Here is a 144179-nt window from a genome sequence, read left to right on the forward strand (position 1 = left end):
ATGTCCTCTTAGTTCACTACCTGTCTTCTCAGTCCACTCTGTGTCCTCTGATTCCACTACCTGTCTTCTCAGTCCACTGTATGTCCTCTTAGTCTACTACCTGTCTTCTCAGTCCACTCTGTGTCCTCTCAATCCATTCCATGTCCTGTTAATCCACTACCTGTCTTCTCAGTCCACTCTGTGTCCTCTCAGTCCACTCCGTGTCTGCTCTGTCCACTCTATGTCCGCTTAGTCTACTACCTGTCTTCTCAGTCCACTCTGTGTGCTCTCAGTCCACTGGCTGTCTTCTCAGTCCACTCTGTGTCCTCCGCGTCAACTCCCAGTCTTCTCAGTCCACTCTGTGTCCTCTGAGTCCACTCCCTGTCTTCTCAGTCCACTCTGTGTGCTCTCATTGCACTCCCTGTCTTCTCAATACACTCTGTGTGCTCTCAGTCAACTCTTTGTCATCTCAGTACACTCTGTGTCCTCTCAGTCCACTCTCTGTGCTCTCAGTCCACTCTCACTCCTCTCAATTCAATCTGTTTCCTCTCATACCACTCTCTGCCCTACCACACTCTATGAACTCTCAATCCACTCTCTGTCCCCGAAGTCCACTCGTTCTCTCAGTTCACTCTCCGTTTTTCAGTCTATTCTCTGTCCTGGCAGTTGCCCTTTAAATATTCCAATTTTACTATAATTTGCCATTCTCTCTTACATGTTCCAAGAAATTACTTTAATGGGGGAATCGAACCCTGGTATTAATGTGTTACGTGAACACTTCCTTTGCCGCACGGTTTTTCTGAGTTGGATGCATCGTATGAATGCGACTCTGGTGTTGTATCTATAAACTACGTCCACTAATTCATAGTTACAAGTAATTGGCTTTTCAAATACTGCAGCCTTTCTCTCATCGCTAAATAGTGTAGTGTTGGCTGCCATGCATACATGCATAATTTTGAATCACGCAGTAGCCTTGCGCTCGTCCGCCATGACACTTGGCAACATTTAATTGGATTATACCAACCAAAGACGTTTTATAGTTTAACCTAGACTCACTACGAGCGCTGATCCTCGACCAAAAATTGAACACTTTCGCGCATCTCCATCTTGGGGCAGAGAGCTATTTGACTACATAATGTTTACATCACAATTCCGCTTAATTTGAAATAACATAGAAGGTTATTCAGTATTATTGAATGTGTTAGGAGTAAGTGCGTATTAATGTAATTAATAGTGTGTGTATATAGTGTTTATATAGTTTAAATGAATCGTTCTCCTGTGATATACGTGAAATCACAGTGTAGGTCTACTATTGTGCTACATATAAGGCCTATACGTCATATAGTGTTTATATAGTATTTTAATCATGTTATAAGTGAAACCATCGTGTGCTCTTGTGCTCCATACAACTGCATACTAAATCAATTTTATTTATGAATCAATAGGTGAGTGCAAAATAAATCTGATTAAGTATTTTCATACTATCTAGATATGGCCTAGTTACAATATTTTGACATTCTTGCACATATTCGATTTAATAATAACAGTTGATCCATTTCCTTGTTTATTGAAATATTTATTATTAGGCCTAAGCAAAATGCACACAGTGTGCAAGATTAATTTAATGTCCTAACTCGATTAATTAAATATTTCAGGAACTCCATCGGTACAGATTTTTTAAATTGTGTAAATTTGAATAGACCTAATCACGAAGACAAGAATTTTTAATTGACAGTTTTAGCATAACAGCTTAATATTTGTTGTTCACAAAGATGACGATTACTGAATGACAGTTCCAGTTTCTTCAATTATTTGCTGTTGTAGACTACTACAGGAATGCAGGTGTTTATGTTTCACTGTTTGTATTTATTTTTGTCCTTGTTACTCTTTTAGCTTATATTTGGTTGTTTTTTTTATGGTATAGTAATAAATCTTAGTGTCTTTTGCGGTTGCGTTCTATCAGCATTACTTTTCGTCCGCTATTTTCACGACCGCAAGATGCACACAATGTGCAAGGTTAAGTTAATGTTCTCACTCGGTTATTGAAATATATTTCAGGAAGCCCATCCTACGGATATGATGAATTATGTAAATAGAAATACGCCCATTTCATAAAGACGACGAAGATTATTGTCTGACAGTTGCAGGATTAATATCTTTGATTATTTGATGTTATACCACAAGAATGCAGGTAATTACGTTTTACTATTTATATTTGTCTTTATCCTTGTTACTCTTAGGCTCATGTTTGGTTGTTTTTATGTTGTATAGTAATAAATCTTAGTTTGTTTTACGATTGCGTTCTATCAGCATTGCCTTCCGTCCGCTATCGTCACGGCCCCAAGATGGCGGCGAACGATCGCTTCAATTTGGGTCCAGTCGTATCTTCTGCGCAGCCGGCAGTGTGGGGACTTGATACCAACGAAGTTAGAAAGAGAAAGATATAGAGTGGTCATTGCGCCGCCATGTTTGAAGAAAATTGAACGACCGTCGGTAATGAACTTATGCGCCCAAAACAAAGTGGGCGTGGTGATAACTGACATTAGAATCGTCAGCTGTCTTAAGTTCGTTTGCATAAATCAGTTTAACTGAAGTGGAAAAACCTAGTATTTCGTCAAATACGTGCTAGGAACTTAATCTAAACTTATGTACGCTAAATTTAAAACACTTGAGCTATTCCTAGAAGGCTTAAAAGAATAACCTAAGCAAAATTGTCATGTAGCATGACAAGAAGTCCTAGCAAATATACTGAAGAAAATGTTAATATTCCTAGGTTCTCTTAAATGCGACCTGCAAGATTGCCTATAAAATGAACGAGTATGATTCGGATGCATTTATTAAATTGTTTTCCCAGTCTCTACACGTTGCAAAACTATTTACTATACCATAAGATATATAATGAAAGTAGGCCCTATCTGTAGTAAACAACCTTTACCTCCAAGCTTGTAACGTGGGTGAAACATGACAAAACACTCTTTTAGTTTTTTTGTTACAGTAAAGTATAATTATCAGGGAACGGATTTATATGGACTAAAAATATATGAAATATGTAAATATATATGTAGTTATTTTTACCAAAATATGGAATTAAATATGGATTTTTACCAAAATATGGAATTAAATATGGACTTAAAATTATAAAAAAATGACTATGTACGTTAAATATTGGTACATTTTAATCAAACTAAACAAAAAATATAATGGACGTACCTTATCTTCCAATGTAGTTTCAACAAAACACAATTTTTATTGTCTGTTACCATAACAATAGGTTACAAACATTTCTTTCAAGTGCTGAAAAGTGAATCTTCTTCTATTGTCTCTGAGGATAGATTTATACTGACTAAAAGAGCGTTCGACGTCACAAGAAGTAACTGGTACATAATTCAATTTCACAATGTCTGCTGGGGATAAGTCCAAGTTAATCTTCACTGTTGATTCACCACTCATCACAGCAACAACCTTTTGTAGTTCTTCATATCCAGGGTTTTTTGAAAGTACAGTGTCCACCTTAGCTCTTACTGCATCTGCAACTTTACCTCTACCACGATTCAGTTGTTCCACAGTACTATTTATAATTTCAAAACTTTCAGATAGTGAAAGGTGCCTATTTTGGAGACTTTTGAGCGTTTTTATGATGCATGAAAATGTATGCTGAATGTGAGCTAAGTCATTCTTCACACTTATGTCACAGGTAACTGTTTTCGCAGTATCAATTGAGACTGCATCTTCAGAGTCCAATGCAAGGAGAACATTGTTAATAGAGTCTATATGTTCGGCATAATATTCAACTGCTTCTAGCCATGTACCCCATCTAGTTAAAATTGGCTTTGGTGGCAATGGAATTTCAGGGTACATTTCTTTCAACACGTTAACTCTACTGGGAGCTTTGAGAAATACTTTTTTCACTGATGAAATCAACAAATCTACTTTAGGGAAATTGTCTCTGACCACTTCTGCCACACGATGAAATGCATGCGCCACACAAGTAAAATGAGTCAATTTAGGATATACAACAGATAATGCTTGTCCAGCTTTGACCATATAAGGGGCAGCATCGCTAATAAAGAATAACACATTATCGTACATAATACCCTTTGGCCACAGGATACCCATAGCTTCGTTGAACAGTTTAACTATAGTTTTGTTATTGCACTTTTCTAGAACATCACAATGTAAAAGAATTCGTTCAGAATATTGTTCACTTAACAAACCGATAACTACATTACCAACAAGTCTACCTTCTTTGTCGGGAGTCTCATCAATGGAAACCCAAATTGAACTATCTTTAATTTCATCTCTTATCTTCTGTATTGTCTCATCGTAGATGGATGGAGCATACGTCTTCCTAAGTGTTGACTCATCCGGGATTGTATGTTGAGTATATTTTTCAAGGAATTCCCTGAAGACCTTATTCTTTAGTTTGTAGAGAGGAATATCAGCAGAGATGAGAGAACGGCACAGGTCGATGTTAAACTCAGATCTTACATTCGATGTTGTTGGTTGTGTTAAAAACAATTGTCTCTGCTTGGAATTTAGTTGTTTGTTGGCCTGATGTTTACTAGTTGTAATGTGTTGTTGCACCAGGAACTTTTGTGTAGATGATACTGCACACTGACACAAATTACAAAATAATATTTTATTGTCAGTTGATAAACCATCTTCTTTAAATTCTGAAATGTAACTTGTTAGTTTTGATTTTAAATTGACTGAATGACGTACTTTTGGCATATTTACCGTCTTTATAGTATGATTTACAAAACTGAACCTATGTGTACTCTGACTGGCATTTAACTGTTGAGCTGCACAACTGAAGTCTGTTAAAAATTTTAAATTAAATTAATACAGTTTTGTAACTTACTTTCCCATTGTTGATAGGACTGCTAATTTTCAAATAACTCTGATGTTAAAGGGATTACTGAACATGTGTTTAAATCTCTATTGTTGAAATGTATTTTTAAAAGTTAATGGAATTTTGTTTTGTTTTATTGTTAAACCTAATATAATATGGACTGTTTTATATGAAATATGGAAAATATATGGAAATTAACGAAAATATGTACTAAACTCTAAAATATAGAAAAATATGGAAAATAAAAGTAGGATTTTTCAACCCTACACATTGTGAAACATAAAGATAATGAAAAATATAAATTATATTAGCTTTATAAGTAAATATGTATTTACATATAAATCCTTTCCCTGGTCATAACTATCTATAATTTGTAGATGCATATAATCACTTTGTTGGTTTGGTCAATGTTACTTATGTCCCGCCCACTATAGAAACATAGGCCAATTTTACACATAATTATTTAATATAACTTGTTGCTTCTTTGACAGGTTAGGTTTGGTTAGTTTAGGTTTTTGTTATAGCCTACCTTGCATATACGATTATAGCGCAACATTGGCAGTGATAAAAGTGAAATATTCGTTCAGTGGGCGTTGGATACTCTACATTCACCCACTTGGTATTTACAGGATTTAAAGTCCACAGAGTTTACGCTAATTGATACATAATGTACTTAATAGATAATGTTGCGTTTTGTTACGTATTATGTTGAAGGGATGTGTTTTCATTTTTTCATAGATTGTTTTACTTGGCTTAACTGTATTTACATCCTCATATTTGTATTATAATAGAAATGTCAATAGTTTCTTCTGTTTACATTTTATTTTAGGCCTATTTGCATAATTCACATTCTTAGCTTGTTTTCTGTAGTTATATTTATTTAAAATTATATTTTAAAAAGTTTATAACAAATAATTTAGGATAACAGTATTTTTATGGTGATTGGCCAGGTTCAAATTAAAACTGGCTTTCTGGACATCTGAAATATTTATAGAAAAGCACGACATAATCACATGAAATTAAAATGCATATGATATCCTACACCTTTCATGTCAGAGGTGAAACAACATTAAGCGGCAAAACATTGTCAATTTACTAGCCAGATAATGGTTAATTGATTGGAATAGGGTATTGCGAAAGTACGTCATTATTTTATTTATTTTTGGTACAAGTAACATTTCTTTAAGTATTTATTTATTTTCCCTTGTACCATCAATAAAAAAACAAGTATGTTTTTTTTTTTAATTATAAGTGTAGTTGCTACGACACATAGGCACACAGCACTTTCTAGGCATCTGAAATATTTGTAGAAAAACACGATAGATAATCGCATAAGATAAATACCGGTATTAAAATATATCCTAAACCTTTCACAGATGAAACACCATTAAGTCGCAAAACATTGTCAATTTGCTAGCCACAAATTTGTTAACTGAATAGAACTTAAGAATATTGCGTAGGAACTTACGTCTTTATTGCATAATTGATTTTATTATTTTCGGTGCAAAGAATATCTTATTTATTTATTTATTTATTTACCTTCGTACTATCAATAAAAACATGTTTTTTTTTGTAATTATTTTAAGTGGCAGCCTTTGTATGTAAGTGGCCTACTTACGCCGTATTCTGAAGTATAGCTAATTGATTGCAATAAAACACTATTTTCGAACCCGTAATAATTTACATCACTATCTGAATCTTGATCTTACCTTTGTGCATGAAGTAATATAGAAAAAATACGCGTTACGTATAACGAAAGCAATGAGCAAACACAATATCACTCTAAAATCTCCCGCCTCCACTCTGCGTTGCCAAACCTACCCATGCCCCGGCTTGTAACTAAAGAAGGCTTTTTTTTTTTTTTACCTTGGGGATTTAGTGAAGAGAATTTTTAATGGCAGGCAGAGTAACTATCTCATGCCCCCATGTTTTAGATTGCTACCAGTGCACTTCATTAGAACCAGGTACCCAGCTTCGAAGCCGTTAGCCCTGTGAACTTACAATATATTTATGTTCCCCTATTATCATAATTCTGGGTTGTTATCTAAGAAATTAGCAAGTTCTTTGTGATAGTAGAAGATAAAGAAGGCTCTGGAAGTGTCCATTCTCTATAATCCCTACTCGCTGTTGCACGGCACGGCGGACTTGATGCATCTAGCATATGAGGCGCTCAGCGTAGAAATGGCCTAATGCCGAAAATTATATTTCCACTTTACCTCTTTGTAACAGTGCAGAGAATGGGTATAATCCAACGAGTTACAAAGAGAAGACTATAGAGTGGCCATGTTGTCCTGTACAGCGCTCTTTGCGGTGCCACCGCGAAACACGGCAGATCTGAGCTAAGCGCCTACCTTTGTAAAAATTCGTCTGCTTACAATGTTGCATAACGTAGGTAAGAAGTACAAAAAAAACTAAGAAAAAACATGCCTGTTGTGTGTGCTGCATATAACTGCAATGTCAAAAGGAAAAAGACAACTGATATATCATATTTCATGTAAATTTTATGAAGTTAAGTTCATAGTTTTGTTAATTAGTAGCATTTTTTTTTTCATGCATAAATGTGTAACAACGCCCGGCATACACAAAATAAATGGTTCACTGGTAATGTACTTAAACTAAATACGGATAAAACCAATACAATTCCGTTTCAGACCCAGTGAAAAACAAATAGCAATACAACTGACCAACTGACAGCAGTGACCAGAGACCTTTTGAACAAGACAAGGGATGCAGCACGACTGAAGAATTATAAATTTGTATGGACAAGAGACGGTAAGATATTTGCAAGAAAAGATGAAGCCAGCCCCGTGAGTAAAATCACTAATGTTGACGATGTAAATAATTTGTAAATACTATTGTGTCGGTAACCACGTTTAATTATACAATATAATTGACTTAAAAATGGCTAGTAATACTATATTAAATGAAATCCATCAGTGCAAATTTAATAACAATAATAACACAATGGTTTTTAACGATTTACATCACTGCAATGAGTATATTACCAATATTCTATCAGATCTTAAAATATTTCACTTAAACATTCGTAGCATCAACAAAAATTTTTCCGAACTCTGTGTTTTACTTAATAATTTTTCCTTTTACTTTGATATTATAGTTCTAACTGAAACCTGGCTTGATCATGACTCTGGCTATGATATTAATGGTTATAAAAAATTTGTTAGAAGTAATAAGTATAATAAATGTGATGGTATAGTTGTATATTTCAAGGAAAACATCGTAGTGTCTTTAAGTGATATTGACATTTCCCATTGCAACGCTATACATTTTCAATTAACACTTATTAATGATACTCTTGTTAACCTAACTGCAATTTACAGATCTCCAAAACTATGCAAAAATGAATTTCTGAAAAATTTTGAAAGCTTCTTGTCAATATACAAAGATTTAATCAACCATGTTATTCTTGGTGACATAAACATTCAAATTTTAGAAAATAGATTAGATAATTTTGGCAACACGTATTTAAATATCATGCATGAATATGGATACGTGAAATACTTAAATTCCATTACTCGTCCATCATCCAATTCATGTCTTGACCATATTTTCCTAAAAACGGGAAATAACTTAAATTTTATACCTGGAGTATATGCAAGCGCAATAACAGATCATTATATGACTTTTGCATTGTTGTCAATCAGTAATAAAAGTATTAGCAGAGAAGCCACTGAACCTTCGGACAATTATAAGCTAATTATAAACCATAAAAGCCTCATATCAAATATTAATAATATTAATTGGGAATCTATATTCTACAATGAAGACGCAGATACATGTTTCGATAATTTTTATAAAATACTCTGTAACCTAATTTGTAAATATTCTAATCATGTCCCTCTCAAATTCTCAAGTAAGTACAAAAAAATTAAACCTTGGATTACCACAGGTATTGTTAAATCAATACGATCTAGGGATAAGTTAGCTAAGCAAGTTAAACGAGACCAACAAAACAATGTTTTATTAAATTACTACAGAAAATATAGAGATATTCTCACTAATGTAATAAGAAATCAGAGAATCAAATATTATTCTGGAAAATTTAACAAAAATAAAAATAATCCAAAGCAATTTTGGAAGACCATAAACGAAGCTACTGACACCCAATGTAATAAAAATAGTATATTAAAGACAATTATAAGTCGAAATGGAATAACAATTGAAAATAAGGAAACTATCGCAAATGAATTTAACAATCATTTTACTAATGTAAGTCATGACATCGTATCTAATATAAAAAAGAAAGTATTTGGTACTCATCACTATAAGCTTTATAATAAAAGTATAGCATCTATGTTTATGTTTCCTGTAAACGAATGTGAAATCATTAATATTGTAAATAGTTTAAAAAATAATGTGGCTCCTTGTATTGATGGTATTACAACAAATACCCTGAAACTTATTATCGAAGCTATTTCTAAACCAATTGCCTTTATATTTAATTTGTGCATATCTCAAGGTGTATTTCCCTCAGCCCTAAAACATGCTGTGGTGATACCAATTCACAAGTCTGGTGACAAAAGTAATCTTAATAATTACAGACCCATTTCACTATTACCCAGTCTCTCTAAGGTATTTGAAAAATGTATAAAAACACGGTTAATAACATTTTTAGAAAAAAATAAACTACTAAATGATAATCAATTTGGTTTCAGAAAAAATTTGTGCACTGAAGATGCTATTATGGCAGTTACCTCAAAAATAATTCAAGAATTAGATGTAGGAAATAAATGTCTAGGAATTTTTCTAGACTTACAAAAAGCTTTCGATACGGTCAATCACAGTATACTTTTGAATAAAATGGATAGATTAGGAATTAATGGAATTGCTTTAAAATTATTTAAATCTTACTTAAGTAACAGAACTCAAGCAACTAAAATAAATGATCACCTTAGTAAATCACGTAACATTGATATAGGTGTACCTCAGGGGACGATTTTAGGTCCTGTTTTGTTTTTAATATATATCAACGATTTACTTAAAATTGACATTGAGAAATATTCTGGTACTCTGTATTCTTATGCTGATGATACTGTGGTTATATTTAGCGGTTCGAGTTGGAATGAAACTTATCAAAATTCTAACAGTGGTATTAATATTATTAAAGAATGGCTGGATGCTCACTTACTTTCTTTGAACGTTTCTAAAACAAAATTAATACCATTTTCATTAACATCACATGGCCTTGAGCAACTAGAAATAAATAATAATATAAGTATAACTATACATGATTGTAACCTACCTACTTGCTCATGTAACGCTTTGAGTATATCCTCACAAGTTAAATATTTAGGCATTATTATTGACCAACATTTAAAATGGGACAAGCATATCTCCTTTCTGTGTAACAGATTGCGTAAAACAATCCACAAATTTTCCATTCTACGCTCTTATTTACCTGTTTATGTTCTGCGTACTGTGTACTTAGCTCTGTTTCAATCAATAATTCAGTATGGTATTTTAGGTTGGGGAGGAATGGCAAAATCGACTCTCCGTCCTTTAAATCTGCTCCAAAAAAGAATTATCAAAATTTGTCTATATAAACCTTTTGATTACCCAACAAAATTAATTTTTCAGGAATTTGGCGTATCAAATCTAGAACAAATTTATAAACAAAAATTGCTGATTTACTTCCATAAAAACCACAATAAATTTAAATATGATCCTCATGAATACCAGACGAGACAAAACTACAGTTTCTTTCTAAATACTCCCAAATGCCACACAACTGCTGGATTAAAACACAGCAGAAATTTTGGACCCAAAATATATAATACATTAATTAGAGCTTACCCTGAGCTAAGTACACTTAACACACATAGATTTAAGAAACAAATCAGATTAATTATTTAATTGTTTAAGCCAATTGAGTTAAAATTGTTACTCCAATATTCATGTACTTCTGTATTTTCTATTTGTATATAGACCCTGTTATTACATGCTGTATGTATTTTACCATTTATTAATGTGATTGTGCTCAATGAACTCTCGTAATTTTGTGATATATTTTGTATAACTGATCTGAACTGCGCCCGAGCACGAGCTTCTGCTCTTTCGGGCTGCAATGCCTAATGTAGCTCAAGTGTATAGTATTAATAAATATTATTATTATTATTATTATTATTATTATTATTATTATTATATTAAAACTGTATTTCGACACCGGCATCCTTTATTTCTGCTCCTTCTCTCCTTACTGCTTATACAAGAAGACGATGAGCTGTAGCTTATAGGAAGTAGGCCTATTTCGAAGACAAACGATTAATCAAATAAATGGTTCACTAGTAATAAAGTTAAACTAAAAATGTATAAAACCGCTACAATTCCTTTCCAAACTTAGTAATAGCAATCAAATATTAAAATTGTATTTCGACACTCGCATCCAAAATAACGCAAAACTCTGGGGTAGGTCATATTGTGCAATAATGGGGTGAGTATGAATATATTTCGTAACTACATACCCCATTATTGTACGTGGGTGCTCAATTATACACTAATAATTATCTGTGGTGCCACAGCCCTTGAAAGGCTCAGACAGACCAGCCGGCTGTTGGCCTCACGTTCACATTTCGATAATAATTATCAGGGAAAGGATTTATATGTAAATACATATTTACTTATAAAGCTAATATAATTTATATTTTGCATTATCTTTATGTTTCACAATGTGTAGGGTTGAAAAATCCTACTTTTATTTTCCATATTTTTCCATATTTTAGAGTTTAGTACATATTTTCGTTAATTTCCATATATTTTCCATATTTCATATAAAACAGTCCATATTATATTAGGTTTAACAATAAAACAAAACAAAATTCCATTAACTTTTAAAAATACATTTCAACAATAGAGATTTAAACACATGTTCAGTAATCCCTTTAACATCAGAGTTATTTGAAAATTAGCAGTCCTATCAACAATGGGAAAGTAAGTTACAAAACTGTATTAATTTAATTTAAAATTTTTAACAGACTTCAGTTGTGCAGCTCAACAGTTAAATGCCAGTCAGAGTACACATAGGTTCAGTTTTGTAAATCATACTATAAAGACGGTAAATAAGCCAAAAGTACGTCATTCAGTCAATTTAAAATCAAAACTAACAAGTTACATTTCAGAACTTAAAGAAGATGGTTTATCAACTGACAATAAAATATTATTTTGTAATTTGTGTCAGTGTGCAGTATCATCTACACAAAAGTTCCTGGTGCAACAACACATTACAACTAGTAAACATCAGGCCAACAAACAACTAAATTCCAAGCAGAGACAATTGTTTTTAACACAACCAACAACATCGAATGTAAGATCTGAGTTTAACATCGACCTGTGCCGTTCTCTCATCTCTGCTGATATTCCTCTCTACAAACTAAAGAATAAGGTCTTCAGGGAATTCCTTGAAAAATATACTCAACATACAATCCCGGATGAGTCAACACTTAGGAAGACGTATGCTCCATCCATCTACGATGAGACAATACAGAAGATAAGAGATGAAATTAAAGATAGTTCAATTTGGGTTTCCATTGATGAGACTCCCGACAAAGAAGGTAGACTTGTTGGTAATGTAGTTATCGGTTTGTTAAGTGAACAATATTCTGAACGAATTCTTTTACATTGTGATGTTCTAGAAAAGTGCAATAACAAAACTATAGTTAAACTGTTCAACGAAGCTATGGGTATCCTGTGGCCAAAGGGTATTATGTACGATAATGTGTTATTCTTTATTAGCGATGCTGCCCCTTATATGGTCAAAGCTGGACAAGCATTATCTGTTGTATATCCTAAATTGACTCATTTTACTTGTGTGGCGCATGCATTTCATCGTGTGGCAGAAGTGGTCAGAGACAATTTCCCTAAAGTAGATTTGTTGATTTCATCAGTGAAAAAAGTATTTCTCAAAGCTCCCAGTAGAGTTAACGTGTTGAAAGAAATGTACCCTGAAATTCCATTGCCACCAAAGCCAATTTTAACTAGATGGGGTACATGGCTAGAAGCAGTTGAATATTATGCCGAACATATAGACTCTATTAACAATGTTCTCCTTGCATTGGACTCTGAAGATGCAGTCTCAATTGATACTGCGAAAACAGTTACCTGTGACATAAGTGTGAAGAATGACTTAGCTCACATTCAGCATACATTTTCATGCATCATAAAAACGCTCAAAAGTCTCCAAAATAGGCACCTTTCACTATCTGAAAGTTTTGAAATTATAAATAGTACTGTGGAACAACTGAATCGTGGTAGAGGTAAAGTTGCAGATGCAGTAAGAGCTAAGGTGGACACTGTACTTTCAAAAAACCCTGGATATGAAGAACTACAAAAGGTTGTTGCTGTGATGAGTGGTGAATCAACAGTGAAGATTAACTTGGACTTATCCCCAGCAGACATTGTGAAATTGAATTATGTACCAGTTACTTCTTGTGACGTCGAACGCTCTTTTAGTCAGTATAAATCTATCCTCAGAGACAATAGAAGAAGATTCACTTTTCAGCACTTGAAAGAAATGTTTGTAACCTATTGTTATGGTAACAGACAATAAAAATTGTGTTTTGTTGAAACTACATTGGAAGATAAGGTACGTCCATTATATTTTTTGTTTAGTTTGATTAAAATGTACCAATATTTAACGTACATAGTCATTTTTTTATAATTTCAAGTCCATATTTAATTCCATATTTTGGTAAAAATCCATATTTAATTCCATATTTTGGTAAAAATAACTACATATATATTTACATATTTCATATATTTTTAGTCCATATAAATCCGTTCCCTGATAATAATAATAATAATAATAATAATAATAATAATAATAATAATAATAATAATAATAATAATAATAGGATTCGCAATTCCTTCGAAGAGTCAACAATTTTAGAATCCACATTAAGCGTAGATGAAAAAGAGCCGCTACTTGAAATTTCCACTGGTTTTCAGTTACAGAAAATTTATAAATCTTTGTCATTAATTGGTTTTTAGTCAGGGGCGGTTATTCAGGTGAAGTAGATGAAGTGCTACTTCACCTATTTACGTGTAAAGCCACGGCGTTCTCTATAACAGGCGGGAATACTGGTGGAGGGGTGCGTGACGTCATAGGTCCGTCCGGTCTCGAGACAGCGTGATACAAGTCAGTGTTAAATGTGGTTTTTCCATTGTCAAAATGTCGCCAAGGTGCTGTGTCCCGGGTTGCAAAAGTAATTATACATTGAAAGGTGTTGTTAGTAAATATGTGACGTGTTTTACTATTCCCAAAGACAAAAAATTACGTAACAAGTGGATGAGAAATATTCCAAGAAAAGACTGGACTCCTTCGGATACAAGTGTCGTGTGTATTAAGCATTTTGAATCTGACTGCATTGAACGCGAAGTTTCATATCTGGATTCAAAAGGTGTGGAAAGGGTGTTTGCGTATGATAGGCCAAGACTGAAAATTGGCTCCTGTCGTACAATTTTTTAAGGCTTACCAGCATATCTTTCGAAAAAGCCGCCGGTAAAAAGAAAGAATCCTGAAGAAAGGGCTGCCGACGTTAAAAAGAGAAAATTAATTGCTGAACATGAGTCAAGTAAAAACGCTGCTGAAAAGGACAAAATATCGAACTTCGAAGAGTTAATAGCGAGAATTGAGAAGAAATTGCCTACAACAGAATTAGAAAATAAGGTAATTAACTTTAAGATCTTCAATGATAAACTTGTTCTATATACCGTTAATTCTGAATCTATGTCAGTAGAATTCTATATGAATGTAGAACGAAATCTAAAAGTCTCTGCTTATTTTAATCATAATTCACTTTGTTACCAAGAACTAAGTGATGTTCTTGGACCGAATTTGTTATTGGAAAAGTGGAGTTGTTTACAGCAGTTAGTTCACAAATTCATTGACACAAATGCTTCGCCGTGTGTTGACAGACTTCTACAGAATGTAAAATCAAATATGACAAATCTAAAAGAAGCCTTAGTAAAGGTTAATGACGACAGTTTGACTGAACAGGTGGACTTTTTCTTGGTACAGTTTTCCTTGGCTTTAGTATCAAAAAAGGTCTATTCGCCGCGCATTATTATGATAGCTTTCATTACTTACATGCAATCAAAAAAATGTTACGAAACACTACGAGCAAATAAAATCTTATCATTGCCCTACCCTAAATATTTGCAGCAGCTTATAACATCATTAGGCGTTTCTCCAAACCAGAAATGTGAGAACAATAATTTTCTAAAAGCAGTCGGCGATAAGTTATCAGGACTGGAGAAGTGGGTTATTTTGCAACTCGATGAAATATATGCCCATGAAGGAATAGATTACAGGTATGGCAAAATCACTGGTTTCGCAGAAAATCGTGATCATCTCATTGAGGCTAAAACTGTTCTAACATACTTAATATCTTCTGAATTCTCTAGCTTCGAACATGTTGTTTCCCTTCATCCTGTAAAAACAATATCGGGTTCTGAAATGGCCGATATAACAAGAAAGGTTGTACATATTATTGAAAAAAGTGGTTTCAAGATATTATGTGTCATTTCGGATAACAATAAAGTAAATCAGAACATGTTTTCAATATTAAGTAAGGGATCTGAAAATGATTCTACACTGTTCATGCCCGAAATTGACCATGCCGTTTATTTTATGTACGACTCTGTCCATTTGTTGAAAAACATAAGGAACAATTGGATAAACACAAAAGACCAGAATAAGACATTCTCTTTTCCTGATTTTGAAGTTACTAGTGAAACCTGCAGTACAAATTCAATCAAAAAAGCGGAATTCAATCATTTGAGGACTGCGTATAAGAGTGAGAAAGAAAGCATGGTGAAAAAAGGATACAAATTAAACTATAAGACGTTGTATCCTACCAACATCGAAAGACAACAAGTATCCCTCGCTTTAAATATCTTCCATGAAAGCACGAGGGCGTCCATGATTGTTCACGGGTATAACGAGACAGCGGATTTTCTTGATATTATATACAAATGGTGGTCCATTGTAAATACGAAGAATCCTGTTTGTGGTGCACGCAGAAATAACGAATTTGGATATCCATTTTATTTCACAGAAGATACAAAATTACAGTTTCTTGAAAATTTTATTATCTGGGTAAAAAGATGGATGGAAGTTGGTGCACATCTTAAAGGAGAATCATAAACAAATGACACGGGCAAAGCTTTAATTCACAGTACAAAATGTCTTATAAATATTATAAGATTCTCTCTCTCTACTTTAAATGTGAAATATGTGTTGTGTGGAAAATTTCAAACAGATAAGTTAGAGAAAAAATTTAGTATGTACAGACAATTTAGCGGTGGCAACTACAACATTGGTGTGATTCAAATAATTGATGCAGAGAAAAAAATTAGAGCAAAAATTGTGTTGGGAATAAAATCAGCAAGATATGACATGTTAACTCTGGACCTTGATTTAGTTAATGACAATACTGAAGAAATCAAAGATAATATCACGGATGTAATCGAAGACTTCAGAGATCTAGACTGTGATACAGTACAAGAGATTGATAAATCAGCCCTTTTATATATTTGTGGTTATGCTGCGTTTAAAATTTGCACAAGAATACATTGTGAGCATTGCACGGAAGTAATTAAAAGGGAAACTGTTTGCGATAAATACTTTGAAACTGTCAACAGAGGAGGATTGTCGGTCCCAACTCAATACGTTATTAGTGTGGGAGAAATTGCATTTAGGCTACTGAGTGTACTTGTATCTGAACGGTATGAATGGGCATTCTTCCAAGAATGCTATAAACAATATGAACTCTTGTGTAGACTGACAGTAAAAAAAGTGTGTGAAAACGAAGAACTAAATTCAATCTTCATGAAAAAATGTGTCTGTGGAAATGATATGTGTAAAATTACTAACAGAATTGTGAGTGTACTGTGTAACATTTTGCTATCAAACTATAAGAAGAAGCGGAACGATTCATTATCAGTGCAGAAGGCGGACGCAACAAGAAAGTTGAAGACGCTGAAATAAAATTGACAAGGTTAGTGAGTAGACTTTGTAATTTCCATTACTGTAATGCAATATCTACGCTTATTTATTTTAGGATAATGTAGGTTCACACCTGCCTATACTCTAATTAACGATACATGTGTACTTTCACTTGTTTATTTTGTGTCTTATTAACAATATATCGGAAAGGAATGCTGCTAGTAGTAACAATTTAACGCAAAATCACTCTGGACGGCGTATGGTGAGTTGACTGAGCAAGGACTAGTGACGTCACGCTCTCTGTGAAAAGAGGGGGGAGTATTCCCGCCTGTTATAGAGAACGCCGTGGTAAAACACAATTTTATCTCGTATTAATTAATCTTAGTTATTACCGATACCATTATTTCTAACATAAAAAAGTGTTTTCTTTTCAGTCGTTATGAACAGTGTTTAGTTGTATAACCTGTAACCATCCCCTGGATAAAACAATGCCAACTGTTACGAGCTCCGAGCGGTGTCTATTGGAACTTGCAATACTGTAGAGATGAAATTATTTGAGTTCCCATTCTCATACAGCACTTGGTTTCCATGGTAATGTCACAGTCTAATAGATACAGTCACGCAACTCATACGTATGAAATATGCCAACATTTGACAGCTGGCGCGACAGTAGCCCTCTAGCGGCAGGCAAGTTAAAAGTGTGCACACGACTTATGATAACACATCAGAAAACAGGTTTTGCGTAGTTTATTTTATATTTTTATGCTATACAATAAGTGTATATGGTTCTTATTAATTCTACTTTAGAATCCTGGAAGAATTTCACACGCAGCTAATCTACAAGTTTCAGAAGCTGGGAATAAAAGTAATTCTTTCTGCTCCTTACAACTGAATCATGGCTCTGATCACGTATCATGGTTTGAAATAATATAATTGTTCGTGCGTGGTCGGTTAATTCATTCATTCCTAAATATATTTATGAATCATTGGAACTTTGTATTTCCTGTGAGAAGAGTAAAAATTAGTAGCTTCAGAATTGTAGGGCATATCTCGTAGGGTACATCGCGTGGTGAACTCCTCTCCCTATTTCCTGAGAAATTAACGATTTTGCATACCGCAAATTGGGGTAAACTCGGCCGCTGAGGTAAACTTGAAAATAAAGAAAAGGGGAGGATTTAAACATTAATATGAAGTTCATTATTTTTCCATTTCTTAAGAACCTGTATTTCCTTTATTATTTTGAGTCACAAATAGCGCTGATGTTATGGTTTAAATTTTTATGGCAAGTTTACCGCATTTTACATTACATTTCCAGTTTTCACACATAAGGCCTAAGTTTAACTTATCCTACCTATATAATACGTAATTTACATGCACTTACTGTTAATATGACGTAGGTGAGAACAAATAAATGAACACACAATTTTGTTAAAAAAATTGTAACTTCAATTAACTCAGAAAATGTAGGCCTAATTTTATTTTCAGAGCAGAAGTGATGTAAGTCAAAAATGGGTAATTAGAGGTTAAAGTAAACATTCTATAAAATACAGCGCAAAGTGGCAGTTAATATTGAATGTATTTAAACTATTAATAGTCGGTGAATAGAACGAAGGATATATTAATTGCTACTTTGCGCTGTATTTTACAGAATTCTTACTTTAAACCTCATTACCTGCTTTTGACTTACACCACTTCTGCACTGAACGGCTCAAATAATCACTGGGAATGTAAAATAAACACCAATAACAGTCATGCAAATTATTACAGAAAAGATTGCTTTTTATATTAAATTTAAAAAGGCTCTTTTATTTCTTGAGAACTTAATACGTCTATCACATGAATCTACACCAACACATCAGAAATTTATCGACACAGTCTGGATTTATTCAAGAAGTGAATATTTTGCAAAAGGATTACTATACTCCATGAATTCTGGCAAAATTAACACCATGATACCTACTTGAATGCTATAGAACATTCAACTTTTTAAAAATATAAAGAAAAAAAAAACACGAATACAAAAATTATGGAATTACTTGCATTAAAAACTGTAGATATATTATCCAAAATCGGAATGGTTACACATTTACACATATGATCTCTGCAAAAAAATAATATACTGTAACAGGTATTTACTTTGTTTTTATTTAAACTGTTCTTCCTGACATACAAATAGGTAACCGATAACTAATAAATGTTTTATAGAACACAATACGTAGGCTATCTACAACGTGGATTATTGGTTATGACTGAGTTATGATTTTCTCTTGGTCTTTAGGGAATCTGAAGAACGACAAATTCGGAGATTTAAACTTGTTGTTACTGCAATTTTCGTCATTGCACACATTGCCTTTATTCCGACGCATGATTAAAACGTTATTATAACATCTCGCATCCTTTAAAGCACGTGCTGGCTGTATCAACCCTATGACCAGTGCCTTGCCTGCCGCTTGGGCGCTAGTGTCGCGAATGTTGGCAAAAAAAGTGTTGAAATTACGCGACTGTATGTATAAGACTGTGGTAATGTGACGTCATGCACTAAAGAAAGATTGTATGAGTGAAGTGCGTTTCTGAGTTTTTCAGTTAGGAAAAATGTCAGACTTGTTGTAGGTAGAGTAACCAGTTTGCAGATATAACGGTACTAATAACAGAGAAGGGTTGAAGTTGGTCTCCAAGGCTGGGGGCTATTGTTTAGGGCTGTGAAATTTTACAGTATGTACCATAGACAAATAAACTAACTGAATCGAGAATAGTATCCTCATTCCTTGTGTCCAAGCAGCCACTCATCCAGCAGTAAATTAGCTGGCTCTATGTTATTTTGTCAGGAATACACCCCACATACATTCGCAAATTTAAAAGTTGTTTTCCGCGGTGTGTATTATTTCTTCTCATGAGCTCATGAGCTTGCAGTTTTGCTCCAGCTCTTGTATTTGAAGGTTTAACGTGCGCGTAAATTTCCACATGTCGTTTAATATTGAGTACGTATATATTAACTTAATATTTAATATATTTAGAATATTTTATTGGGTTATTTTACGACGCTGCATCAACATCTAGGTTATTTAGCGTCTGAATGAAATGAAGGTGATAATGCCGGTGAAATGAGTCCGGGGTCCAGCACCGAAAGTTACCCAGCATTTGCTCGTATTGGGTTGAGGGAAAACCCCGGAAAAAAACCTCAACCAGGTAACTTGCCCTGGTTTCGCGGCCAGACGCGCTGACCGTTACTCCACAGGTGTGGACTATATTTAGAATATATTACTGATAAGTGTATATAGTGTATTAATCCTACATCATAGTGTACATTATATGTTTAATCACTATGGTGCTATTATACAAATACTTAGGTACCAGTGCATAGAAAATGTTGATAAAAGGGTGGGAAATATGTATCCCGAAAATGACACGGTTTGTAATTTATTAGAAATACCATTTTGTAGACTTAAATATGAGGATAAAAAGATGTTTTAAATTCTGTACGACCTACAGTTCCATTTATTCTTTGTTTTAGTAAGTTCTAAGAAAATAGAGAAGCTGTATAAAATAATTTTTCTCTTTGGAAAGATTGAAAATTTCACTCGGAATGCTACATCACAGGAGAGACTTTCATCATTAGCCCCATAGCTTTGCATACAGATATACAGTCCACCCTCAGTTAAACTCAGACATTAATGAAGACATCATCGACAGGTTTGCTCTTGAAAAGATAGGAGGATTGACTTGGTATGCAAGAAATTGGGTGAGTCTTGAAATAAATTAATTTTCCTGTTTATATGTGTTCTACAACTATTAAAATAATTACGTAGTTTACGAATAGTAGGCTTACTCATTATATTGGTAAAACTGTTCATGCATTTGTGTATGTGGACAGCACTTAACCTATTTTTTTTTACGGCGAGCTGCTACTGTTTTTAGTTGAGTTTAAAGGAGTACCCAGTGTTAGCCAATAAAGCCATCACGGCTTTATTACCCTTTCCATCCACATATTTGTGCGAAAAGTCGTTTTCTTCATATGCCTATTTAAAAAATAAATACAGAAACAGACTTTGTGCTGAAAGTGATTTGAGACTTTATTTAACTTCTGTGGTTCCTGACTTCAGAGCTCTGTGCCATGGAAAGCAGGCACAACCTTCTCACTGAATTCCAAGGAAGAGATGAGAAATTACTATGAAAATTTGTATTTATTATTGCAACTAGGCATACACGTTGTGTAACTTTTAAGTCGTAACTAGAGTAACTATAGGTTTTAACCATTAAGGGTTAAGTTAATTTAAGGTTATTGAACCTTTTGCTTGGAATTAAATTTTATGCATGTCTACTGTATGTATATTTAAAAATCAGTGGAACACCCAACTCAGATCGTTGTGGAAGGGGTTCGTGAGTCGAAAAAGGTTGGGAACAGCTGCCATATGACATTATTAGTGCTGTCATGGTAATTTTTCTCTTGGACATACGCCTCACTCCTCGTTTTCTCCCTTGCAATATATTTTACTCTCCTCTCTCCTTCTCTCCGACTGTCACTTAATGAATTTTTAATATTAAAGAAGATGTAAAGAAATTGTTTTGCTTTAGATTTTAATTGTACAACAAGCTTGATTTAAAGAATACACCATGTAGTCCCATCGTAGATGCACACTTGTCTCGATGAATCTTGGAGTGTGTATTTGCACCACTTCTTGTTTTTCAACCATTATTTTGTATAATTCTGGATTCCAGTGCTGCAGAGGTGGACACTTTTTGTTTAAGAACATCAAACAAAATACATTAGGAACAGCAAGAGATGATCTAAAATCTGTACAGATCTCTGCATACAAAACTTAGGTACCCATATGTTGTACGACTCCGTACAGACAATGTTTTCTTTCCCCCATATGATTAAGTAAAAAAATTACAGGTTCCCATATGATGTATGGCCCCGTATGGCCTCCATGACAGCACTGGGCATTATTACTAGTGGATCTCCACCAAAATTGACACAAATCCTCAAATTGCAGAAAAGAATACTTAACACCATTTAACAAGTTACTCTTCGGACTGAAAGTATAACAATTTTCAGAGAGCTAAAAATGTTACCTATAGTACAGTAGCGTGCAAATTAATCCGAACACGACATATTTTTACATTTTCTGTCATTGTTGGCCTCACAGTTGCTCATACCGCTTTAATTGACATCTGTAGTACGTGTAATTCCATTGTTGAAGGTCTGTCGTTATTATTTTTGTTTATAATATGTGACATTTTCCTGTCGTTTTGTACTTATAAGTATTTCAGTTGTGTTGAAGACTTAATACTGCAATCCTGTGTACATTCTGTCGTCTTCACAAATGGATACAACTCCACGAAAATGGTCTAAAATTATAACATTAGCAGAGCATTCTTCTATGACACAGAGGCAAATTGCTGCAGAATGTCACATCGGTTTGGCTACTGTTAATTCGATCATAAAACGATACAGGGAGATTGGATCCATCACACCCCAGAAAAAGGGAACTGTGGCCGGAAAAGGAAGACTTCACCTGCAGATGATCGTTTAATTGTCAGGAAAAGTAAATTAAATCCTAGACTAACTGCTGTCGACTTAACCTGCGAGTTAATGGCTACCACTGGGGCGAATATTCACGTCACAACAGTGCGGTATAGGCTTTTGGAAGCTGGACGAAAGGCTCATAAGCCTATTAAGAAGCAACTGCTAACCCCTGTTATGTGCAAAAAACGCTTAATATGGGCAAAATTACATCAAAACTGGACAGTGAATGACTGGAAGAATGTACTTTTTTCCGATGAGTCTCATTTCGAGGTCCACGGCCACCGTGTTTCTTACGTACGGAAAGGATCCGAAAAAGTAACAGCAGCTCATCTCCAACAAGCACCCAAATACCCCCCTAAAGTAATGTTTTGGGGTTGTTTTACACATGAAAGGCCTGGAGCATTAATACCTATCAAGGGAATGATGAATTCTGACAAATATATTCACTTATTGGAAACCAGAATCATATCCCAGCTGCAAAAATCATTTCCGGATGGCAGAGGTGTGTTCCAACAAGACCTGGCACCATGCCATACATCTCGAAAAACTACAGAATTCTTCAACAAGAAGAATATTCAGGTACTCCCCTGGCCAGGCAACTCACCCGACATCAACCCCATTGAGAACTTGTGGTCAATTTGCAAAAGAAGAATGCAAAAAATTGATTGTTCTACAAAGGAGAAGATGATTTCTGCCCTCATTGGTGTATGGTCTCGCGATGAAGAAATGAAGAATATTTGTGGTAAATTAGTGGAATCCATGCCAAATCGTCTCAGAGCTGTTATTAGGAACAAGGGAGGTCACATAGATTACTGAGGTATGTCTTAGATCCTTTTTTTTTTATCCCGTTTGAGTGTTTTTGCATAAGTAATTACGTTGTTCGGATTAATTTGCACGCTACTGTGTATACTCGTATTTTAGAAATAGTGTGTTTTATTCATCAACATAGATTCCTTCAAAACAAATAACCTATCATGAGTATAACACCAGAACATTCCAAAACATACATTTGAATTACCACACAGTTACGAGAAGTTTTAACAGCATATCACATGGAGGCAGTAATTTATAAAATAAACTTCCACAAAATACCAAAGAACTTAAACATCGGAAAATTAGCAAAAAGAGGTAAGGAACACTTTATTAACACATGAAATTTTGCACAAATGAATACCGGTATCTAAACATAACATTATAGTAATTAGTTCGTTGTCTTCTTGATACTCCCCTTGATCATTTTATATTCCAGGTAGGGTTAAACAGGGGTACTGAATATATATCACAGTCGTAAAGATTACTGTTTTTATGTTTGAAGATAGATTGTAGTTTTTACTTGTTAAAGTCGTGCAATTACAATTTACTATAAAGCTCACCAAAAACATTGATCTTAGTTATTTTTAACGTGATCAACACATTTATTCCACTTGTCTTTGCCATATTCTGCGAAAGGACGGCGACAGAATCATTCCATTACATTAAGTTGGATTTTTGTTACATAAAATCCAAAAATCCAATTGAAAAAACTGGAGACAACTGATTAAACACTTTAGTTTGGCTCTTAAGTAAATGAAACCAATCAAAGCAATAAATGCTTATTTTTAAAACACTGTTGGGTTTTGAAGATAAATAATTTTTATAATGTTTATGTAAATGCGCTATGTGACAGACCACGAGCAGTCAGACATAAACCTTTAACAACTGATAATGTCTTATAGACTCATTCTATTACCATAGTGTTTTTTGCAATATAAAGTACCGGTATAAAGTATTTAGACGATTTCGTATACTAGAACTACCCATTTATCTTTTCAAGGAAGGAAGTTATCGTTGATTCATTTTCTACTTCAAAAAACATATTTTCCCACATACAATACATAAAACAAACCTCAATTAAGAAGTCTTACATATGTTATATGGCTGCGACTAAAACATATTAAAATTCTGCAAACAATATTCTTCAACATGCTTTTTTCCTTATTAGAATCTCACTACTACTTTTCGAGTTATTATTACGTATTAAAAATGCGAAAATATTCTTTTGATTGAACGTTTACGTGAGTAACGCCTTCTGCCGTCATTCGTTGACAATTAGGAAAGAGGAGCTGAATAGTATATTGTGTCACTCTTTAAGATTGACGCATGTGCAGACCAACGCAGTTTTGTAAGTTGATGAACTAATATAACTAGAAGCTAACTGCTTTGTTTAATACCGTAACAAATACCACCATATGCATAGGTTCCAAAGTGTATTGAGATTAATTCCATGAAGTATTTCCACAAAACTATTATAGACAGAATAAACTTTAAACAAAGATGTTACAAAATCAACTATATATATAGACACACACACAAATTGATGGTGTTGTAATATTGATATATAAACAAGAATGTTTGATTGTTATGTCTTTTGATGATTGTTACAATTATGATATGGAATACAGTTTGTATGAAAAAGTTGTAATATTATTACAGTAATTTCAATATAAACTATTACAAAACGTGGTGGCAGAGGTGGAGTGTTTGTTATCATAGTATTCTTAATATTAATTCTCTTCATTTGAGTTTCGTTTAATTCTACTGAGATTATTGGCCCTTCAGTAATCAGTTAAGGCCATTGAGACTCTTAGCTACGATAGAGATACGGCTAACAAATGGAAAAATTTCGAAGGATCATTCTTAACTTTTATGGCTGCATACTTTCAACGTGATACCAATAATGATGAAAAGAAGATTGCTATGTTACATCATGAAGATGTTTCAGACCTGATGAATGTCTTTGATTCCCTTCCCCTGTCAGGGGAACTGACAAATTTGATACAGTTTTAAATCATTTTGATTAACATTTTGTTCCTGTTACCAATGTAACATATGAGAGGTTCGATTTTTATACAAGAGAACAACTTTTAGTCGAATCCTATGAGTACATGTGTGTATTACGGACTTGGAATAAATCGTGTAATTTTGGAACCTTGTATGAGGAAATGGTACGTGATATTTTTGTTTCATGCATCTTAGATAAATCTCTGCAGAAAGATCTTCTTTGTGTATCTCAGCTTGATGTTAATAAGGATATTCTGAACTGCAGGGCTCGACCCGTGGCTAGTCAACAGCTGCAGAACATTGCTCAAGAGATTAAGCAAGAACCTCTGTCTGAATCGCTGATGGATACTATTTGAAGAAAGGTGAAAAGTGGAAATTCTAAGAATAAACTCTTACAGAAAATTAATTGCAATTATTGTGAATATGAATATCAACATGGTTGTTTTCCTGTTTACTGAAAAATATATAGTAAATGTTCGAGAAGAAATTCTTTTGCAGATGTAAAACAGATGAGAAGAAAAATTTTGTTAAGGTATTCAAATCGGATGGTGGTAAGGTGAAAAGTGATGTAAGTTTTGAAGTTAATACAGTTTCTGATAAAATTTATACTAGGGATTCACAAATTCACACAGTGCTTAAGATTGATATACAGTTAGTGTATATATAAACATTCAGAGGTTGACAATGAAAGTAGGTACTAGTGTGGAATGTTATCTGCCTCATTTTGATCGTAATTTCCAATACTGGTGAATACATTTTAACATGTTGTTGTTTAATCAACTGTTCGAAGACAGGTCTGAACCCCACAAGTAATACCAACATGGCACCATTTATGAAGCAACTGGGACAGGAGATAATGGGGTCAGATTGCCAATTCCTTTCCCCCTCCATTGCATAGAGTATTACATTATTCAGACTTCAGATACATACTAACAATAAATTATTCTTCCTCTGACACATATCGTCAAGTGAGATGTGATGCCTGATAATAGATGTACATATCAGCCACAACATCAATCAAAGGAAAGTACGTGTATTATAATTCAGAATTCAGATTTTCCTTTGTTAACTAAACTGTTTATTATACATACATCATGTTGTCTTCAATATTTATTGTTTTTTAACATAAAGATTTGAAAAGGCCAAAATGTTGGTCTCATATTATATAATACTTCAGTACGTGCATGATTTGAATAAATATTGTTCACAAGCATAAGAATACGATAAGTCAAAGACTGAACAACTCAATAATTATTATTAGTACTCATCTGACGTATCGGAATTACAATATCAGTTACATAGAAATTAGTTTTTCCAACATATTTGCACTTAAAATGGCTTATTACACCTGTGTGAAATTCCGAAACCGGAAATAGTGGCCCACAAACATCACAATTATAGTGCTTCTCGGCTGTTTTTTCTCATTAGGTTACGAAAATTTCATTCCAAAATGTATCTCACAACTGAATTCCTTTTCGTTTCAATATACGAGTGCATATATCTTTTCCAGTTACTAGATTCTGAAACATTCTTTCTCAATATATCACAAATGAATGGCTTTCCGCATTCTTGTACGATTGCATGAAATTTTTAGACCACGTAGTTGCGAAAACGTATTTCAACGTACATCAAAACTTCCTTCTATATCAGGGTTTCTTTCTTGTGTGTATGAGTGTATGATATTTCAGACTATGAGATTACGAAACTCTCCTTCCAAATACATCACAAGTGAATGGCTTCTCGGCCGTGTGTACCACTTAGTTGCGAAAATTTATTTCAACGTACATCAAAACTTCCTTCTATATCAAGGTTTCTTGCTGGTGTGTATGATATTTCAGACTATGAGATTACGAAACTCTCCTTCCAAATACATCACAAGTGAATGGCTTCTCGGCCGTGTGTACGAATACATGCATTTAAGACTAGCAGAGTATGAAATTTTCTTTCCCCATATATAAGAACTGAATGAATGGTTTCTCGTCTGTTTGTACATGTTCATGCGTTCTCGCATGAATAGATTGCGAAAATTTCTTTGTACATTCGTCACAACGGAAGGGCTTCCCGGTCGTGTGTACGAGAGCATGGCTTATTATAACTACTGAGGTTCGAAAATTTCTTTCCACATATATCACAACTTAATGGCTTCTTGCCTGTGTGTACACGTTTATGAGTTCTCAAACGAATTGATTGCGAAAATTTCTTTCCGCATGTCACAACTGAACGGCTTCTCACCTGTGTACACGTAAATGCTTTTTCAGGTTATGAAAAATTCTTTCCATATATCACAACAGAATGGCTTCTCGGCCGTGTGTACGAAAACAAGCCTTTTAAGACTACTAGGGTCCCAAAATTTATTTCCACATACATCATAACTGAATAGCTTCTCGCCTGTGTGTACACGTTCATGCGTTCTCAAAAGATTAAATTCGGAAAATTTATATCCACGTATGTCACAACTGAATGGCTTCTCGCCTGTGTATACACGTAAATGCTTTTTCAGATCACAAGATACCTAAAATTTCTTTCCACATATATTACAACTGCACGGCTTCTCGCCTGTGTGTACACGTAAATGTTTTTTCAGATCACTAGATTCCGTAATTTCTCTCCACATACATCACAACCGAATGAGTTGTTGCTTCCGTGTACTTGTGCATGTCTCTTAAGGTGACGCAACTGCAAACAATCCTTTCCACAAACATTGCAAATGAACTGTCACTAAGAACATGGTTCTTGTGCCCTACCGCGTCGAAAATCCACTTTCCACGAACATTGCACTTCAATTCTTTCCCATATGTCTGCTGCCACTCATCTTGAGCAATACTACCGCCGGAAGCTGGTACTCCAATGCTGTGAAGAAAGAAGGGCACACGGAAATAACAATCAAGGTCCATTTTATAAAGTTTCGGGAAAAACGAATTTTAAAGTTTAAGCACTTAATACCTAGTTATGTATTTAATAAAAATTGACGTAATGGAATGTAAAGAACGACGATTTATTATTAGATATTTCGTTCTAAATTTGGATGGTAACAATAGAAAATGCAATATGAACAATATGTAAACTTCCAAAATAAAAACGATCAAGATCCAAATAGGAAACTTCGAGGTACATGGGATACAACGTCCATTATAGTGAAACATCACTTCTAACTCAAACATTTAATTAGTTTTGACCGTTTTATGTATAATTTCAAAAATTTTAACTTTGTTCAACAACAATGTGACTTTTATTTCTAATTTTAACCACACACCCGTCAACAATGGGTATTCCACTCAACACAGCAACACAGTAGTCGTTATTGTACTCCACCGAACGACGACAATGACAATTCACGTGTATTATTGAGAAGGACAACAATATACTCCTAAAATCAACTAATGTTCAGAAAGCACTATGTACAAAACAAAACTGTCAGTTCTCAGTTCGTTCGCCTTGCCTAGTTCTTCTAGCTCACGCACTCAAGTTCACTGTACGTCGAACCTAAGCCTTCCACATACAGTTCACTGCACTTTGAATCCAAGACTTCCAGATATAGTTCAGTGCACTTCGAACCCAAGCCCTCCAGACGCGGTCTCATGAACGTCGAACTCACGACCTCCGTGTACGTTGCACTCGCCTGAATACTGCCACAGTTACAGACTCTCTCAAGCTCACTGCACGTCGATCTCAGGTTGACCTTGCTCCAAGACTTTAAGACTAACTAGCTAACGCTCTCGCAGCTGACTAATTGCCTTCTCCGAAGACTAACCCGAACTCAGGTCCACCTCGCTCGCTGCCCAAGGCTGGCTCACTCTCTCGCTACTGATTCACACTAGACTGGCGTCCGCAACTGACGGTGTTATTTATTTACCACGATTGTCTAGAATGTCCTGCGTCGCGTAGCTTCTAGACCTCCAAAACAATCGATCTCCAGATGTTTCCTTCTTCCGCTCAGTCACAGTCGCTTTTCTTCCCTCTCTCTCCCCGCCGCGATTAGCGTCTCATAGTTTCCCTTACCCTCGCCCTCTACCGCGCCACATCCCCGACGAAGCTCGAATAACGTCTCCTTCTGCCGGACGCGCGCGCGACTTCCGAGCCAACCAGACATGAGCAAAATGTTCCAGACGGGTGCCACATTGCTCCCTTCTTAGGACTGTTCGTTCCGGACAGTCTCTTGGTAGGTCGCCGGACGGTCCAACGTTTGGGTCCTCCAACTGTTCCCTCCTTATGGTGGTGTTATCCCATCCTGGGCTTGGCTGGGCGGCGATTACTCGTACTTCGTGGGCGCCATCTTGCTCTTCTACTTGATCCTCCAAGAGGAGCCCGCTGGCCATGGGTTGGTCTTTGGCGTCCATCAGGAACACTTCATTCTGACCAAAACGGAGTATACGGCGCCGGACGTCCACTGTCGCATCGAGTAACCGCATGGCGTCGAGTCCCAGGACGACGTCTTCAGTGATGTTGGCGACGAACAATCACATCTCCATTCTCCTCTTCCCCAAGGTCAGATCCAGGAAGATCTCTCTCTCTGAATTGGCAAGCTTTCGCCTGAAGTATTACGTAGCTCGTATCGGCGCAGCGGCGTCCTCCCAGGTAGGCCACGCACGATCTTTGGCCTGGCAATAGTGAGCGACACCCTGGTGTCTACCAGTACTCTGCATGGACGGCCTCTTATCCATCCGTCAGCAATCAGCCCATCGTCGGACCTTCTGTTGACTGTCTTCAAGATCAACCAAGGGAATGGTGATGACGGCGCAGTCGTGCCCCTCCTAGCATCGGCTTCCTCTCTCTCCTGACTGTAGCCAGGTCGGTCGCAGTCCCTCCTCAAGTGTCTCGGTCTACCGTAGGACCAGCTGGTGGGCGCCCGTCGTCTCCGTTGCTCAGGTGACTTCTGTTGGTTCCTCTCGACGTCGGTCACCTCTCTCTCCTGCCTGTGGCCAGGTCGGTCGCAATCCTTTCTTAAGTGTCCTGGGCTGTCCCAGGACCAGGAGGCACTCGTTTCCGTCGCTCGTGTGGCTTCGATTGGCTTCCCTCAACATCGGCCGCCGTGACGCTCCTAATCCGGTACTGTTTCGAGACGTTCGCCGTCAACTTGCCCGCCTCCACCCCGAGGGCCGCCGCCAGAGCGTTGTCGACTGCGCGATGCTCAGTCAAGAGTAGTTGTCTAATCTTGGGGTCTCGAACTTCGCTGTCGAAGTTGTAGGCCGCCTCTCCAGCGACGAAGTTAGGAGGTAGAGCCCTGAGGGCCTTATGGGCCAGTTGTTCTACCGCCATAGGGTATTATTGTAGGGACTCGCCTGACTATTGGACCCTCGTTTTCAGTTGGGTCCTAAATGCTGCCGCAAGTTGATGGTCACCATAACGCCCTCCAGTGCCTTTCATTATCTCTGTGGCTGTCCCATCTTCTGGAACGCTGTGAAGTATCTCCGACGCCTGTCTCTGAAGCGCGGCCAGCAGCTGAGTAGTTTTTTCTGCCGGTGTCCACAGATTATGCTCTGCGATAGACTCAATATCGAAATATTGCCCAGGACGTCGTACCGTCGAACTTCGGCGTTTTGACGTTCGAATGTCCGGCTGGAGGCGTTGATTACACAGGGTCCGTATATGGGGTCCTTAATTCTGTTGCCGCTTTTTCCATGGCTGTCGAACCTCTTCAGCAACTATTTCTTCCTGTTCTCTAGCCTGGCGATCCACTAATTTTCTAGATTTCCTCAGCATGCTGATCTATTAACGCGAGTATTTGGTTGTTTTCTTCAGCATGCTTGTCCAGAAATTCACTCGTCTGCTCTTGTCGACGCTCGAGAGTGCGAATTTTGCCGTCGAAATGACCTACGTACACTCTTAGCTCAGCCACTACTGTCTTTACAGTTGCGAAATTCTCTTTTAGTTTGTCGAAATCGGCTTTAAGTTCATCTTTCACGATGGTAACAATTCCATCCACGTGGACCGAAACGCTACAAATTTGCATAGCGACGTCATTTTTAATGTCTGTTTTCACTTCACCTATGTCTTTTCACTTCACTAATATCGTTCATGTCTGCCATTACTTCAGTTATGTCGTTTTTCAGTTCCGAGATGGCTTGCAGGATCTGTTGTAGGTTCTCCATTATGTCCACAATATCCCACTCCTGACACCAGTGTAACTACTTTTGTTTAACAACAATGTGACTTTTATTTCTAACTTTAACCAGACACCCGTCAACGATGGGTATTCTACTCAACACAGCAACACAGTAGTCGTTATTGCACTCCACCGAACGGCGACAATGACAATTCACGTGTATTATTGAGAAGGACAACAATATACTCCTAAAATCAACTAATGTTCAGAAAGCACTATGCACAAAACAAAACTGTCAGTACTCACTTCACAGTTCGTTCGCTTTGGCTAGTTCTAGCTCACTCACTCAAGTTCACTGTACGTCGAACCCAAGCCTTCCACATACAGTTCACTGCACTTTGAACCCAAGACTTCCAGATATAGTTCACTACACATCCAACTCGAGGCTTCCAGACACGGTTCCCTGCACGTCGAACCCAGCCCTCCAGATACGGTTTCTTGCACGTCGAACCCAAGATCTCTGGGTACGTTGCACTCGCCTGGATATTGCCACAGTTACAGACTCACTCAAGTTCACTGCACGTCGATCTCAGGTTGACCTTGCTCCAAGACTTTAAGACTAACTAGCTAACTCTCTCGTAGCTGACTGACTGCTCCGAAGACTAACTCGAACTCAGGTCCACCTCGGTCGCTGCCCAAGACTGGCTCACTCTCTCGCTACTGATTCACACTAGACTGGCGTCCGGAACTCATGGTGTTATTTATTTACCAGGATTGTCTAGAATGTTCTGCGTCGCGTAGCTTCTAGTTCTCCACAACAATCGGTCTCCAGACGTTTCCTTCTTCTGCTCAATCGCAGTCGCTTTTCTTCCCTCTCCCTCCGCACCACAGCTAGCGTATCGTAGTTTCTCTTCCCCTCGCCCTGTACCGTGCCACAGCGCCCGCCGAAGTTCGAGTCTCGTCTCCCTGCGCCCTCCCTTCTGCCGGACGCGCGCGCGACTCCCTAGCCAATCAGACACGAGGAGAATGTTCCAGAAGGGTGTTACAATAATATAATTCTTCTTTTCCTTTCACTGGTCTTGTATCGCGGGACTGCAGAACTGCGTCTTTATTTCGAAGTCATTGAATGTTGCCGTTTTGAAATAAAATATCATGATATTTTCAACTCTTTCGCATTGCTCTTCTTCTGATTTCTTTTGAGTGGTTTGAAATATAATTAAAATAATAAAATGACTATTATAGACTAATTTGGGTGTTTAATAGCATTTCAAATTAAAATGCGATAAATAAAATTAAAGATAAAATAATTTTTACAAATAAAATAGAAACTCACTATATAGTTTTCGTATCGTCCGCTTGATGTTTAACAGGAATACCTTTTTAATATCTTATTTTACATTGTAGATTGCATTGGACTTCTAGTCGAAAGGGCTTTCTTTTTGCAGTAATTATTCAGAAATTCTCCTCATCCATTAAGTACTTCTTCTATCTTGCAGTCAACTATGAAGACTGCTTGAAGTTTCTTCCTAGAATTATCACTCTCAAGTCACTAGTCATCAGGAAACTCGCTTCTTATCTTCTGGTTTATAAATTCCATATTATTATTGCACTTGAGGTACGAATGCCCTCGTCTTGGAAAATTTTGCCGAGAGACAATAAAATTTCTTGATTATATGTACTAAGAAATGGAAAAATCGGATCACACTAAAATTTTTTATTTTGTCCTCAACAGGATTCACAGAACACGTTGAATTCACGCACAGAGTCAGGCAGAATTTCAAAACAGAAATACCACAACATTAAGCATATTTCATCAGGCGCTTTGTTCGAGACCGTTTCATCATATGTACAAAATACAGATTTCTCAGTAGAAAGTGTATGGACTGAGCAAAAAAAAAAAAAACTATAGTTGCCTGTGGTAAGATGCTTCACTTGTTGAAATTTTAGGAATCGGAAGATTCTTCTGCTAATCCATACAAATTGCTTCCTCAATCATAGACTTTCTGGATTTCAAACGTATCCAAACATTCAGAACACTTTACCTCATACAGAGTATCTCCTTTCTTCTTATGTAGTTCATTTTGAGTCGTTGTGAGAAGTGGTTTTTGTCTATTCAAATTGTGTATGTGAGTTGCATCTTTATCGTTGTTCATTTCTAATTCAAGTTGAGATATATTGGTTCTAAATTTATCGCAAATACATGCGTCATTTCTGTAATACCCAAAACTTATATTGTACTAATTCACAAAATCAATGGATATTTCTTGTATGACCTCAGAGTATTTACAATGATAAGGCCTGTCACATGAGCATTCTGTGTAGCATAGTAAGCCATTAGATTTCATTGCCTCATTAATCTACTCCTTTCTATAGGTAAAACATACTGAGAACATCTCAATCCTGAACACTTAAACAAGCGTCTCTTGTAATGTGACTCATGGTCTGTATTCTTTTCGATGAGTTAGAAGTACATCAAAAAAATTATTTTCGTTGTACTCTCATCTGCATACCTATATTCTCTATTATTTCTGATGCCTCCATTTCACTTATGGCTTATTTTAAGGCAACATCCAGAGCAACTAATACAAGCCTGAAAGAATGGCCATGAAACAGGCTGCAAATAAGACCTTGTTTACTTTAGTGCGAAAAATAATCATTGCATTCTTACTCAGCAGTGGAAAAGTAACGAAATTATTGTTCATGTCACTTTACATAAACTGCCGGAAAGCCAGCAACACAAAGCTGCAGAATTATACAGCAAAACAAGGAGGAAAAGCAGAGTAGAAAAATGGACCTTGATTATTCTTCCACAGAAGTGACTGGAGCTTGATCGTTCTTCTGAAGTACACGAAAACTTTAACGCTCATTTTTGAGGACCATGATCGTTTTAACAGAAAACTAGCTAAACCAGATGATATTACTCCCTTTCCACTATAAGATGGCATTATTAACTGAATTTCGATTTTTGATGGAGCTTGATCGTTTTTCCCGTGTACCCTAATTGCTTGGTTTGTAGTTCGAATAATACACACAAAAGCAAAATAAGTCAACAAAAACAAACCTATAGCCCACATAAATATATTATATAACGTAATTTGAAAGTAATGCCGACAAATATTTGGATGCATAAAAACCTACTCAGGCTTAATCTTATAAAAAAGCTTTTTGAATTAGTTATTTTACGAGACTTTATCAACTGCTATCGTTATCCCGCGTTTGAGTGAGATGAAGAGGTGCTAGCATGGTGAAAATATATTAGAGGTGTGGCACAGGCTATGAGTGTTTCCGTTCAGTCTGTGCATGGCGTCACCTTTACTGCAGGCCACACAACACAATCAACATGGTAAGATTGCTGAAGGTTAGATCAGCGTCCATCGATTTAAATGAAAATCGTACCTAGTTTGCGTGTTCATTAAATGTTTACAGTATATACTATGGTAATAGGCCCTACCTTGAAAGGAAACATAATAAAATTATAATCTATACTTAATAAATTCAAGTTTCAAGAAACAATTTCATCCATGATGAATCTTTCGTACCTACACTACTTTTAGCACTTCAATATAAATAATTGATTAAATGGCGATCTTACTCGTGTCAATTATGTATGCATGTGCGGCTTACAGCTGTTTCGGTGCTACTTGACACCATCCTCAGAGCCTTCTGTGTCTCGGAATCATCTCAACTTCACTGCCTGTTCTGTGGGTGCGTTCGTGTGATGAAGAGTTGAGTCAAATAGTGTGTGTGTTCTGAAATTGATCTGTGTGTTAAGTATTTGATTTGGGTGTGTTTTAGTGTGTCTGTTTATTTCATATTGTTCTAGTGTGTTGAGTTTTTGGTTTTTGGGTTCTATGTGTAGGATTTCCATGTCTGTTATTGTATGTGTGGTTGGCATTAGTTATGTGTTCGGCATATGTAGATCTATTGTGTCCTCTGGTTATTGCTTTAATATGTTCTTTGTATCGAGTTTGGAATGATCTGCCTGTGTGTCCAATGTAGAAACTGTCGCAACTATTGCATGTGAACTTGTATATGCCTGTGTGGTTGTATTTATTTGTTTGTGTTGTTTGTGTGTTGAGATGTCTTTGTAGTGTGTTTTATGTCCTGTATGCTATGTTGTATTTCTGTTTTCTGAATGAGGATGCGATTTTGTGTGTGTTTTTGTTTTCGTATGTTAGTGTGATTTATTTCTTGTGTTCTTGTGTTTGTGTTGTTTTTGTGTTTGTTGAGTTTTTGTTTTGTCTTCCTTATGATGTTTTCTATTATGTTTGGGTTGTAACCATTTTCTTGTGCTATGTATTTGATTGTGTTCACTTCTTCATTGTAGTGTTGTTGGCTCATGGGTATGTTGAGTAATCTGTGTACCATTCCTGAATGCAGCAAGTTTGTGTTGTGTGGGGTGATTAGATGTGTTGTGTATCTGTGTGGTGGTGGTGGTGGATGGTTTTCTGTGTGTTTTGAAGGTGTGTTTGTTGTCAACTTTTGTTATGGCGATGTCTAGGAAATTTATGGAGTTATTGTTTTCAAGTTCCAGTGTGTATTGGAGTTTTGGGTGTATTTTGATTATGTATTGGTGTAGTTTGTATATTTGTCGTTTGTTTCCTTTGTATAGTATGAGTATGTCGTCTATGTATCTGTGCCAGTATATTATGTTGTCTGCATATTTGTTGTGGTCATTGTTGAGTATGTATGTTTGTTCTATGTTGTGTAAAAATATCTCTGCTAGTATACTGTACTAGATATTGGTGATCCCATTGGGAGTCCTTCTGTTTGGGTGTAGTATTTGTTGTTGTGTGTGAAATAGTTTTGCTTTGTTATGATATCTGTGATTTGGATGATTTCTTCGATGTGTTCTTGTGGTGTGTTGTTGTCTATGAGCATTTGCTTTAGTATCTGTAATGTGTCTTGTATCAGTATGTTAGTGTATAAGTTAGTGATATCGAATGATGCTAGTGTTGCACTGTGTGGAATGTGTTGTTTTGTTTTGTTGACTAGGTCTATAGTGTTTTTTATTGTTGTCTGTTTTCTGAATTTTATGTTTTTTTCTGATGATTTTGTCCATGTGTGTGGCTAGTTTGTGTGCTGGTGCCTGTTTGTAGTTGATTAGAGGCTTGATTGGTATTTTTTCTTTATGTACGGTATGTTGGGTAGTGCATTGAGTTTAGGTGCTGCTGGTTTGATGGGTTTGAGTTGTTGTTTCATATTGTGCGGTATTACCGGTACGTGTTTGTTTTTGTTAATTGTGTTTTTTATTGTGTTGTGGTATTGTGTGGTGGGATCTTTTTCAAGTTCTGTGATGTTGTTTTGTTTAAAGTATGTTTCTATTTTGTTGTGTAGGTTTTATATGTATAGTAGTACTGTGCAATTGCTTTTGTCTGCTTTGGTGAAAATGACGCTATGTTGTAATATGTTGTACGTAATACAGCACAATATGAAACAACTATGTTTTTTTCACATTAACGATAATTATATGAAATTATTCGATACTTATAGATTAATGCAATTAAAATAAGTATATATAATATTTAGTACTCACCATTGTGTTTTATTCATCATCAATGTTTTGTGTGCACTGTACAATCACCACTTTTCACAAATTCTATCGAGTGATTAATAAAGTCGCGGATGTATCCTTCATTATGTAAATCTTGATATGATTTCCACCCGTCTGTATTATCTTAGTACCGTACCAGGTAGAATGAAATATTTTATTAATGAAATCAGTGTAGTTTTGTCTCTAGAATTAACCCTTATTAAACACTTTTTTGACGATATTTCTATTCCCCCAAACACCCATATATGTTGAAGTTCGTTTCTTAAGAAACTTGATCTACTTCTACTGTTTGTCCTGGTCCACCGGTAGGAATGAATTATTTGTCGTTATTACGTAACAAACTTCTCTACAAAAACCGAAGTAATCACATACAGTTACTATGTTAGTTTCGCTGCTAGTTATTTCTAAAGTTATTCCATGAATCCAACAATATATTAAATCCATGTTCTGTAAAATTGGAAGTTTACAATCTTCAAACCAAGTATTTTTTTGTGATAGCAGTCTTTTTCTTACACTTACTGCACTGTAGTTCGAAAGGAAAATTTACTTTTGACAATGGTTTGTGAGTTTTTACTGTCATTTGTTTTTCACAATGGACACAATTTTTCGATTCTTCTGATGGAAGTAAGTTATATTGGCTACAAAACTCAATACTGGTACTTTGTTGTACACTTTGAAGCGATATAATATTTATCCATGTCAAGGTATGTGGTGTATTTTCTTCAGGCTGCACTGTTCCACTACTATTCGCTTCCACGCCCGAAATGATGTCTGCACAGAATAACTAAGAATTTATAATTTTTTAACCTATTTAAATCAGAGACCGTTCTGATTTAAATTACAGTGACTGTAATTTAAATATACGTATACCGTCATTTGTTGTTCTCTTTATAGACTATTATCATAGAAATATTCGTTCTACAGATATTTGATTTTGACCACTGATTTGAACTTGTCAACTTAGCTTAATAGCTAAGGTGTTGGACAAATAGTAAGATGTTGAATCCGAGCCTCTGCAATGGTGAATAAATAAATTGAATCGGTCATTGCAGAAAGGGGATAAGTCATAAAATCTTACTTTCGAGATAATCAATAAAAACTGTTTTATTCTTCCAATACTGGAGTAATCATTGTAAATATTTTTTCTTACTTTGTTTATGAATAGTGAAGTATAACACATCATGTTAGACATTTGACATCTCAAACACTTTTGTTTAAAGTTGTTTAATCGAACCATGACTTATCCCCTTTCTGCAAGGAATTGTTAAATATAGAACAAAAAATATATAATTTACAAGTTTAGGCTCATGTAATATTTGAAATCAAACTAAATATTAATAATTACAATGATAACGATGTTTTTGTGTGTAATTACTACATTACTGTCACCATTTACATAATTATTTTTTTTTCATTTTAATCATTATTCCTACTACAGAAATGTACCAATATGTGATTTTATATCACAGTTTTAAATCAAGACTCTGCTTTCAAACTAATACTTAAAAACTGCATATACGAGAGCACAATAAAAATACACTAAAGTACTACACAAAATCATTTGTTTCAATTGTTATAGAGTGTATTGTTAGACGTTGGAAGCCACGTCATTTGTAGATTCCTTGTCACAATGTGGCCAGTTCAGGATCTCTTCGTAAAAGAAAGTGTGATCGAATGGAATGTATTGCCTCACTTTCGATACGTCTCCAAGCTTTTTTTCGTATTAATGGGAATTTTCCCAATGTATGCTTTTGTGTAGACATTACTATGCGTCCAGAACCTGGTTTTTTTCATACAGAATCTTTGTTTCCTCATTTCACTACCAATGAACAAACTGGCAGTCACACATCCTGGATCATCTTTAGAGTAAACAAATTCACTGAATTGTGCTGAAGAAAACATATTATTTTTCCCTTTTTTCCTCAGTGTGTCTAATGAGCAGGTGGTTTTCTTGTAATACTCTGGCCACCAGTATTTAAAATTCAAAATATCATCAGTAGTAACTGATTATACAGAAAATCTGTTGTTTGTGTTTGCCTGGTGGATCAAGGTATTGTATTGGTCAGGCACATATACCCTGTCTGTCTTTCTTAGTTTGCGCTTCACTACACCAAAGTTGCGGTCACAGGGAAGAAATGAATGGCCTCGTTGTGAAAAATAATGAATGATTTTGTTAAATGTACCCATTTGGGTCAGTGCAAGTAACAATCGAATTAAGGTATGATTTTTATTTTGCCCTCCACAGTTATCAGAGAAAAGATACAATTCCTTGACTGAAGAAGGGATGTTATTTTCAATGTAGTTCAGAAGGAACACACTTCATTTGAAGATTTGTGGCCTATACCTTCATGATAGGAATAGAAGTGCGCCGTATGGTCTTTGAAATTGTGAATGTTGAAAACTGATGACCCAAAGTTGCGTCTAAACAAACAAAGAGTAGTTTCTTGTCCACATTGTTCTCCTGTCGTACGGACTGCTACAGAGTTCCCAAAGGAATTGACGTTCCAATGCCTTCAGTTTATTTTTCTTATTTACATCTCTGCGGTAGTTAATTTCATTGCGTTTACGTTTACCACTAATAACACAGTTTACTACTTCTAGCTTATCTGTCATTTTCCTTATCAGCTGATGGGCGCGTAACTTATTAGATCCGCGTCACTCAGTTGCGTCACGTCGTCAGTCAGTGCAGAAAGAAGGTAAGTCGCTGACTTGTCCCCTTTCTGCAATGACTGCGCTGCTTATGGTACTCTGCTTTGCATTGAGAATGAGCAAATTTGTCCCATTTCTGTATGGAAATGTGTGTCTAGGCCTGGAGAAAGCAATGACACTCTTAACTCATTTTCGCGTTTTTCATGACTTATCCCCTTTCTGCAATGACCGATTCAATTGTAAAATACTATATTGTATATATGTATAATTAAAGTCTAATTATAACCAAAAATGTATAAGGCATGTAAAGAGAATTAGAAAAAGAAAAGAGAGAGAATTTTAAATGAATGTGATATTTTGAAATTAGTGATGTCATCAATGACATCATAGTTTTCCATTATATCTTTAAATTTACCTACCTAATATGTTCCTTTGAGTGATGCGTAATGTATTTAAAATTGAGGGGTGTTTTCGCAAAACTCGTTATCTACAAAATCTTCTTTCTTTCAAGACAACTCTTTTCTAAAATACACAACTGTAGATACTGAGCTTTGAAAAATCTCTTTTATTTCAAGATCAATTTACTGATATACTTACCAACTTTAGCTTAATTCTGATAGCACCATTGGATTCTCCTGACCTAAAAACATGAGGATACGCTAAAACCTCAAAATCGAAAAAATGTAGATAACGAGTTTTGTGAAAACGCCCCTCAATTGTGTATACTTATTCCCAGTATTATTTCCAACGCAATCGCTTGCATTAGAAAAGTCAGCAAGGTCTGTATATTAGCGCTCACAGCGGCAAAAACTGGGACTCCGACGCGGATATGTTGATTCATTGTTTGATGAGCAAATAAACAGATCTCTTTAATAATAAATATTAATTTTTATTAATTATTTAATTATATATATATATAATATGTAGGTCTAGCCGAAGACTATATTAAACTCAGTATTAATAATCTGTCGGTATTTTTCATACGTGTTTATTTCAGGGTCGAGTTTACAGAACATGTCATAATTTTTTAACAGTCAATTTTTCAGGCAGGTAAAGTTTTTAGGGCCTATTAAACTGTAGTGGCTTATATGACCCTTGAAACTACTTGTATGATCAACAAATTACCTCCTTCTTGTTATCTTTCAAACTGTGTAGCATATCTTTATGTTTGCCCATTTGGCCATGAAGACAATTAGCTGGTTTTTCCGTAGTAGTAGCAATGAAGGTAAGACGATTTATCCATTGAATGCAAAACTTCAATCCTCTGTAAATCAGAGGGTTAGCTTGTGTTATCCTGTCTCTATTAAGAATATTGTAGTATTGAACGAAAACTAGCAGATGGTGATAAAATCTAATTTTTTTTATTTGTTGGCAGCTCGCTGGTTTCTCTTTTGAACTCTTCATACCAGTACCTATAGTATAGGCCTAAATGTATTATTTCTTTACAGTTACGTTACCACATTAATGTACAAAATGTATTTACGTCTTGGCTTCTAGTCGAGTAGTATGTATCGTAAACAGAAGAAAAATTGTGTGCCGACACTAATTTCGCACCGAAATGAGAGTGGAAATTTACTGTAAAAGTAGTGACTAGTGGAGAGATGTGGGCAGGCGGGATCATTCCATCGATGTGGAAGACTGTAGGGAGTGGTATGTTATTTTCTTACGTTTCCTTACTGATGACAAAGAAAAGTCGAGTTTTCGTAAGGTGGAATCAGTGACAAATTAGATTAGGTTAGTTTAGACTTTTGGTATGCCTTGCATATACTCACAATTACTGTCTAAAAATGTCATTACACGATCCAAACTCCTCTCTCTCACGCTTGTCTTTGGTATAGAGTCCTTGCTATCCTAATTCCTTTGGTAACGTTATTGTAAAAATTTACCTATTTATTAATTTTATGTCAGCATTAAACAATAATTAATGTTGCTTACCTTGATATGAACGCTAGTGTAGATGGATGCGTCTATTGTTTTGGACAGCATTAAATTTGTCCACGATGGTGTCCATGATAGGGTCCTTGGTTTATTCCCTTTCAGTGCAAAGAATTGCAAGGCTACCTAATGGCTCGTTTGTCATTCGGTTATGGAGGTACCGGTATGTTTTTATTCTTTGCATACACGAAAATCAACGTTCACACGAAGCACTAGAAGATGGAATTGTCAATGCAATAACAGCGAAAGATAATTTTATTGAAATTCTTCCAAACACTTCACAAATTCTGCTAATGTTTTTATCGCACTTGAACTCTTATAGATTCATAGCGACTTCTTGTCTTAGGAAGAAGTTTCAGTTCTACTTGAAGGCTTTCTGTATCACAATGATAGGCCTAATGTTCGGAAAATGGCTTTAGAATTTCATATGCTAAGAAAGATGGAGTTTCTGAGTGTAAAGCACTTATTCCACCAAGTATAGAGCTATTTACGGTAAATCTTCTGTTCAGTTCTGAAATTACCCTATCAATTACACTGGTCTGCGTTTCAAAACTTTTTTTCGAAGGTCAAGGATTTTATAACTGATCTTTTATGTTGTTTGCATGCTGAATTCAAAAATATAACTCATTTTGCTCAATCAGGTCAGGTTTCTGTACTAGTCAAGATTTTAGTTAGTATGTATTTACAGAAATAAAACGTACAACAGGTAAGAAAAAATTATGTTTACTATCACAAAACAGACAAATTCACATCAAATATACATGAAATATATTATACAGTACACAAATACAGTTAATTTGGAAGAAAGGACATTTTCAAGAAATTTCATTTCTGTTTCAGACCTTGAAAATCACACTTGAGGCATGGGCCATAGCTTGAAACTCTGTATAGTGGTAACTTAGTAGGAGCGAGAGACAGGAGTAAAATCAACTTCTTTCTTGCAGTCCTATGTAGTCTGGGTTGAGCTTTCTCAGTGATGAGACTGATTTAAGGAAGTTCTTAGAAAATGAACAGAAAGTGCAAGACTCACACTGACCGATTTTACTACATTTCTGGTAAAGTCACTATGCCAATCGAAAGTTTAAAATCACTCCATTTGCAAGGAAAATGTACGAATATCATGCCTACTTTGGTGTCAAAATCGGTGATCAATACAAACATTTCGTATCTCGTGTGTGCTGCACTTTCTTCAACGCATCTGGGAAGCAAGACTAGCCTGAAACCAGGTTCACACAACACTCTATCAGAAGCTCTCGTGGATCCTCAAAAATTTTACTTTCGCCGCTGCACATCAAATGTGGCCTAATGAAAAATTTTGTCAAGTCACTTAACAAAGAAAAAAGAGCTCTTGCTTTCCTAGGTCAGAAATTTCCACGTGTCTGTGAGGCCAAACTAATAGCAGATATTTTTGATGGCCTTGAAATCAGGGAGCTTATGGATGATGCTAAATTCAATGATCATAAAAAGGATGAAGAGAGTAATGCCTGGCTCGCATTGAAGTCTATTATTAAGAACTTTCTGGGCAACCGTAGGAGCGCAGAGTACTAACATGCTGTTGAGGAAGCCCTGCGGAGCTACCAGGCTCTTGGTACATGTACGTCCATGAAGATGTACTTCCTCAGCTCGCATTTAGAATACTTTTCCGAACTGTAGGGAATACAGAGAGGAGCAAGGCGAGCGCTTTCATAGAGACATTCGAGTGAAGGAATAGAGGTACCAGAATCGTTGGGATATGAACATTCTTGCAGACTATTGCTAGCAGGTTACCTCAAGAGGGATGTTCCAGATGCAAAACACACACGAAAGTCCTTGAAAAGGTCCTTCCTTCCATAATAATGGTATTCGTGCTTCATTCTATATACATATTTTACTATTTACGCAAATCTACGTCAGAATTGAAACAATAATTAATATAGTCTAATAACTATAAGATACAATTTATCTCTGAAATATCATCTTTTTAAAAATGCGATAGCAAGAAAATCTGACCTGACTAAGCAAAATGAGTTATATTTCTGAATTCAGCATGCACTAAATATAAAAGCACAGCTATGAAAATGTTGACCTGAAAAATGACGCAGACCAGTGTTATCAATCGCTGATCCATTTAGGCCTAGTAGGGCCTGCCATGACAACTAAAACCTAAAACTGTACTTATTACAATACTTATTAGAATATGTATGTATTGTATCTTCACTATTTATCGTTACTTCACTTTTTCAATGAAACACAAACATGGGTAATATGAGAAAACTGGTGCCACATGTTGTGAAACGTAATCAGAACTGAAACTACATATTTTTAAACATATCGCGAATAACAATGACGACTTTGACTGAAACAAACTACCTCCTACTAACGTACTGTAAAACAATCACTCCTGAGAATTATTTTAAACTATGCCACTTTCGCTACTGATATGAAGCGGCACATTTTCATACTCCATAAATCTGAATCATCACTCGGGTCCTTCACTAATTAATCGTGGCGAAGTCATTGCGCATGAAGCAACTCACACTGCAGCGACTAAATTTAAAACATGTTACGGAGAGAGGTTTCGAGACTGAACCACACAACCATAATAAAATATTCTTCAATCTTGAGAGTTTGTCAGAAATGTGATGTAGGCTATTTAGTAAGGCAAGTTCAAAGCAGGATCATTAAAGTGGGAAGGAAGATGTTTATCTCTTGGATAGACTCCGAATAAAATCATAAAATGAGTAGAGTCCAAACTTTCTAAAAGTAACTTGAAAGGATAACCTAGTCAGATGACAAAATCTTGTTATATTTTGCAAGCGCTCTGATTATTATTTTTTCTAGGTTTTTATTTTTAATTTTTATTGTGTTATTTTAAGATGCTGTATCAACATCTAGGTTACTTAGCATCTGAATGAAATGAAGGTGATAATTCTGGTGAAATGAGTCCAGGGTCCAGCACCGAAAGTTACCCAGCATTTGCTCGTATTGGGTTGAGGGAAAACCCCGGAAAAAACTTCAACCAGGTAACTTGCCCCGACCGGGATTCGAACCCGGGCCATCTGGTTTCGCGGCCAAACGCGCTGACCGTTACTCCACAGATGTGGACTAGGTTTTGAAGGTAAGAAAGAAGCTGAGTCAAATAAAAAAAGTACAGGAGATGTTTTGCTTTATAGGTACCAGTCCGCTGAAAAGCTGTCAATAAAGTCATAAAAAGGGGAAAGAATGAGAAAACCATTCCTGTATATATTTTTATTTCAGATAAAAAAAGTTGGGACCAAGTTTCTAAACTGAAACCTTGAAAGGGATGCTGAATGAAGGCATCTAAATCTTGGACAAAAGGACCTATTTTCCAAATTTGAAGGTTTCATGACAGTATACTGTAGGGTTTTTGTATTACAGTTATCATTCAGATTTCATTGGTGAGTTAATTTTAAGTTCGGGATCTCTGTTTAAATCAAGATAGCTGTGTTCTTTAGAAAATTCAGGTAGTCGATTAAAGGGAACTTCACTTTAATTGTTTGTTTACTTCTCTCTTCAGTTGTATTGATAATTAAAATACAAAATACTTATAACAAAGCAACACTAATAATAATAACAATAATAATAATAATAATAATAATAATAATGTTACATCCATATCATAAATTATAGGCTGAATTCAATCACAAGTAGGTTATACAATTTTATAAGTATTAAGGTGATTTTAGAGCAAAATAGCTGGATTTTAATAAAAACATAACTGGAAAGGTAATTTCGAGGTTGGCAACACTGATTATGGCAGAACGTTATATTAAAACTAGAGGATGGCGGATTAAGAATTGGAACACATCTAATCCGCCATGACGTGAATAAAGATTGATGAAATAAATAAAATATTAAAACTAATATAAAAACGGAACCAATATGCCTTTGAAATTAAAACTAAAGGCTCTTGTGATAAGTTCTATACCAAGCTATTCTGCCATTAATTGCATTCATGGTTTGGTAAATAATGAACAGTACGCTACTGTTAGTATTTTGCACGAGATTAATAAATTTGAAAGGTTAGAAGGTGTTTTTTAGAATGGGCCGGATAATTTTTGGTTGGGAAGGTACCCTTCCTCGCCCACCCCTAGCACCGTCATGCTAGTAATTGAATTTCTCAGCAATATCATTCACTTCAACAATAGTTAGCTCTAACATACATTAACTACGATGCTAGACTGGGATATAAGAGAATAGGAGTGATATTTGTTTTTCGCTCTTATATTGCAATGCTGAAGATAATAAATGTAAAAATTTTATTCAAATCAATTATCTTATTTGCAGAAATGAACTTACAAAGAAATACTGAGGATGTCATCAAACTTCGTGTTCAGGACATTCTGCCTATTTAGTTCTCTTAATTCATAAATTTACAGAGAAGTGAAGAACATATATCGTCGCCTGAATGCAAGAACTAGGTAACTTGATTTTTCATATTTTGTGACATTGCCTATTTACTTATTTATTGCACTAAGGAATATGTCTCGTTTTCTTTTACCTATTTGTTATATTGGAAAATATATGTCGCTGGTATCGTTCGGTCAGTTACCTAGATCCTCGATTACATTTTGTGTGATTTTTGCTATGCTATAAAAGAGGTAACTAAAAAACGCAAATTTCGAGTTACCTAATTCTTGCATTCAGGGGACGATATTATGTAATTACAAAACTCAAAGAACACGAACTTATATACAATTCATGTTAGTATACCCTTATTACTCTTCCATAAATTGGACAAAATTATAAATACCCAGTATCACAATAAATACTGATACAAACACGTGGCGCATATCGTTTTCAGCGTATCAAATCACATAGTTATGGCGGATTCGCCGAATTCCACTGCAGTAGCAACTTGCAATATATCGAAAGCTCTACATTAGAAAATATCAACGTCCAGAATCCTTAGTGACTGTCTTCTATCTCATTGTTGAAATACTGGACACTTCCCGACTGCAGCTGAACAAGCAGAGGATACCGAAGTCAGGATGTCTTCTGCACAGGTATGGCAACAATAATATTGTCATCACAGGACTATCTTCACAGGTGAAAAAATTTCATTACTGAAGAGTTTTAACTGGCAGGATGATAAGCTTTATCAATCGAATTCTCAGGAAGCTGGTGAGAGCTCGAAATATTTAAAAGGCCACCACCCGACTTAAGTGATTGTTTGCATGGGTGTGAGTTACACTGGTACAACTCAGCTGTATAGTTGCGAAAAACGTGTTAACAGCAAGACTCAAAGAATATCAAGAAACTGTGTTAGGGCCTCTCTTGAAAAATATGATCTATATCATACTTAGACATGAACTGGGGTGTTCACATCAATTTTCTCCATCATCTTACATGGCTAAAGTGTATGCAGAGGTAGTTTGGGCTCCATGTTGCTAATTTCATGCCAACTCGTGACGGGTCTTGTGGCATGGCATCCCCGACGTCAATACATTGCTCTTGAAAAATGTGTCCAGTGCTTGAGGACATTGTCTGCAACTGAAGGCACTTCAATGTGAAAGAGTGAAGCAATGCTTGGAGGGGAAATGACATAATTTCCAACTGAAAACATTTGTACTGCAATAGCTTACAGGTCGAACGTTTTCAAGCATGTGCGTAAATTAGGAAGAGAATTTGGATAAGTGATTGATGTATTGTGTGAGAATAATATCCGACTACTACATATTAAAACATAACATTTAAAATCTTCAACGCAATTTTTTTTATCATCCGTAAAACTGTATGTAAAAGAATTTACTGTAACAATTCTATCAGCAAAAGCAATGGAAATGTAACCTACTGAAATTTTTGGTAGGAACAGTGTAGGAGTATTGTTAATGTTTTAAAGCCTGAAATTGTGTATGGCATAAACATTTTCTTTCCTCCGAATCCATGTCAAGAAACAAGAAACTTTGCAATATATTTCGGGCAATTGACTAAACAGCAAACATCATGGCGAGGAGACACTTATACAACTTTACACTCATGAATAATAAAATAAATTATGATTTATTAAACGACGTTCGCAACTGCAGAAGTTATATCAGTGTTGCTGGTGTGCCGGAATTTTGTCTCGCAGGAGTTCTTTTACATGCCAGTAAATCTGACATGAGCCTGTCGCATTTAAACACACTTAAATGCCATCGACCTGGGCCGGGATCGAACCCGCAACCTCGAGCACAGGAGGTCAGCGCTATATCGACTACGCTACTCAGGCCGACTACACTCACGAATAAGGCATACATATAGTGAGGTTGAGTTACACACTGAGAGAATTAATTCGTGAAGGCCAAATAATGCATGTGCAGGTAGGCTTGTACTTAGTTTGATGGATGCTTTGTCAGAAAGCGGCTGTGTATTACTAGGAGCTTTCGTTGTGTGCTAATAGTTGTTGTTCTTCATTTAAAAGAAAATATCCGACAAAAAATTTCTTAACGCACACCTATGTACATGACAGCTAATATTATAAATAAAAATACTTACCTTATGCACAGCAAACATAACTTCAATCGTGGATGCTGCAATTCCCCAATAAGCAGCCGCAATCAGTCGGTATGTACATGAAAACTCCTCACTGTATTTGTGTATTAACACTCATAATTTTCCAGCATAAACTTACACAATAGTGTACTAAAGCTGATCAACGTGTATACATATACGTTTCTGGAGCTTATCGTTACACATGAAACATTTTCTACAGATATCACAATTGAAAGGCTGTGTAAAGGAACTTTTTTTTTTTTTTTTTAGACTTCCCGATCACAGATAACTCTTTCCCCAGACATCGCAATCAAATGGTCTCTGGCCTGTGTGTAGGTGGATGAGTGTAGAGAGATGTCTCACTTATGAAAAAGTTTCCACACACACACAATTTTTTAATGCTTTTAGCCTGTGTGAATGACTACAAGTCTCTTTAGGTCTGCCAATTGCGGGAAACACTTTCCACACACCTCACATTTAAGTGGCCTTTCGCGTTTGTGAATGAGTACATGCTTTTTTATATGTCCCAATTGTGAGAAACACTATCGTCAAACCAGGCATTTGAATAACCTTTCGCCTGTGTGAATATGTACATGCCTTTTAATGTGTCCAAATTGTGAGAAACATTTCCCACACACTTTGCATTTGAATGGTTTTTCGCCTGTGTGAATGCGCATATGTTTATTTAGATCTCCTAATTGTGAAAAACACATTCCACATATCTCGCATTTGAATGGCCTTTCGCCAGTGTGTATGCGTGCGTGTCTGTTCAAATTTGACGACTCTGAGAAAAACTTTCCACATAACTCGCATTTGAATGGTTTTTCGCCTGTGTGAATGCGTACATGTTTCTTAAGATCACCCAATCGTGTGAAACACTTTCCACACATATCGCATTTGAATGACTTTTCGCCTCTGTGTACGAGAGCGTGTGTGTTTAAATATGATGATGCTGAGAAACACTTACCACACTCTTCGCATTTGAACGGTTTTTCGCCTGTGTGAATCCGTACATGTTTGTTTAGATCTCTCAATAGTGAGAAACACTTTCCACATATATCGCATTTGAACGACCTTTCGCTTCTGTGTATGTGAGCGTGTGTGTTTAAATATGACGATACTGAGAAACACTTTCCACACACTTCGCATTTGAATGGTTTTTCGCATGTGTGAATGCGTACATGTTTGTTTAGATCTCCAAAATGTGAAAAACACTTTCCACATTTGTCGCATTTGAATGACCTTTCGCTTCTGTGTATGTGAGCGTGTGTATTTAAATATAACGATGCTGAGAAACACTTTCCACAAATATTGCATCTTAATGACTTTTTTTTTCTGTGTATATGAATATGAAGTTTCAGAGATTGCAGTGTAACAAAACCCTCGTTGCATATATTGCACTTGATAGAATTACGGCTTACATCGCTAATGTTTGAACAGTTTGGTCTGTTCCTACCACACTGTGTCAAATTGTCTTCTTCACAATCAATGCCGGTACGTTCTTGTATCATTCTCTTCTCACCATGATTCACAATGCTAAAAGGAATATCAAAATTAATCGGTCTGTACTATGATCAATGTGGTGAGATCAAAATATATTAATCATCACATTACATATTCATATCAGATAATTATACAGGCGAATATATTTTGTGTTGGTGTCGCGATTTTTAGATTTGTTTTGGTGTTTTTTGGGGCGCTGATATTGGATAGACCACACCCCACTATTTCTTAAATACTGTTGAATTTATACATAAATTTTATACAATACAAATTTTTTAAGTTCTGATTTAATAGATCATCTGCAATGATCTCTACACTCTAATCATAGTTTGAGTAGACTACATAATTTTGAATATCATCTATATAAACAATTGTTTTCGGAGTTTGTTCTTCTGTTTGCTAGTTTGTGTTTTTGTGTGTGTACAAGTTAGTAAGTATTCTGATAGTTTACGTGCTTCCGAGTGTAATTTTACACCCGAAACATTGGATTCTGAAAGGTTAGATCTTAATTAAATCATAGTTACGATCGTATAGGGAGTCTGTATAATTATATTCTCACTCTTAATATTTCATTTTTGGATATCGAGTGTCGCAAAAGCATAGCCAATTCACAATGGTCATATTTGAATCATCCCGACGTAATTTGCTGTTTGTGTTGGGAGTACAAACTAAACCTTACTGGGATACCTATTTCCGAGTTTCTGAAAGAGCACATTTATGTTATTTTATTGTCGAACGTGGAGATCAAGATCAGCCATGGGCTCCTCATACGGTATGCTAAACTTGTACACAGTATTTGCGCCAGTGGACATATGGAAAGAGGAGTACCAAGGGTTATTTCCTTATTGTTAATATCATAGGCATTAATCGAAATAATCGTGATAAGCGGTCACATCCTGATAATAGCTTCAGCTTTGTTATCTGTGCAGCATTCGGATCTGGTACCTATTCCAGTCTTTCCATGAACTACCACAGCTCTCACTAGATGAATCTTTTTATGTTTGTATGTGTGATATAGCACAAGGTAAAATAAGTGGGGATAGCAACAGTGATTTTCAAACATCACATAGTGAATGCTATGACCAAAGCTAGGTGAGTGATCATAACGTAGCCATTTCATAACACTTTAATAATCTATCAAAACAGAACTTCTCAAATTTTGCTAGACAATATAAATTCTACATATTAGAAAGTTTAATTTACATAAGAAGATGAAATAGATAATAAATGAAACAAATTAGAGACGACTGCCACAGTAAAAATAAAAAAATCTATAGGAGAATTTGCAAATGCAAGTAAAATATTAAATAATATTGTTAAAAATAAATTTCACACATTTTGTGGTACATAGTAGACAAAATAAGTACCATACATTATAAAATTTATTTCCTACATCGTCACTAAATTAAGTTCTGAAAGAATGGAAGAAGCAAAACCAGCACAGTACACTCACCTCTCAGTCAACACTTCATCCTTTTCTGAAGATACCTCCACTTTCTGTTCCCGCTGAACTCTGTCCACATCGAAAAAATCTTCCTGGAAAAGTGAGCAAATAATGAAGAGAGGTTTAAGTGACCATATGGATCATTGCTTTCCTATGTCACACACCTAACTTTTCCAATCTAGTGAATCAAATGAAACTTTTCGATATTGTTGCAAAGACTTTTACACAAAATCCAAAATTCGTTCCTCTGAACTGCATTGATTTACGTCCTTCATACATTCTACATTAAATTCAGGCTACTTGCTTGTACTGCAACACATTGGAATCCAATTTCAATCTTGATAATATGTGCATGTCATGTATAAATGACCTGCAACCAGAATTTGCAAGAATGTATGAAGTAAATAAACAGTAAAAATTTTACATATTGATACATTAATGTATTTCCCTGTTCAGACTTTCATTAACTCAAAATGCAGACTCTCAAAAACATTATCTTCTTTTGACATAAAATAGCAGATAATAAAAGTTTTACTACCACACTTATACATTAATTTGTAATACAGATTGCTGTTGTGGACTCAGAAGATTCATAATCCCAAATGAACTAAGGTATGGAACCTGAGGAAGCTTGTAAAACAATAGAAGGTACCGGTTTTGATATTTCTGGACATATTCCAGATTGTACCCAAAGCAGGCTAGAATTTAATATTATTTATATACTATTTAGATTGACGAACTAAAAGCAATGTTACAATCAGCAAAGGTTTATGTGTAATGATCATTTACAAAATAAATTACACTTTCATCATAGCAATACATACATATAAATATCTTCAAGTGGTAACTGTTTCATTCTTATCAATGAAACTTAAATGCATATTTGATTTTGCAGCTTTAATAAGCAAGGGTTCAGACAGCAGGTAGTCATAACATTGAGTACATTTCATTTACTAGAAGATGACGTTACATTGCTTTTCTCCTTGAAACCAAATCTACAACACACCTAATACGATCATCAGTCCAAACATTTCCCATTATTGAAAACACTTGGTCTGAAAATGCTTAGAAATTATTACAATTCAAAGCAAAATATTATGTGGTACACAGGATATTTCTCACAAGAAATTGAAAGTTAATCTAAGTTTCATACCGATGTGGCAAACAGAACCGCAGTTGGACAGTGGGTCCGGATTACATTAATGACTGAGGCACTGCATTTTTTTCTTCTGTAGTATAATAATTCCTTTTTTTTTTTTTTTTTAAGATTAACGCCATAAAACAGAATTTCTAGTTGGCAGTAATCTGTATATAGTCTTCTTTTCTACAAGGCCAACTAATTTATTACACCTGACCAGCTACATGAAATTACACTTTAAATTTTTTATACATGGATTTCCGGCCAGACCGTAGTTGAAAGTGGACGTGTTTTCTTGTGCTGCTCCCAGTATTCCAGCGAAATCTCTTACAATGGGGGGACCAAAAAATAACTGTAAAGTGGAAAATGAAAGAGGAAAAGAAGTGAGTGGGGACAGCAAAGTAATATCTACTCTAAAACAAATGTTTGATGAGTTTAAATCAAGTATACAATTGGAGATAAGTGCATTACAGCAATCAGTTCAGTTCATTTCAAACAAGTTTGGTGCATTCAACGAAGAGCTGTGTAAGACGAAAGAAGATTTGAAAACAACACAGGGGGGAGTGCATGAACTAAAAAAGGAAAATGAACACTTGTGGAAACAAGTAAATGAACTACAGCAGTACACACGTAGGGACAATCTACTGGTGTTCGGGATTCCGGAAACTCCGGAAGAATTTGTTCCTATGATTGTCGAAAATATTTCGGAAGTCATCGGAGGACTGGAGCTTGTCGCTGACTTAAGCATTGTACATAAGCTACCTGCAAAATCCGGCAAGACGAAGCCTATTGTCGTCAGATTTAACAAAAGAATTAGTCGAGACACATGGCTCCAGAAATTCAAGTTGAAAGCGAAGAAACACCCAGAAGGCCCAGGAATTCCACTACAAAGGATCAACCCTTTGCTACCTGCTGGGAGGCTGACTGCCGGTAAACATTTGACAGTTGCTACCTGTGACCTACTAAATAGAACAAGAGAGGCAGCTAATCAGAAAGGGTACCAATTTGTATGGACGAGAGATTGTAAGGTATTTATTCGCAAGGATGAAACGAGCCCTGCTTGTGAGATCAATTCTGTCCGAGACTTAATTACATTGTAATTGTCTTCTGTCTGGTTTTTGTTTCCTATTAATGTTAATATTTCTGAACAATGGATTGTCTAAGAAATGAGCTAAATTATTATTCTGCTAATAATTACACTTGCACAGCAGTTTTGGAAGACTCTGACTCTTGCAACAGTTACACTGGTAACTCTTTACACGATTTTAAATTATTTCACTTAAATATACGCAGCTTAAATAAACATTTCCTGCAATTCTGTGCCACTATGCAAAATTTTAATAATCCTTTCGACTTCATTATATTGATGGAGGCTTGGTTAAATCATGACTCTGGTTATGATTTACCAGGGTATAAAAAGTTTGTCAAAACTAATAAATATAATAAATGTGATAGTTTAGTTGTCTACTGCAAAAATAATATTGATGTCACAATAGTACATGTAGATATCCCACAATTAATTCTATTTATCTCAATTTTACATGTAATAATACTCCATTCTCCATTGTGGCGTTATACGGATCCCCAAACAATTGTATAAATGAATTTTTAGACTATTTTGAACTATTTTTGTCTAATTCTAAAGACACAAGCAATCAAATCATTGTTGGAGACATTAACATACAAATTCTAGAAGACCAATTAGACAGTAATGGCAATAGGTACATGAATATCTTATACGAATATGGATTTGTCAAATTTTTACACACTATTACTCGGCCTGATTCTAAGTCTTGCCTTGATCACATATTTTTTAAAACAAAGAGTAACTGGAAATTTGTACCTGCAGTTTTCTGTAGTGCTATTACCAACTACTATGCAGTTATTGCATTATTCGAAATTGGAATTAAAAACCCGAATACATCTCAGTATCCTCTCCATACAAAAAGAAACATAAATTACAATAAGCTAATTTCGCTTATAGAAAAAGAAAATTGGGATTCCGTCCTTAACTGTGAAAATGCTGAATTATGATTTCAAGTATTCCAAAATTTAATATCTAATTATATAGACATAAGCACATATGTATCTTACCCAAAGTATCTTGTAAATTAAAAAGAATAAAACTCTGGATCGCCACAGGTATCATTAAGTCAATCCGTGTAAGAGACAAATTAGCCAGAAATATTAGAAAAGAACCTGATAATATAAATCTCAAAAATTGTTTAAAAAAATACAGAAATACTTTAACTCTTATTATAAGAAACATGAAAACTCAGTATTATCAATCTCAATTTCAGAAGTATCGAAATAATCATAGGACATTTTGGCAAACTATTAATGAAGCCAGAGATGTAAATGTGAACCAAAACAGTATCAAATCAGAGATTTTAAATGAAGAGGGAGAAATATTTAAAAACAAAAAAGACATAGCTAATGAATTTAATAAATATTTCTCAAAAGTTGGACATAGCATTGCATCGAACATCAACAAATCGGCATTTAACACGGAAAATTATTGCAGTGACCATAATAAGCACGCATCTTCCTCCATGTTTTTAACACCAGTAACCGAAGAAGAAATTTATAATATTGTTAAATCCTTAAAAAAGAATGTCTCACTGGGAATCGACAAAATTACAAATAATGCATTAAAGATTATCATTAAACATATATTAAAACCGCTTGTTTATGTGTTCAATCTATGTCTCACGCAAGGAGTTTTCCCAGAATCTCTGAAAAATGCTGTACTTAAGTCAGGGGAAAGAAAAAGTCTAAATAACTATAGACCTACATCCTTGCTCTCTAGCTTTTCAAAGATATTAGAAATATGTTTATAAAACAGATTAGTAAATTATTTAGATAAAAATGAAATTCTGTCCAAACATCAGTATGGTTTCAGAAATAAATTATCTATGGATGACGCAATTATTGAAATCACTGGTAAAATTATGCAGGAGTTGGATAACGGTTCTAAATGTTAGGGATTTTCTTAGATTTAAGGAAAGCTTTTGACACAGTTAACCAATGTTTACTTCTGGACAAATTATTTGATATAGGAGTCAGAGGTATTGTGCATAAGTTATTTCAATCATACTTAAACAAAAGAACTCAGGTAACCAAAATTGATGATAATATCAGTGAAAATGTAAATATTGATATAGGTGTCCCTCGGGGAACAATTTTAGGTCCTATTCTATTTTTAATATATATTATGGTATATGTAGGCCTACACCTTTACATACAAAAAATTTTGTTTTGCATAATTTTGCTCTGTAAAATTTTTATACAATTGAGAATGGTACCAGAAAGAGGATGAAGTGAACAGATCCCTTGAAGTTATGTCTAAATTGTTTATAAAAATTATTTTGTTCATAATTTTGACATACAACTTGAAACATGATAGCTCATGCAGTTTTTAAGATAGAGCCATAGTTTCTTCACTGTTTTATAGCTAAAACTATTCTTTAGTGCCTGACATATACAGTAGCATGCAAATTAATCCGAACACGACATATTTTTACATTTTCTATCATTGTTGGCCTCACAGCTGCTCATACTGCTTTAATTGACATCTGTAGTACGTGTAATTCCATTGTTGAAGATCTGTCATTATTTTTTTTATAATATGTGACATTTTGCCTGTCGTTTTGTACTTATAAGCATTTCAGTTTGTTGAGGACTTAATACTGCAATCCTGTGTACATTCTGTCGTCTTCATAAATGGATACAACTCCACGAAAACGGTCTAAAATTATAACATTAGCAGAGCATTCTTCTATGACACAGAGGCAAATTGCTGCAGAATGTCACATCGGTTTGGCTACTGTTAATTCGATCATAAAACGATACAGGGAGATTGGATCCATCACACCCCAGAAAAAGGGAACTGTGGCCGGAAAAGGAAGACTTCACCTGCAGATGATCGTTTAATTGTCAGGAAAAGTAAATTAAATCCTAGACTAACTGCTGTCGACTTAACCTGCGAGTTAATGGCTACCACTGGGGCGAATATTCACGTCACAACAGTGCGGCGTAGGCTTTTGGAAGCTGGACGAAGGGCTCGTAAGTCTATTAAGAAGTAACTGCTAACCCCTGTTATGTGCAAAAAACGCTTAATGTGGGCAAAATTACATCAACACTGGACAGTGAATGACTGGAAGAATGTACTTTTTTCCGATGAGTCTCATTTCGAGGTCCACGGCCACCATGTTCCTTACGTACGGAATGGATCCGAAAAAGTAACAGCAGCTCATCTCCAACAAGCACCCAAATACTCCCCTAAAGTAATGTTTTGGGGTTGTTTTACACATGAAAGGCCTGGAGCATTAATACCTATCAAGGGAATGATGAATTCTGACAAATATATTCACTTATTGGAAACCAGAATCATATCCCAGATGCAAAAATCATTTCCGGATGGCAGAGGTGTGTTCCAACAAGACCTGGCACCATGCCATACATCTCGAAAAACTACAGAATTCTTCAACAAGAAGAATATTCAGGTACTCCCCTGGCCAGGCAACTCACCCGACATCAACCCCATTGAGAACTTGTGGTCAATTTGCAAAAGAAGAATGCAAAAAATTGATTGTTCTACAAAGGAGAAGATGATTTCTGCCCTCATTGGTGTATGGTTTCGCGATGAAGAAATGAAGAATATTTGTGGTAAATTAGTGGAATCCATGCCAAATCGTCTCAGAGCTGTTATTAGGAACAAGGGAGGCCACATAGATTACTGAGGTATGTCTTAGATCCTTTTTTTTTATCCCGTTTGAGTGTTTTTGCATAAGTAATTACGTTGTTCAGATTAATTTGGACGCTACTGTACAACATCACTGACACACAAATTTACAGTTTTATGACTAAAAGTAAAATATTATAAATTACTTCATTACGTAAAAACGTGTTTTCAATCTAATGATCATGCCCTGATAGCTATGCATCTATTTGGGACTAGAAAGAAGTTTATTTTACAAGCAATGCTGGACGAGGGGATTGACAGCTACGAGGGTCACTCCAAAAGTAATCCACATTATTTATCTAAAAATTACATTTTTATCCTACAGCTTTGCTATTTTCATAGAATGTAGATACATCCTTCAGGAACAATATGTTACTTTTCCACATAATCCTCGCACCTTTCAACTGCCTTATGCCACCTTGAAATGAGGGCCTGTATACCTGCACGATAAAAGTCTGGACCAACATGTCTTAGCCACTCTATAGTAGCGTGCACGAGTCATCATCTTCAAACCTCGTTCCTTCAATGTTCCAAAGAGATGGTAATCGCATGGTGCCAGATCCGGACTGTAAAGCGGATGTTTCAGTGTTGTCCATCCAAGTATTCTGATCTGGTCTTTGGTCTTGTGACTGACATGTTGCCATGCACTGTCGTGCAATAGCAGATCATTCTGCTTCTCCTGATGTGGTCGAACACGACTCAGTCGAGCTTGAAGTTTCTTGACAGTTGTCACACATGCATCAGAATTAATGGTGGTTTCGTGTGGCATAATGTCCACAAGCAAGAGTCTTTCTGAATCGAAAAACATAGTAGCCAAAACATTTCCTGTCAAAGGCGCAGTTTTGAATTTCTTTTCTTCGGTGAATTTGCATGATGCCACTCCATTCTCTGCCTCTTTATCTCCGACCAAAATCGTGGAGCCATGTTTCATTTCCTGTCACAATTCTTGCAAGAAATTCACCTCCACCATTCTCATACTGGTCCAAAAGTTCGCTGCACACTGTTTTTCTGGTTTCTTTGTGGGCTTCTGTTAATGTCCTCGGAACCCACATGGCACAAAACTTTTTTAACCCCAACTGTTTCAATACTCTGCACACAATTGCCTCTTCTATTCCAACTTGGAGTGACAATTCTTTCACTGTTATGCGTTTGTCAGCAACAGCCATATTGTTAAAGCGCTACACGTAGTCAGGTCTTCGTGCAGTGCAGGGTCTTCCACTGCAAGGAGTATTCCGAATATTGGCGTGCCCTCTTTCACCAGATAATCTGCTTGCCCACCGACTAACCATACTATGATCGACAGCTGTATCTCCATACACCTTTTTTCAACCTCTTGTGAATGTTTCCCACTGTCTCGTTCTCACAGCACAGGAACTCGATAACAGCACGTTGCTTCTGATGAATGTCAAGTACAGCAGCCAACTTGAAGAAGTGCCATCATGGCGCCACTCACGGGAACGTCTTAAATTAAATTTGAATACAAGGGGGAAGGATGTATCTATGACCTCCATAAATTGTAAAGATTTACAATAAAAAATAAATTTAAAAAAAATGTTATGCATTACTTTTGGAGTGATCTTCGTAGAAGTGACCGTGGCTGATGACGCAGGATTTTGGAAAATGGAACTTATCTGAAAAACCATAAGTCATAAATCGAAAATTCGTATATCACATTAAAGAGGAGAAAATTCTCTATTAAAATAATTATATTTTGAAAATTCTAATTTTTCATCATTTTTTGTGTTTTGTGGGTGTACATATATATACCTTAATGATTTATTAAACATTGATTTGAAAGTACATAATGGCTCCTGTTATTCTTACGCTGATGATACGGTGGTGATTTTCAGTGGTTTAACTTGGGAGGACACTTATAAGCATGCCAATGTGGGTATAAATTTGATCAAAAACTGGCTTGATGCAAATTTGCTATCTCTAAATATAACTAAAACTACTTTGGTGCCATTTTCTTTAACAGTCTCTGGATTGAACAAATTGAAATCACTTTCTCATTTAAAATTAATAGTCCACAAATCATTTTGTAAACTCTCTACAACCTGTAAATGCCCTTGCCTGAAAGGATCTGTAGATGTGAAATACCTGGGAATTATTGTTGATCAGCACTTGAAATGGGATAAACAAATCACCTTTTTATGTAACAGGATCCATAAAACAATTTACAAATTTGTAAACCTTCGCCATTACTTGCCTACTCACATATTACGTTTGGTTTATTTGGCTATAGTTGAATCTGTTATCCAATATGGTATAACTGGATGGGGAGGCATTACAAAAACTGCTCTTTTTCCTCTAATTATGTTGCAAAAACGTATAATCAAAATTTGTTTGAAAAGGCGACTGGATTATCCAACAAATTTGATCCATTCCGAATTGAATGTTTTTAGAATTGACCAAATTTATAAATACTCTTTAATGAAATTCTATCATAAAAATAGAATGAAATTTGTAGCTCAGCCACATGATCATAATACAAGACGAAATGAAATTCCTAATTTAGTTGAACTTAAATGTTTCACATCTGCTGCTTTACTACACAGTACAAATTATGGTCCATGTCTATATAATTCGATAATAAAATTTCATCAAGAATTGACTACTTTAAGCAATGAAATTTTCAGACCCAGAATTAAGAAATTTATATGACAGACTTCTCTGTATTATATTATGTACCATGTATTGTAAAACAAGTTTATTTCTATCCTAAGTAAATTTTTTCTATCTTATCTTGGTTACAATATCAACATTACCTGTACTAATTATAATACTATACTTGGGAAGGTCTATGTTTGCAGATTTAAGAGGCATGATGGGGCCGATAAGCTAATTACTATAAATGACAATTTATTACATGTGCCGTCTATGCTTATCCTTATTTAACAAATATATTGGTTATACAATATTTTGTTACATAATATATTTATTTTAATGTTTTCGGCTCTATGGAGCCATCATCAGAAACAAGTAAGCCCATATGTATGGTGTGAGTACACTATATGTTGCCGTACAAGTAAACTCAATTAATGTTAAAAATTAAAAGGCATGTTTCTGTTTAAAATCAATAATTGTAAGGCAGAAATTACAATATAAATACAAGGCGGCTCTATGGGCCGTGATAAAATGTTACAATTGCTGATGATAAAATTAACTAAAATACTTTAAAATTGTTAAGATCAGAATTAATAGTCGTCCAGTTTGATGGTTATGTAGCTTTCCATATTTGGTGGGAGCTGGGGCGACAACTGTGGGGAAGAAAGTATCAAATGTAATATCTATACTCAAAAATTTTCAATGATGCTCGTCTCCAGAACAAAGTATATACATATCTCAATGCTATTAATGCCAAGATCTTAATAATTCACATGAATCTATTACAGAACATCTCGTGTAGAGATTTTATATGTACGTAAGCGCACGGAACAGTTGTTTATTAGTTAAAAGTTTGAACTATTAATTGTTAAGAGGGCAAATTTATACAAAATTAATAAGAAAAACGTAAATGACTGTGTCTTAGATTGAAAACTGTATGAACTGTAACTTACTATGATGAGTGAGGATGTGTTCTTGAGTTCACTGGAGGCAGAAAGCAACTGGTCGATGTGCTCCGTGTACAAAAATTACGTAAACTATGTCACAGCTGATGGTGGAAGGGGGGGAGAATAGTGGTAGGTTGAAAACCCATCACGTGTACTGTGTGCGTTCAGATTGAATAACGGATTATATAAATTTGGAATGTGCTCATTTAAGAGAGGAATACCTAATTTTAATGCCCGGGCTATATGAAAATCTTCTGCTGCAGTGATATGCGCGCAATTATTTAAAGGGAGGATTACACGTAATGTTTCATTGATATTGGTTAATTCGTGGCCATTCTCAATAAGGTGGGTCGCGAATCTAGATTTTCTCCTGTTGTATTTGAAATCTGCGACATGTTCATTAAATCTGGTTTTAAAATTCCTACGAGTTTGTCCTATGTATTTGTGAGGCCAATTTTTGCACTGTAGCATATATATCCCCCTGTTCTGATGCTTGTCGATTACGTTAATTTTATTGGGTAAAATATTATTGAGTTTATTACTTGTTTGGAACGCTAGTTCAATGCCATGTTTTTTGAAAAGGTTATTAAGTTGGTTAGAAACTTTACCAAAGTATGTCATAGGGACTCGTTTTTTAGGTGTAGTGGGTTCAATGGCTGAAAGTGTAGTGTGTTGGTTGTGTAGCAACTTATTTTTCCGTTTTTGAAACAGCTTATTTATTTCTTGTTTATTAAAGCCATTAGATCTTGCTAATTCTGTGATATAAGTGAGCTCTTTGTTGAATCTTTTTTACTTAAAGGCACCATTAATAGTCTATCAATGAGGTATCTGAATTTGCTGAGTTTGTGTGTCTCGGGGTGATTAGATTCTTTATTTATGGTATGATTTGTGGAGGTAGGTTTTCTAAAAATATCAAAACTTATCTTGGAATTCATTAGAAATATGTGCAAATTTAAAAAGTTTATAGATAGATTTATGGCTTGTTCGGAAGTGAAGCTTATGTTTGAGTGTAGGTGATTGAAAGCGTTGGTAATGGTGTCGCTAATATTTGTATCGTTCTCGTATATGAGTAACGTATCGTCTACATATCTAACATAAGCTATAATATTAAACTTACTTGAAAGAGCAGGGACACTATTGTTCTCCAAATTTTGCAAAAAAATTTCAGCTAATAAGCCAGAAAGTGGGTCGCCCATCGCTAGGCCTTTGTTCTGTGTATATATGGCATTGTTAAACTGAAAATAAGTTTGTTTCAAAGAAGTCTTAAGAAGATGTATTACTTGGTCTATTATAACTGATTCCAATTGAACTTCGGTAAGTTTGGATTTAATAATATCTAGGGTCTCGTCAATGGGGATGTTTGTATACAGGTTAGAAACGTCTAAAGAAAGTAATTTAGTTTTATTTGTTGGTTTCAATTTAACAAGTTTTTTGATGAGGTGTTTTGTGTTTGTAATATTATATTTGTTATCTAAAATCAGATTACATTTCAAAAAGCTATGTAAGGATTTGTTGATTTTTCTATTGGGTGCATTTTGACTGTTTTCAATTGGTCTCATAGATAGCTCTGCTTTATGAGTTTTAGGGGGCCTGGGGATTAATTTGAATTAATTTATTGATAGAGTCCTTTGAAATGAGGTTTGGAGAATTCTTTAGAGCTGTTTTTAACTGTTTCTGATAAACATCAGTAGGATCGTATTGATCTCAGATGTGATTATTGGCAAAGAATTCTTTTGTTTTCTCAATGTATTGATCTTTAGACATGAGGACTACATCATCATTCTTATCGGCTTTTGTATGGACTATCCCTTCTTGTTGCAGTTTTTTACGTAAGTCAGACTTGTCTTTCATATTCTGTTTGGCTTTTTAAAATTCTATTGCGGTTTTGGGGTCGTTCATATGCTTGTTAATGATTTCGGCCATACTGAGGTTAAGAAAATCACTATTCACATTCTCACTGTTTGTGATTATGTGCTGAGTTTCGATGGCTAGGGCGCTCAGCACTTGTTCCTGATTTGTATACTTATAGTTATGTTTGTAACCGTTTGAAAGGATTTGATAATCATTCTCAGTAAGTTGTGAATCAGTGAGATTAATTACTCTATTGCTCATGGGAATGTGAGTTGGTCTGAAACTCTCAGAAGATTTTTGGGAATCCGTAGCGAATTGAGTTTTTTATACAGGGTTTGATATTTACTATTCATAATTCTATCAATTCTTTCATAACAGGATTCATGAATTTCATTCCAAATTGGTTGTAATGCTTTACCGGCTTTTAGATGCAAATCATATAGTTTTTGGTTTAAATACTGCTTTTTCTTATATAAGAACTTTATTTCGTTTTCTAACCATCTTGTTTGTAATTGTGACTTTGTTTTCCTTGCAGCGAAGGAATTATTATGGATTTTTATTATAGCATACTTTGGCGTGACGTTGTTTTTTAGGCATTGTTTATTGTACCAGATGTTTGCAATGGTTTTATGTAATTTCACCTTCGTATTCATATAGGCATTGTACAAATTTGCTTGACTAGCTGTTACAAAATTAAGAGGCATGATGGGGCCGATAAGCTAATTACTATAAATGACAATTTATTACATGTGCCGTCTATGCTTATCCTTATTTAACAAATATATTGGTTATACAATATTTTGTTACATAATATATTTATTTTAACGTTTTCGGCTCTATGGAGCCATCATCAGAAACAAGTAAGCCCATATGTATGGTGTGAGTACACTATATGTTGCCGTACAAGTAAACTCAATTAATGTTAAAAATTAAAAGGCATGTTTCTGTTTAAAATCAATAATTGTAAGGCAGAAATTACAATATAAATACAAGGCGGCTCTATGGGCCGTGATAAAATGTTACAATTGCTGATGATAAAATTAACTAAAATACTTTAAAATTGTTAAGATCAGAATTAATAGTCGTCCAGTTTGATGGTTATGTAGCTTTCCATATTTGGTGGGAGCTGGGGCGACAGCTGTGGGGAAGAAAGTATCAAATGTAATATCTATACTCAAATATACATATCTCAATGCTATTAATGCCAAGATCTTAATAATTCACATGAATCTATTACAGAACATCTCGTGTAGAGATTTTATATGTACATAAGCGCAAGGAACAGTTGTTTATTAGTTAAAAGTTTGAACTATTAATTGTTAAGAGGGCAAATTTATACAAAATTAATAAGAGAAACGTAAATGACCTCATTTCAAAGGACTCTATCAATAAATTAATTCAAATTAATCCCCAGGCCCCCTTCTTGAAAGCATTACCTAAAACTCATAAAGCAGAGCTATCTATGAAACCAATTGAAAACAGTCAAAATGCACCCAATAGAAAAATCAACAAATTCTTACATAGCTTTTTGAAATGTAATCTGATTTTAGATAACAAATATAATATTACAAATACAAAACACCTCATCAAAAAACTTGTTAAATTGAAACCAACAAATAAAACTAAATTACTTTCTTTAGACGTTTCTAACCTGTATACAAACATCCCCATTGACGAGACCCTAGATATTATTAAATCCAAACTTGCCGAAGTTCAATTGAAATCAGTTATAATAGACCAAGTAATACATCTTCTTAAGACTTCTTTGAAACAAAATTATTTTCAGTTTAACAATGCCATATATACACAGAACAAAGGCCTAGCGATGGGGGACCCACTTTCTGGCTTATTAGCTGAAATTTTTTTGCAAAATTTGGAGAACAATAATGTCCCTGCTCTTTCAAGTAAGTTTAATATTATAGCTTATGTTAGATATGTAGACGATACCAGTGGCGGCTCGTGCCGGATAAATTAGGTGGTCAATAGAATTCTAGGTAATTTCCTGGAATCGTTATATACCCGTGACGTCGCGAATGCTTTTGTAACCTATACGATGGGCATATTGAATTAATGTAATATATTCACCATTTTCTTAAGTTTTATGAAAAGCACAGCATATAAAATAAACAAATTTTCAACATTTTCGGAAGCTACGTCCCCTTAATACCGAAGAATTCACTGTCCCAACAAAACTTCCACACAATACATACCACAACATAATAAAACAACCACAAGTCCACATGACATAAAAAAGACAAAATCTAACACATTTTATACAACACATCAAATTAAAAGAGCACACAAGAAATAGGACCCATAACAAAATTCAAAATCACAATCATAATCGTAAACTGTTTTCATATTTTAAATCAACTTCGGAACATGCAACTTCCAATATAAGCTTACCTCTCCAGTAAAATCAAGCAGCTACGATTAAATCAAAGCAGTATTCTGTTGAACAGAAAACTTACACTTGAACGGAAAAGAAAGGGGCACTAGTAATTTCATCTCTTACAAGTTCATTGATGCGTTCAGAAATACAATCAATTATTTCATTTTGAATCGTTTTAGATTTCCCAGAAAGAACAGGCCTAATTTTTTCATAGTGATTTCTAATTTTCATAGGGCCAATGAAATGAGAGCCAATAATTCTTTGAAATTCCCCCTGTTCTGTGACGAAATACTCTCATCATGACAGCGAAAAGCCAACTCCTGCTTGCTTAGAAACAATACCGTATCGATTGTGGTGTGCATTACCAGTCTATTTAAACGTACGTTTTCATTAAATTGACTTACGTATAACCTATAACTTTCCTTTAGTGCATCCGCAATGGTGTTCATGTTCTTCTGCAGTGCCTTTAATTGCAAAATACATTTAATGTGTTCAGCTGAATCTGCATGGCTGTAAAGACCGCGATTGACATTTCTGAAATCGCAAAATCCAGTTGAATTCCAAGCGGGTTTCTTGTTCCCCAGAAGAAGACAAGGCCAACAATATAACTTCTCGTTATAGTGACTCCCACATAACCAGTTGCAATCGGCATACCACGAATCTTGAAACTGAATATTGTATGACCGACCACCACTTTTCACTTTTTTCGTAGTTATATTAATGTGACTTGTTGTTCTGCGGTATTTTAAAATATCTTGCTTATCTTCTGCACACCAACGAGAGAACGGTGTCTCCAAAAGATTACACACTAAATCGTTTAACGGATTCATGTTTTCATCGCATTAATACACGTAGTAACACCTTCACACTTCGCTGCACTTGTCACAACAAAGAGTACGTAAAGCGAAATCATTGGTCAGCGCGGGTTAAATGTACAACGTAGTTTCAAATGTTATGCCAACTTTCTTTATTACAGTGTACTCAAATTATTTCAAAAGCCATACAAAAATAATATATTCACGAGGTGCTAACGTTAAAAAATACCAAAATATATACCTTATACACTAAATTTAAACAATATTTAACTTCTTTACAGAATATTTTATGTTTTCTTATTTAGTTGCAAAATATTACAGTTTGCCACCCTGACCCAATGTTTGGACGAGAGAGAGATTCTGTCTTTCAAGAATAGAGAAAGGAGATGAATGCCTGTTCCACAGACCCTCATAATAGCCTCGCAAAAGGGACCAGTAATTCATAGTAAGCAACTCGTTGTCATGGCAACCGGGTGTGTTTACTGAAGGCGAAAAGGAAAGCCTCATTCGGACCTTCAGCTGGTCTGCTAGCCACGTGGCCTGACTGGTGAGGGGTTCGTGTGAAGTACTGCAGTGAACGTTAACTGAGCGGATTACGCCGAACAAGATATTAAAAAATAGAGCAAAATATGGTTTAGTGAAGAATTCATTTTATTTTAATTTCTTGATAAAATATATTTTATTAAAGCACGAAAAAAGGGGTGAAGGTGGCCTTCATGTACTTCACTTGAATAACCGCCACTGGACGATACGTTACTCGTATACGAGAATGATACAAATATTAGCGACACCATTACCAACGCTTTCAATCACCTACACTCAAACATAAGCTTCACTTCCGAACAAGCCATAAATCGATCTATAAACTTTTTAGATTTGCACATATTTCTAATGAATTCCAAGATAAGTTTTGATATTTTTAGAAAACCTACCTCCACAAATCATACCATAAATAAAGAATCTAATCACCCCGAGACACACAAACTCAGCAAATTCAGATACCTCATTGATAGACTATTAATGGTGCCTTTAAGTAAAAAAGATTCAACAAAGAGCTCACTTATATCACAGAATTAGCAAGATCTAATGGCTTTAATAAACAAGAAATAAATAAGCTGTTTCAAAAACGGAAAAATAAGTTGCTACACAACCAACACACTACACTTTCAGCCATTGAACCCACTACACCTAAAAAACGAGTCCCTATGACATACTTTGGTAAAGTTTCTAACCAACTTAATAACCTTTTCAAAAATATATATGCTACAGTGCAAAAATTGCCCTCACAAATACATAGGACAAACTCGTAGGAATTTTAAAACCAGATTTAATGAACATGTCGCAGATTTCAAATACAACAGGAGAAAATCTAAATTCGCGACCCACCTTATTGAGAATGGCCACGAATTAACCAATATCAATGAAACATTACGTGTAATCCTCCCTTTAAATAATTGCGCGCATATCACTACAGCAGAAGATTTTCATATAGCCCGGGCATTAAAATTAGGTATTCCTCTCTTAAATGAGCACATTCCAAATTTATATAATCCGTTATTCAATCTGAACGCACACAGTACACGTGATGGGTTTTCAACCTACCACTATTCTCCCCCCCCTTCCACCATCAGCTGTGACATAGTTTACGTAATTTTTGTACACGGAGCACATCGACCAGTTGCTTCCTGCCTCCAGTGAACTCAAGAACACATCCTCACTCATCATAGTAAGTTACAGTTCATACAGTTTTCAATCTAAGAAACAGTCATTTACGTTTTTCTTATTCATTTTGTATAAATTTGCCCTCTTAACAATTAATAGTTCAAACTTTTAACTAATAAACAACTGTTCCGTGCGCTTACGTACATATAAAATCTCTACACGAGATGTTCTGTAATAGATTCATGTGAATTATTAAGATCTTGGCATTAATAGCATTGAGATATGTATATACTTTGTTCTGGAAACGAGCAACATTGAAAATTTTTGAGTATAGATATTACATTTGATACTTTCTTCCCCACAGCTGTCGCCCCAGCTCCCACCAAATATGGAAAGCTACATAACCATCAAACTGGACGACTATTAATTCTGATCTTAACAATTTTAAAGTATTTTAGTTAATTTTATCATCAGCAATTGTAACATTTTATCACGGCCCATAGAGCCGCCTTGTATTTATATTGTAATTTCTGCCTTACAATTATTGATTTTAAACAGAAACATGCCTTTTAATTTTTAACATTAATTGAGTTTACTTGTACGGCAACATATAGTGTACTCACACCATACATATGGGCTTACTTGTTTCTGATGATGGCTCCATAGAGCCGAAAACGTTAAAATAAATATATTATGTAACAAAATATTGTATAACCAATATATTTGTTAAATAAGGATAAGCATAGACGGCACATGTAATAAATTGTCATTTATATGTTTGCAGAGCTACCTGATGTCTTGAGAAGGGTCAGGGAGGGTGAGTTGAACTAATCCCAGAACACAGACACTTGTATAACAGCATTTCCTCGTTCTTTCCTCCCTCTCCCTCACCAGTACATCTGGAAAGGTTGTCAGTGGTGGATGTTATTACAACTGTGTGTTAACGACATTTTTCAGTGTAGTTTGAGAAGGTGCCTATAATCATTTTATAATTAAAATGTTGGAAGTATCGTGCTTTATATTAGGCCTATGTGTCCTAGTGTTTGTGATTCTTGATGTAGGAACAAGAGGAAAGCCACTGCAGTCTGACGCCAGGGAAATAGTGTGCAATGTACATAAGTTTTTCGTAGAGGAGTATGATGCCTTGAAAGTCGGAAATCCTACAATAAGCGAAGCGAACTGCTGCTGCGTGTGGAGTATCTGAATGCACTGTTTACCTTATCCTAAATGAAAAGAGAGAAGCAGATGAATCAGGAAGAAAAGTTTCAACTCCGGACAAAAAGCGGCCGCAAAGAACTCCCACAAAAACCAATATAGACTCATTCATTGCGGCTCCCATCAAGCGGCAGATTTACTCCTTGTACAAGACTGATTTTATTCCGAGTGTGGAAGATGTTCGTGATGCTCTCGATAAGTCTAGGTTATTTTGTGGAAGCAAATGGTCGGTGCGGGAATTACTAAAAAAACTTAATTTCCGTTACACTAAGAATAACTTCGGATGGAAGCTTCTGATAGAGAAACCTGACATAATTGCTAAGCGATTCCATTTCTTAAGGAGGATGTGTGACTTAAGAATAACCGGCCGCCCTATCATTTACCTAGACGAAACATGGATAAACATTAATCACACAAAGAGCAAAATTTGGATTTGTGACGATGGTGACATTCCTCTGAACGTGCCCTTAGGAAAAGGGGGACGATTCATTATTGTGCATGTTGGATCATCCTATGGATTTATACCAGGAGCCTATCACAATTTTAAATCAAAATCTACCAACGATCCCCATGAAGAAATGAACACTGTTAATTTCAAACATTGGTTCGAAAACAAACTCCTTCCGAACATTCCACAAAACATCATCATAGTAATGGACAACGCCTCTTACCATTCAGTACAGTTACATAAAGCTCCCACTTCTGCATCTTCTAAATCAGACATGCAGTCTTGGTTACGTCAGAACAACATAGAGTACGACCCAAAGGCGACAAAAATCGTACTGTACGATATAATAAAATTGAAAAAGGAGAAAATGGTAAGGTACGAACTGGATACCTTAGCTCAAAGTGAACCACACAGGCATACCATAGTACGAGTGCCACCATACCACTGAAATTTTAGTGTCATTGAGTTCATCTGGGCACAAGTGAAAAATGATGTCCTTAAACACAATATATCTTTCAAATCCAGTGAAGTTATAAAATTAGTTGAAGAAGCGTTGTCCAAGGTCACGCCAGAGAATTGGAAAAATGCGTGTGAACATGTTAAAAAGGAAGAGGATTTTTACTGGGAGAGGGATGGAATGATTGACAAAGCGGTGGATCGTTTCATAATATGTTTGGACTCTAATAGTGATGACAATGACGGTGACGACAACATGGAATTAGCAGTAGATTCCGCCACTGCACATACAAATAGTATCATGGAGGGTGTCTGTCTCTTGCCACCATCCCCCCTCCCTCCGCAGAAGTCTGGTCAGCCGCTGAGTGAGTGAGAGGTAAGAAATATATCTTTCTCTGTCTAAATTTCTCTGCCAACCAAAGAATTCTATACTATAATAATAATTTAATATTCACCCACCAATCTCAACATCGTCTCTTTGTTCACTCAGTTATTACTAGTAATATTATTACCAATTTTATTATCGTCTTTATATGACCTTTTTCTTAAGTATTTTGTCTACAAAGTATGTATATTTATGTAACGGAACTGTCCCCGAACACGAGCTTTCCTCTTTCGGGGTACTCTAATGTAACGTTTTTATGTATATGTTATTATTAAATAAATCTAAATCTAATCTAAATATGGCAATGTTAATTCCCTATATACTATAGTTTGAAATACACACGGTATATGGATAATGACAGAGAACAACTTACATCAACTTCAGTTTTCACCATAGGTAAGCTAATAGCCACTGGTGTGGTGTCTTCAACCTTTATCTCTGATTTGAAATTGTAACTCTTGTCCACGCATTCTGTCTTCATGCCAGTCACATCCACATGTGATAGATTCCCTTCCTACGGAACAAAAAGACATCGTGAATAATTTTATTAGCTATTTTAAAGATGACTTGATGTGAAACAGCCACAAATCTGGTTCTAAGTGGCAGTCATTGACTAACTTTCAATACAGGCTACATGTAGAGAAGAAAATTGAATACAAAATAGGAAAAAAGACACTGGCAATGACTAACAAACAATAGGGCAGATATTCCTCCCAAAAGTAATAATTTAGGGGAGAGAGGGGATACAGTGGACATGGGGATACAATGGACATATGCAAATTTCCCTCTATATGACCTTCCATGTTGGCATCAATGACCAGAAGTACAAAGAAGATTTTCGAACAGCAGCATTTTCCAGTTTTTCGTAGTTTTGATGTAAATCTTGAGGTAAGTGCTATTCTCTATTAAATAGTTTCTTTTCAAATCATAGTGAAAGTTATAACGTTGTATATTTGTGGATATAAGAATTCATTTCATGTATAACACTTTAGTGAGGTTGAAATCCTTTGTGAAAGAAAAGGAAAAAAGTACCAAACCAGAACATGGGGCTATATTGGACAGTGATGTCCAATGTATCCCCTTAAATTAATATTCTTTTTTATATTTTTTAAATACGAGGGGGGTCCAGGAAATAACGACCGTTTTGTTGTAATAATTAAAAATATATATTTATTTGAAAAAACAAAGTCTGTTACATAACTGAAGCTTCCTTTACTTCTCTACATAATCACCACCTACATTTAAGAATTTGTCGTATCTGTTCACTAGCTTTAGAATTCCTGTGTTATACTCCTCTGCCGCCAGTTCATTAAGCCAGGTGTTCACTGTCTTCTTCAACTCTTCATCACTTCCAAAACGCGTACCACCCAGAAAGTCTTTCAGCTTAGTGAAAAGGTGAAAATCGCTAGGAGCAAAGTCTGGACTATAGGGCTGATGATCAAAGATTTCCCAATCGAATTGATCCAGCAATTCTCGAGTTGAAGCAGCAGTGTGCGGGCGGGCATTGTCGTGAAGAAGCACAACTCCTCTCGAAAGCATTCCTCGCCTCTTGTTTTGAATGGATCGCATTGGTTTTTGTAAAGTCTCACAATAACGATTTGCATTGATCATAGTGCCTTTTGGCATGAAATCCAGCAAAAGAACACCTTTGCAATCCCAAAAGACAGTAGCCATGACTTTTTGTGTTGAGAGAGTCTGTTTGAATTTTCTCGGTTTCTTGGGTGATGAGGGATGATGCCACTGACGTGATTGGCGCTTGGTCTCTAGGGTGTTGTGAGACACCCAGGTCTCATCACCAGTCACAATTTGATCAAGAAAGGCATCTCCATCTGTGTGATATCGCATCAAGAATGTCAATGCTGAGGCCATTCTCTGAGTTTTGTGTTGGTCACTCAGTTGCCGTGGAACCCATGGTGCACAGATTTTGTGGTAGCCAAGATGTTGCGACACAATTTCACCAAGCAAAGAACGAGAAATGTCAGGAAAGGCAATATGCAATTCGTCGAGTGATGTGCGCCTGTCTTGCAAGATTCTGTCGTTCACTTTAGTCTTCAGGTCTTCTGTGATGAGTGATGGGCGTCCAGGTAGAGTTTCATCGTGGACATTTGTTCGCCCATTGTTGAACATTTCGCACCATTTTCTCACATTTCTTTCATTCATTACAGTATCACCATACACTTCTTTCAATTGCCGGTAAATTTCTGCAGGTTTCAAATGTTGGGCATTCAAAAATCGAATCACACTCCTCACCTCACAGTCGGCGGGATTATCAATCACGTCGTTCATTTTGAAGTAACACAAAATGCACAATGGCGACTTGTTGCAACCAGTACTCACAACATTATGAGAACACATGTTAAGGAAGCCAGTTGACCTTCAAACAAGGAAGGAGAGTCAGCTGTGCGGCGGGTATGCGCGAATGGTCGTTATTTACTGGATCCCCCTTGTATGTCTACATTAGATCAATGAACTATTTACTTTATTTGTCTGCAGATGCCTCGAGTCTACACAAGAAAAACAGATCGTGAGTTTTCTGAGGCGGATATTAAAGCAGTAGTTGATGATGTATTACATAATAATATATCTCTGCGAGCTTCTGTAGAACAGCATGGTGTCAAAAAATCCCGCTTGGCAATGTATGTGAAGAAATCAAGGGAGGTTGGGTTTGATTCAATGAATTTCAAGTCCAATTTTAAGAATCGTCAAGTAATTCCAGGTCACGTGGAAGAAGCTCTTGCTGATTATTTGTTGTCATGTTCAGCTATGTTTTATGGGCTGACACCAAAACAAACAAGACGATTGGCTTTCGAATATGCTAAAAAGAATGAACTGATGACAATACCTGCATCTTGGGAAGCAAATAAGGAGGCTGGTTTGAATTGGTTCTCAGCATTTTTGAAAAGACACCCAGCACTCTCAATCAGAACACCAGAAGCTACAAGTCTAGCCAGAATGCAGGCATTCAATAGAGCAACAGTGGGCCAGTTCTTTGATAAGTTGGACATTGTGCTGCAGAGACATAAATTCATGCCGCATCAGTTTTTCAATTTAGACGAGACTGGCTTGAACACTGTACCACCTGTGGTAAAAGTAATCGCAAAAAAAAGGTGAAAAACAGGTAGGACAAGTGACTTCCAGGGAGCGGGGTGAACTTATGACACAAGTTGGTATCATTTGCGCAAATGGGAATGCCTTACCTCCTGTGTGGATATTCCCCCGCGTTCGATTTGAGAAAGCACGCATGATGGCTGGTGCACCTACAGGGGCTTTGGGTCTTGTCCACAAGTCAGGTTGGATGACAGCAGAAAATTTCTTGAATGTTTTGATATTTTTTAAAGAAAATGTACGTTGTTCAAATGGAAATCTGGTGTTGCTGATCATGGATAATCATGAGTCCCACCTGAGTGTAGAAGGCCTAGATTATTGCAAGGGAAATAGCATTACCATCTTGACCCTCCCACCACACACATCCAATAAGCTCCAGCCCCTGGACCACTGCGTGTTTGGTCCTTTCAAGAAATTCTTCAATGAAGCGGTTAACGCCTGGCACCTTAGTCATCCAAATGAAAGTGTGACAATCTTTGAATTACCACGAATGAGTGCAACTGCATGGGACAGAGCAGCAATCCCAGAAAACATTAAATCGGGATTTAAATCTTGTGGAATTTCTCCATTTGACCGAAATATATTCTCCGATGAACATTTCTTGTCGTCTGTAGTATCAGATCGCCCACCTCCAGTGCTTTTGAACCATCAAAGTTCTCCAGGATCAATTGCAGAAGAACAAGCAGGATCTAAAGTAGAAGATGCTATAATTACTTCAGTTGTCAGCTCTAGAACATTAGAAACTCCAACATCTTCGACAACTGAAAATGTATATGTCAATCCTGAAGAAGTAAGGCCCTTTCCAAAAGCACCACCTCGAAAATTGTCCTGTCGTGGGCGAAAAAGGGGTCGTTGTATGATAGCAACAGATTCTCCAGAAAAAAATGAGATCGCAGAACGGAAGTGTAAAAACTCAAAGGGAAAACAGGCAGAGAAGAGGAGAGTTCGTCAGAGGTCTTCATCATCTTTAGAGGAAGTTGGTGAAAATACCTCTGACTCAGATCAAGACTCACATGAAAATGAAGTTGAACCCATTTACTCCCTACATTCTGGCGATTTTATAATTGTCAGAGTTAGTGGCAAAAACACTTCAAGAAATTATGTAGCCCAAATTGTTAATTGAGCCGTGGATGGATATGATGTGAAATTTTTCAAATGTCAGATCGCTTCTAATCGTTTCATTGAAACTGATGAGCCAGTATCATTTGTGTCATACGAGGAGACTGTGCTGAAGTTACCTGAACCTATCAAAGAAAACAAAAAGCGTTTTGAAAATATGACCTATTTTGACTTTGATTTCATACCATTTTGTATCCAATAATGTATTGTATTGATTGTACATATGTGAATTTAGTTGTAGTTTGTTAGTATTATTGTATTTGAAATTTAGAGACCATGTATGATCATTTTTTTCTGTACACAAAATATTTTGATTTCTGTCCCCATATCTGGGGATACTCTAGACAAAATGTATTTCTTCAAATATATTCAAATGATGATTTCAGTTTTACTGATATGAAAATGATTTAAATTTTTAATGACAGCCAGATGTCCAACAAATCAAAACCAGGTGGAAAGGATCTTTTTAATTAATAAGCTTAGTGCACAAAAATTTAATAAGATAAACTGTCCAATATATCCCCTTGCTCCCCTACATAGTAGTGTAATATGTGTAAAAAAAACTTACTTGTATTCTAGAAAACGCCTGCAAATGTTTTTTGGAATATGACATTTCATTATTCTGGACATTACCGAAGTAGGATTATACAACACATTTATAAACGAAACATAGTAAATACCGGTATCTAATCACAATGATGCCCATCATGCCGTGTACATTTGTTTTGGTTTTCAGAAAGCTCGTGACATTATTGTTTCATCTTAAATTTAACATTGCAAATTTCTTTCTCTCAAAATTCACAAAGTTATTTTGGTTAAGAATATCAATGGAATAATATTTTACGTAGCATACTAGATATATATGCAATACAACAGTAGCGTATGGTATAAATAATTAAATCCTGTGCAATAAAAGAAATCCCTTAACAAATTCGAATACACTTATAAATAAACCCCTTTATTGTGCCAATGATAGTGCTAACATTACTAACAATAATTTCCATTTTTCGGCTTAAGTGCACAATACCAGAGTGGGCAGTAATTGCATGGAAGACGCCAGCAGTTCACATAATTATGCCACTTTTGAACTACTCTTACATCTCGTAGGCATTACTATTAACACTGATCATTTATCTATTTTTATTATGCATTATGTTGCTTTTGGACGGTTTAGGCACAGTACAGAAGGATTATGGCGAAGGTATCTTGGGGGGGGCAGTGTGGGGCTTGCCCCCTGGTATAAATCCCAGCTGTATCGTATAAATGCAATGGATATAATCTTTGCAGGTAGAGGAAGCATTAACACACAAATATTTATATATAATATGTCAGTTTAATACAACTTTATATCTAATTCGCTTTCTTCATTCGAACTGTTGAACTGTCAGTGTGAAGTTTTGAAATAATAGACATTACATGAATCGATAAATTTACATCGACAGTTGAAATAGGCTGAAATATATTATCGAAGATATATCTTGTACAGGATTTTAAGATAAAATTTCTCAATGATCTTGTGATCTAATGGTTACAATGAGAGACTACTAAGCAGAAGGTTTCTGAATCGATTCCAGGTGATTCGGTGATTCCAGTATAGTAATATGGTAGGCCAGTGGTGATATTCAAAAAGTTAACAACCATTTCTCTCATGAGTACCTATGTTCACATATACGGTATATGTTCATGGTAATTGCAAATATTACAAACTGAAAAGTTCGCCAAACCAGTTCGTCCGAACCGGTGCAAACCAGCCAAATATCACCACTGTGGTAAGCATAATTAATTTATGTCTGTGTTCATATAAGATATAAAAGAGGAATGAAGGTAGAAGGAAGTGAGTGAAAAGGTAGAATAAGAGAAGAAACGGGTAGATAAAAGAGAAGAGTTTTTTATTCCCCACCCTTTTACTTCCATAATCCCATACGACACTTGAGTTAATGCATAACTGGCATATGTGAAAATCTGGCAGCTCCAGTATTGTGCACTAGTTCCAATTTCTCTATATATGCATTCAGAAGGTAAGTAGAAAATGCATTTTACAACTTATGCTCTTTCTTTTATATTTCCAACAGTATCAATGTTGTCACACATGAAGAAATAATTTGTTCAATGTTTGCTTCCTCTTGAACTTGATCCTTCTTTCATATAAATGCAGTGAAGTGAGGTATCGTGTAGATTAACGTCGACAAGTGTGGTACCAGTATAGTGAAGTGATAAAGTGTAGTGTTGGTCCATTGAAATATTGTAGTGTGGTGATACTTCAAGGTAGAAATAATTTAAAACATAAATAGTGAAGTTGTATCTAGACTGAAATATAAGAGCAGTGACGTGTCGTATAGTTCAATGTCCAGTGTGGTATAGTGAAGTGGTAAAGTGTAGTGTTGGCCTATTAAAATATTATAGTGTAGTGATACTTCAGAGTAGTTCAGTGATGTATTGTGTAGTTACAACATCGACAAGTGTGGTATAGTGAAGTGGTAAAGTGTAGTGTTGGCCTATTGAAATATTATAGTGTGGTGATACTAAAGGGTAGAAATAACCTAAAACTAACATACATGAGTACATTGAATTGAAAAGTGAGTGAAATTGAATTTGTAAATAAGATATATACACAATGCATACTATGGCTGCTTTGTCTGGAAACTGTGGTAATTGCGGAAGGATTGTAGTGAAAGGATTGGTATGTATTAATTGTAATTTCTGTTTCTATTGGAAATGTATAGATATAGATCCTGATAATTTTGTTGATAATGATAGTTGGGAATGTAGTAATTGTATGTATGATAGAAAGATGCGCGATCAACTGGAGAGAATCAGAGCCCTAGAATTGGAATTAGATCAGGCAAAGTGTGAAATTAGTAAATTGAGAGCTTTGAAGGATAGCATTAGTGTTACGAATAAGGGGGGATCTGACACATGGATGAAACCGAAAAAATCCAAGTCTAGGAGTAGACGTTTCTCTGCAGATGATGCTGCATCAATCAAACTGACCAACAAATTCAGTGCTCTTCAAGCAATGAATGTTGATCAGGAGAACTCAGATCCAGTATCGACACTAGTAAAGGTCAGTCAGAAAACAGACAAGGTTAATGATTATAAGAGTAAAGTACTGATTTTAGGAAGCAGCCATGCAAGAGGTATTTCCTCACTTTTGAAGTCGAAACTTGAGGTATCTAGTGTATGTAAACCTAATGCTCCTCTCAAGAATGTTGTTGAGGATATGATGAAATTGAGTTCAGATTTTTCTAAGAGGGATCATGTAGTTACAATGGGCGAGCCAGGTAATAGCATTGATAACGATTGTGACTATTCTATTGAGAAAGATGTCAACAGCATAATTGAAATGAGCAGCCATACCAATGTGTGACTTCTCAGTCTTTACAGCAGGTACAACAAGCCGTATCCTCACAGGAGAGTGTGGATTGTGAATATGTGACTTGAGCGGGCTCTGATGAGATCTGGGGCATCACACATTGGTTTGATAGATGTAAGCCCTATAAGAAGGTATGAATATACATCACATGGCCAGGATCTGAATGGTAGAGGCAAATGAGCAGCTTTCGGTTCTTATTGCTAATAGCATCAGAGGTAGCCATGTTAAAAAGCAGAGTTGTAATATTCCTGTGTTAGTTAATACTAGGGCTTCTCCTTTTTTAGGTTAAACGTCCCACCAGTAAGGTGTTTAAAACAAGTTCAACTAAATTATAAATGCTCTGATTTTTCTAGTAACGAATATTCTAAACACAGTAAATTCACTATTTTTCATCAAAATATTAGGGGATTAAAACCAAAAACTTATGAATCGATCACTTCTTTAGCATCTCAAAATCATAAACCTCAGATATTATGTATAACTGAACATCATATAAAACAACAGGAAATAATTACAACTGTCTTTACAAGGATATTTATTAGGTTCTCATTTCTGTAGACATGTCTTAAAAAAGGGGGGTGCCTGTATTTTTATCAGAGAGGATCTAGTATTTAGTAAAATTGATATATCTGATTTTTGCCTTGAACAAGATATTGAAATATGTGGAATACAAGTTGGTTATGAGATATCAAATTTAATTACCTTATGTCTTTATAGGGCGCCAATGGGAGATTATAAGAAATTTATAACTAACTTAGATTAATTATTCAAAAGACTTTATAAACCACATACTTACCGAATTTGTAATCTGTGGTGACATAAATATAGATTATTTATCAGAAAGCTCACGTAAAAGAAAACTAAACTCACTTCTTGAAATTTATAATCTTAGTCACACAGTAAGTTTCCCAACTAGAATACAAGCTGGAAGTAGTACAGCCATTGATAATATATTTATAGATAAAAGTAGAGGGTCAGACAAGGGTGCCCTTTACCACCCACATTATTTAATTTATATACAGACAAAGTCACAAGAGAATGGCAGCATACTTTAAATAAGGATTTTATTATAAATAGAACCCCTTTGAACACAATATTATTTGCGGGTGATCAGGTGGTATTAGCCAAAATGGAGGATGATTTACAAAGAAATATAACCTAAAGATGTCCATAAACACAAAAAAAAATTTGGCATTTCAAGGGAAATACCCCATCAGGACGAAGATTGTAATAGATAATAAGATAATGGAACAAACTAACTCCTTCAATTACCTTCAACCTTTCATTTATAGAATCAAGTGATGGAGAGAATAAAACTCTGAAGTTCCAAAAGATGATAGGAACAGTTAAACGCACATTACTTAAAAAGGCTAGAGTGGACACAATATTAAAATTTTATAAAACATTAGCTGTACCAATTTTGTTGAATGGTGCGGAAATGTGGACCCTCACTAAAAAGACAGGAAAGAAGACTAGAAGCCACTGAGATGCATATCCTTAGACCTTTAACAGAACATACACTATTAGATCATATTCGAAATGAAGATATCTGTAAACAATTAAACGTTGAATGCATAACAGACAAAATCAAGAATTATATATTGAATTGGCTAAGACACGTTGAAGGAATGGACGATGGACGACTACCAATAAGAATGTGGACATAGAAACCAGTAGGACGAAGAACACCTGGAAGACCGAGAAAACGATGGAGAGACCAGATAAGTCCTGGAGATGGAATGGGTCATTAGGCCCAAACCTTGAAGTTTATGATGATGATGATGATGATGATGATGATGATGATGATAAAAGCAGATTGAATTCCTATTCAAAAGTACCATTAGTCAATGGCCTGTCTGATCATGATACACAAATTCTAAGTGTTTTCAATGTGAGTGAAAAATTCCATTCTGAATCTCATCATCATATAAATGCATGTCTACAAAATGACTCTTGGAAAAATGTATATCGTACCGATACCATTGATATTAATGCTAAATTTAAAGCATTTTTCACTACATTTACGAATTATTTCAACGAATGTTTTCCGGTCAAGGAGGTGAAAAAATGTAAAAGTAAAAACATGTGGATAACTCAGGGAATTAAAATATCATGTGTTACAAAAAAAGGAATCTATATTTAATGAGTAGGAATAGTGACGATTCTCATGTCCTTAATTACTATAATAATTACTGTAAAACTTTGTCAAAAGTTATAAAAGATGCAAAGAAATTGTATCTGAAAGAAAAAATACAAAATTCAGATAATAAGATTAAAACTATTTGGGATTTTATTAAAAATGAAACTAATCGATATTCAAAGAATGAAAATATACTTGTATTAAAATCAATGATTGTAAAATAGATAACACAAAATCAATTGCAAATCATTTTAACGACTTCTATATGAAATATTATTCAAAACTTAAACATTCAAGATCGTGCAGAAGATGCTGCAATTTACCTAACTGATGCATTTAACACTGAATTTTTAGGTCTCAAATTTATTCTCACTAATGCAGCAGAAATCATGCATGTGATAAAACAATTACAAACAAAATATTCCTCTGGATATGATGAAATCCCAAGTAAAGTTCTGAAAGGTTGTTCTGAAATAATATCCCCTCCATTAAGCTATCCATGAAATTTGACAATGCAAGGTGGTATTTTTCCACGAAGACCCAAATATTCAATAGTAAAACCAGTATACAAAAAGGGATTATCGACCCAAATCATTATTAACAACATTCACAAAAGTGTTTGAGAAAGTTATGTATAATAGGTTATATCATTACCTGGAGTCCAACAATATATTAGTTTTAGAACAGTTTGGATTCAGAAAACAAAAATCGACAGAGAATGCTGCTTTTAGTTTGTGGATGAAATACTAAATTCATTAAATTCGAAATAACATGTCGGTGGAATTTTTTGTGACTTGGCTAAAGCATTTGATTGTGTAGACCATAATATATTAATAAAAAAATTGAAGTTTTATGGTATTAAAGATGAGACGTTGGGTTGGTTTACATCGTACTTATCAAATAGAAAGCAAAAAGTAGAAATAAATGTACTAAATAGTCACAAAGTTACTTATTCAGAATTTAGAAATATTAAACATGGTGTTCGGCAGGGGTCAATTTTAGGTCCATTGTTGCTAGTTTATATTAATGATTTAGCTTTGACCATAAACAATTTATCCCATGTAATTTTATTTGCAGGTAATACAAGTGTGATTATTTCAAGCAAACAATACGATCATTTTATAAACACTTCCAATACAGTGCTTAAACTAATGAATGAATTGTCCCATGCAAATAAACTAGCACTTAATGTTGATAAAACTAGTGCAGTCAAATTTATAGTGCTCAGGTTTCCTATACTATTCGATTAAATGGAACTCATCTCAAAGAATCTATAGGCACAAAGTTTTTTGGTTTAGAACTGGATAATCACTTGAAATGGAAAACGTATATAGAATGTATTACTCGTAAATTGAGCTCTGCCTGTTATGCATTAAGATCCTTATCTGCTATTGGTGGTATAAACTTACTTAAAATGTCATACTTTGCATATTTTCACTCTGTAATGAAACATGAATTAATATTCTGTGGTAACTCGTCTGAAGCTTAACACGTTTTTGTTTTACAAAAGAAAGCTATAAAAATAATGGCTGGTGTGCATAAAAGGACATCATGTAAAAATATTTTCCAAAATTTAGAAATCTTGACCTTACCTTGTGAATATATTCTTTCCCTAATGATGCTGTATATTAAGAACCAAGATAAATTCAGTACTAATCAAGACATTCATCATTTTAATACAAGACATAAATCAGATCTTCATCTACCCTCTGTTAGTCTAAGCTGTTATAAAAAAGGAGTTTGCTATTCATGTATTACCGTCTTCAATGCATTGCCTAATTATCTTAAAGATTTGAAGAACCATGAAAAAAAGTTTAGAAAAGAGTTAACCAAATTTCTACATACTCATACCTTCTACACAACTGATGAATTGTTTATGCTTGTGAATTTAATTATTCTATTAAAGATATTTTTATTAATTTGTCCCACAGAATAACATCTGTAATATTGAGAATTAATATTTGAGGAGAAAAATTCGCCCCGGCGCCGGGGATCGAACCCGGGTCCTTGGTTCTACGTACCAAGTGCTCTGACCACTGAGCTATGCCGAATTCAATCCACAGCACCGGACCGAACCTTCCTCCTTGAATGTTTCCCTTTTGGCCTAACTCCAAGTTAGGCATATATGTTGACATATATATATCCAATGCCAACTGCCATTATATTAGGAGCGCACTCAGTTGAGTGACTTGTTTGGCCGGGATTCCGCCAGTTAAGTGCACAGTAATCTGTACAGAAATATGTACTGCTAGCTATGAGAATATTAAAGATATTTTTATTAATTTGTCCCACAGAATAATATCTGTAATATTGACAATTAATATTTGAGGAGAAAAATTCGCCCCAGCGCCGGGGATCGAACCCGGGTCCTTGGTTCTACGTACCAAGCGCTCTGACCACTGAGCTACGCCGAATTCAATCCACAGCACCGGACCGAACCTTCCTCCTTGAATGTTTCCCTTTTGGTCTGACTCCAAGTTAGGCATATATGTTGACGTATATATCCAATGCCAACTGCCATTATATTAGGAGCGCACTCAGTTGAGTGACTTGTTTGGCCGGGATTCCCCGGCGCCGGGGCGAATTTTTCTCCTCAAATATTAATTGTCAATATTACAGATATTATTCTGTGGGAAAAATTAATAAAACTATCTTTAATATTCTCATAGCTAGCAGTGAATATTTCTGTACAGATTACTGTGCACTTAACTGCGGAATCCTGGCCAAACAAGTCACGCAACTGAGTGCGCTCCTAATATAATGGCAGTTGGCATTGGATATATACGTCAACATATATGCCTAACTTGGAGTCAGGCCAAAAGGGAAACATTCAAGGAGGAAGGTTCGGTCCGGTGCTTTGGATTGAATTCGGCGTAGCTCAGTGGTCAGAGCGCTTGGTACGTAGAACCAAGGACCCAGGTTCTATCCCCGGCGCCGGGGCGAATTTTTCTCCTCAAATATTAATTTAATTATTCTACTTAAAATGAAATGTACAATTTTATATAGTTCATCTAAAATATGTTTTTATATTGACAATCTCTTTACTATGCATTGTATATTTTTGTTTAGCATAACTGATGAATTGTATGTGCTGTAAATTGAATACTGGACTGTATAGCTCAAGTGATGAAATGTATCATACATCTTGATTGCACAACTTTTCTGAGGATGACCTATAAAAGGTCGAAATATGTAAACCAGGTACGATAGAATTTAACACAAGAAAGTCATATAATACATATTCCGAAATGTTTTAACTTATAAATTGAATTAATCTACTTCATATGAATTGTACATTTTTGTATAGCTTAACGAAAATATGTTTGTAAATTGAATTAATTTGTTTACTATGTGTTGTATATGTTTGTATAGTTTCGCTGATGAATTGTATATGCTTTTAAAATGAATAGTAGTCTGTATAGCTCTGCTGATGAATTGCATATGCTGTAAATTGAATAGTAGTATGTATAGCTCAATTAATGAATTGTATATGCTGTAAATTATATAGTAGTCTGTATAGCTCAACTGATGAATTGTTTATGATTATGTACAAATTTGTATAGCCTAATGAAAGTATGCTTGTAAATTGAATTAATCTGCTTACTTTGTATTGTATATGTTTCTATAGTTTTGGTTGATGAATTGTATATGCTTTACATTGAATTGTATGTTTGTGTTTGTAATTAGAAGTAATGATATGTATTATCAATTTCTGTATATTACAACTGATTGAATTGTTTATGCCTTAAATTGAATTAACTTACTTGTTTTGTATTATATGTTATAGATCAACTGATGAATAATCATTTGCGTTTGTAAATTTCAATAATCTAACTGGCTATGTCTATATGTTTAGTAGAGCCATTGATGTAGCTCAGTCGGCAGACTCGCTGGCCTCCTGATCTGGAGCTGCACTCGGGCTTGAGTTGGATCCCCCATTTGATCTCATTGAATGGTTTCTTCCGAGGTCTTCCCCAGCCATGGGACTGAAGCTGGATTGTCTATGGCGAGTCCTCAACCTCACTTAATTTCACCCCCTTTGGTCTGATTACCTGGTTGGGTTTTTACCGAGGTTTTCCCTAATCATAAGGGAAATGCCGGGTAATCTTTTGGTGAATCCTCAGGCCTCACATCATCTCACTACAGCTCGCCAAAATTTTGTAAAAACATTGTAAAAAATTGTAGAAAATTACAAAATTGTAAAACTGTAAAAATCGTAAAATATTGTAAAAATTGTAAAAATATGTAAAAATTGTTATTGTAATATTGTAAAATTTTGACTTGTTCCACATCTTAATGCTTCATTGCTCATGTAAGATCTATGGAATATAATAAATGAAATGAAAAAAAAAATGAAATATGTACATTTATTCTGCTTGGCTCTTTTCTTATGCTAGAGCATATGTAATAATTTTCAAATTGATTTAAGTTTCAAACATCCTTGTCGAATACAACTATGAACTAAAGTGTATCATAATGTGCACGTCAATAACAGAAGCAGATCTCAAATCACTGTGCTTGTAAGCTTACCACGTATTTAATTAAATTAAGGTCACAGTTTTACTTGTCAATATGTGGTAGCACGTGCTCCATAAATACTGATCAAGCGAGTGAAAAAAGGTTACTGTTGTAGGACATGAGAAAGCACTTTGGCTGAATACAATTATGACTTAGAAATTATAATTCACAAAAAAATGTTACGGAGTACAGAGGAAAATCTCTCTCACATGAAATCCAAGGTTCACCTAAGTTTCATATAGATGTACCAAACAGAACCACAGTGGAGCCGTGGGACCAGATTACATTAATAATTGTGGCTCTACATTACTTGATCATGGCGCAGGGTGAGTAGTGGTCACACTGACTAGCTGAACTTCCTGTGAAAATTTCTACCCATGAGGAGAGTAGAATCAATGCACACTTCATAATGCCACATCAATTCATGACGCCATATACCAAACAGCAACAGCAAGGCGCTCTAATTTAGTCTACTGAATATAAAGTGTGAAATGTTTGCTTTTCTGGCACTACTAGACAAACAAATAAACAAAATATATAGTAAGAGTTTTGAGTTACCTCTGATAAAGGATCATTTCCTTCTAGTTCGTATGTGTTATCATGTAGTTGTATGTCGAGCAGATCAAGTGCAGGTTCCATTTTGATCACATCCATCACAACTGAAAGATAAGGCCATCTAATTGACAGTGATTACAGAAACTGTGTTGTTGGAAAACAGTTATTACAAGTTGTTACGATCTAATTCACACAGCATTCATTACCTCGTATACAAATTTCTTTCATAGTTCCCTGCAAAAATCTCTAAATTCGCTATCTCCTGGTATAAGGGACTGTTCAAATAATCTTCAATTCAAACTTAAACTTACTTACTAGACACTTGGCCAATAATTAAGACACGTTCAGACATGGCTTCTCGAAAAGAATTTTCTTATTCTAGCATAAAATACTTAAATCTCCAGTGATTTCATCCCTATATTAATCTGAGTTTAATAAATATAATATAATAAATGAAAAAGAAGAAAAATAATTCAGAAACCAATATTCCTTGTTTGTTCTTAACTTCTAAAAAAAAAAAAAACTGTCTAGTGGCTATTTAATCAGTAAGTTTTTTAGTACTTAGATTCTATTGTAATTGTAATTTTAATTGTATTCATGAAATTGTACTTGTAATGTCTTGGTAGAGAGGGAAAGAAGGCTTAGTGACCTTATACCTATCAGGTACCAGGTGAAAGAGGTAAATACTAAACACTTTATCTTAAATTTCTAAACATGTCTGAAACCAGATACCTGTTACAGAAGGATACACAACATTTTTAGTACCGATATCGATACTATGTATTTCACTGAAAGATACACTAATTTTAGCTTCACAACACAGAATAGGAATTTTCCAGGTACATAGTACATTTGAGTACTTAATATCAAAGACGGACATCTGACTTCAATCGAGATTTAGATAGCTGTGATTTTTTATACAATTTTTAATGCTCTTTCCAATTATAGTGAAACTATATGCAAACTCTAACATTATATTTATAAAAAAATTGTGTTAAATATTACAAAGAACACTGTGAATTAAAATATTGCCTCTAGATCAAAACTATGGAGACGACAGATGTCCGTCTTTGATATTAAGCTACTCATTTTATGTCACTCACCAGGGCTATCATGGAAATTGGGGATTTCGAGTAGAAAAAAACAAGTCATAAATCATTTTTATCAGTAGAATATCAAGTTTTGTTAATTTCTTTTCAATTACGGTATCTTTGTTTTGCTATGACTATCTTGTTCTTTCTCATATTTTATCTCATATTCCACTTTTTCTACAGTTATCTTTGATCTGATCAGTATTCGATCTCCTACCAATGTGGTATTCATCATAACTACTGAGCTAAGAGAACAGATTGGAATATGTATGATAAGAACTTTCTTGTGTTAAATATTATTAACGTACCTTGTTAACAAGTTTCGACCTATATTCGGTCATCTTCGGAACTGGTCGTTGTTGGTCTTGGCGCCTCTTGTTTCCTGTGTGGGTGTGTTCGAAGTGTAGAGTCAAAGAGTGTATGTGTTTTGAAATATACATAGCACAAGAAAACGGATACAACCCCAACATAATAGACAACATAATACCGTATGTAAGACAAAACAAAACCACAAAAAAACAGAAGAATACAACACAAACACAAGAACACAAAAATACATCACACTAACATACGAAAACAAAAACACACATAAAATTGCAACCTCATTCAAAAAATTAAACTATAACATCGCATATAGAACAAACAACACTCTACAAAAACATCTCAAAACACAAACAACACAAACAAACAAATACATTCACACAGGCGTATACAAACTCAAATGTAACGCCTGCAACAACTTCTACAGAGGACAGACAGGCAAATCATTTCAAACACGTTACAAAGAACACATCACAGCCATAACAAAATTACAAAACACATCCACATATCCAGAACACATCACAAATGCCACCCACACCTACAGAGACATCAACACAGACATGGAAATACTGCACATCCAACCAAAAAGCCAGAAACTCAACACACTAGAACAATATGAAATATACAGACACACGAAAACACACCCCAACGATATTCTCAACACACAACTCAATTTCAAAACACATACACTCTTTGACTCTACACTTCGAGCACACCCACACAGGAAACAAGAGGCGCCAAGACCAACGACCAGTTCCGAAGATTACCGAAAATAGGTCGAAACATGTTAACAAGGTACAGTTACCCTGAAAAAGAATGAGACGATTCTTGGTCGTCGGAAGTTAAAGTTTTACAGCGCGGTTCACTCCATATCGACATAACGATACATAACATGACAAATAGTACAAGAATTGTTACAAGGACAAGGACCAGAATAAGGATCACGAAGAAGACTGCCATTTAAGGCCAGGATTTCACAACATAGCTCGAGTCACAAAATATCATTGCTTCACTGTACCGAATGGCAAATGCCTGCTAAGGGATCTACATTCTGGACTACTGCTGTCACTGTCTTGCCTCGTTAGCTCATATAGTAGCATGTCGGTTCCACTATATAACCGAAACGTCTCGTGTTCGATCCCGGATAAAACTTTTTTTTATTGAGGTGTAATTAATTTGTTCAGAGTTCCTCGATTGTCTAATTTGTCGAAATATGTGGAATAATTTATGCCCAATTTCTGGGTCTTACAAGTGGGCTGAACCTCGTCAAAAAAAAAAAAAAAAATCTTACTTGGAAGTTAAAAGTATTCTTCCTCAAACAAAAATCATAAGAAACAAAAAGAGACCTGTTAACTTAAAATCTTGTCCACATGCCATCAGCTTCTATTACAGCTCTAAGTCGATCCGGCATGGATGTCACGAGATTGTGGAATAAGTTCTGATCCCCAGCGAGATCTTCCCAGGTGTCAACAACTTGATCCCACAATTCGTCTCGATTTTGAGGGCGTCGGTGGACATAGGTGGCTATCCTTCTCTTTTGCAATTCTGCCCATAAATTTTCGATGACATTTAAATCAGGTGACTTTGGAGGCCAATTAATGATTTCGATCTCGGGTCTCCTTTGAAACCGTCTTTGAATGCTTGCAGCATAGTGCACGGGATGGTTATCCTGCTGGAACAGCAATGTTCCTTCGGGAAAACGTTTTCGGGCGGAGGGAAGGAATATATTTTCCAGAATGTGCTCGTAAGTTCCCGCATTAAACCGGCCATCGATGCGTTCTATAACGCCAGGTCCATCGTAAGACATCCACCCCCAACACGATATGCTAAAGCGCCCCTATCTTTCACGTCGGTGCACATAGCGCTGGTCATGTCGGAGACCATCCTCATGATAGACACGGACAGGACCTTCGTAATCACTCGAGAAGGTTGTTTCGTCGGAGAAAATTACATTTCTCCAATCGAAATCCACTCGATTGGTAGCGAAGGCAAGATGGTCGACAGCTTGTGCTTCCCCCAATATTTCCATTTGCGCAGCCCTCCGGCTCCTAATAGCGCGGTTCCTCAACCTGCTGATCACAGTCTGTGAAGAGCCGGGAAAGTTAGATGCTGCTCTTATTTCGTTAGCAGTCAGAAAGGGGTCCTGTCGAACTGTCTCGAATAAGAGAGCATCCTCTTCCAATGAAGAAATCCGCGAACGTCCAGGAATAGGGCAATTTTCGACCTACCATAAATTTTGGTAACGATGAACCCACCTCGCGGCTGTACTTCCAGGAACACCGACCAAACGGCCAGCAGATCTAGCCCCATATCCAGCCTCAACTAGAGCTATAACTCGCTGTCTCATGTCACGTCGGTTCGCCATTACGATGAGAAATGAGGGATGACGATAATACTTTAGTGTAGACAATGACTATTTAACATGATATAGAATTATTGAAATAACAGGCATCTTGCATAGTAAGAGTTAATAAATCAACCCTAAATTAAATAACTAAATAACAGGATATAACAGGAAGTCCAATTGTTGCGAAAATAATCAAATTAAATCTAATTACATTAAGTAAACAAACCCCAAGTTATGACACCACATTGCTACAGTTAAATTGTAGGTTATTAACATAAGCATTGAAAAGGTCCGTGGTTGTGCGTTGGACGACAAAACCATCATCGAAAGTTCGAATCTTGCGGAGGAATGTAACTTCTTGCTTTTTATAATGTAAATCAGACTTCTAACTACAATCATTCATATTTCTTAGATTATTTATTAATCTTTATAGCCAATATTGAATTTGTAAAGAAAAGACTTTAGAAATCTCATATGGAATTTGTAGTCTGTAGTGACATAAACATAGATTATCTCTCGGAACTTTTCCGTAAAATTAAATTAAATTCACTCCTTGAAACTGGAAACCTTAGTCGTAGACTCATTTTCCCACAGCATACAAGCTGAAGTAGCACAGCCATTGATAAATGTTTTGTACACAGAATTAGACTGAATTCCTATTCGACAGAACCTATAATCAATGGTTTGTCTGAATATGATAAACAAATCCTAAGTGTTTCCAATGTTACTGAACAATTTCAAAATATTAATTTAAAAACTAAGAAAGGGTCGTAAATGCTGTATCTAGTGATTATTCACATTTATGTCTACAAAATGAATCTTGGAAAAACATATACAGTATGATACTGGTACTACTGATATTAAGAGTAAATGTTTTGAATTTTTCACTTAATTTCATAATCACTTCAGTGGATGTTCTCCACTCAATGTTGTGAAAAAAATTCAGAAGTAAAAACATGTAGATAACGCAGGGACTTCAAAATCTCATGAATTAAAAAGAAGAATCTATATGTATTATGTTGCAATGTAATGATCCTCATGTTCTTAAATACTGCAAGAAGTACAATGTAATTTATCAAAAATTATGAAAGAGGGAAATAGAATATATTTGAATAGAAAAGTACAAAATTCAGATAATACAATTAAACCTATTCGGAATATTATTAAATTTAAACTTGTATATATCCTAAGAAAGAAAATATTTTTTCATTAAAACCAATGATTATAAAGTAGAGGATCCCAAATCTATCGCAAATTCTTTTAACGTATTATAGTATATGGTACAGAAATATTATTGACAACTTAAACATTCAAGATTTTGCAAAAGATACTGCAATTGGTTACTTAACAAATACATTTAATAATTAGTATTAATATATGTAATTAGTCAATAACTGCAACAGTGCTTTTTCATTCAATCATAACATGAATAAAATTGAATGCACATTAAATTAAACACTATTGCAAACACGTAGATAAAATAGTTAAATTTAACTGAAGGGGTGAGAATGAAATAATCCAAAGCCATACTTTTAACAAAAATTGTTTTGTGCGAGTGCATTTCTTACACATATGGGAAAGCTATTAATAAAATATTGTAATAATTACTAAACAAATGACTTAGCCTAAGGACTCTAAACCTTTGTAAAAGTTTGTCTATTATTACATATATTTTTTAATTTTATTTTAATTGTTAGTTTTTAATATATATGCATTTACATTGTATATGTGTGTATAAATGCATTCATTAGATTAACGTTTATAATATTATAACTTGTAATTTTGTATAATCTGTGATCATTAACACTTAATTTCAGGACTTTGTAAATCTCTATTTCAACGTTACTTAGCTATTTCAACGTTATTTAGACAAAAAAAATCGTTGTTTAGACTAAGAATCGAACTCGCACTCTTCTACACAACACACAGAAGTCTTACCGTCTGAGCTATTGAAACGACGTGAAAGCGTTCCTTTCTGTGCGGAGTGTCGATCTAGTCATGAAGGTCCATTGTCGATTTAACTACACGATTTATGTATATATTTATCTTTTATTTACGTAATATTATCATATTTTTTTGCAGTTTTTGAAGTGAATTTCGGAACGATGCTAGTAACAAACCAAATAGCTTGAATCTAAGTAACTCAATATTCGTTATCTTGTGTATCGGTGCTCTGGTCTCCGATCATGCGCAGTGTCTTACATCTGAGACTTAGGAATATTCAATCGTCTCATCCTTTTCCAGGGAAACTGTACATTAATAATATTTAACACAAGAAAGTTCTTATCATATATATTCCGAAGTGATATAGTGTTAAAAGTTGTGTAATCAAGATGTATAGAACAGATTGGGTTACAACTGCTAAACTGCTTAAATATCATATATTACTTCATGTCCTCTCAAGTAATATAGTAGGTATTACATCAAACAGTTGGCAGTAAATTAGGTAGTATAGATTTGGAAGTAAATCCCGAAAAGACAAAGTATATGATTATATCTCGTGACCAGCATATTGTACGAAATGGAAATATAAAAAGGAGCTTTATCCTTCGAAGAGGTGGAAAAATTCAAGTATCTAGGAGCAACAGTAACAAATGTAAATGACACTCGGAAGGAAATTAAACGCAGAATAAATATGGGAAATGCCTGTTATCATTCGGTGGAGAAGCTTTTGTCATCTAGTCTGCTGTCAAAAAATGTGACAAAATTGATAAAACAGTTACATTACCGGTTTTTCTGTATAGTTGTAAAACTTGGATTCTCACTTTGAGAGAGGAACAGAGATTAAGGGTATTTGAGAATAAGGTTCTTAGAAAAATATTTGTGGCTAAGGGGGATGAAGTTCCAGGAGAATGGAGAAAATTACACAATGCAGAACTGCATGCATTGTATTCTTCACCTGACATAATTAGGAACATTAAATACAGACGTTTGAGATGGGCAGGGCATGTAGCACGTATGGGCGAATCCAGAAATGCGTATAGAATGTTAGTTGGGAGACCGAGGAAAAAAGACCTTTGGGGAGGCCGAGACGTAAATGGGAGGATAACATTAAAATGGATCTCAGAGAGATGGGATAAGATGATAGGGCTGGATTAATCTTGTACAGGATACGGACCGATGGCGGGCTTATGTAAGGGCGGCAATGTACCTTCAGATTCCTTAAAAGCCATTTGTAAGTAAGTAAGTATTTTGTAACTGTTTTCCATTACGACTTATAGTTACTAATCATAATATCAGTTCAGAATGGAATAGAGTAAAAGTCAGTATAGTACAGCATATGTTGAGCTGTAGTATGTGATAGTAGTAGTCAGGGCCGCCGACAGAATTTATGGGCCCCTATGCAATACTGTACTCGGATCCCCGTTGAAAAAAGTAACAATTACAAGTTACCAGTTATTCTAACCATAATGACTATTTGTAAAATAAATAAAAGATAACCCCATACACAGATACGAACCTAAAACTATACACTTTTATTCCAGTTAACACTTTTAGCAAAACTTCACATTAACACAATATATTATATTCATAAAAAATTATTCCTAAACACCTGTAATGTCTAACTTGCAGTCCAACATCAACAAACAACTCTCCTTGACTTCAATGATACAAAATAATCAATTACATCATCAAAATTTAAAGACCTAGCAAGATCAGTCTCCAGACTAAGGAGGTGTCCACACCTGTGTAGTAACGGTTAGTGCGTCTGGCAGCGAAACCAGGTGACCCGGGTACATTTCCCAGTCGGGGCAAGTTACCTGGTTGAGGTTTTCTCCGGAGTTTTCCTCTCAACCCAATATGAGCAAATGCTGGGTAACTTTAGTTGCTGGGCCCTGGACTCATTTCATCGGCATTATCACCTTCATCTCATTCAGACGCTAAATAACATAAGATGTTGGAAAATCGTCGTAAAATAACCTACTAAAATAAAAAAAAAAACTAAGGAGGCCAAGGTTACTCAGTCATTCTTGACACATTGTTTGTCTGAATACATTTTTTATTTCCTTTATATTTCTGAAGGATCTTTAAGGATCAGCAACTGTCACAGGAATTGCATGGAATATTCCAGTGGCTAGGGTGACCAGACGTCCTCTTTTGTCGAGACATGCCCTCCTTTCTAGGCCTCTGTCTCGGGTCAGGGCGGATTTAAAAAAAATAAAGAAATGTTCTCCTTTTCGCAACTTGTATGCCTAATGTTTTGAAATTATCTGATCTGACGCCTTTCTCAAGTAATTTGTCTTTAGGTGGCAGCAGCATCGACGGAATATACTCTTTGCCAACGATCATAAATCTCTTTACTCCTACTTGTTACGGCCGCTGCTTTCATTAATTGTACAATCATTTTATATTATTAAGTTTTATCGTATGTTGTAATGATATAGATATTGACATAATTTTAAGTATAATATAGGCCTAAGCCTAAATCTAAATAGATATTATCTGTCCTCTGTAATAATTATAGTTCCCTTGACTTTCATATGTAGCCAACTGTGAAATTATTATTATTAATTTTTTTCATAATTATTTTGTAATAAAATAGATATTAATATATATTTAAGTATTACATACGCCTAAATCTGTAGGCCTACTGTAAATATTTTGTATTAAAATAGATAATGATGTAATTTAAAGTATAATAAGCCTAAATCTAAACACATATTTTCTGCCCTCTTTCATCGAACAATATCCTCCTTTTTGAAACTTTATGTCCTCTTTTTCATCAATTTGAATCTGGTCACTCTACTAATGGCGATACAAATATTTGGAAATAAACTGTTCAGTTTTAATTCTGTTAGACTATTTACGAGATTCATAGGTTTCAGTGGGGCTGGCTCTAAATTAGAGGTATGAATGGACTCATCACTCTTTGTTAATGTCTTCATAATATTTTTCACGCAGTCTAGCACCCAATTTTTTTGTCTCTCCTTGTGCTTCTCAGCTCCCGACTTATGCTTATACTTGTCCATTGTGCAGTTAAACTATAACCAGTAACAGTAATGAACAGAATTTACTAGACAAACGACAACGAAAAGACGAAAGTTTCGACAAAAAACATACAGTGTACTGAAAAAGAAATGTATCCTGCGACTTCGGTTTGAGAGAGTCCACGAGCATATTGCAGTGGGCCTGTGGGGGGTTAGTAGTTAAAAAGGACAAGCCAATAAATAATTGAACATGTTCAGTACAAGCGACAGGAACATAGTTCAAGCAAATGCCGGGGCCCTTAAGTGTCGTGTTGGTGAACGTTAATGCGGGAAACCAGTATTTTATTATATAAAACTCAAATATTTACATATGAAGTGTTAATTTGTATTAATTCTACTATTGTTGAGTTAATATGTCAAATTCATGTAACAAATGTTCTTACAAAATTTTGTAATACCTGCAGCCTATGTATCTACGAATAATTACACTAGTCTGCGATGAAATTCCTGCCTCCAAAGTTTTAATGTTTTTAGGGTATTTTTAGCATGCTGAAATCAAATTCAAAGCCAAAAAGTTCCTATCACGTACCATTTTTTTTTTTTTGTTATTTTAATTTTCTTATAATATATTACGACAATTTATAGCATAATTATTTAAACTGTAATTAACATATGTAGGTTTAGTATGTTAGGATATGAAAACCAAATGTATTCAACATATTTTTAAGGTGTTTATATTGAAAACCAAGGACACTGGATGTTTCTTAGCAGATAGGGGGTGCAAGCACATAAGAAAGTTAGGGCGAAATAACGTGCAGCCTTGTCATTATTTTTATTTGTGAAAGATAAAAATGTCAGCCACTCCTTGGTGAGGGACAACTGAAATCAACTCGTCTAGTTTCTCTCACATTTCATTAGTCTGCATTTCATCTGGAAACGAAACGAAATCAGGTTGAAGCTTTATTGTGGAGTAGAATGTTGGAAGTTTTTAGTTCAGTGAGAAAGTACTTACCATGTTGCATCGAGGATGTCTAAATAATCCAGACCGCGTTTGTTATATAACTTATGTAGGATATACACATTGCCTAAGCAGATATGTAATATTACAGATTTTGCGAAAAAGTCATACCATGCCTATTTTGGAATCAAACTTGGAGACCAAAGTAAAGCTTGGGCACCACACAAAGTATGTAGAGTATGCACTGAAGAACTTCGTCATTTGATCAATTGGAAAAGACCGTTGCTATCTTTTGGAGTACCTATGGTTTGGAGAGAGCAGTCGAACCATAGTAATGACTGCTACTTCTGTTCGTGTGATGTGAAGGGGTACGATTCTAAACATAAAAATCAAATTGTGTATTCAGTTGTTCGGTCAGCCATTTTACCTTGCCTACTGTACCAATCCCTGTGCGACCAGAAAATCTTAAACATAATTCTATTGGTACTGACAACGTGAAATAGGTTTTAAATACTTTTTCTCCGAAGATGATAATCTTGTATATTGCAGTAATGTGAAAGAATTTTAGCTAATACTTGAACTTCCAAACTATGACCTATGTGAATGAGACTGTTCATTGATGCTTCCAAGCGAAGTTTAAAGGATTTCCTCCTTCATAACGGAAATATTTTTGGTTCAGTGCCCCTTGCCTATTCAGTGATCCTCAAAAAGTCATACACAAATTTGCAACTGCTGTTATTGCGACTAGACTATAGGAACACAACTGGCAAGTTTGTGATGATTTCAAAGTTCTTACTATGTTGCTAGGTCAACAATCCGGTTTTACCAAATTTCCATGCATTCTTTCCCTGTGGGATAGTAGGGCACGAGTTGATCACTGGACTATGAAAGACTGGCCACCTCGACAAAATTTGGAAGTCGGTTGTAAGAATGCTGTGCGCCAAAGCCTTGTTAGTTCTTCTAAAGTTGTGCTGCCATCTCTCCACAACAAGCTTGGCTTAATGAAACAGCTTGTAAAAGTTTTAAATAAGGAAGGAGGCTGTTTTAAGTAGGCCTACATATGTGAGAAATTTCCACTACTATCTGAAGCAAACTGAAAGAAGATATATATTTAATGGTCCTGGCATAAGAAAACATTTCTGATGCAGCATTTAAAAACAGTATGGATGAAAAGGAGAAATCAGCATGGATGTTGTTTTGTGAAGTTGTTTTAAAATTTCTTGGCAACAAGGATCCTAATTACCGAAACATTGTGGCTAACATGCTTGAAGCATACCAGGAATTTGGTTGTAACATGAGTATCAAAATTTTCTGTTTTCTCAGCTAGATTATTTCGCCGAAAATCTAGGATTTTTCAGCTAAGAGTAAGATTAAACGATTTCACAAGGATGTGCAGGAGTTCGAAAGAAGGTACCAGGGATGCGGGAGCATCAGCATGCTTGGTGATTATTGTTGGATGTTAAAGTGTGAACTACCTGAAGAGAAACATAAAAGAAAAAGGAACAGGGGGACTTTCTCAACTAAGAAGCAAGTGGTGTAATTTTTTGTGTGATACACTGTGCTAATTTATGCATCAAATAGTGAAGTAAACAAGATAAAGCAAAGCAAAAACACTCTAGTGACATGTATGAACAACCATACACATAATTTCAGCAAGTTGTGTCTTTTAAATATTGTTTTTGAATTTGAAATAAAAAAGTGAAATGAAAACATTTGTGATGAAATTCACGTAATTATAAAATACATTTAAAGTGATTTTGTAAACAAACCTGACGTGATAGAAGCAAACGGATTGAAAATTCGGATTCAGCAAATCGACATTATATAAAATCACATTACTTAGTTTAGGCAACAAACACAAAGTTGAAATTCGCAGGCTAGTGTTATTCATGATAATAAAAAATAATCAGACTCACTTAATCTGACAGGCCCTTATTGCTCACGGGCACATATGCACTCGCCCCCTTTGCCCCCCCTTCTCGGCGGCCCTGGTAGTAGTGCATCAGGGGACGTAACTTCGTTCAAATTTTGTGAAAAGTTAACGCTTCCAACTCTGTGAAAGATGAAGATGACATTAATGATATAAACAATAAACAGAAATTTTATTCTATTTCCATTAATGCTTCCAAGGAAAAGATATTTGGTACTGTGGCAAAAATATTTCACATCTGAGTACATGGCAAGGGAAATAAAATTGCTGACGTTTGGTTCACACGAAAATGGAATACAATATTCCTTCTTTTAATTTTGCAAGAAAGGAATTCAGTTTTGTGGTTTGTATGTTAAAATCTGCATCATATTTTGTGCAGATAATTTTGTTGGTAGACAGTGCAGGAGAAACAACAATGTTAATTTTAAATTGAAAACCATTTTAAATGATGCCATGGAAAGGATCTGCAGCCTGCTCATATGTTGCATAATAGCGTGCATATTGCTGCAGATACTTCGTCAACAGATGTTGAAGTTAAAGCGGTGAAAATAATCCATACATACTGTACAGAATGAACTACTGGAAGAGTTTTGGGATATTGCTGGAATTTACAACCTACCAAACCGTTCTGTTTGATTCCAAGATGCGTTTGCTTTCATTCACATCTGTCTTTCAAAGAATACTGGTCATCATTTTAGTTCTCGTTTCTGCCTTGTGATTATTTAAGTTATGTTATTTTAATAATGCTACTCAAAATATGTTCTGTAATATGACAAATATGTTAATTTTATTCAAAATATATCTAACAACCATAACATTCACGCCTACATACCAGTAATCTACATGTCTCGTTCTTTGATTTCTGAAATCTGGCAACCTTATCTGATGATAATAAATTGTACTGTGGCGAATATTACATTTATATATACAACACGTCATGAATAGTTACATTTTGTGTTCGTTCTCCTCGCCCCTTGAATTAGAAAGGTAAATTTGTAAGTTTCATCCATATTACACACAAATCTGGCTATTATCTTTTTCTTAATAATTTTCAACCTTAATAACAACGCCTATTTTCTTTCTCGTTGCAAGAATGGAAGTCACATTCAATTGGTTTCAAACATTTTCACACAACACCTGTTCTATAAATTTATTAATCTACTAAAACCTATGACGAAAGAGTAATGGAACGGAGAAAAATTCTCTCCAGCGCCGGGATTTGAACCCGGGTTTTCAGCTCTACGTGCTGATGCTTTATCCACTAAGCCACACCGGATACCCACCCCGGCATCAGACAGAATCGTCTCAGATTAAGTTCCAACTCTTAGGTTCCCTCTAGTAGCCGCCCTCTGCACTACGTCATAGATGTCTATGAACGTAGGACTCAAGTCCACACATGTGCTGAGGTGCACTCGTTATGAGTGACTAGTTGGCCGAGATCCGACGGAATAAGCGCCATCTTAAATCACGAAGTGATTTACACATATCATATATATTATTTTAATGTACAGAAGTACATATATTTCCATGCAGATAGTCTGCGTCATCATACGATGAAAGAGTAATGGAAATATCATATGCACTTCGGTGGCTTAGTGCATAAAGCATCAGCACGTAGAGCTGAAAACCCGGGTTCAAATCCCGGCGCTGGAGAGAATTTTTCTCCGTTCCATTACTCTTTCATCGTATGATGACGCAGAATATCTGCATGGAAATATCATATGTACTTCGGTACATTAAAATAATATATACTACTAAGACGAAAATGACATGGTCCTAATTGTTTTTTCGTTGTGCACAGGTTTTCGTGTTATTCGGGTGTGAACTTAAAATGGAATATATTATCATTTGTATAAATGAAAAACAAAATGGGATGCCGCAAATTGCAGGAAGTACAAAATATTCCGTCTAACAATGTTGACATTAAATCAGCTTTCTGTCGCTTATTCCTTTGGTCAATTTGGTCAATCATCTTGATGAAAATATAATTTTTTGTTTTAATTGTACTGGTAACACACTCATTAAACATTATTAAAGTTTACTAATTACACTAAACTATAATAGTGTACTATATATCACTGCAAATTATTTAATTGAACTAGGAGTCATCCATTAGAAGTCATGAATTCGGGCTTATATCATTTCCTCCCAGTTCAAGGGTTTGCTTTGCAGATTAGGTCCAGAAATTGACATGTTCTATGAAAGAGCTTGAAGAACCCACTCTCACAACAGTTCATTTATTTTATACATAACCAGTTGCTTTCTGTTCCTTTTTTTTAAGTCACCATTATTCACCGCAAGCCATTTAATTATGATACAGCCTTTATTTTTCAAAGTGTTACACCTGAGTTTTCCACAACTGAATTTCAACATTATTTTCCATATACTTCGTTTTTCGTTTTCCTTTAACTCGATAACTTTTACTTCATCCCTTAATGATAAAGGTATTAAACATATGACTTTATTATCATATAATAGAATAGATTTCATTAGTTTGTTATTAACCTGATTAGAGTCAGTGGCCAAACTAAGGTGTAAATACTGGGTAGGCTGAAAAAATCTGCTTACATCTATCTTTTTATACAGCAGATGTTTATCAACTTTTCTATCAAACTGTTAGTCAAGGATTTTTCTTATACCATGAAAATCGATCATTTCTATTTTGACTTCTTCCGCTATTTTAATATGTAAATGTGGTGTCGATCTCCTATCTTTGTAAGAACATTTTGTTAAATACGTCCAACTTGAAAACGGTTTCTCTTTAAATTCTACAAATAATATGACCTCAATTATGTCTCAGCATGAGTATTTTATGCAAAATTAATATGTAACACACACATCCACTTTTGATTAAACCAAACTCAACAACGCAGCACTTTAAGACAAAACCGATACAGCACGACATAACATTGTTGTTGTTGTTGTTGTTGTTGTTATTATTATTATTAATATTATTATTATTATTATTAAAAAAGGCTAGCCTCTTTTGCACGGAAATGTAGTGAATCGAATTATTCCCCTCCCTGGTTATCCATCATATTTGCGAGTCAAGGTCGTAACCATGCTTTTAGAGGATTGTGTCACAAATCTCGAGGCTCGCACTACTATCTCCACAGGCCTACTGGAATGACTGCCAACAGTGAACGTAATATATGGAAGGATCGGAGTGCAATCAAGTGTTACGATACATCGTTATCACGAACTTACACAGCTACTGTTACTAGGAATAATACCTCAGATTTTTAGGGTAGGAAAATCCTCAAAAGCCTCCTACCACCTTCACCAGTGAATACAGTTTATATGGCAAATAGATCACGAATTACTGAGCTTATATTATACAAGGAACTAATATGATATCCGAATGATGGCGTGACTATGCTTATCCACTATCAGTTGTCTCACTATACGTATATTAAATCGATTCTCTACACTACTCTCTTTAGTATTCTATTAATCTTAACTTGCAACATTTTTATTAAGAGAGTTTGGCGTACTTGCAATGTAATGTGCGGATATACGTGATATCAAATATACCTATTACGTCACACATCTTTTTGATCGGGGAAACAGCGACTCTTCCCTGGATACTACCATTAAATCTATTAAATAATTCTGAATTATATAACTAAGTGTTGTGCAGCATTACTGTCTACGGTATCAATAACTGATGATATAAATGTTCTTTAAATAAGCATATTCAGTATGTGTGATCAGCTTCAACAGTGAAGTTACTAAAATCATGTACTACTACCACAGTCTAGCATATACAGTCACGAAGCTCAATACGTAGTAAATATGCATCCATAGATAGTTGCTCACCACTAGGATCGCTAATATCGCCTCATTATAGACAATGCGAAATAGCACCAGCACAGTCTATTGTTCCTAGCACCCTCACAACTCAAGCTTCGTGACTGTATATACTAGACTGTGCTACTGCTGCTATTATTGTTAATATTATTATACTTACTTACTGGCTTTTAAGGAACCCGGAGGTTCATTGCCGCCCTCACATAAGCCCGCCATTGGTCCCTATCCTGAGCAAGATTAATTCAGTCTCTATCATCACATCCCACCTCCCTCAAATCCCATATTATTATTACTGTTATTATTATATTATATAATGAGACAACTACACATAGGCCTAATGAATGATAGGGAAACGAAGGTAGGCCTAGTAAAAAAAAATTCTACTACTATAAATAAAACCTTTCATAGGGACAGTAGCGAAAGCGGACAAAAAAAATGGCTGATATTTTACAAACCGATATTTTATCACAGGTACACGGTTGTCATTTATAAACCTGTGACTGAAGACGCGAAATATGTGACAAAATATCGCTATTGAAATCTGTTCCATAGCAGATAGAGTATTGAATATTCAGTACTCTGTTACAGATATTTCTATCACTTGTGATCGAAAAGTAGTACTTAGTACTCTTATCTTTTAGGACAGTGAATCTGTGATCTTCTCACAACTTCCTCCAATACGCCGTGGTTTACTCCTGTGCATAATGCAGTAACAGAATCTGGTGGTGATATTTGATCATTTTCATGATATTTTGTTCGATATTGTCTGCAAAGTGATGATTTGTTGTAAAGTTATTAACTGCATTATAATAATATGAGTCTAAAAATTTCTTTTTGTAGTTACAATCTATGTAACATAATAGGCTATGTTTTTATAAATACTTAATGCATTCCCTGAGAACTTTACATTTTCATAGAACTGTGGATTTATAGTAACTTACTATATGTACATTTCATTTAATTTTTATGTAGTAACAATGTTTGTCCAGTTACATTTTTAATTACAAACTGACTAGTTAAATAAGGAGCCTACAATATTATTTGTAATAACTTAATTACCGCCTGTACTTCTCTCACTTATGAATATCCAGTTCGTACTATATTAACACGAATATATCAATGCATGTTAGTATTAATTTAAATAATTAAACTTAAAATAAAATTATTTATATTATTTAATTCACTCTGTGTCACTGTCATTTCCTTCCGAACTTTCGAAGCCGAAAACAGTACATATTATATTACAACCGAGTAGGACAAAACTGGCTAGTTCTGTCTAGACAAAGGTTAGATTGACATTCATGAAAGGTAATGAAACTTACAACGTTGTAAACGAAACAATTTCCGACGTATAGTGTTCTAAATAAAGATGGGGGTTTTTGTATTCCACGCAAGTTCTTAACACTTAACTACAGTATATAGGTTAATCGGGGTAACAGTAATTAGGTACCTTTATTTTTTATTGCGTATACAAATAAACCTATCTGAATGTGTAAATTTACATATGGGGTACACACTATTGTACCCACTGGTATTACTTTGCAGCCACAATTACTTTCAACATAAAAATCGTTTGATACTTACATACATATTCTAGTACACTGTTGTAGCCCTCTCCCCTACCCCTACTTGTTACAAATATAACACTCGGTAGGTCCGAGAGCAATACCAGGGAAACTGATCGCTTCCCTAGTAATTCGTCCTGGATTCTGTTACTTATTACCAAATAAGTAGCAAGTGGGGAGGAGCTACAACGGTGCATTACAGGTATGAAACAATTTTTTATTGAAAGTATTCGTGACAGCAAACTAAGACCACGTATCTACATAAAGATTAATTTTTCGTCCTACAGAATATAATATGTTATGGTAACAATTGATATGAGAGAAGAAAAATTCGCTCCGGCACCGGGGACCGAACCCAGTTCCTCAGTTCTAAGTACCAAGCGCTCTAACCATTGAGCTACGTCGAAGTTCAATCCACAGCACCGGATCGAATCCCTCTTCTTCAGTGTTTTTCCTTTTGTGGCCTGACTTCAAGTTCGACACGTATGATAAAATACACATTTGGTAAAGTTTTTGTTACAGTGTTAATAAAATCGATAAAATACATTAAGATTGGAGGAGATTTACTATAGTTGTATGAGCACTTTATAAGTATGTTGAGCTTCTTACTCATACATGTTTCGGAGAATGCTTCTCCATCTTCAATGATAACAATTTACATCGAATGCAACGAAAACAATTGCAATTAATAACTTTAATAGTTATTTATCAAATGTTAAATTTTTAAAAATGTTGTAAAAAGAATTTTAAAAATTAAATTATCTTAAAATTACAATGCTTTACAATATTTTTTGTTGACTTAAAAAGATTAAAACGAATGTAAAATGTAATCAATTTCTGACTAAACAAATTATGTTATATCTTCTACGTATAAATGTACTAAAGTATTAAAAAATGTTTGCATTCATTTTGTAATTAATTAAATTAAATGGTATGAAAGTTGAGATGATGTTTAAAAATTAAAAGAAGTAATATCTTATAATGCATGTAAAATTATCTGACAAAATTGACAAAGACCATTTTTAAAATAAGAATGAAAAAAATTAAAATAAAAAGAATAGACAAAAGTGCAATTTGGATGAATGACTCACCGAAATGGTTCCAGATGTTTGAACTGTGTTCTTTCTTAGCATGAAGTAGACTGACAAAGGCAAAGGGAGGGACAGAAATTACGTTAAATTGCAACTACGTTGGTCTTTTACTGTTCAATTCGGAAGTAATGTATTGGTCAAAGAGAATGTTCTTTTCGTAAATTGCTTTTCCATTAATATTGTGGGGATTAACGAATTTGTCCTTGTGTATTTTAATGGACTCCAGAATATTTAATACTTTGCCCTTCCTGTTAATATGTAAAATTTCCATGTCTGAATTAATATCTGTGAAATGATGTTGATTATTGTACATATGTTTGCTAAAAGCTGAACGAGAAATTTCATGCGAAATAATTCTATGTTCTTTATATCTGATGTTGAAATTTCTGCCTGTTTGACCTACATATGTAGCATTACATTCTGGAAATTGGCAACTTAATTTATATATACCTGATGAACTGAATTTATCAATGTTACTATTATTAAATTTGTTAAACAGAATTTTACCAATGTAGTTAATAGTCTGATATGCAATATTAAAGTTAAGTTTTTTGAAAAGAGTGGTAATAGTGTAGGTGTATTGATTGGAATAAACTAAAGTGATGTAATATTTTTGCTCTTTTTTATTAGACAAGTGTGTAAGGGTTTTCAATCGTTGTTTTTGGTTTAAGCGCGAAATGATCTTATCCACTGTCATCGTATTGAAGCCATTATCTATTGCTATTGTATATGTAGTGTCCAATTCTTTATTATAATCGGGTTTTTATCATTAAATATGGCTAGTGAAGAAAAGTTGGTCAACTTATGCCACGACTTGCGACTCAAATGGAATTTTTAAATAAGAAAATATAGTTCAATAAAACTTGCTTAAAGAAATGTTTGAAATCTAAATACGTTAATATCAAACCAAATATAGAGTCTCGAGAACCTCGACATATTGTCAAACATTGTACAAAAATCTGGATCCAAAACGAAATCAAAACTATGCATATTCAGAAAGATGAATTAAATTTAAAATTATATCATTATTATCATTTGAATATAATTAGTAGTTTACATCCAGTAAAATGGGAACTTATTCAAAAAGAGATTTTTCAACGTATAAGCACGAAAGTAAGATTTCAATATCTTAAATTAAAAAAGAAAATTCAGAATTTAAGATCAACTCAAAAAAAAAAAAAAAAAAAAAAGCTAATAAGTTCTTAAGAGTTCTCTGACACAACACATCTTCTTTCATGATAGAATTATCAATTTGTCAAATATTGACTTTGATCATAATTAAACTAATTTTGTTAAAGAATGGACAAAAGTACAATTTGGATGACAACAAATTAAAATCAACTCAACAACTTATCATAGTTTCTGAAATTGCCTTACGAAAGCTTAATGAACCCCAAAGGAATATAATTTGACAGAAAATAGCAAATAGAATCAACAAAATACAATCAAATATTAAACAAAATAAAAGATCAGTCTCTAGTAAAATAAATAAACAAACAATGAAGAATCTTTGTAATAAAATCTCTGAAAACAAGTTTGCTTGTTACAAAAGCAGATAAAGGGAACACGGCTGTAATTTTAGAAAAATCAGATCACATAAAAAAAAAAAAACAGAACTCTTTATTTCAGAAAATAAGTTTGAAACTTTGAAGAGAGACCCTGCAAATCACTACCAGAGGAATTTAAAACAATATACTTTACTCTCACGAATAAAGAAAAACTTTCTTTAATTTCAATGAATCCACAGGCCCTTAAAATGAGATATTTACCAAAAAATACATAAACCAAATATTCCCATTACACCAATTGTAAATTTGCGTATAGCCCCTAACTACAATACTGCAAAATTTTTAAAGACTCATTTGAAGACTAATTTCAAATTTCGCAACAATTATAGTATAAGAAGTACTACAGAAATGATAGAAATTTTGGAGAATCAACAGGTTACTGAAAATTGCAAAATAGCTTCATTCGATGTTACAAATATGTATACCAATATTCCTACTGATGATACTATTCAGATAATTGAACACAATTTTATTTAACAGAGCAGAATATTAGTAAAATAGAAATTTTGAAGAAATAACAAGGTTATTACGCATCTGCACAGATCAACATTATTTCACTTTCAACAATAAGTTTTATAAACAAAACGACGGTCTCCCTATAGGTTTTCCATTATCAGGCATTTTAGCAGAATTTTTTTCAATGATTTGGAAAATAAATTTATAGAATCCAACACACAAAATAGTGTCAAATGGATACGCTATGTTGACGACACACCTTTAATTTATCAAGACATTGGTTCTCAAAATTTGTTAGATAACATAAATACTATGCATCCTTAGATTCAGTTCACTAAAGAAGATGAAATGGATAAAACTTTACATTTTTTAGACATACCTATAGAAAGAAAGGCCAATAAAATTCTTTATAAAATATATAGAAAACCCACACATACTAATTCCTATTCATTCAACTCATCCTGCACAGCATAAAAGAGCAGGATTACATAGTTTAATCAACAGACTACTTAGCATCCCAATGTCAAAACCCGATTATAATAAAGAATTAGACACTATATATAATAGAAATAGATAATGGCTTCAATACAACGACAGTGGATAAGAACATTTCGCGTTTAAACCAAAAAAACAACGATTGAAAACCCTTACACACTTGTCTAATAAAAAAGAGCAAAAATATTACATCACTTTACTTTATTCCAATCAATACACCTACAATATTACCACTCTTTTCAAAAAACGTAACTTTAATATCGCATATAAGATTAATAACTGCATTGGTAAAATTCTGTTTAACAAATTTAATCATAGTAACATTGATAAATTCAGTTCATCGGATGTATATAAATTAAGTTGCCAAATACATTGATAAATTTAGTTCATCGGATGTATATAAATTAAGTTGCCAATGTCCAGAATGTAACGCTACATATGTAGGTCAAACAGGCAGAAATTTCAGCATCGGATATAAAGAACATAGAAATATTTCGCATGAAATTTCTCGTTCAGCTTTTAGCGAACATATGTACAATAATCAACATCATTTCACAGCTATTAATTCAGATATGGAAATTTTACATATTTACAAGAAGGGTAAAGTATTAAATATTCTGGAGTCCATTGAAATACACAAGGACAAATTCGTTAATGCCCACAATATTAATGAAAAGCAATTTACGAAAATTTGACCGATACATTACTTCCGAATTGAACAGTAAAGCCCGGTTCACATGAGCAGAATGTCTGCAGAACGGCAGCCGCACCATTTTCTATGGCACACTAATTTAAATGTAGCAGTTCACACAGGACGGACAGTCTGCGGCAGCGGAACGTCTCCGTATGCCAGCCGCATTGCCCATAGTGGAACGGACGCCGCACGGTGGCCGCAAGTTCGCTAAGGGCTATTGAATTATTATATTGTATCAATCACACGAGCAGACGCGGCAGTTTGGCGGCGAGTGCCCAGACGACAGGACTCGGTACCTTAGGTATGCTTTGGCCCTTTGTGTGTCTATAGGCCTATATGCAACAATAAATGTCCAAATCTGATAGGTGGCCTGAGTGACATTCGTGAATATGGTGCTGACAGGTGGGCCATCCTGCATCAGTCCCTAATAGAGCTAGGTCCCATTTCACGGACAAGTAGCCTGATAAGTCTCAGGGGCCAGAGTCCCAAGCCCTTCCTGTCATCGTCGGCTGACGGATAGGCATCCTATCTGAGCCCCAAACCCTTCCTATATCAGCATCGGAAATCCATAAGCCCTACTACCTCCATAACTTCACCCCCATATATGTTTTACTATTGCAGATGATAGATGAGGTAAGGTGGAGAGTGTTGATGGAATGATAGAGGGAAACGGGAGTACCCCGAGAAAAACCCTCTGTAACGTTTGCTTGAGCCACAGTCGACATATCACACGTGTATTGTAGTACTAGCTGTTGCAATTTTTTAACTTGTAGTGGTGCATTGCACATTGTAATCGTATTCAATGAGTGATATGGATGTAGAGAAAGTTGACGTTGAGATGATCGAGAGTGAGAAAAGGCCATATATTTAGGACATTCAAAATGAAGAATACAAGGACAGAAACAAAAAATGTTCAGCATGGTATGAAATGTGTTGTGTACTGTTTCTCACTTTCATGGAACATTCCGACTCAGAAAGGAAATGTGTTAATAAGTAGTATTTCTCGCATAAGCTTATACAATAATACATAAATTATTTTAATTTATGACATTTACTTTTTACTTCATTAGTGTCTCTATGTGTTTTTTATAAAAACATTTCAGTTTCTGAAAATAAAACAAACGATAACCTTAACATAGGCTATTTCATTCCAGTAAATTCTATTTATTATTGATAATTCCTTCTAATCCCTCTCTTTTTACCTTCTACTAACTACCGGCAATAGCTATACGTACAGTAACATATTTTCTCCAAAGTGAATACGAAATTAAATGCACTTATTACTTATTGCAGTTCCATTTCAACAATTAAATGCATACAACTATTGGCATTAATTTGCCATAAATGTTATAGAAAGCATTCTATTGGAAGTATAACCAGTCTTACGTTAATATATTCTTTCTGAAGGCATTTTTCAGAGTATGATACAATAAAATTCATCGAAGCTGGGAAATGTCATTTTGAAGTTAATTAAAATAAACTGATTCCTCCTTGCGGAACTAGTTAAACAACACATGAAAAGTTCCTTCTAATAAAGGACTGTTGACTATTGGATGCACTCAATGTCTTCATCTTTACTTTTCTTATCATAATTGCATTTCGAAGTACACTAGTACTACAAGGTGATTAGCATCTATGGCGAATGTCCACCTCAAATCCTTCCGTCCGTCTTTCATCTGCTCGTGTGGCCTCAGAAAGGTGCGGCTGCCGCGCAACTGCTGTTCCGCAGACATTCCGTTCGTGTGAACCGGGCCTAAAAGACCAATGTACTTGCAAGTTAACGTAATTTCTGTCCCTTCCTTTGCCTTTGTCAGTCTACATCATGCTAAGCAGGAACACAGTTCAAACATCTGGAACCACTTCGGTGAGTCATTCATCCAAATTGCACTTTTGTTTATTCTTTTTTATTTTAATTTTTTTATTCTTATTTGAAAAAAAAAAAGGTCTTTGTCAATTTTACATGCATTATAAGATATTACTTCTTTTAATTTTTATACATCATCTCAACTTTCATACCATTTAATTAATTACAAAATGAATGCAAACATTTTTTAATACTTTAGTACATTTATACGTAGAAGATATAATATAATTTGTTTAGTCAGAAATTGATTACATTTTACATTCGTTTTAATCTTTTTAAGTCAACAAAAGATATTGTAAAGCACTGTAATTTTAAGATAATTTAATTTTTAAAATTATTTTTACAATATTTTAAAAAATTTAACATTTGATAAATAACTATTAAAGTTATTAATTGCAATTGTTTTCGTTACAGTCGATGGAAATTGTTATAACTGAAGATGGAGAAGCATTCTCCGAAACGACACAAAATAGGCCTACTGTAATCATAATCAATGTACAATGATAATATATTCGAGGCTAAAGCGTATGTTTACTTGGAATATATGCATCTATATTCTAAAATATACTTACATGTAAAACAATTATTGAAACACACCTCTCCAAAAATATAAAACTTTCAGCAAACGAGAACTCCTATCTTCCGGGATATCAACCAAAACTTTATTGGACTAGACAAACTCCACAGTGTTGCCAACACATAAATTGTATCCCCGTCAGTATAACACCTGGAAATCCGTCAGAATCCGTCAAAATTAAAAAATAAAAATAATAAGACCCAATATATATAAGCAACTTTTAACAGAACTTACCTACAAATTCTGATTGAAATAATTATTCGTCAACATCAGACTTGATTACGAGGAAATTTGAAACAGGGGATTCTTAAACTTAGTACGGAACAGGCAGGGCTGTTCAAATAAAAATTAAAATCTCTAAAAAATTAAACAATTAAAAATGACAGCAGCTAAAAATGTCAAAAACAATGTAAATCGTGATTTCCGCCAGAAAATCCGTCAACCGTCAAAGCCATTTTTTTACCCGTCCGGTACGTTGAAATTCCGTCAATTTCGACGGAATTTCCGTCCAGTTGGCAACACTGAAACTCCAAGCTCTATGATCTAAATGGCCGTGCCCTTTGACCAACGATTTATTAATTTATTTGCCGACCAGCAAACTTGTTATACAGACCACTGTTAAATTGTGGCATAGCCCATATACAATAGCATGATGAGGTTGGCTGTAAATGCTCCCCTAATGAAAGTAATTTTTAAATTAATTAATAAATTAATCATGATACTGAGAGTCTGTGTTTTTCTGACTGAAATTTATGATGAGTCGTCTGTATCGCTAAGAAAGATATCCTGAGGTAGTTTCTTTTTAAGTCTAGATGGCTGACAAGATCTTGCTCCAATGTTACAGGCCTATGCCGCAGCTCTAGGAACACCAGGAGGTTTGTCGAAGAAAGATCTTGACACTGAATGGACGTATTGTCCTAGTGGAATAATTACCATTTCTTGATGCAGCTGCTGATTTCTTACAAACCACGGGGCATTTGTTGGCAGGAACTTGTTCTGAAGAACTTGTAGACGATGAATGTGAGTCTTATTTGCTGTCCCACACTCTGGCGCTGCTTAAGTTAAAAGAAGTCGTAAAAAGAGATGTAGAGTAACATCACAGTCCAGTATATACAGTCGCGAAGCTCAATACGTAGTAAATATGCAAACATTAGATAGTTGCTCACCACTAGGATCGCTAATATCGCCTCATTACAGGCAATGCAAAATAGTACCGTCACATTCTATTGTTTCTAGCACCCTCAAAACTCAAGCTTCGTGACTGTATATAGTAGACTGTGGTAACATTGAACAATTCAATCCAATTTGTGAACGTCTGTTAACAAAAGGGTGTAATTTTCAAATTCTGGAAGAGGCGACCGTTACAATGCGATTTATATGGGCATTCCATGTAAGTTTCGTACCGTATCTATACTAATGAACCGACGAAACAGGAAGTAGTTGGATGGGCGAGAGGAAAGTGCGGGTTAGAGGGGTAGCCTGTGCAGTGATGACACGTTGTGTGTGGGGGATGGAGGGGAGAACGATAACGGAGCTTTTCATTGGACCTCGCGTGAAAATGTCGTCTGCTAACGAAAATCTGGCAACGGAATCACGGAGACAGTGTAGCCACTTCATTTGCAGTACCACGTGCATTACGAGTCGCATTTCATACCAGCGTCATTAGCTCGTGCTTTCTTAAAAACAGTAATTTTAATTACTAGTATTGTGGATAGTGTTATCGAGAACTATATACAGTAGTTATTTTAAACATATCGGTGACAAACGCTGAACATGCTTTGAATCTCGCCTCACTATGTGGCAACAGAGCTCAGAAAGAGAACAACAAAACGTTGCTTCCGGTTTAGTCGGTTCATAACCTGGCTTTTAGTATAATAATATGCCCAGATATTTTACAGCTTCTTGACTAGAGCTATGTAACTTGTTCATTTAAGGTAAGCGTTCACTACATCGTATGGCACTGCCCGTACGAATCGCACGCAACGGATATTTTAAGTGCAGTGCGTTCACTGTAACGGCTTCACCTCATCGCCTCATCGGATTCCCCTATCAGCTGTTTTAAAACATGACGTCGTACGATATTGACATTACTGAAAGCAAAGGAGTTGAGGTTAGGTCTATTAATTACGTCTGTTAGCGAATAAGAATTTGTAATTGCTTCATGCGTCTTAATTGAAGAGGAAGAAACGAAAGAAATATTGGTTACATAATATATTTGCAAGAAATGATTTGATTACTGTAATGGGAACGCCTCAAATTATATAATTCTTCGAAATTTTCTACACGCGAAATAAGTTTTCCGTCTGCCATTTTGGCGCGACACTGAACATGGCACAACATAATAGTAACAGTTGACCAATTAAAATTTATTTATTAAAGAAGGCCATGATCGCACGCATCGGAAAAGTTGCCCATCCGAGAAACGTGGACGGATTTACCGTGAGGCGATGCGTCCGATACAATGTAGTGAACGCTTACCTTTAGAAGAACTAAAGGAGGCGAATTATGAATACGCCCTAAAGAGAATATTTTATCTTCTGTCTTGGTAATGTTGAGTAGTAAACGTCAGTCAGAGAACCAGTTAGCAGCTTATGTAAGGATGTCTGAAGAGTAATAATTGCAGGTTACAGTGAGAAGAGAAGAGAACTGTATCATGAACATACATAGCTATATGTGACGGTCGTAAATATGGAATGTCATATTATGTGAAGTGATTGAAGAGAAGTGATAAGTGTGTAGATCCGGCTAAAATTGGACGAAGCGTTGATTTAATGCCATCTATACATACTGACAAATGACGCTCAGATAAAACATAACAAAAAAAATCACGATGCGTGTGAGATAGTCAGGAAAACCAATTCTCATATAATTTGAGCATTAAACCATCATGCCAAACAGTATCAAATGCTTGGGCATTATCCAGAAACATAGCGGCAGTCTATTGTTTTTTTTTTTTCAAACCCTTCTATAATACATTTAATGACTTTACAATTTATGTATTGTAGAATGTTTCGGCCGAAAATCAAACTGAAAATGTGGTATAGGCCTAATCTTGTTTTGGAACGTAAATATACAAATTCGATGAGGAATAATTTTCTCAAACAGATTCGATAGCGTAGGCAGTAAGTTAATGAGTCTATAACTGGATGGCAAATGCTTAGATTTGTTCGACTTATGAAAAACAATGATTTCAGCAAGCTTTCAGGTTCTAGGAAAATACCCAATTAAAAGTTCAGCATTGAAAATCATCGTCAAATATATAAGAGCTTTCTTGGTAAGCTTCTTCAATGCAATGTTGGATATAAGATCATGACCGGGAAATTTTTATTTGGAAGCCTTTGAATGAAATGAGACACTTCTAGTGGACCAGTATAGGAAATTCTTTCTGGCACATTCGGTTTATTAACATTTTCTATAAGTTCTTTTTCAAATTCAGAGATAGTCTATTCATTTTTACTCTCATTTGGGGTGGCATGTTGATAATGTGATGCAAGCACATTACATTTTGATTGTGTGTCTATGGCTATTTGAGAGTCTACACGAAGTATCGGGATGGCAGTTAGCTCACGCAAAATAGGCATTGTAGTGTGCCAAAGGGTATTATCAGTTCCAGATAGAGATGATAAGTAATATTGATACGACTGTAGACGATGTTGTTAAAGATTTGTCTTGACTAATCGTACGAGATAATTCAGCTTTTTCCGCTGCCATGGTTGCCTCTCACGTTGCGACTGCCTACACATCTCGCATTTGAAAAGCCTTTCGCCTGTGTCTATGCGTGCATGACTGCTTAAAATAATGACGCTTATGAGAAACACTTTCCACACACCTGGAATTTGAAAGGCCTTTCGCCATTATGTATGCTTAAATCTTCAGATGCTAAGAAACAGTTTCTAAACATCTCACATCTCAATGGCCTTTCGCCTTGTGTATGAATGACTGTATGTTTAAATCTCCTGAAGTTGAGAAACACTTTCCACACTTATCGAATGTGAATGGCCTTTCGCCAATGTGTTTCGGTGCATGTTTGTTTTAATTTCCTTTACTAAGAAACAGTTTACACATACCTTGCATTTGAATAGCCTTTCGCTAATGTGAATACGTAGGCTACTTGTTTAAATTTCCAGGAGCTCTGAAAAACTTTCCACGCATCTTGTATTAGAATGGCCTTTCGCCAGTGTGTATACGTGCATGTTTGTGAACATCTCTGGATGCAGTGTAACACTTTCCATATACCTCGCAATTGAATGGTCTTTCGCCTCTGTGAATGCGTACATGTTGCTTCAATTCAGCCAATTGTGAGAAACACTTTCCACATACATCGCACTTTTGAATGACTTTTTATTGTGTGTATGAAAATGAAGTTTCAGAGATTGCGGTGTTACAAAAACCTCGTCGCATATATTACTCTTGAAGGAATTACGGCTTATGTCGTTAATGTTTCAAGAGTCCTATCTGTTTTTATCATACTGAGACAATTCGTCTTCTTCGCGATCAATGCCAGCACCTTCTTGTGACACATTCTCCTCAACATCATCCATAATACTGAAAGGAATGTAACAAATTATTTATCTCCACTATAATGCAGTGAGATAAATTACATTACATTATATACATACGTCAGATAATAACAGAGGCGAATACAATTTTCGTTGGTGTCTTAGAGTTATTTGGGGCACAGATTCAGGAAATTACAGTGTGTAGACGGTACCGCACTATTTCCAAGACATTTTTAGAATATATGTAATAATTTAAAAATACAATATTTATTAATTCACGCTTCTTACATTATCCGTAGTATCATATAGAGCAGGCGTGCTCAACATGGTGCTGCTCGCGAGCACCATAGTGTTCTTTTAATGATATTTGAGCTCTCGTCATCCGAGTCAAAATGTGCTCGCGAACACTAATGCTATTGAGGTTCTGTTTTAAATTCAAACCTTGTTGTACGTGCCGAAAGAAATAGTCTTCCTATCTATCCATTATAATATGTTAGAGACCACATAGGCCTTCCCGTATTTCTTGCTGTATAACCCTTTTAAATCTAGCGTAGACTTAATCAGAAAAAGTCAAAATTATTCAAGAGAATAATATGACTGCTCGTGTAGAACTTCAGTTGATAGATCTCCAGTCCTCCTTAGGACTGAAATATTTGTTCTGAAAAGAAAAATTCATAGCCTTTGGGAAGCAGAAGATACAAAAATGCTCAAAATACTGCGGATTGTTTCTCACAAACGTCTGGCCATCTTCGTGACAACATATCTAAATGAAAAAAACTCTCTCATTTATGAAATACTTTAAGAACAAGGCAAGATCGCGAATAACCAATTCACATAGGACTGTTTAAGCTAAGCTACGTGCGACATCTCCTTAGACATCACTGAAATAATTCTGCGTAACATTACAATTCACGGATAAGTTTACCGGTTATCCTGGTGAGTGTTTAAAATATATTTGTTTAGTTATTAATTTATTTTATTTATGTACTCATACAGACGTTGAACCCATTCGATTTCACAGTGCTCGCTCTTTAGTATTATATGGAGACGGTGCTCGCAATGTTCGAAATGTTGAAATCCCCTCATATAGAAGGTTATAGTTTTAGTACAATCTAGTACAAGGGGTGTTCCGAAGTAAGTTTCGTAATTTTTTTAATTGGAAGATGGTACAGCAAGTGAAACAAACAATAACCATAAGAAACTACACATGTTGCTGGTTCAACGACGGAATATTCCGTCAGTGGAGAGGAAATGACGCACGCGCAGATCGCCGAGATAGAGAGCGTAGAAGTTGAACGGCGTGCCCAAGGTTATGCGAGTAAAAATCACGATGGCAGATAGACGTGTGCTGACAACATGGTCGCCAATGGAAGTGCGTGCTGTTATTCGGTATGAATGGGCACGTGAGAGTAGTGTGTCTGTCATTCATGAACGCCTACAGACGGTGTATGGTGAAGAGGTCATGTCTCGTCAAATGGTTGATCGCTGGTGTTGCATGTTCAGTGAAGGAAGGCAGAGTGTGGAAGATGAAGGTCGAAGTGGGCGTCCCTCCACATCCACAAATAAAAAAACATTGCTAGAGTACAGGACATGCTGTTAGTTGACAGGCGCATAACGGTATCAGAGGTGGCGTCCACATTGCATATATGTCGTGCTCAGGCCCATCACATGCTCCATGATGTGTTGGGTTACCGAAAAGGCTGTGCAAGATGGGTGCCGAGAAACCTGGCCCCAGATCACAAGGGTGCAAGAATGGGAATCAGCCTCCATCGCACGATGCGGTACACGCGAGAGGGAAATGAGTTTCTGTTCATAGTTGCCACAGGCGACGTAACATGGGTGCACCACTTTACACCAGACACCAAGGCCGCCTCAATTACGTGGAAGCATCCCACTTCGCCAGTGAAGAAAAAATCCAAAGTGACATCCTGCGCAGGAAAGGTTATGACCACAGTGTTCTGGATCGCAAAAGGTGTCATTCTCCTGGATTTCCTCCATGAAGGGACCATCAATGCGGCACGCTACTGCAACACATTCACAAAACTCAGGGCCCCCATTCGACGAAAGAGACCAGGGCTCTTGAGTGAAGGTGTTGTGTTGTGTTGTGCTCTTGGACGACAACGCAAGACCACACATAGTAAGGCTCACACAAGATCACATTCCTCGCTTCGGATGGGAGAGATTGGATCACCCGGCCTACAGTCCCGATCTTGCCACATCGGACTTTCACCTGTTCCCTGCATTGAAAGCCGAACGTTTGTGACGTCACTTCCAAAACAATGATGAGGTGGAGCAGGCTGTGCGACAATTCCTTGCATCGCAGGGCACCGAATTTACGAATACCAGAATGGTTTCTTCAAACTGTTCGGCTGAAGTAGGCAATCAACCTCTCTTGCCCGTCCTGTTCCTGAGAGAGTACTCCGCCGATGCCTACGTTGGTAGCGTTACTGACGAGCGTGAACTTTCTTCCAAGGATGCGGTATCCCAGTACAGGAGCAGTGCAGAGCGCCACGTTCAGCGATTGGTATGATGACTCCGCCCCTTCCGTTCATTGTAATTGTCGTTTTTCCTCGGTCAGCTGGGTTAGAAGCTTAGCGATGTTGGCGTACCCAGTTACGAATCTTCTATTATAAGTGCAGAGGCAGAAAATACGGCGCAACTACGGCTTATCCCTCGGTCTCGGCCATCGTCTGACGGCTAGCAGCTTCTCCATGTCCGTGGCCACTCAGTGGGTCCCTACTATGTGCCCCAGGTAGCTGACCTTCTTCTGGAACAGATGACATTTCTTCGGGTTCAACTTCAGCCTGGGTTGCCGTAGACTCTCGAACACTTTCGTCAGGTTCGACAGTTGTTAGCCGAAGGTCTTCCCGACCACGATGACGTCATCAAGGTACAGCAAACAGGTGTCGTATGTCAGACCTCTCATTACGGACTCCATTAGACTCTGGAATGTAGCCGTCGAGGTCGAACGGCATAACGGTGAACTGCCATAGTCCCAGGCCTGTAGAGAATGCCGTTTTCTCCTTGTTCTCAGGATATAGTGTCACCTGCCAGTATCCTGACTTGAGATCCAAAATTGAGAACCACTCTGCTCCTGCCAGGGTGTCCAAGGTGTCGTCAGTTCGTGGAAGGGCTAGTAGTCCTTCTTGGTGACGTAATTCAGTCTTCTGTAGTCCACGCAGAAACGCAGGTCCCCATTCTTCTTCTTCACCAGCACCACAGGTGATGACCAAGGGGTTTCGGTTTCCCCATTGAGTCCTCTTGCTTTTATACCCTGCAGCTGGTTGTCAATCTCCCTCTATTTAGCTAGAGGGACACGTCGAGGAGGTTGTCAGATTGGGCGAGCATTTCCGGTGTCGATGCGTTGCTGAACGTTGTCCGTTCTCCCGAGTCATTTTCAGACAGAATGAACACGTCCTGAAGTTCTGTCAATAGTTCGTGGACTTGTCTTCTTTCTCCTTTCCTTAAATTCACCGCCAATTCGCGAGCCAGCAATTTCAGTGATGGGTCTAGTTCTTGACATGGTCGCTGACGCTCCTCCTTATCCCCCAGAGATGTCAGAGACACTATCGGCTCGATGTTACCTAGTACAGTTCCACTAGGCACTTCTTGTGCCTATTGGTGATATTCAGGACCCTTACCGGTAGGACATCCTGGTTTGGGAGTAGGGATCTGGCCACTATCGGAGTTATTTGCGATTTGAGGAGCAGGTTTCTCTTAGGCTGTCCATCCAGTCATGCCGTCACCATCATCTCGCAGCCTGCTCATATTATCACTTGATTCTCCAAGATCAGACTGCCGGCTATGCGTTGGTCTTCGACGTCCCACAGGAACACTTCATTCTGACCAAAACGGAGGGTACGGCGCCGGACGTCCACCGTCGCATTGAAGACCCGCATGGCGTCGAGTACCAGGATGACGTCTTCAATGTTGTTGGCGACGTAAACTGACATCTCCAGTCTCCTCTTCCCAAAGATCAGATCCAGGAAAACCTCTTTGTGGATGGACAAGCTTTCGCCTGAAGCAGTACGAAGCTCATATCGGCGTAGCGGCGTCCTCCCAGGCAGGCCATGCACGACTTCCGGCCTGGCGATAGTGAGCGACACTTCGGTGTCTACTAGTAATCTGCATGGACGGCCTCTTATCCATCGGTCAGTAATCAGCCGATCGTCGCATTTTCTGTTAACCGTCTTCAAGATCAGCCGAGGGGATGGTGATGACGGCGTCGACGTGCCCCTCCTCGCATCGGCCCCTTCTAGTTTTCCTGCCTGTGGCCAGATCGGTCACAGTCCTTCATTAAGTGTACAGGTTCGCCGCAGGATCGGCAGGTGGGCACTCGTCGTCTCCGTCGCTCGGGTGACTTTGGTTGGCGTTCCTCGACTTCGGCCGCAGCGACGTTTCTAAACCGGTGCGATGCCGAGACGTTAGGCGTCAACTTGGCCGCCTCCATCCTGAGGGCAGCCGCCAGAGCCTTATTGATGGCGTGGTGCTCGACAAAGGGTAGCTGTTGTCTTATCTCGTGTTCGCGGACTCCGCAGCCGAAGGTGTAAGCTGCCTCTACAGCGACGAAATCAGGAGCTAGGCCCCTGAGGGCCTTATGGACCAGTTGTTCCACAGCCATAGCAAATTCTTGTAGGGACTCGCCTGACTGTTGAACCCTCGTTTTCAGTTGGGTCCTAAATGCTGCCTCAAGTTGATGGTCACCATAACGTCCCTCCAACGACTCCATTATCTAAGCGGCTGTCCCTTTTTTCTGGGACGCTGTGAAGAATCTCCGACGCCTGTCCCTGAAGCGCGGCCAGCAGGTGAGAATTTTCTCTGCCTACGTCCACCCATTATGTTCTGCAATAGCCTCGAACTTGCATCGGAATATTTCCCAGGACGGCGTTCCGTCAAACATCGGCGTTTTGACGTTCGAATATCTGGCTGGAGGCGTCGATTCTACAGAATCACTATATGTGGTATTACTTTATTTTATTATTATTATTATTATTATTATTATTATTATTATTTTTATTGAGTGGATTCTGTCCCACGCCGGGATGGAATCCAGGGTGGCTTAGTGAATAAAGCGTCAGCATGTAGAGCTGAAAACCCGGGTTCAAATCCCGGCGCCGGAGGGAATTTTTCTCCTTTCCATTACTCTTTCATCGCACTAAATGTTGGCTTAATTCTGTGGCAGATTTTTCCACGGTACGTCGAACCTCTTCGGAAATTATCTGTTTCTGTTCTCTAGCCTGGAAATCCACTAATGCGAGTATGTGCTTGTTTTCTTCATCATGTTGATCCAGCATCTCACTCGTCTGCTCTTGACGATACTCGAGAGCACGAATTATGCTGTCGAAATGGTCTCACTTCGGCCACTGCTGTATTTACAGTTGCGAAATTCTCGTTTAGCTTTTCAAAATCGGCCTTAACTTCATCTTTTACGATGGTAACAATTCCATCCACATAGGTCGCAATGCCTCCAATTTGTGTAGTCACTTACTTATGTCGTTTTTTACCTAACTATTGTGCATGTTCATGTCTGCTTTCATGTTTGCCTTTACTTCACTTAGGTCGTTTTTCATGTCTGCTCTTACTTTCTCTAATGTCGTTCTTCACTTCACTTATATATTTGTTCATTTCTGCCTTCATTACTGCTTTTATTTCCTTGATGGCTTGCAGGATCAGCTGTAGGTTCTCCATTATGTCGAAAATATCCCACTTCTGACACCAAATGTGACTTTTATTAAACAATAACAAAGTTAATTTTATTTACAACAGTAATTGCTTTCGATTTCTGACTTTAATGCCACACCCGTCAACAATAGGTATTCCACTCAACACTGCAGCACAGTGGTCGTTATTGCACTTCACAGAACGACAATGACTATTCACGTGGATTATTGAGAAGAACAACACTGTACTCCTAATCTCAACTAGTGTTCACAAAGCACTATTCACAAAACAAAACTGTCAGTTCTCAGTTCGTACGCTTTGGCTAGTTCTTCTAGCTCACTCACTCAAGTTCACGGTACGTCGAACCCAAGACTTCCAGATAACAGCCCACTGCACTTCGAACCCAAGACTTCCAGGTAACAGTCGACTGCACTTCGAACCCAAGAATTCCAGATAGAGTTCACTTCACTTCGAACCCGAGACTTCCGGACACGTTGCCCTCGCCTGGACGCTGCCACAGTACTCACTTAAGTTCACTGTACATCGAACACAAGACTTCCACTGGATACGTGTCCGCTAACTAGCTTTCTCGCAGCTGACTGTCTAACTAGACTGGCTCAACTGCACTGAACTCTGCGGCTCACTTGCCACTTTTTTTTTTTATTAAATCACACTTTCTCGAATTAGGTGCTACTTCGCGTAGCTTCTACAGCAATCGGCTCGCGTGGCTTTTCGAAACTTCCAGTAATTCTCCCCTGTTGCTTCTGTTCCGCCGCACCTGTCCTCGCACTAGATGTGCGCGCAACTTCCCCGTCGCGCCGCGCCACCACTCCGCCGGACCCTCCTTCCCGCTCGCCTCTTTCCTCCAATGACGCGCGCGAATGTTCCGGCCTGCCGCCACAATAATATATAAATTTGGATTTCACCTTTATATGCAGTTGCGTATCGAACATTTTTTTTCTGTTCCGTAATTAGGGATCTTGGTGTGTACAATAAAATTAAGGTTTGTGAGTGTGCTTTTAACTGTGATTTTAATCCAAAATGTTGGATTCTAAAATGCTAAATCTTAATTCAATCATAATTATTATTATCCTATTGCAGGACTATAATACATTTATTCTCATACCTTCTCAATTTTGGAGATCGGACGTCCGAAAGTATTGGCCACTTTACAATGATCGTGCTTGAATTATCGCGACATTTTGCTACATTTGTGGGGTGTACATACTTCTGAGTTTGTGGAGAAAGAAAATTTGGGTTATTTTTGTGTGAAGCTTGGAGATGAAGATCAGCATTCGGGTCCTCATATTGTATGCAAAAGTTGTTCAGAGTATTAGCGAGAGTTGACAAAATATAAATAGAAATACCAGTGGTTATTCTGTATTTCTAATGTAACAGTCTGAATCGAAATAATCGTGGTAAGAGGTCACATCCTAATCATCTTGAGCTATGAGACATGTGCCGCACGCGATCTGGTATCTATTCCACCCTTACATGACCTAGTATAGCTCTCAGTTGATGAATATTGTATATGTGAGGCAGCATAAGGTAAATAAATTGGGGCCAGCTACAGTGCTTCTCAGACTTCACATACCCTAGTGAATGTTTACACCAGAGCGAGATGAGTGATCTGATTAGGGACCTAAATCTTTCCCAGAAATCCTTTGAGTTGCTCGCCAGTAGAATAAAAGAAAAGAATACTTCAGCCATAACGAAAATTAAAATTTAATTTAATCAAGGGAAAGAAATTCTGCCATTTTTAATAGAAGACAAGAACATAGTACCCAGGAATTACTGTACATCCGAGGCTTTTAGAAGAAAATGATGTCTCAGAATATAGCCCAAGGGAATGATACATTTTCATCGACAGTTCGCAACGTAGTTGAATGTGTGTATTTTTAAGCATTGGAAACAAATATACTTCCGCCCTACTCGGTCACTGCGCCAGGATCAGAGGAAAGTACACTGCCATTCCTTTAGTATGGAAAAGATATATAACATGGAACAAAAATTAATCATCTGTGTAGACTTGAAAATGGTAAACTGTCCTCTTGATCAACAAAGTGGCTACAAATATATCTTTGCTTTCAATACCTTTAAGATGAAGTGATATATTAAGAGGTAAGGTTAAATATAAGAATAATACAATTTCGTGTCTTGTTATAGTTTAGGCCTAATTTAGTTTAGTACAGTAAAGCCTAGAAGTGTATGTGCTACGTGTGAGTAATGGAACATTAGTGAAGTGAAGTGAAAATATGCATTTTGTCAGATAAGTGTGGTGCTTGTCGAGGTAAAGTGTGTCAAGGTGTTAATTGTATGCAATGTAATATATGGTTTCATTGGGACTGTGCAAATACTAATGCTGAAAATGTAAATAGTCAATGGAAATGTAAATATTGTAAACAATTCGATACGGTATTGTAAAGGAACAGGCGGACAACATCACCAATTACACAGACAATTAGAGCTTGCTTATGAGGAAATTGCAGCCTTGAAATCTATAAGACCTAAAGTTAGAAGTAAATCACCAGAGTTTAAGGTGGTCTCTAATCTCAAGCGTAAAGTGTCCCTAGTACTGCCACTGCTACCTCTAATACTGAAGTGGAACTGAGCAACAGATTCTCTGTTCTGGATTCTCTAGAACCTGAATCTGATGCTCCTTCCAACTCAATATCGGAGCCCAAGCGTAGGAGGAAGATACTTTTGATAGGTAGCAGCCATGGCAGAAGAATAAGGCAACGGCTCCAGGCTTCATTGGGTGAGAAATATGCTGTTACCAGCTTTTTCAAACCCAATGCTTCTCTGTCCAATGTTATGGGGGATCTATCTGCGCTTGCTAAAGATCTTGATAAAGATGTTAAATGTTATGTTTTATTTAACGACGCTCGCAACTGCAGAAGTTATATCAGCGTCGCCGGATGTGCCGGAATTTTGTCCCGCAGGAGTTCTTTTACATGCTGGTAAATCTACTGACATGAGTCTGTCGCATTTAAGCACACTTAAATGCCATCGACCTGGCCCGGGATCGAACCGCAACCTTGGGCATACAAGGCCAGCGCTATACCAACTCGCCAACCAGGTCGACCTCTTGATAAAGATCATGTAATTATAGTGGGGGGTGCAGGAAACAGCCGAGACAGGAACCTCAATTATTCAATTGATGGAGATATACACAACATTGCACGGAAGAGTGGCCATACAAATGTGGGTTTTATGAACCTTTTCCAGGGGCATGACAAGCCGGGGATGAATAGGAGAGTTGAGAGTGTAAATCTGCGGATTTACTTGGCTCAGTTGGAGAGGGGCATGGCCCACTTAATATTATAGACACATCCTCCATTGTAAGAGAGGAATACACTAATCATGGACTGCATTTGAATTCTTCAGGCGAGGACTCGCTAACTCGTCTCATTGCTGACAGACTTCAGTGTGACCATGGCAAGAGTGACAATAAAATTCCTGTTTTAATCCGTCATAGGGCTTGTCCTTCTTTAAGGTAAATAAAAAAGTCAAAATAACAACAATAATAATACTAATAATAATCATAATAATAAACAGAGTCAACAAATCGTAATACAACCAACATTCAGTGTATTCCATCAGAATATAAGAAGTATAAGAAATAAGACTGATGAATTCCTTGCATCCTCAGATTCCGAACATTTAAATCTGAATGTGCTATGTATTACCGAGCACCATATGAAACAACAGGAAATATTGTCTCTCTCACCAGAAGGATATAAATTAGGTGCTAGTTACTGGAGACAAAATCTTGAGGATGGAGGCATGAGTGTATTTCTCAAATGTGACCTTAATTTAAAAAATACTGATCTTTCACATTTTTGCAAAGACAGGGATTTAGAAATTTGTGCTGTTGAATTAGAAAATGAAACATATAATTTCATTATAATATGTCTATATAGATCTCCATCTGGAGACTACGAAAATTTTATTCGTTTATTGGAAAAGACACTAGAATACTTACAGAAACTGAAACATGAATGGATTATTTGCGGAGACATCAATGTCGATTATTTAACAGAAAGCAATAAGAAAGATCAATAAATTTAAATTAATTGCTAACATCTTTCAATTTAATTTACACTGTAAACTTTCCGACCAGAATACAAGGGGATTCAGATACTGCAATAGACAACATGTTCATCGGAAAAGAGAAAAATAGCTATATGTCAAACAACCCCAATAATTAATGGTCTTTCGGATCAGGATGCTCAATTCCTAAGTATAAATATTAACACATCGTCAAAAGAACCAACTAAAGTGAGATTCAGAAATATAAACAGGGAATCATTAAATAATTTTGAAATAAATCTTAAAAATGAAACATGGGAATCAGTATATATTTTTTCTATTTTATTGGGTTATTTTACGACGCTGTATCAACATCTAGGTTATTTAGCGTCTGAATGATATGAAGGTGGTAATGCCGGTGAAATGAGTCCGGGGTCCAGCACCGAAAGTTACCCAGCATTTGCTCGTATTGGTTTGAGGGAAAACCCCGGAAAAAACCTCAACCAGGTAACTTGCCCCGACCAGGATTCGAACCCGGGCCACCTGGTTTCGCAGCCAGACGCGCTGACCGTTACTCCACAGGTGTGGACTGAATCAGTATATAGTCAAAGTGATATAAACAGTAAATTCAACGAGTTTCATAAAACATTTCTAAATATTTGTGAATCCAGTTTTCCTGTAAAGTATAAACATGAAACAATATGCAACAATAGATGGATTGCACAAGGTATTAAAATTTCATGCAAAACCAAGAGATCATTATACATACAGAGCAGTAATAGTAATGATACAAACTTAAAACAACACTATAAAAATTATTCAAAATATTACACAAAGTACCCAAAAAGCTCAGGAATTATACTATAACACAATACAAAACTCTGATAATAAAATCAAAATAACTTTGAGCATAATTAAAAAGGAAAGTGGACGATCAAAAACTAAAGTAATAAACTATACCCTTATATCTAACAATACACAAACGTCAGACCCAAATGAAATTGCAAATATAACAAATGATTTCTTACAATAACTGATAACCTCAACATCCCCCAAGATACTGTTACAAACAGTTTAGATTCTTTAACACAATATTTTCCGACAAAATTCCAAAATATTCAAATATTTCCAACAAACAAACAAGAAATAATTGCAATTATTAAAAATCTAAAGTCAAAAAACTGCTCAGGGTATGATGAAATAAGAAGCAAAATATAAAAGCGAGTTCACATCTGAGCCATTAAGTTATTTATGTAACTATTCAATGTTGAATGGTATATTCCCGAAAGATTAAAATATTCAGTGGTTATTCCTATATTCAAAAAGGGAGAAACAATGTCTCCAGAAAATTACAGACCCATATCACTTCTACCAGTCTTCTCCAAAATCTTTGAAAAAGTAATGTATGAAAGATTATATCATCATCTAGAAAGATAGAACATTTTAGTCCCAGAACAATTCGGATTTAGGAAAAATAAAGGCACGGAAAATGCAACATTTATTTTAACTGACAAAATTCTGGAGGCAGTTAATGAAAAATTACAAGTTGGAGGGATTTTCTGTGATTAATCCATAGCATTTGACTGCATAAATCATAAAATGCTGCTAGAAAAATTAGATTATTATGGAATTAAAGGCGTTGCTCACAATGGTTTCACTCATATCTCATAGGTAGGAAACAGAAAGTCGAAATCAATACAACTGTGAAATCTGTCTCGACATGGGGAACTATTAATAATGGAATTCCTCAAGGATCAATATTAGGTCCCCTATTTTGGCTAGTGTTCATAAATGATCTCGCCCCCTAATAAAAGATGTAGGTCGTCCCATATTATTTGCAGATGACACAAGTATAGTAATTACAGCCAATAACTCCAACACATTCCAATCTTCAAAAGAGGAAATTCTCTTCAAAAAATATGTGACTGGTTCTCAGTCAATAAATTAGTATTAAATTGTAACAAAACTAACATAATTCAATTTAAATAAAAAATTAAGTATAAGCAATTTTCAACTTTATGTTATCAGCTTTATATATGAAGGCCTATTGTGCAAAAGATACCCACAAGTTTGGGGAATGTTAACAGATCTTTTTCTCACCATTAATGACATTAGTGTCAAATACAATAATGATAATGGTTGTGGGCCTAAATAGCAGCAAAGACGTAGGTAATTTATACGGGGTTTTTGGTTAGGCCTATAGGCAAATACGTATCAGCAGGATTGGGGAACGTATGCATTCTGAACTTTATATATCTTTTGTGTGTGCGTCGTGTGTTAGTAATAACTTAATAACAAGTAGGGGAGCCACAACAGTGCTTTGGAATATACAGATACAAGTAAGTATAAAACGATTTTTTATAATTAAAGTATTTGTGGTTGCAAACTAAAACCTAGCCTACATCTCATAGAAGTCAGTGGAGCAAAAGAAAATTGTGTCTGCTTTGGTGTAGTCCTGGAAAAATATCACCATTTGTAATCACAAACTTTCATAATGGAGTCTGTATCAATATGTCTCATTTATGCCACTCATCCCCTATTAAAATATTAATGAAATTCATTTAATAAACAGTAGGACAACTCGGACATGAAGACTATCTCAATGGTACTTCAGTATACACTACTATTACTGTATGGTATATTATACGGGACTAAGAGAGCAGAGGCGGCTCCTCAGGGCAGGCAGGGTAGGCTAAGCATACCTCAACACATTTAGAAAAACCTAAAAGTGGATATTTATTAACTACCCCAACACATTTGGAAAACCTTATATAATTATATACTCTTGTCTAGGTGCTTAGAAATTCTTCAATTAACTATGAATGGGATTTTTTGAGGGTTAGTTGGACGTTGCTTACTACTGGCAGTTCGATTTATGCGACAAGAATACACTGGACAGATCACGATGCGTCAGAAGGTAGGCAGAAGCGAAGTTAGCCGACCTTCCACGTAACTTCAAAGCTGGCCCTGGAGTAAGCATTAAAAGAGATCGCTATTCTAAATGCTTTCTTAGCGCATGCGTTCTATGCTTAAGCCAGCGCGCTAGAATCCTGCATGCCCTAACGAGAACCCACGAGCATTATCGAACACCTATGATTTGCGAAATTTCTGTTTGAAAGTTTCACGAGTTGGAACGTAGATTGTTGCGAGTAGTATAACAGTTTTTAAACAGTGTGTTTTAAAAGATGTTTTTTTAACAGTGTATTTTAGAAAATGTGATTTTTGCAAGTACGTACTGTATATTAATGTTACGTATATTTGGTGATTTATAGTTAATGTAAGTGATAACAATAATATTATATTATGACTGATATAATAAGTAAACTGTTACGTTGTCCGTTTTCGCGTCGTAATGACATTGAAAAGAGAAGTAATTTGGACAATGGACGACCCACTCCTGCATTAAGCTCTATTGTTCATAAAGTCAGTGCTAAAGGTGCAAGAAAATTTAATCCTTCATGGTATGAAACACTATGAAATGGAAATATAAAAATTGGAGGTTTATCTTTCGAACAGGTGGAAAAATTCAAATATCTTGGAGCAACAGTAACAAATATAAATGATACTCGGGAGGAAATTAAACACAGAATAAATATGGGAAATGCCTGTTATTATTCGATTGAGAAGCTTTTGTCTAGTCTGCTGTCAAAAAATCTGAAACTTAGAATTTATAAAACCGTTATATTACCGGTTGTTCTGTATGGTAGTGAAACTAGGACTCTCACTTTGAGAGAGGAACATAGGTTAAGGGTGTTTGAGAATAAGGTGCTTAGGAAAATATTTGGGGCTAAGAAGGATGAAGTTACAGGAGAATGGAGAAAGTTACACAACACAGAACTGCATGCATTGTATTCTTCACCTGACATAATTAGGAACATTAAATCCAGACGTTTGAGATGGGCAGGGCATGTAACACGTATGGGCGAATCCAGTAATGCATATAGTGTGTTAGTTGGGAGGCCGGAGGAAAAAATACATTTGGGGAGGTCGAGACGTAGATGGGAGAATAATATTAAAATGGAATTGAGGGAGGTGGGATATGATGTTAGAGACTGGATTAACCTTGCACAGTGTAGGGACCGATGGCGGGCTTATGTGAGGGCGGCAATGAACCTGCGGATTCTTTAAAAGCCATTTGTAAGTAAGTAAGTATGGTATGAAACACATAAATGGCTAACAGGAAGTGAAGTTGAAGCTAAGCTGTAGGTGGTCACGTTTGTTATTGTAATTTAAAGAAGGTACTTGGAATCAGATCATATTTGTAACTCGGTAAGTCTAAAGAGACTTGAAAAGAATTTGAATCCAATTTCGGAAATGTTGTCTGAACAACAAGGGTTGCAAGACAACAGTATAACAATAAACTAGAAAAAACCGACAAATTATGAGACGGCTCATTGATGTAACAGTATTGTTATGTAAGCAAGAGTTAAGTTTTCGGGGGGCATGATGAAAGCGAGCTGTCACTGAATCGCGGGAATTACATAAAAATGTTCTGTAAATTTTGCCTACCCTGAACATTTGACTATGAGCCGCCACTGTAAGAGAGTATACATGCAACATACCATAGACAAATAAATAGAAAGACCCCCAACTCAATGCATTACCTTCGACACGCTATTGACGCGACGTCGAGACACTTGGCGGCAAAACATCGGAACTACATCTCGTTACACATAGCGGCAGAATAGTTCGCATCGAGTGCTGATCAGAGAAGCATCGTATCGAACAGTGCTCCGACTTGTCTTGTGTTTACGAAATTGCGTAGTGTTTTCAAGTTTATATTTCGTGGAATTATATTATTATTATTTAACAGTTTAACGACATTGTGTGGTGTTTGTTTACGATATATCTTTATTTCTTCATTATTTTTGTGTTACGTGCGCGATCATAATCGAGTGATTGTGTAGTAATTACCTTAACTTGGCTCTCGGAGTCAAGCGTAGTGACTGTTAAAATGACTCAAAATACTGAAGACTGGTGTCTAATCGAAAACCAACCTGGCATTTACAACATAGTGACTTCACATACGACCTCAACCACAACATCTGCAACAACTAGTAGTACCCCTACATCTACAATGACTATATGTGATCCTACTCGCGTACCCAATTCAACTAGCAAACAAATTAATCCCGCGGAAAACGCAACTTCAAGTAAAAGTAAAGTAAGAGATCATGTCATTAAGAAACAGAAACTAAATACGGACAAAGCCAAACCAAATTCTACAGTTTCCGATACACAAGCAACTTTATCTCATGAAACATTAATTCATCCGGATATCAAACTACAAAATGTTTTTGATCCTCTTGTCCATGAAATGGATACCGACATATCACCACCAAACCAAAAAATCCTCAAGTAGGGAACCAAGAAGATAACACCAACACAGATTTTTCTAGACCCAAATCAGCTCGAATGCCGCCAATAATTGTGAAAAATATCCCAGCCGGAAATTTCTTTGCAGACAATAAAAAATTGCAGTCACTACTTAGCCAGCCACTGAAAATCACATACTCTACTGAAGGAATTAAATATTTAACTAGTTGTCGTGCTGATTATGACAAATTATATAATATCTTGCAAACTGAAAACCTTCAGTTTTATTCTCACGAACCTCGGGAAACTAAATTACTACAAGTTGTACTGAAAGGACTTCCAGCGTTTGTAGAATCTGCTACTCTCAAAACACAACTTGAACTCTTAGATTTTCAAATAGAACACATTCGTCAAATTACTCTTCCGTGCTACGACACTGATGGCATACCGACACGACGTCCTATCCCCATCTGGATATTTACACTTCCAAATAATGAACACTCCCGAACCATATACCAATTGCAAGATATTAACAATCATATCATAAAAATTGAGTCATATAGACCTCGTCCACATATTACACAATGTCATAAGTGTCAGGGTTTTGGACACACTTCACGTCGATGTAATTTACCTACTCGATGTGTTAAATGTGGTAATAATCACTTATTCGCCGAATGTCCTCTGAAAGGTCCTGTCCATATTCCAAAATGTGCAAATTGTGACGGCGCACATACTGCCAGCTACAGTCAGTGCCCCGTTCAACTAAAGAAGAAAGCAGAACTTCACGAGAAGATGAGGAACAGGAGAATTCTTTCCAAATAGCGTTCTACACCACCAACATTGAAACAGAGCGACTTCCCTTTACTTGCTAATCCCGGCAACACCAAAGCTTTCCAATCAACATTTAATACCCCAAGTGCAACATCAACATCATCAGAATCAATATCAGACTCCTTCAAAGATATTGTTAACATCCTACGCTCACTGAACAGTCAACATACAATTCAGCTTATCAGCACAACTTTTCATAAAATCCAAAATGAAAATGACTCAATATCCAAGGTAATAATATTCATTGAAGGTTTAATTAATCTTTTCAATTACAGCAATCCATAAAAGACCTCTAAATGCTTTCCAAACACAGAGGTTTAAACATCTTAAATTTCAATGCAAACGGAATAATTCATCAGACTTACGAACTACAAGCCTTAATTATGATATTGACCTCGCATGTATCAGTGAAACTCATCTAAAACCCAACATAAAATTTCGTATACGCTACTATACTGTTATCCGTACAGACAGAAACAACCGACCTGGAGGAGGAACTGCGATAATTATTAAAAACTCCATGCCATATCGAAGAGCCATATTACCGCGTTTTCAAAATCTTGAAGCCACCGGTATCTTCATCCAGCTTGAAGGAACAGAAATATTAATAGCATCTGTTTATTATCCGCAATACGCCCAACTCAATGAAAATGACCAGACCCTGCTTATCACACATGACCTAAATGCAAAACACAAATCATGGAATTCTAGACTGAATACTTCGAAAGGTGAAACCTTGTTACTACATTCAAATAAATTTCAATACTCAATTACAGGACCAAAAGCACCAACAAGGTATCCCTGGATAACCACTCATCATCCAGATGTACTTGATATTTGTTTATGTAACACTAAATACTCTCCAGTTCAATAAATCCGCTTAAACGCTCTTGACTCCGACCATATTCCAGTACTTTTGATTTTCAAGGCTCCTTTCCATATGATATCAAATCAACCTTCTACAGAGAAAGTTACAGACTGGAATGTTTTCACGAAACGCTTGCACCAAATCATCCCGGGTACTCTACCGACTTTAAAAACTTCTGAAATAGACACTGCTATACAAATATTTTCTGACACTGTAATAGACACATTCGATGAAACGTCCTCCACATTGACTTTTGAGACATCAGATAACGTTTACGGTAGCAATGAACTAAAATATCTTCTTAAAGCTAAAAACCAAGCTCGAAAACGGTGGCAGCTTTATGCGGATCCTCAAGCAAAAAGAGCTTTTTATCGGTATCAACGTGATATCCGAAGAAAATTCGAGATTTATAAAATCAATAAGTTTGCCGATACAGTGGAAAACATAAAGCCTACAGGAAAAACCTTTTGGACGTTTACAAAACGAATGCAAGGAAAAACTATCGCAAAAAAGTCAACACCTATTAATGACTCGAGTGGTACATTCATTTATGAGCCTATTGATAGGCTTGAAGCTCTTGCAAACTCCTTTCAAAATCGATTCTCCTCCCATCATCACTCCTCACTACAAGATTTTTCAACAACAACAATATCGCAACATGTACAGTCTATATTACATCGTCCAGAACCCGGAACTGCACCTCACGTACGACCACAAAAAATCAAGACCATAATTCGAAATCTAGCACCGAAGAAGACACCTGGTCCGGATAAAATCACACCAGCCATACTGAAGAAATTACCAAAAAGAGCCATAACACATTTAACGAAGATATTCAACTCATGTCTACATCATAATTATTTTCCAACAGCGTGGAAAACAGCACATATTATACCAATAGTTAAACCGGGAAAAGATCCAACATTACCCCAAAGTTATAGACCAATCAGTCTAACCAACTTCCTTGGAAACATTTTTGAACGCATCATTCTGGCACGACGAAAGCCATATTTAACTGCACCTGATGTCATCCACCATGAACAGTTTGGATTTAAACCCCACCATAGTCCCAGAGAAGCACTTCATAGATTAACAACATCCGTCCAAGAAGGATTTCAACTTGGACAACATACAGTAGCTACATTTATCGTCATTCAGCAAGCTTTTGATACTGTCTGGCACACTGGTTTATTATATAAACTTCACAATCTTAACATTCCTATAAATTATATTCAACTTATCGCCAGTTACCTTACAGATAGAACTTTTCGTGTTCAAAATGGACGCTGTCTCTCCAACGATCACGTCATAACTGCAGGAGTTCCTCAAGGATCAGTTTTAAGTCCAAACCTGTACTGTGCATATGCCCGTGATATACCAATTCATCCCAAATGTAATCTTACGCTATACGCTGATGATACTGTTATTTATACAAAACATATAAACATTCATTTTGCTTGTCTACAAATGCAGGAAGCGTTAAATATTATTACACAATGGTCCACAAAATGGCGTCTTAAGATAAATGGCTCCAAGTCGCATGCAGTTGTTTTCACAAGAAGATTTCCGCGGCATGTACAGCCCTTAACCATTCAAAATGAAAACATACCTTTCACAACTACCGTCAAGTATCTTGGAGTTTTTCTTGATAAGAGACTTACTTTTAAACATCACGTCTCACATATTCGTGAGAAGGCCTTCCAACGATATATGCTTCCTTACTCATTTTTCAAGAGGTATACATCTTTAAACGTCAAAACCATGTTATATAAAGTTTTAATTCGATCCTACATGACATTCTGTTGCGAAATTTGGGCTCAAGCAAATGCGCGACATCTTCAACGACTAGACGGTCTTCAACGATCCATCTGTCGAACCATCACTGGAGCGGACTACCTCATCCGAAATAGCCAACTGTACGACGATCTTGACATACTGTATTTCTCAGCTTACATCAAAACTCTTCGTACAAAATTTCTAGCATCCCTCCACAACCATCCAAATCCACTAATAAGTAGAAATATACCGATTCCTCTTACATGCTATTATCAATTTGCTCCCTCTACTATTGGTAGAGTTACGTTGCCTTGGAATATTTAAGCTGAAACTTGCCATATGATTTCCTACACTTCTTTAAAAGGAAAGGGTCAAATCCGACCTGTTACTTAAGAAGAAACAATCTGTTAAAAAAAAAAAAAAGCGGCAGAATGCGGAACTACATCCCTTGTTACACGGCCCGATCGGTATTACAGGTATCCGTTATGCCAACATTAGAGCCCGATCGGTACTGCAGATAACTTATTATACCAACACATACTAGTATTTTTCATATCGCCAAAGGAGTGTGTAATGGTTAATCAGTTTAAATAACATGTTTAACCACAATAATTATATCACATTTTTGTTTTAACATGTGAATATAAATATAATGGTTGAACATGAAACTGAAAACCATTAACACACTCCCTCTTTTAACACAGTCATTTAACCCTTTTATTAAATTAATTTATCAAATATGACTAATAAAAGTTTTTGCATCTTCTAGATAAAATATGTAATTGAGATACAGGATGCGAATAGGATAGGATACTTCTCTCCAAAACACCTTAAGCAATATTTTTAAATAATGTTATGTATCATGTATTGGAAGATAAAAAAAAAGATTGACTTTGGAATATTGACTTCGAAGTTATTATTGGTCAGTTATATAATTATAATTCGCTCTTAATTTTTTTATGTCAAACATTAGCTTGAAAATAGTCATAAGATGTTTTGCTGTGACATACATAGTACAACGCACGTTCATAAACATTTATAAAACACCACTTTATTTGTTTTACACCGTCAGAGCTGAACATCTATTTTTAAAAGTAACTGCCATTAGTTAAATATATGGATATTAAAAATCTAAGTAATCAATAATCACCACTGATAAAGAATACAAAGAAAACTATTTGTGTACAACAGACATAAAATTAACTTAGACTTTTAATAAAAACACCATTAAGAAATACAAATAAAAAATTATTTTTTATTCTCTGATGTATAGTTGATTCAAAACACTGAACATATTAGAAAAAGTGCAATACAATTTATTAGAGATAAGTCTATACTTCGCAACATTTCCTAATTTTGAGCTTTGATTCTGAGAGTGTTTGATTTGGTTGTGGCCCCATTGCTCAAAATATGTTGTTGTTGTATTCTAATGCCTGGGGTTTGACAATAAAATTATTTGACCTCTTGCACTCCAATATTTTTCGAAGATATTATCATGGCCAGCCATTGAAGCACAGATTTTGAGGTGTTCCGAATCCATTTCTTGGTTTGAGTTGCACAGTGGGTAGTTAGGGGACTGATGTATTCCCATTCTATGCAGGTGTTTGGCCAAACAATCATGGCCTGTTGCCAATCTAAATGCAGCTACAGACGATTTTCGTGGTAAGTCGGGAATTAACTGTGGATTATGATGCAGAGAGTTCCATTTTTTCCCTTGAGATTGTGTTATCAAATTTTGTTTGTTGAAGTCTAAGTATGTAGATTTAATAAATCTTTTCACAGAGTAATACGTAGATTTAGTACCAGGTCTGTAAGTAGCAGTGCTGCCCTTCTTTGCTATAGCATCCGCATTCTCGTTTCCCAGGATTCCACAATGGGATGGTATCCATTGGAATACAATTCTTTTATTGAGTGATATTAATTGAGAGAGCATTTTAGTTATTTCTGCTCTTTGAGATGAAGGTGTGTGTTTAGACTATTGATAGAATAGCTGCTTTGGAGTCTGACAATATAACTGCATTCTTAAATTTATTTATGTGGCATAGAAGATTCCTGAGACTTTCACTTATTACAATGATTTCACCATCGAAACTTGTTCCATATCCAAGAGATCTATAAAGTGAGAAGAGACAAAATATTGTACCATACTTACTCTCTTCTTAGCTGATGTTATACGACAAGCATTCCATTATAAGAAATTTAGTTGCTTCTGTACCATTAAAGTAGTCCCGCCCAGAAATCCGATTGGGGGACTATTTTGCTGCATATAATTGGAATATATCAGTCTCCTAACTGTCCATTGTGCTACTCAAACCAAGAAATGGATTTGGAACACCTCAAAATCTGTGCTCCAGTGGGTGACCATGACAATAATTTCGGAAAAATACTGGAGTGCAAGAGGTCAAATGACTTTGTCAAATGCCTGGCATTAGAAAACATCAACATATTTACTCTCTAATAATTCTATATAATGCACCCAAATCTCACCAGTTGCAGAAGCTGCAGATTCGTATCGCTGCCACTGGACTCCCTCCTATGCCCTATAGCTGACACAACTGAAATGCTCATTGTACTAGTAATTATTATTTGTATTTATATTACTATGTAATGTTAACTTAGGGTCTTAAAGATCGTTAGACACAATTTTGTTAAATGATAAATACAATGAATGAATCACTCACTGAAAGAGAATACAGGTTCAAATTGATGCCACAGTGAAGTGCAATGAATGAAGCAATTATGTTAGGTGGTGAAAAAGGTTAATGTAAGTAGGCTGGTGATGAAGTGGGTCGTAGTTCTTGAGTGGGATACCAAGCATCTCTTGATGGAATGGCCCCTCTTAGTAAGTTGTGCCTGAAGTCACCGTTATACTGATTACTGCGAAAATGGCTTGCACAAACATAGGCCCTTCTGTAAGGATGAGGATTTTCTGCCACAGCTGTCCACATGTGGTACCTGTTACAATCAAAATTCTATTATTTTCTTCAAAAAATACACAAACCAGGGTTAGTATTAATTTAAATTAATGATTTAATCATGATGTAAATAAAATAATTTTCATTTTATTTACATCAGATAATTGTTACTACTTAAATCACAGATTAAAATTATATGCACCTAACATGATTAAGATGAGAAATTAACTTCCTGAAGAAAAAAATATAAACGTTTTTACATATGACTGTTCTGCTGCTTCTTAAAACTATTAGCAATATATGAGTAGCAAACTTGCAAAACTTGACATGTCCATTTTTACAAAATACACTTCAGATGCCAAAAACTTGCATCTCTGCAATGAACAAAATATTTTTTATGGTGAAATATATTTTTCTTCCTATGAATTCATATAAAATTTTACCACAGAAAAATCTTTGTTTATTACAGACATATAATTCTAGCATTTTCTGAAGAAATGGACAGGTTTTGAAAGTTTGCTTCTCATATGTCTTTTCCCAACTCCTAATTAAGGAGCAACAGAACACATGGTACAGGTAGTCAAGTAGAGCCTACTTTCGGAATCACCACCTAATTAAAGCATAGTATGATGCTGAGGATTGAAATGAACAGTTGTAGCTCATAACAATATTCAAAGTAAAAGTTGCAAAATGCCAAATGGACTACATATTTATTTTGAAAACACACAATGCTAACCTCTTCTGATAAATTTATTTGTAGATATTAATCTCCCTAAATAGTTGAATTCTTTTCTACTTAATAATAAACTGAGCATAATATCTTGCCTAAGTCTAAGCTAATTATTATTATTATTATTATTATTATTATTATCATTAAGTGCAGGTTATTAGTGCTGTAACTCTTCATGTATTAATAATGAGGCCTATGTGCAAACATAGTAAATTATTTTTGAAGCGATGTTGTTAATTACTTAAAATAACACATTAAAAAATACAGAATTATGTAGGAACTAATGCACAAATTAAGTTTAAATGAATTACAAAAGAAGGCAAAAACTCATTTTAATAAACAAATCTGAAAAGGACAAATAATTCTCACTTAAATTTAAAAATCACTACAGTTTACCAACCCTGACTATTTACTGAAGATATATAAGGATATCTTTGCATTGAGCTTATGCCAATGCCATTGCTTACCTTTTGAGCTGTGCTGCATTACTTGGCACAGGAAACAGGAATAACCTGGTCTTCTCATTACTATCCGATTTCTGACAGTACACTGCAGCACATTCACAATGTAAAACTCCGCCATTTGTCTTTCTATTAACTGAAACAAACCAGCAGTAGCCTAGTATCATATAATGCATTAATAACACTACATTTCATAGAACAATTGAAGGATTGCAGTATAATCAACGTTTGTGAAATATTCCTGGAAGAATTCTATCCACGAGTCTATAAAAATAATAAATATATCCGGAAATTTAACTCTTTTTATTTTATCAAAATTATTCCAGTAAAAGGTACTACTGTTAACTGTAAAGTCAAATTTTCTAAAATATGTCTTTTCGGGAACGACACTTCTTTACTATTGCGTTACGAAGCTAGGATACGCCGCCATCCTTTGGTAACGCAACTGTAAAGAATTAAACCGGGAACAACATATTTAGTCATATCAGATTCTGTCCCACGAATTTTAAGATGTCTGACCAACTTAACTTAGCTATATAAAAAAATGAGATGTTCGTTCATACCCAAAGTGTATATTAACTTTGTTAGCTTACCTTTAAAGCTCTTGGCGTAATTGCAGTTAGGCCTAATACACTCTTGTAATTCAACACAGAAGTAAGTTCATCATGTGGTAGTGGTAGAAGGTAGGTAATCGCGTCCTGAAATTTATCCCTGAAAACAATTACAGATCTCAGTTTAATAAACGTTTAAGATATGATGGAAGAATTCAGTTTAAATTAGAAAACATGACGGTGCAGTTAAGCTGCATCTGCACGGTTCAGTTTTTCATGCTCGTACGCACGCAGTCTGGGAAGAATATTGAACAAATCAAGTTTAAAGCGCATGTTGAATTAAGATCCATTAAGATTTTCTATCTACAAGGTACGCCATATTAATATTAAAGGTATAATCCAATTTAATGTTGTCAAGTGTCATGGCGGATGGGCGCAAGGCTACTGCGTGATTCAAAATGGTAATTTGATAGAAGACGGGCAAAATCCAACATGGCTGACGAAAACTACCAAAAACGTTCTGCCAACTATGAAGTCCAAATGTCACCAAACATCGCAAAATCAAAGATTAAAAATCAAATATATATTCATATTTTTAAAGAAGAACAAGCCCTCCAAAAAAAAAAAAAAATGAAAATATATTTAATTTTTTTCCTTTGATTCTTTTGGCGTTTCGTGGCATTCGAACTTCATAGTTGGTAGTAATTTTCTGGCAGTTTTTGTCCGCACTTTACCCCCAAAAGTCACTAAAACACAAAACAAAACAAAATAATTTATCACCTTATCAAATAAAATTCAATTCTTATTGACGTCTTCATCGACAACCACTTCACTTCCAGTATAAATGGCACAGGCTTTAAGGCAATCTAACCTTAAACCATGTAAGCAACAAAGAACTAAACCAACACTTTGTCGTACAGTCAACTTTGCATAAATAAACCACGTCTTTACACTAAATGAAATTCTCTTCGAACACTTATTACACCTTAACATGTACAGAAAATTCAGTAAATAATTCCTTTAAACCACAGAAAAACAGTTTTCTCCTCAACATTCAACACAATCCTTATTCACCAGCGAAATAACTAAACCAAAATCGTCACAAAATTTAATAAATATTTTCAGAACACGGATTCCTTCCTTTTCCTCTTACTTCAAAATTCCAACCTTGTGCACACAAAATAAATTATTGACACTGAAAAGTGACTTTTCGTAAGCATGATGCGCATTCGACAAATGCAGACAAATCTACAATGTAACACCACTCACGTCAAACAACCAAGAAGTGACAACGTCATTATCCATTCAAAATTAATGAAAATTCTAGAATAAATTAATCAAATCGAGAGAAAATCACAAAAATCATAAAATGACAAACTTTCAATAGCTTTAGCCATCAGACACAACATAACACCACTCACTTCAAACAACCAAGAACAACTGATAACGTCATTATTCATTCAAAATAAATGAAAATTCTAGAACAAATGACAACTATAACCAATCAAATTAAAAGAAAATCACGGCGACACCTAGTATAAAAAACCTAGAACTAACATGTAAAAGTCACTAAAAGATCACTAACATTTAACTCTGAAATAAAAAAGTTGGTAATACTTACTATATTCAACCAAGTGCTCGTCTTCTATCAAATTACCTTCAAAATTATGCATGTATGCATGGCAGCCAACACTACACTATTTAGCGATGAGAGAAAGGCAGCAATCATGTATTTGAAGAGACAATTAGTTGTAACTATGAAATAGTGGACGTAGTTTATAGACAAAACACCAGAGTCGCATTCATACGATGCATCCGGCTCAGGAAAACCATGCGGCAAAGGAAGTGTTCACGTAACACATTAATACCAGGGTTCGATTCCCCCATTAAAGTAATTTCTTGGAACATGTAAGAGAGAATGGCAAATTATCGTAAAATTAGAATATTTAAAGGGCCACTGCCAGGACAGTATGGACTGAACAACGGAGTGTGAACTGAGAGAACAAAGAGTGGACATCGGGGACAGAGAGTGGATTGAGAGTTCATAGAGTGTGGTAGGCATAGACAAATAACAGATAGATATGCAGCTCAATGCTAAAACAATGCCAACATAGGCTGCCAGGACGACCGTAGAGCCATCAGTAGTCTTTTGTAAACAAAACGGTAACAGCATTTTTACCACCCACCTCTACTGCTGTGTCGGTAACTACGTTCACTACTATACCAAGCCATTCTATTTACTAGTACAGAATGAATTATTTCTTTTAAAACATTTCACTTTTGGTGGAAATGTTTGAATGCAATTTTTTTTTTATTGTATAATATACAATATTGCATATATATCTTGTAAAAGGCGAAGGTCTATTTGAAAAAAAAATCACTACAATGTACAGAACTATTTATATTGCATTTTGATTATAATTTTATCCTCCTTTCCCAGCCCACCTGCCTGTAACAACAATCAATAGTTCTCAGCTTGGTATTTCAGTTTGGGAAGGAATGGAAAGGGAACTTTTAGGGATTTAAATTTCCTTCTCCATTTTTTAAGCTAGCGACTTAATTTCTGTATTCAGAAACCTCTTGTTATTAGTATTAATGTCCGTAAGTTCCAGCAGTACCAGGTGAAAACTTTAGAGTTTATTATTATTATTTTATTTTCACCTATTTTAAAACATATCTATTCCCACAAAATATGTTACTGGTCTGACAAAAAATGGACATGCATATGTCTATGATGCATATAATTTAACAGCAGATCCATAATTTGAATTTCGAATGCAGAGAGTTAAAAATCTTTAATTCAATTTTTGTGTCTGACTAAATATTTCACATATTAATTTTGAAAATATTTACTTTACCCAAAAAAAGTCTCAGCAGTTTTGTTAACCATACCTGTCAGAATATGCTGTAAAAATGTCAACTTTTTAGCATGAAATCTGTTGAAGCTTATATTATTTGAATCACGAAATGGAGTAAAAGGAAAATGCGAGAATGACTACCATCACAAAAATCTGTTTGTAATTGTGAAACTAAACTAAACCATGAATTTTGAGAAAGATGATGGTTATAAACTTGCCCCACATAAAAATGAAAAGTCACGGATAATATTAATTCTGCAAATTGCATTTTTCTCGAAACCTAACCAAAATTTCACTCATCTCCCTCCACACATCTATACTACCCTCATATTTCACACAGCCGCCTCCTCCTCTACAGCACAATATGGATCGAGCAGAGCAAGCATAGTTACAAATGAACACAATAGACACAATCGTGTTCCAGAAATATTTATTTGTAAAGTAACATAAAAGAATGTGGAAGAAGCACAAAGAACACAAAATATATTGTACAGGTATTATTACTAAATTATCAAAATAATAAGGAACAACTCTCAGTGATCATTATTACTATTATTATGCATTCGTCTGGCTTTTAAAAGCCACTTTATTCATGCACTAACAGGGCACACTCTGTGAGTCTCCGTAGTGATTCTTTTACATTTACATACTTCTATTAATATCAGAAATACGCAGTACATTGCCATTTGTAAGTAAAAATTGTTTAAATTCGTATACTATGCAAGTGTTCAAGATTATAAACCATTTTAACACATTTTTCTCAGCAAAGTACAATGTTTATTGTGAGGAAATGAGATATTTATGTCGAAGAATGTTTATTTATGTGCTACTTCTGTAATTTCACTAGAAAACAAACTGATACAATGACATGCTATATGAAAACAGTAATATATGTCTGGTGTTGGTGGGACTGGAATGTGTTCTTTGGCAAAGGAGGAGGGACACAGGCCTGTGGACTTTCTTTGATAGGTTTTTGAGGGTTGTAGGAATTTGAGGTCTTTTTGAGGAGACAATTGGGTAAGTTCATTTTTTGGTAAAAGTCGTATAGTTGATAGAATGGATGAAGGATAAGAAAGTTGTGCGGATGAAGGGTAATTCGATTGTGAGTCTGAATGTGCGCTTGTGATTGATCCATCCAAAGATGGAACTGCCGACCAGTTGAGACCTTTTCTCTCTTTTGTTTTAAAATCAGTCTCTGAAAAGTGACGACTGCATACTACTCTGTTGAACAGTGTCGTAGCAGTATGTTCGGTATAGGTTACACCTATACTTTCTGCCCAATGTACAGCCCTGTAAAATGTAGAAGTATTAATTAGAATTACCAGTAAATAGAATAGGCCTACTCTAGTATCATACAACCTTGGGTCTATTGTATATTCTGGGGCATTTAAGAACTACGAATTTTATGATACTGTTCGAAACTCTAAGCTCGTATATCATACAGATCGAGTCTCTTTCTAGTTCTATGATTATGTAACTAGCAAAATATGCAATTAGGTAGTTACTTTGTAGAATTTCTAGGCATTTTTGACAATGCCGGCTTTGTTTTCAACAACAATTTGTGAAACGGGAGTAGTCCAAGTTTGTACATGCAAATGCAAAAACTGTTGCGCATTCTCAGATACTTTCATTTCAAGTAGGGTTGTCTAGTGACAGTACTAAATAAGAACCTTTTCTTTTGATCCATTTTTATATTGTATTTTTCCTGAAAAGCTACACCAAAAGAGACACAGTTTCCTCTTGTTTCACTGGATTCTGTGTGATTTATATAGTCATAAACATGTGATTTTAGTTTTCACGCACAAATAATTTCAAAATAAAAATCCTATGACATCTCTTTATACTTATGTATTGTTGTAGCTCCTCCCGTATTTGTTACAATGTTACTAATTTATTACCAACATAACATGTGAGAGGCCAATCTTAATTAGGTTTAGTTTAGTTGGTTATTTAACGACGCTGTATCAACTGCTAGGTTATTTAGCGTCGATGAGTTTGGTGATAGCGAGATGTTATTTGGCGAGATGAGGCCGAGGATTCGCCATAGATTACCTTGCATTCACATTACGGTTGGGGAAAACCTCGGAAAAAACCCAACCAGGTAATCAGCCCAAGCAGGGATCGAACCCGCGCCCGAACGCAACTTCAGACCGGCAGGCAAGCGCCTTAACCGACTGAGCCACGCCGGTGGCTCTTAATTAGGTTACTAGGGAAATTGTCTATTTCTCTAGTATTGCGTTCTTAAACTCTCTAGTGTTATACTTGTAAGAAGTGGAGAGACGGGCTATAACAATGCATTAGAATATACCGTACAGGTAAGCATTAAACGATTTTTATGCTGAAAGTATTTGTGGCTGCAAAATAAAACCACGTGTTTTACATTATACTGTATAAATCTCACAGAAACCTGTGAAGCAATAGAAGATTGCACTTTATTTGGTGTAGCTGATCTGGGCAACTACTACTGATATTTTTATTATTACAAAACATGTTTGGCTACTGCAATATTGCACAGCTAATCACGTGCTTAAATGTTAGGTTAGGTTTTAGCATATAAAAATGGACTCGCTAAAAAAACATTGCTGTATTACTCTCTGTAGGTACAAATACAAGAGTAATTTAAAGGAATATAGATTAAGTAATCAATATTACTAACCTCAACATTTTTCGGGAAGTGGAAAAATGGTAAGTCCGAATCTCTTCTATTTGACCCCAGACAACCAGGCACAGAGCAAGTTTTTACCCAGGTTTTCTGGGACATGCTGGAATGACAGACAATACTAGTGATTTTTCTTACATCCCTAATAAGTAATTAAATAATAAATACATATTATGTTAATCAATCAATTAAGTTAATTAAACATATTATGTGTTTAATTCTTGCATTGTTTGCTTGAAACGTATCAATCATGTCACCTCACAATAACTTCAATCACAATGTATTAAAACTACATCACAATAATTATTCACTTATAGTTATAATTTCAGCAAATAAATCTCCATTTGTAAAATAATAAGTACTAAATATCACCTCCTTCTCAGAATAGCATAGGTGAACACATGTAACACACGTTAACAAAAGACACGAATACATAAATAAACAACACAATAAGTGCTCATTATGTTTCATTTATAATCTCAGATCTCCAATGCAAAATAAGTACGTAAATATCATCTTACCTCAATAGAAGAAAACACGTGTAGCACAAAACATCTGACTAATATTACCCAAAACACGTTGAAATACGAATGAAAATACATACCGGTACGCAAAACATCGACGCAGAATTCGATTTGTTGATTTGTTTGCCATCTATTGAGGAATTATTGAAGGAACGAGGACTTATTGCTTACCAATGTCGGTAGATGTCTCTCAGTTCACGTTGTAAATAACTCAAATCAAGTTGCACCCCCCTGGGTGGTAGGGCAGAGAGTGCAATGAGAGGAAACAGATCGAACTGAGAGGAGAGAGAGTGGACTGAGAGCACAGAGAGTGGACTCTATACCTTAAGTAGAAATGTATGGTATAAATCATATAGAACCTATAAATCTTGATACAGGGAGTGGACTGAGAGGACACAGAGTGTACAGAGACGACAAAGAGTGGACTGAGAAGACAGGGAGTGGACTTAGAGCACATAAAGTGGAATGAGAAGACAGAGAGTGGACTGAGAGGACACATAGTGGACTGAGAAGACAGGGAGTGGACTAAGAGGCCACAGAGAGGAATGAGAAGAAATAGACTGGACTGAGAAGACATAAACTGGACTGAGAAGACAGGGATTGGACTGAGATGACACAGAGTGTACTGAGACAACGGAGACTGGAATAAAAAGACATAGAGAGGACTGAGATGACATAGAGTGGACTGAGAGGATATAGAGTGGACTAAGAGGACATAGATTGGAATGACAGAAGAGAGAGTGGGCTCAGAACACATAGAGTGGACTGAGATGACATAGAGTGGATTAAAAGGACATAGATTCGACTGAGAGGACAGAGAGTGGACTCAGAGCACACAGAGTGGACTGAGAGGTTAGAGATTGGACTGAGAGCACGTAGAGTGGCCTGTGAGGACAGGGAGTGGAATGAGAGGACAGAGAGTGGAGTGAGAGGACAGAGAGGGGACTGAGAGCACATAGAATGCACTGAGAGGACATGGATAGGACTAAGAGGGCAGAGAGTGGACTGAGAGCATATAGAATGGACTGAGAGGACAGGGAATGGAATAAGAGGATATAGAGTGGACTGAGAGGACAGAGAGTGGACTGAGAGCACATAGAGTGGACTAAGAGGACATTGAGTGGACTGAGAGGACATAGGGTGGACTAAGAGGACATAGGGTGGACTAAGAGGACATAGAGTGGACTGATAGGACATAGAGGAAATAAGAGGACATAGAGAGGACTAAGAGAAAATAGAGTGGACTGAGAGGACATAGAGTGGAATAAGAGAACATAGATTGGACTGATAGGACAAGGAGTGGACTGAGAGAACATTGAGTAGACTGAGAGCACACAGAGTGGACTGAGAGCACATAGAGTGGACCGAGAGGACATAGAGTGGACTCAGAGGACATAGATTGGACTGAGAGGAGAGAGAGTGGACTCAGAGCACTAAGAGTCAACTGAGAGGACATCGAGTGGACTAAGAGCACATAGAGTGGACTGATAGGACATAGAGTGGACTGAGACCACATAGAGTGGACTGAGAGGACATAGAGTGGACTGAGAGAACAGAGAGTGGACTAACAGAACATAGAGTTGACTAAGAGAATATAGAGTGGACTGAGACCACATAGAGTGGACTGAGAGCATATAGAATGGACTGAGAGCACATAGAGTGGATTGAGAGTGCATAGAGTGGACTAAGAGGACATAGAGTGGAGTAAGAGAACTTAGAGTGGACTGAGAGAAAATAGAGTGGACTAAGAGAAGTTGGCGTGGACTGAGAGGACATAGAGTGGACTGAGAGGACAGAGATTGGACTAAGAGAACATAGAGTGGACAGAGAATACATAGAGTGAACTGAGAGGATAGAGAGTGGACTGAGAGGACATAGAGTGGACTAAGAGAACATAGAGTGGACAGAGAGGACATAGAGTGGACTAAGAGAACATAGAGTGGACTCAGAGATCATAGCGTGGACTGAGAGGTCATAGAGAGGACTAAGAGAACATACAGTGGACTGAGAGCACATAGAGTGGACTGAGAGGACAGAGAGTGAACAGAGAGCACATAGAGTGGTCTGAGAGGACAGAGAGTGGACTTAGATTACATTGAGTGGATTGATAAGATATAGAGTGGACTGAAATTACAGAGAGTGGACTGTAAGCACATAGAGTGGTCTGAGAGCACATGTATTGGACTGAGATGACAGAGAATGGACTGAGAGGACAGAGTGGACTAAGAGAACTTAAAGTGGACTGAGACCTCATAGAGTGGACTGAGAGAACATAGAGTGGAATAAGAGAAGATAGAGTGGACTGAGAGTACATACAGTGCACTCTGAGGACAGAGAGTCGACTAAGAGAACATAGAGTGGACAGAGAGAACATAGAGCGGACTGAGAGGACCTATAGTGGACTGAGAGGACATAGAGTGGACTGAAAGGACATAGAGAGGACTAAGAGGACATAGAGTGGAGTGAGAGGACATAGAGAGAACTGAGAGAACATAGAGTGGACTAAGAGGACATAGAGTGGACTGAGAGGACAGAGAGTGGACTGAGAGCGCATAGAGTGGACTGAGAGGACATAGAGTGGACTGGGA

General features: G+C 35.9%; 1 protein-coding gene across 7 annotated transcripts; it reads right to left on the minus strand.

The window, feature by feature from the left end:
* Positions 1-24766: 24766 nt before the first annotated feature.
* Positions 24767-108016, minus strand: LOC138705953 (zinc finger protein 98-like). Of its 7 annotated transcripts, none has more exons than XR_011333869.1 (6): positions 107903-108013; positions 84216-84316; positions 69776-69916; positions 50752-50834; positions 47799-49331; positions 44543-46814 (listed from the first exon to the last, which is right to left on the minus strand). XR_011333869.1 is itself a non-coding variant. In XM_069834761.1 (6 exons), exons 3-6 carry the CDS (start codon positions 84309-84311, stop codon positions 48344-48346), a joined length of 1308 nt encoding a protein of 435 aa, XP_069690862.1. In that variant the 5' UTR covers positions 84312-84316; positions 95774-95910; positions 107903-108004; the 3' UTR covers positions 44543-48343. The 7 variants fall into 7 exon arrangements, 6 of the variants coding, with proteins under 6 accessions (XP_069690866.1, XP_069690862.1, XP_069690864.1 ...); XM_069834761.1 differs by adding an exon at positions 95774-95910 and having other exon boundaries at positions 44543-49331; positions 107903-108004; XM_069834765.1 differs by lacking the exons at positions 44543-46814; positions 47799-49331 and adding an exon at positions 24767-27990.
* Between the last annotated feature and the right edge of the window lie 36163 nt (positions 108017-144179).

This window comes from Periplaneta americana, chromosome 9 (assembly GCF_040183065.1).
Source record: "Periplaneta americana isolate PAMFEO1 chromosome 9, P.americana_PAMFEO1_priV1, whole genome shotgun sequence".
NCBI lineage: Eukaryota > Metazoa > Arthropoda > Insecta > Blattodea > Blattidae > Periplaneta > Periplaneta americana.

Excerpts from the sequence above, each read along its gene's own strand:
- LOC138705953 (XM_069834763.1), bottom strand. The coding sequence starts at position 84,311 with ATGGATGTGATCAAAATGGAACCTGCACTTGATCTGCTCGACATACAA. Across the intron at positions 69,917-84,215 it reads GAAATGATCCTTTATCAGAG|GAAGGGAATCTATCACATGT; the intron begins GTAACTCAAAAC and ends TTTGTTCCGTAG. Across the intron at positions 49,332-50,751 it reads GATGAAGTGTTGACTGAGAG|CATTGTGAATCATGGTGAGA; the intron begins GTGAGTGTACTG and ends TATTCCTTTTAG.